The following is a 144,179-nucleotide window of genomic DNA, read 5'->3' on the forward strand; positions in this document are numbered from 1 at the left end:
GAAGGCATTTTTAATGTGGTCAAATTATAAGGCTGCAAGTTATTCATTTCGGTGAACATCCGGAAGGATGCTGCGAAAAGACGCATGCATTGAGAAATTTTAAAGTTGTCAAACCGCATCAAAGTTAGGATGTCAATTTGAAGCTTCATTCATAATATCTGAGGGTTGATCAAGCTAATTAAGATGGCTTTGAAACTTCATTTCACTTCTCCACTGGTTCCTTTGTTGCCTTTCTCATTTGAAGTGGGTCAACGGTCTTTGAACGAGGGAGTGTTTGCTAGATGCAAGGGCGATTAATGGTTATGATGAGATAGGTGGATGACATCGTTGATCGTTTAGGAGACTGAGTGACTCCGCTGAACGTATTCAGACACATTTCGAAATTTATTTCCGGAAGGCGTGTGACAGGTTTTGTTTTCACATTCTGAAATTTGTGACATGGCAGTTCATCGCCCCAAACGCTGTATTACTGCCGTCTTGTGCTCTCCTGAAATAAAAAACAGCTAAAGAGGCTGCTCACACCAAACCTTAGGTGGATATCTTTTGCCCTGCATCTGAAAATTGAGGGCGTCCAAAAATAAATGAAAACTTGCATTCAAACTTGACTAACCCGGTGTGACAGATGTCTGTGTAGATATAGTAGATAAATTGTCTACGGTCCAGGCGGACAAAGTTCTGTCTCAGTCGATTGTGGAGAAATCACCACGGCGAAAAAACTTGCAATAGCCATTTTGCTTTCAAGAAGTGCATTCAGAAAATTCCAAGTTCTCAAGAACCTTCATTGTGTTTTCCATTGCTCCCAAAAATTGATTCCGTAAAGGTCGCGTACCGAAGGCTGCAATTGTGTTGCAGCCACCCATTCTTATAATTGACAAATGAGTTCTGAATATCTGAGAAGGACGATTTTGGACCAAAAAACACGCCCTTAGAAACTTTAACAAAATCGTCCTTCTCAGATATTCAGAACTCATTTGTCAATTATAAGAATGGGTGGCTGCAACACAATTGCAGCCTTCGGTACGCGACCTTTACGGAATCAATTTTTGGGAGCAATGGAAAACACAATGAAGGTTCTGCTGTAATTCTGCTAAAATACTTCAATGATTAGTCAATTCAGCTTAGTTGATGTCTTGGTATGATTTTTGTAGACTTTTGGGTTAAACTATTGTTCCGCTTTGCGTCTTGATTACAAAACCTTCTAACTAGTTTTACTAAATGGTCGATATGCTTGATCATTTGGTCTGCTGCTTTGTAAAATATCCTGAATTGTGAGGAAGGAATTTAATCGCGTTCTGGAATTGGTTGGCTTTTCATCGCAGCGGTCGGGCATCGTGGGGATTCCACGTTTTTGGGACACTTTGGCATGTGCGCACGTGTGGAGGCTATCAATGGCATTATTGTATTTGCGTTTAAGTCAGCATTTTTATTTAAAATCTGGAGTACTTGCATTTTAATGGTTGCTTTTTGTTTCACCATTTTTTTTTTGTGAATTTCGCTTTTTCCGTGGGGTAACGGATGTTTTGTGAACGTTAGCCTAACTTCCGTTGTTTTGCTCACATTTTCTTAAATTTTGAGTTGATGAATTATCTGAACCAGGTGTTTTCGCAAAATTTTTCGCTAAATGTCTGAAAGTTTTTTTTTTCCTTTTTTTTCAGGAAAAATGGCACCAAAAATGCTTATTGGCTCGCTTTGTCCAGTTTCATCGGTAGTAGACACAAAAAAACTGCTGATACTATCTTCGCTTTCTCACATAAGGGCTATTTTTACCATCGATTCCTGAGAAAGTGTTCGTGAATTAACATTTTAACGGTGTCTCGCTTATTTAATTCGATTTTTATATAATATGCATTTATTGTTCATTTTTTTCGATTTCGCCAGAGAAACTCAAATTTTTTGAAACAATTGCGTTTTTTAACAGCCGCGATATCGAGGCCTGTTTTGGTCTCATCGTTGATTTTTGCAATGAAAAGGATTCCGATTGTATTTTGGGTCTCTCCCTTTTAAAATATTTTTTTTTCGCATTTTCCATCCCAATCACAAGCAAGTCTGTTTTCATTTAAACTTCAATTAATAAAAAGACAAACGATACGATGTCCAACGAATAAATATGGTGTTTGCTGAGTACAACTCATGGTTTTTTGGCTCCAGAAAATTGCTTATGTAACTTTTATTGAATTTTTGAGCTTCGCCTGCTTTTGATGTTCTTTTTGTGGTCCTATGACTGATTCTCATTCATCGAATTCGGTTTCTAAGGAGCTAACGAACAATATATCTATTGCTTTCATTTGATACATAATGGTATTTCTATATTAGATCCCCATAAGTGTCCAAAGTTCATTTATTTTGATTTTTGACTTTTTATTTTTGATTTTTGACTTTTTGGTCAAAATAGCTATTTTGGTAACAATGGTCATATATTTGTTTTATTGGACAAGCAGCAATAACAAGATTAGTTTTAATAATTGTGGAATGAAAGTATATTTGGATAGTGCAGTGCATATTTTCAAAGAAGTATATTTTTGCCTTTTTGTTTTTTAATGTTAGTTAAGATTACTATAAATTTTATTGAATGCTCAACCATTGACAGATCACATCTACGTGAAAATGAAGTCCAATGAACATACATGATGCTCTCAACAAAAAGGTTATGGGCCTCCACACCGTTTGCTGAAATTTGTTGGAAATTTTGAGTTCTGCCTGTATTCGTTGTTACTTGTTAGTCTTTGACTAATAATGTGCCTGGATGCCTTCTCAAGCAATAAAGAGTTGATCGATTCACTTATTGTTAGTTAAAAGTTTATATTTGTGGTTTTTAAAAATTTGCCTGAAAGTGTTTTTAAGATTTGCCACTGTTAATTTTATTTGTTTCAGCGTTAAGTGTAGGTTCAGCAAAGAGAGAGGCCGCATTCACTTTCACGTCATTTAGAAGGTAGTTTTCATTGCTTTTTTTAATCATTTAGGTCATGATTTTTTGGCGTTGATACTATGATTACTTTGTTGAAAATTTTTGAGGTTGTTTTGCTGTCTGGCCCAATTACAGCCTTAATGAGAAATTGCCTTTAAAATTAATGGCGTTAATAGATGAAGCGGTGGGTTCTACTAAATATCTTTAGTGAATGGATTATGGTTTTATAGGCTTGACACCGTTTGCTCGCACAATTGATATGAGATTTTGGTTTGACTATATTTGTTCTTTTTTTGTAGTCGTATGACATTCTGGATGATGACAAGTCTCTTATAAAGGTATAAATGAAGCCTTTTAAAGAATTCAGCTGATAGCTAATGGTTTTCTTGTCTTTGATCTTAATTGCTTTCATAAATTATAAACGAATTTTTTTTAGTTTGCCTTTTTGTTTTTGTCTGCTTGTTAACTATTCTCAATTAAGATAAGTTCCAAATATTTTCTGTTGAAGTGGAGATCGGTTTGTTTCAACCCGTTTTTTATCTGATGCTATTTTGACTTTTTCATTGTTTTAAAATAAAGAATAGATAGTCATTGAGTACTGGCCTTAAGTAATTCTTGTTTTTGAATAAATTTTGTTGCTTTTCTTGTCTCCTACTCACATTGACGTCAGGTTTCATCGGCCCTCTAATTAGTTATTTTATAATTTGTGTCGTGGTTTGTGCTGAAAAAGTTTTTAAATGAATACATCAATTATATTTGAACAAAATTTGAATTTGTTGTATAATTAAGTCAAAAACGTGGTTGTGCGAGGTTGGAATAAAATGTGCAAACGCGCATTACCGAGCTTCCTTTTTACAATTGAAATTTGATTGTCTGAAGCAGTTTTTCGCGGTCCAATTGAATTGCAAACGTGTACTAGCTGGCTTTCCTTGCAGTTTCACTACCGGCTGTTATAATACGGTCTTTGTTTTAATATTCTGGCGCAGGGGTTTCATCGTGGATTTCTACAATCCAGACGTTCTGATTTTATTGGGACGCTGTCTTTTTTTGAAACAATTTAACCATTTCGTATCAGGATTACAGACAAATCAGCTTTTAAATCAAAGTTCGATTCAAGACATATCCCAGTTACGTTAAGATGAGGCCTAATTAATGAACATATGTGTTTTTAAGAGACTTGCTCATTGTTTTGATGGCTTCAATACTGTATTTTACACTGTCAATACTGTTTTAAAAAATTCTGGTTTTGCTTCATTGTTTTTGTAATACTATGGCTTAGTCTCAATCAAGTGTCTCAATGGCTTCGTAAAATTGTATACATGATCCTATCTAATGCTTTCAGTTGATGCCTAGTGGCTCTTATGACTGTGATTATGTTTGTATTCCAGGAAATATTACTAGACTTTTGCCCATTTTTATTTATGTCAACTTTTAGCTATTCTCCAAATTGACAGATCGCTTTCTTTTTATTGAAACCAAAAATTTTTAATTATATGTTTTAATTATATGTTTTTACGACTTTGATAGTACAATTTCTTATGACAATGGTCTGATAGTGGCCCGTAATTGCGGTTTTTTTGGTGTCCTGTCACGTTATCACCAAAATGACAGGGTCCATTGGCACTTAAAGGAGGCTTAATTGACAATTTGTAATGTTATTTGGGAATAGTTTATGATTTAAATGTTTTTGATTCTTCTTTGCTTTTTCAATATATTTTTGATTTGTGCGTTTATTTGTTTGTTGTCTAGTCGTATTTGACTAATTCTAATTGATGCCGGTTCTCAAAGTCTTCCTATAACTAAAACGATTTAATGAGTTTAATTCATATAATTGTTATGGTTATTTCAATTATTTTTGTTTGCAAAAAAAATTGAATCAGTATGTTTGAGCCTTGCGTTTCTGTTCTTCTTTATGTCAACTTGTAACTGATTTTGTGATGATGACTTGTATCATCCACTTTTTTGTTAATCAATCAATAATCCCTGTTTTCGTTTCTCTCTAACAGGTCCCATTAATGTTGAAATGAGGCCCTTGTGAACATATATCTTTTTAATAACAAATGGTTTCAATGGCTGCTAAAAACTGTGTGCGGTCGTAAATTGTTTTGATTTTTGTACTTGTTCTTTGAACTTAGTCGGACTAATTACAAGCGCCGTTATCATAAGCAACAACATGTTAATTTATTCAGTTGACTTCTCCGTAATCTCATTAAGGAACCGTCCCATCTGCTTTTTAGATATGGGCATGTTAATGTTTTTTTTTCTGATGTTATTGTTGATGATATGTTGATGATATGAAAAGATTTTTTCTAATCATATTGTTTTGTTACTTTGTTGTGATAAAATAGAGATTGCGTTGTGGACGATTTTTATGTTTTTTTGTTTTGTTTGTCAGTTCTCATCGGATTTTAATGAGGCGTTTTAATCACTTAGTAGCTCGGATAGTGATGATTTTTTACCTTACTCAATTATTTTCGAACAGTGTTTTTGAGAATTTTTCCTGTCTATTCTTCTAGACAAAAACTTCAAAAAAGTGGATGAGCGGAACATATATGCAAATGCACCTTGGCGAGCCTGTTTTTTCTTCAGGAGGCAGATCAATTCTGCATAATCACCTGGAGAAGAGAAAGTCAAAAGCTACCATGAAATTACTTGTATCGTAGAAGTTCGTAATCCTCGCAATTAGTGTTCTTTTGAAATACTCATATCGCTGTTGCGTTTTTTGTCATGTTTACAGTTTCTTATGAATGCACAATTAGCGTCAATGGAAGATGAATTTAATTGAGAGCTCTCGCAGCGATCTACCATTTTTTCTGACAAGTTAATTGTGGTTTTAGACAATTCAGTTAAATGAACTGCAATCAGAGATTGATTTTTGACATATCATCATTACATTTGAATAAGGTGGTTCGTCAATGCTAATGAGTTCATTTGATAAAGTCTCAAGTGTTTTTGAAAGATTGTTTTGAACCGACTATCAAATTAGCTGGTACCTGTCATTCATTGTATCTCAAAATCAAATGTTGGTAAAAGCTTGAAATGTTCTTAATTTGAGTTTCTCTCATCAAATTATCTGTCCTTTTAGCCCTTTTTAACTGGTCCGTTTTAACACGATGACTATGAAAAATAGAATTTTTCGTTTATATGGATGATACGAACAAACGATGGATGCTGTGGTCAGTATCGCTCATGAAGTCGGTGCAAAGTAGACATCAAGGATATCTCGATAGCTCATCGGCTTCCGGGAAGACGAAAAGCAATAATCGCCAAGTTTGCTAGAAGAGCGTCAAAGATAAAATTGCTGCAGAAAAAAACTGGCCGAGAAAAAAGATATATAGAAAATATCAGCATCATGGAGGATACCAGTGGCCCACGATTGGCATTCATGAACATAAGGAAACAAGATCGTAGGATAAAGGCCGTGTGGATTCGTGAGCGAACAGTCAATTTTGTCTGGAATTTAGACAACAGATTATACAAATTGATGGGCTGTACGAAGGAGGATGTTTCGTAAATTACAACTTTGCTGACTTCAAGCAATGTTTCCGTTTTAATAAATAATACCATTTCAAACGCGTCGTAAATATGTGGCCTCTTATCAATCTCTATCTCTAATATATGTTGTACTTTTACCTAGACGTAACTTAAACCCTTCAGTTAATGTAACTCCTAAATCAAACGCGAACGAATTAAGTATCTTGCATGTAATTATAAGGTGAATTAGAAATATATTACAAGATCTGGAGGCTCTCGTCTATGGACTTGATTCGTTACCAGCTGTTATATGCTTAACAGAAACGCATTTAGAAAAAAATGATGAATCAAACCTTTTGCTGTTCCGGGCTATAATGATGTGCAAGTTAACCATAGAAAGATATGGCAGTGGAGTGATGATTCAAGTCCATTGTAGAGCCACATTAATCAAAACCTTCGAAACACCCTTCGAAGAAGCAAATTGAGTTCAAATTAAATTTTTGTATAATTCTTTTGAAGTTCTCGTCATCTATAATAGGTCGAGAACAAATAAGGTTAACTTTATTGATACTCTCGATCAATATCTGCAAGGTAATACTTCTGCCACTCTACCATTTGTAATTTGCGGTGACTTCAACAGATACAAAAGTCCAAAATCAAACCGCTAGAAATTACTCGGATGTTAGTTTCAAACGGTTTCGCTTTGTTTAATGAGTTCGATCAAGCGACTATAGTAACAGATCGTTTGGCTACTTGTATCGATCATTTTATATATCAAAATATTCCTAAATTTTCATCAGTCGTTTTGTCCCAGCGAAACATCCAATTTAGATCCTATTAAGCTTCAAGCTTTCCTCAACTCTCTTGAGGCTCGCTTAAGTCAAAGGGAAAGTGAACTGTTCTCGTGTGAAACCCAATGAAACATTTTCTATTTTCAATACCGAGCATAGCAATGTTGAAAAACTTGCACCGCTAGAATTGTTTCGGAAACAACCAAAGTTAAAACCCAATTGGTTTAACAATTCCTGAAAAATTTGAGGATGAAAAGAAACCAAGAACATAGAAAATGGAAGCAAATTGGAAGCAGTGCCAGCTTGTCATCCTTTCATTATCATCGTAATAGGTTTGAACTTGCCTACAAAAAGGCAAAAAAACCATGTTTTTTTTATAAATACCGGTCTTGTATTGGTGACGCTAAACAAACTTATAAACTACTAAAAGGAATCAGTGGCAGAAGTATGCAATCCCCTAAGATACCAATACTTCGTTCGTGATATGAGGCGACTCCTACACCCTCCAATGAGGATGTTGCTGAGAAGTTTAACTCGTTTTTTATTATTGCACCCAATGAAGTCCACAGCACTCTACCTGAGGTTGAGTGCCCAGATATTGCAATTTACAATAAATTTGTTTATCTATATGAGGTTACAGATTTTGAAATATATTACATAATCAACAACCTAGAAATTAAAGCGTCTTCAGGTATTGATGGTATAAATAATATTCTGGTTAAACTCTCAGCAACAGTGGTAGTTCGCTTTCTCAAATATTTGATAAACATTTCATTCGCTGCAGATACTTTTCCTGAAATACTTTAGTACGCAGTTTTACCGCTGCATAAAGGAGGTGCAAAAGTCGAAGAGAATAATTATTGACCAATATCACTCCTCGTTATATGGAGTAAAATTTATGAACGTGCCATGTCTACAATAGTGTACAACTTTTTTGAAAGCTGTAATCTGCTGATCAACTGCCAATTTGGTTTTAGAAGCAAGCACAGTACCATCGATGCACTTGTAGAATTAACCGAAAGTGTAAAGCAAAAGTAATGTCAAAGCTATACATTGTTTCTTCCTTGACCTCCGTAAGGAATTTGATACCATTGATCATATTATTTTACTTCAGAAGTTGGACTCTCATGGTGTCAGTTCAAAAGCACTAGATTGGTTCAATTCGTATTTAACGAATCGCCAGCAACGGGTTGAAGTTAATGGTGTTGTATACAAATGGCAAAGCGTTAAGTACGGTGTTCCACAGGGTTCTGTTCTTGGTCCGCTCCTCTTTTTAATACACAGTAATGATTTAACATATTGCGGTGCAGTAACTCAAAAAGTTTGTTGTTTGCTGATGATACGAATCTCACTTTCATTGCTGATGAAAGTGAGGTCTATCAAAAAGAACTAAATGAAGTAAATGATTCGCTTGCAACGAATATAGTTTCTCTTTATTTATGTTAATAGAACAGTTCAGATGAATGTTATTGCTATTGATGCAAAATGCTATTGATAATGTGTTCCCGACAGATAACTCTACCATAAATGTCCAAACTGTGTGCAAGTATCTTGGTGTCTTTGTAGACAATAAGATATCTTTTGTTTCACATGTACAATACGTGGCATCGAGACTCTCTAAGCAGTGTGGCTTAATGGCAAAATTTAGGCACTCTGCCACGCGATCTAAATTAATAGAATACTATAAAACCAACATTAATTTTATTATCCAATACGATGTACTGATTTACGGTTGTACAAGCTGTTCAATGTTGGAGCCTATTTTTATGCTCCAAAAGAATTTTAAGCTAATTTATTTTAGGAAGTTTAGTGATAGTTCTTCAGATCTTTTTTTGAAGCATAAAATTTTGAATGTGTATCAACTTCATATATACCAGTTTCTTAACTTTGTCCTTAAATCATTAAGTAAGCTCCACCAGGAGCCACAACTCAATGACATGTTTACTTTTGTTGAAAGGCTTATAACCCGCAGTTCGGCAAAAACGCTGCTAAATGAACCTATTCGTAGAAGGGCCACTAAACTCTTCAATGCTCTTTCAAATGCAGACGTTTTTTGCTGAAGATATTGTTTGCGTTTGTGTAAATAACATAATTAACTTGTTGCAATGAAATTTATTTAGCCAACAACGATGACATTGTCAAAATCCTCTGTCTGATTTTTTCTATGCCCTGGGATAAATGCTACCAGAGGTTTATTTGAGAGTTGGATTGTTTGTGTAAAATTACGAGCCTCTAAAACCCCGTAGTTTACGAGATATTGCATTTTTTTTGTTTTTGAGCTTTTTTGGGGCGCAAATGGAATTGAAAATACTTGAAAAAATTTTCAAAAATTTTTTCGATCGTCAGGATACCAGTGGGTAGTACTATACGAGGAATGATGACCCAGAAAAGCTGAGGCGGATCGAAATTGCCAATAGATAGTTATAGCTTTTTCCCCGAGAACATTTATTCTTAATTGCTCTTGAACGTCATAGCAATTATTGTAAACGTGTGTGTCTTTTATTATGCAAAATTTTCGCTTGACAATTTTGACTTTTCGAGTGACTTTTACGCCCTTGACTTTTTGCATTTCTCGTGATCTAAAATTCTCTCTCAATCACAATTTCAAGCAGCTGAACTCAATTGGCGGAAATTTAATACTAAAAGTCAAATGAAAAGTGCGCCGAAACTGTCATTTCTTACTTTAAAACTTATTAGTGGTATATGTTAACCTCTAATGTGGTTATTTGAAGCCCACTATAGAACTTCTTAGTCACATTTAGGCTCCCCCCGACTGAAGCATGCTGCAATTGATTAGAGCTCCCACTAGTCGTTCAAGAGCAATTCTTCCGACATTTAGTCGGTTATGTTTACTTTTTTTTCTCTTAAACTTATTTAAATCTTGATTGCCAGTTTAGAGAGTCTCACTAGATTTGCGGGTACTAGTACGCCGTTACCTGTCCTCTTTGGTTGCGGTAAAGAATTTTTTTGCTTATTTTTAGATGTTAGATTTGTATTACCTGATCAAAGAAATAAGTTCTTTTTTTCTTTTGTGATATATTTTAACATTTTTTGCTACTAAGTCATTTGTTTAACTTGGTGAAAATTTCCTTAATTGAGAAACTGCCAAAAAGAATTACCATAGTTTAAGGCAGCATATTTTCTCGTTGTTTTTTATACAAATTACAGCTCTCATCTCGTGAAAATCTGTATGAAATTGAGTGCAAATTTGAATAGTTATTAACACAACTTCAGACAATTCAAACTATCTTTACAGATAATTTTAATAATAATAATAAATTGTTTCTTGATGTACACTATTTACCTTGATTTACAAAAGTAAGTGGAAAGCAGGCAGGAGCACCAGAGGGAATACTATTAGATCAATTTGATCCGTTTTCAAGCGTCTCACTGTGTAAGAGAAAAAAAGACGGTTTCTTTGCATTTTGAATCTGTAATATCCGTTTTATTCACTATTGCGTTGAGCACAGACTTGCAAAGCGTTTCATGGTTGTTTAGCCAGAAATTAATATCTTGCATTATTTTGAAATATTCCGTATTAGCTAAATTAATTTGAAAATCTCCAAATGCAAAGCAGTTTTTGTGAGTTTGTGGCTTCTAATTGTATCTTGCTGAGTCCGAAGATCATTCAAAAATTGATCAGTTGACGAGATTGTATTTACAAATCAAAATTTTGAATCCATTTACATTCAAATCTTGTCCATAACATGTCTGGAAAACGTTTCGTGGCTAATACGAGCAAAATCCACCTTTCAATTCTCGACTATTTGCTATTCAAAATACTTCGTATTAATTTTGTAAGATGAGATTGAACTTTTTAAGGTGGGGTCTTTTTGGCTATGAAAGGTAGACGTAACAGGTGGTTATTATTTCTGCTACAAAAAACTGGTGCATTAAATAATGTACAAATAACAAAAATTGTTTTCATTTTGCTCTCAAAAATTGATTATTAGCAGATCAAAACGGGTTGGAAATTTCGTAGATGGAAAGCGTGTTTGGCTGTATTAATATTCCTCAGGCTCATCGGATCCTTCGTCTAGATCACAATGGTCGTCCTCTTCTCCTGTTCCTGCCTCTTCATACTGCTGATACTCACTGATCAGATCCTGAAACAACAGATATAATTTTTTTATCCCAACGCTCTGTATTACTACCTTTTGTATAATGCGTAGATGCTCCCACATTTTAACTAGTGGATGTTTATTTTTGATTTTTAAATATGCATCATTTCGAAGCTCTGAAGTATATTTTTATTTGTATAAAATGATTTTTTTTTAATGAAGGGAAATAGGGGGAGCTTCTGGATTTTGTTAAGGAAAGCCCGAAAATGTTTTGAGCTGGGGTTAGATTACCCCTCAATCTACTCTCAGCTTTTTTTAAGTTATCTATTTAAAAAATTACCAAATTTGATATGAAATTGCTCTCGAATAGTAATTTTTTTAATTGAAATTGTGAGAAAATTATATTTGTTTGGCGTGTAAAATAATGCTTCGAGTAAAATATTGAAAAAGATAGAAAATACATTAAATATGGCTAAACGGATTTACATAAGACAAAATTTTTCAGAAAGTGGATTTATGATTCAATAGTTAACAAAAATTTTGAAGGATAAAGAATACGAAATGATTATTTTAATTTAGCCTGAACACCACCGCATAATTTCTGATTTCCATTGGTTATACTTTTAACTTTAAACTTCCCTGGCCAAATTACGTGAGAGCTTCCCGAGAAAGAAAGACTTCACGGAAAGAGGATCATATATAAAATTTTTAAGAATTTTTTTGTCCCTGATAATGCTTTTGAGACGTTTGTAAAAAAAAATTAGAAGCAATTTTTTTGAAAATTCTTTCTTTTGCAACAGCCTTTAGCTTAGCAACATGTTTTTTAGGAGCTGTTGTTGTTAAAAAATATTAATTTGTATTTTTTTCTTAAAATTAGTTTAAGCGCGTTATTTTTTTCGATGTTAATATATTTATCTAAAGTTTTCAGGCTGAATTTTTGCTACTTTTCACTCCTCGAGGGTCAAAGTCAGCTTGTTTTTGATTTCTATGTTCTGCTGAGAGTTTCGGCACAATTAAAGTGAGTTAATTCAAGAGTAACTTTTTTTGTCTTCATAAGCTGTCCAGTATTAACTAAATTTGCACAATTATGTTCATAAACCTCCATTAATTTAATTTTTTTGGAAAAGTGGTTTGTTCTTCAAATGAACGACCCTAAGCCAGAGCTTTAACAAACAAGAGGGTTATGCGTAACACAGAATATTTCTCAAAAAAATTAATTTGTTCACTGTGAAAAAGTTTGTGGGTTTTCCTTGAAACATTGAGGCAGTTTATTTCGATTTGTTTCGAATACGTTTGTTCTGTCGAATACAATGTTTGTAACCATTAACATATTTAAGAGATATAAGAAAGAAAATGTCGAAGAACGGAAATTCCTTTTTATCGCACTAAAGAGTCGATTCCTTTTTACGGCTTTTAAAGAGGCCAATATGAAATGGGCGCTGGTCTGAAAAACAGCGAAATTGAACAACCTTATATTACTTCAAAATTCTCAATAAATCTATTAAGTAGAGTTGGCAAAATTATCCATTTCGCTGCCAGAATTTGAATTACATCGTTTGTTATCATTCCACCGGAAAATTTTCAATTTGATTAAATCTTGACATTTTTGTCTGAATTTTCCTTGTCCACTTTTCATTGTTTGTTGTGCCCCAAATTCCAAGAAATTGTTTTAATTTCGTATAAATGAAAACTCTTTTGATAAAATTCAAGAATTAAAACAGTAGCCAATAATTTTCCCAGTTTTGTTATCTTTTTGATTTTATCTTCACCTATTTTTATGCCACTATTTGAGATGGTTCTTTAAGTTGCTTTTGCAAAAGATATCCGTTCTTATAATTGCTTTCAGATACAAAATAAACACAAATTTGGACAGCGCATTTCTTTTCACGCTGGAATTTTTTTTTTATAAAAGTCAAATCGTTGTAATATATTGGAATTAAGATTATATTTTTTAAAATTTTCAGTTACTGCAAATGAACTTTTAGTTTAGAATAGTTTTTTTTCTCTATACACGCTACAATCGATTAAAATAGTTTTTCCTTTTTCTATTTTTAGGTTTTACTTAAACTTCAAAAGTGCACCCTTTTTAAATTGCAGTCCCATTACTAGTTTTTAAATATAAATCAAAGCTATATTCTAAGAGCTTCAATTTGTCAGAAGCGTAAAGAATAGAAAATTTGACCTTAGAAAAGAATAGCCTCGCATATATATTCCCCCATTTTTGAAAAAAAAATAACAGTGAGTTGTTCTACAGACCTGCAGAGTTTTTCTCAACACTGACTTTCTATGCACCGCAATGTTTTTGAAGCTATTTGTCAGAAATGTTCTTTTTTGTGCACTTGCTGTTTTTTTTGGATTACCTATAAATGTTCTATTCATAATAATTACGATATACTATTTTCTTATGGAAAAACTTTACTATTGAGTAAAAGTTGATGTACGAGTTTGTTGCTGTTGTTCGGTATGGCCCTGCGTTTAACGCTTTATTTTGGCTATGGCTAATAGACATTTCGAATCCAGAGAATATGTGGTCGTGTGAGCCAATCGTGAATCCTTGGATTGATTCTTTACTTGAAATAATTTCCTCTGGTAGTTTATGCCTATCTGGTGTTTGACGCCTTGTATTATAATAAAATGCATGTAAATTGTAATGGCTATTTCCGCCTCATATTTCTGCAAAACTCACTTTAAATTTTTTCTGCTTGTTTGTGATAACAAATGTTTACGATGAGCAGGAAACAATTCCCAATTGTTATGTGTAACTTCGTTCATTAGTGTACCTTGAGGTTGCTCTCAGCCTCGCTGAACTCCATGTCGTCCATTCCCTCTCCTGTGTACCAGTGCAGGAAGGCTTTCCTCCTGAACATCTTGCCAAACTTGTCAGCCAATCGGATAAACATCTCCTTCACTGCTGTGCTGTTCCCTGTAATTGCACAGCACACTTTATCATTTAAATTTGACGCTTTTTTTAAACTGAGAGGATCCAAGTGTCGTAGGAATCCGGATTTGCGAATTTAATCTATCAGTCCATATTACTCTCACGGTGCTGGTTTATTTTTCTTCGCACTACTACGCTTGTTTCTAAAATGTCGATTTAGGTGAAATTTGACTTTGTTTGTTGCCTGCCAGCCCAATTTAAGGAATTGCTCATCTAACGAACAGCTGCAACTTTACCTTCTTCTCAATTCTTCTCAAAGTGTCGATAAGAATAATGGAAAGAAAGGTCGTTGAGCAGAGTTATTTTTCGATAATTTATTCCTTCGTATAGAGTTCGAAATTGCTCTACGATATCGATTTAATTTCTTACCTATGAAAGTGGCAGACATGTCGAGTCCTTTTGGTGGCATGTCACAAACAGCCGTCTTAACATTGTTAGGAATGAATTCGACAAAGTTAGTAGAGAACTTGTTCTGCATACTCAGCATCTGTTCATCCACTTCTCGCATAGAACATTTCCCCCTGATCAAGTGATGCACATTTGAAATTTTTTATTTGCCCTCTCACGGTAAAATAGAGTTCTGGTTTTTTACTCAATATGCACTCAGCTATGTATTTTTTTAGTAATTTTATTTGTATCGTCAGTTCTTTCGTCCAAACGTGTGCAGTGAGTTCCTTTCGACCGTTTCGTTTATCTAGTTTTAAGAGGTATTAGACAAACTTTATTTTCTGACTCTTAAAAAGACTTAACAAATTGATTCAGTCTTTTGATATTAGTTTCAGTCCGTTTCAATTTTGTTCCCGATCATGTTCCCGTTGACGTGATAGTTCAATTTGTTCTTGTGTTCGAAAAAATGGTCATATTAGGTGTTTTAAGGGTGGACTAATGTGCATCACTTTCCTGAAGACGATTGCGCATGTGAGGTATTTTCCTGTTTTGGGGTCACACGACACCATCATGTTTTTAGAATCAAACAGCTGTGCAGTAAGGTCACTCACAGAACTAATGCGATAACCAGCCGTCTCCCTGAAGTAGTAGCGTTTATAAGCCATTCTCAAACATGTCATTGTATATTTTAAGCAAACGAATGATGAAAAGTAAATATTTGACTGCATCCAATTTTTTTGCCCAATATATAGGATAAGTTCTGTATAATCGCATTTTAAGTTTACTGTATTTTTGAACGAACAGTTGAAACTTTTTTCTTTTCAATTAAGGTGTAGATAAGAATAATTGAAAGCAAGGTCGTTGATCAGAGCTATTATCCGACCAATTATTCCTTCGCATGGAATTTGAATTTGCTCTACGATATCGGGTTTATTTCTCACCTATGAGAGAGACAGAAATTTTTTCTACAACCCTCTCATTACGTGAGTAAAATGGAGCTAATTAGTGAACGAATGATGATCCTTCTCATCATGGGACAATAAGAATTCAGCTCTCATACTGCGAGAAAGATTCGCAACTTGAAAAATCCTCATTTTTGGGGAGTAACATTTGTGACTCCCTTCTCGCGCCATTGTGGCAAATGTTTATATCTTTTCGTCTTTCGACTCCTTTTGATTAGTATTAAATCTAAAAGCTTGAATGCCTCGGGAGGTAGACGGTAAAATTTGCATCAGCTTTTGTGGACTATTTTCCAGGTGTTTTTTATGACCTTCTTTTATGATCTGATCTCCTTTCATCAACTGATCTTTAATGGCACCGGCTAATCAGTTACACTATGGTATCAAAGCTACGTGCATCTAAACGTGCCACCAAGACCAAATAAGACAACATTTTGAGTTCAAACCAGTTCTCTAGTAGCATGGAACTCTTCCATTTCCTCAAGGAACACATACATATTAGTAGCTGAAGATGCCTTGAACCTGCCGCTATTTTTGATAACGTTTGTGTGCATGATGTGCACTACATCTTGATTTCAAGCGCAGTTGTTTTTGTATTTTGTCCATGAAATGAAAACGTTTTGAGTTGTTATAGCTCGACGACGCAGCTGAGTCAGCTCGTCTGTAATCAGAGGAAATGGGAATGCAAAATTGTTTAAAATTTGACACTTGAATGTTTTTTTCTGCACCCGATCTCTTATCAAACTTACAAACATCGCATAAAGATTGCAAGTAGTGGTGTACGTGGCTTTTTTTTATATTGTGTATCGATGACTTGGTGCATTCAATTTTATTTCATCTAACTGCTTTGTTAAACCTCTTGATGAATTATCTTTTTCGAATGAAGCTTGGTTTGCAAAACCCTCTTTAACCAGATTGGCGACTTCTTCTGTCGTTTCACGAGTAGCATTTTTTATTTTTTTTTCGGCAAAATGGTGGTACATTCAAACAGAAAAGGCTTTAAATTCGCAATTTTCTGTTCTGTATATTTTATTGTCGTGGTCTGGAATCCATATTTCTTTGTTTAAGAAAAAAAATCTGTTTTCGGATTTTGACAGCAAAATCTAGCGATGAAAAACTGGCTTGTTTCATTTTTTTCAAATCTTTTGACTCTGCGCAATTCGTTTCCGGTTTAAAATGTCAAGATTGTCTGGATGTCGGATAACAATACCTTTCTTGAAAAATAAGTATACTAAATTGTCATGTTAGTTTTTAGCGAGCTGATCGTAGTGTAGCTATGAGCTCCAATTTTTGCCTCTTACCTGGAAGTCAGAGGTGCAAATCCTGGCATGAAGAAATGCAGCCTGGGAAAGGGCACCATGTTGACAGCCAGTTTCCTCAGATCCGCATTGAGTTGACCTGGAAATCTGAGACATGTGGTTACCCCACTCATTGTAGAGCTCACAAGCCGGTTCAGATCTCCATAGTTGGGCTGTAGAAATATTTGGCTGAATTGTTTTTGTGATTAAAAAAACTCTCAATATCTTGTGTTAACTTTTTTTTTACTATAGTCTGCATCAGAATTTTATTAACTTGGTTTTCATCACTAAATTTTGTGCTTTTCAATTTGTGTGCTAGAGTCTTGACTCATGTCAGCATAAAAACCCTCAGTGTGCTGTCAAAATTATGGGTTTTCAGGTTTCTCTCAAGGCTAAATTATTGCAGCGTACAGGTGCTAAATAATGGTGTAAGAGCATGTCCGTTTTATTGTTACGACCCCACTTGTGTAGGGAGGAACTATATACTCAAATGGTTTTTTTTGTTCAGTCAATTTTGGCCGATCGATATATTCATCGCAGAGAAATGTGAGTGGTATCATTAGCAAGCTGGTCCAGCGTAGAATATGGAATTAAAAAGATTTTTTGAATTTCGTTTTTTTTCGAGGAGTTATCGAGGATTGAAATTTTGTGTGAACACACGGGATATTTGTTCACTTTTAGTGTGATTTTTCTTCAAATTAAGATATTTTCTTTAAAAAAAGTATTTTAAACTTAATTTTATTGCCAAAAAATGAACCAATTTTGTGTTCCTAATAGACTAAAAGCGATAAAAAAGACTAGTTCTGGTCTCATTGGGAGCTTCAATATCAAAAAAAATTCGAAATCTATCTGAGAGCTCTATTTTTTAAAAAACTTTTCTACTTTTTTGCCTTTTTAAGTCACCTAGAGACAAGTCACTTTTCATATCGAGGTTCCGTTAATGAAAAACTTCCTTTACAGTCAAATGAAGCCCAATGAAGACAAAAAATCGTTTTCAAGGAATTGCTCTTGTTTTTTTTTTAAATTTGACTCTTGAGTTTTTGTAATTTTAAATGAAATTTTGAATTTCTTTTTGAGGTTTCACTAATTTTTGGAGCTTTATGGCAAGGAATCATTGACTAACAGTTCAATATAATCCTTAATGGGATTTAAGTGAGTATATCTATTGCTTTGAGTGGACAGCTAATGGCTGTTAAGAATTTAAAAATAATTTTTTGAAAATTGTTCCAAACATTAAGGAATCATAAGCTTATTATCGTGAACTGTAAGTCAGTCTCTGTGATGACAGCACCCTTTTCCGTCCTACTCTAACCAAATTTGATCTAGGTGGCGGTTTTATCTTCTAACTTTTAGTAATATGACTTCAATGAAACAAGATTTCAAAGTTAAATTTTTTTTTGGATATTCCCGTATTATTGGTTACTTTTGAAATCTTATCAAATTATCCTAAAATTGACCGCTCCTATTGGCTTAAAGAAGACGGTCAGTGGATCACAGATAAATTTTTCAGAGAAAAGCTTCGACTTTTTCTTCGCGCACTTCTCTACTGAATTTTTGGTTTTTGGCTGATTTTGTTGTTGTTCTCATAGTCCTAAGACTTGTTGTGATTTCTTATTGATCACCTTTGCATGACAAACATCCCCATACTACTATTGAGTTCTATTTGAGCGCATTTATTGACGTCCGTTGAAATTTATTGAGTTTAATGGCTGTTAAGAGTTTAAAAATAATTTTCGAATTTTTTTTTAACATTATCCGATCCTAATCTTTTTTCGTGGACTGTTAGTCAGTCTTAGTACTTACAGGATCCGTTTTTTATTTCTGGTGCAGCCAAATTTAATATGGTTATTGTTTTCATCTTCTACCTATTAGTTTTTGAATTTCAATGCCGTGAGTTTTCATATTTTTTATAAAAATGTTCGGCTACTTTTTCTTATTTTGGATCCCTTTGAAATCTTATCACATTATCTTATTACTGATGGTTCCCACTGGTTAAGGGAAGACGTTCAACTTATCATAGACAAAGTTTTCAGAGAAGAGCTAATGATTTAAATGGCTTCGACACTTTCCTCTGGCCCTATTTTACTGAGTTTTTGGTTTTTGACTGTTTGTTGTTGTTTTCATAGTCTTAAGACTTATTGTAATCTCTTATTGATTATCTATGCATAACAAACATGTTTTTCCTGTCATCGTTTTTTTCTGAGCGTAGTTATTGAATTCCGTTAAAAGCTTTTGAGGTTAATGGCTGTTAAGACTTTAAAAGTAGTTTTTCGAAATTTTTTTTGGAACATTAACCAATCCTAAGCTTTTTCCTTGAACTGTCAGTCAGTCTTAGCACTTTCGGGATCTTCTTTTATTTCTAATGCAGCCAAATTTAGAACTTCAATGCCACTAATTTTCATATTTCTTAATTTTTGGGTACTTTTTCTTATTTTTGGATCCTTTTGAAATCTTACCACATCATCCTAATATTGATGGTTCCCATTGGTTTACGGAAGACGTTCAAGGGATCATATATAAGTTTTTCTGAGAAGAACTTATGATTTAAATTGCTTGGTTGTTGCCTGTCTTTGTTGTTGTTTCCATCGTCAATAACTTGTTGTAATGTCCTATTGATGAAATATGAATGATAAACAAACTTGTTTTCCCATTAAAGCATAATTTAGCGTGTTTAGTGGATTCCGTTCAAAGCTAATGAAATTAATGGCATTGATACTACGAGTTTTTCCAAATTCGTGGTTCTAATGTATTTGTTCGTATTTGATTTTTTGTAACAATATTAATAATAAAGAGGAATCCCGTTGCTTTTAAAAAACTAATTGAACATAGAAAAGTTTTTAGTGAAAAAACTTTGTTCTTTTATGCCTTCGACACTTTTCTCGCTCATTTTTTTTCTTGAAATTTGTGTTTTTGCCTGTTTTTGTTCTTTAGGTAGCCGTAAATTGCTGACAAGTCTCTTAAGCTTGTTATTGAGTATTGAATTAATGATGTTACCCGAATCAGTTATTCACTTTCTAGCCTTTAGTCTTAAAGTTTATGATTTAGATTTTCAAACCTTTTCAGTTTTTTTTCTTTTCGTCAAATTGTAACTTATTTTCATCAATGAGAGTTCACATCCAGTTTCTTGAATTCCAATAAACAACATATCTACTGATAATATTTGTCACCGATGCTTTGTTTGTTGGACAACATGCGTTTTTATAAAGGTTTTTGAGTGGTCAATTTTTTCGCTCCTTTTTCTCTTCTTTCAGAACAATCGCGTAGTAACAGATCCCAATGGTTTACAAATGTGGCCCAATTAAACTTATTTTATCTCTCAGTATAATTCCTGCAGCTGAATTAGTAGCAATAAAAATTGATTTAAAAGACATGTTCAGATAATAGCTAATGATTTTAATAGTAGCACTAGTTTGTGTTTTCGCAAATCGTTTCTATTTTTTTAAGTTTTTCTTTAGTTCGTTTGTAAGTCTTCAACTACCCAAAGACAAGGCCATTTTGTTTTGTAGCTACTTTTTAGTAACTTATCAAGGACTCTTTAGTTAAAAGCTAATGATTTTTAAGACTTTTGAATTTTCTTGGTTTAATAAATGTTGATTAATTTTTGAATTTCGCCTCAATGATGTTCTCTTTGTTGACTTGTAACATAGTCTCATTAAGAAAACTTTCCATCCGCTGTATAGTTAGGAGAAATTAAAATTGAGTAGTTAAGATTTTGTCTGACTGCATTTTGACGTTGTTACTATCTGCTTTTAAATTTAGATATTCAGTTTTTGCCGTGAAATTTTTGTTTTTGCTAATTTTTTGGTTTTTTGTCTTGTAGTCTCTTTCAGGTCAGATCTCATTGGCGCTGTAATAAGGCATGGCAATATGTAATTCAATTAGTAGATAGGCTGTGTAGCGATTGTTTTATACTCAAACATCTATTTTTGTTATTTCTGCATTTGGTTGACAATTAAGTCAAAAGTATGGATGAGCTCGGGTCGGAACATCATGTGCGAACGCACATTAACGAGCCGCCTTGTTGAGTTTGTTGATTTAATACTTACATTCTGAACTAAATGTCCTACTAGAGGTCTGTGATGTAGATCGTGAAAAATCAAGAATAGTGAGGAGTGTTACCTGTTTGATTTTGAGTGTGTTGTTGCATATGTTGTATAGAGACTCGTTGTCTATTATGTACGTGGCATCTGTGTTCTCCAATAGCTGGTGCATTGACAGGGTTGCATTATATGGCTCCACCACTGTATCCGACACCTGCAAAAAAGTCTCTGCTATATTAATAATGGTGCTGATTCATGGAACTAACTTATCATTTCTATATGCACGGATCGTTGATTTTTCCCTAATCAGTGTGTTCTGATTTTTTTGTGTGAGAAAAAAATGGCTATAAAGAGGTTTTATATGTAACCTGGGAGGTTTTTTAATTAACTCTCAGACTTATTTGAAGAGATTAAAATCGAGATTTTTTAAATGCGGTAGGCTAACTAAACTGTTTCCAGTACCTGGGAGAGTTCAAAATTTCTTCTGCTGAACTTAGATAAACTAAAGCCCAGTAGAAACAAAGTATGTATTTGTGATATTTATATGGCCTATGGTAAGGTGGTGAATTGTTTTGCCTTGTCGGATGGCACGACAGAGAAGCTGTTCACCATCCTGTCTGGGTACTCCTCCTTCATTTTTGCCAATAGGAGGGTCCCCATTCCAGACCCTGTTCCACCACCCAGAGAGTGGGTCAGCTGGAACCCCTGCATGCAGTCACAGCTTTCCACTTCCCTGCAAATATTATGAACAAGAACATACAAAACATTTTTTGATTGTTTTCTTCGCAGCTGTTTTGTGTTTTTCCTCGCTGAGTTCTTTTTGTGTGTGTGAATGGGTTTTTATTTATTCGTGATTAAAACAAAGTCTTGAATATATTTAGCTACGATATCCTGACTGAATTGGGTGATTGTTTGCTAGTATATAATATGAGCATGTGGGCTAATTTAGCGAAGCAATATATCAAAAATAAATCGCTGCCGAGTTGCTGCAGACTGTTGATTAAAGTTCAATTTAATCGGGTTAATCAAATTGGCGGCTGTTGCTTAATCCATTTAGTAGTTTGATTTGTTTACTTTTGGAGCTTTTTTGATTAAATGGTATCTGGGAAGTCTTAAAGAGTAGTACTCAGTCTGAATTAAATTGCTTAGGGTTAATGAGAAAGACGACTAATAAAAACGCCTGTTTTCGGATCGCTAGAGTTTAGTTCAAAATAAAAGTGCACACAATTAGGTTAATAACCATTGATGATTTGTTGATATATATGAAAACACGGATGGGTGTTTGGTTATAGAATTTGAACTGCAATTCTGGTGCAAATAATGACACCTGTATTACCGGAGTTATCAACATCTAGTCTCATCTGCTATTAATCTAACTGACTCGTTTTATTCAGAAATAATGAGTTGCGTTGATTCAAATGGCTGACGTTTTTATTAGTGGTTGATCTTGTTAATTAGCAAATCGATTTAAAATTTGCTCAGTATCAATTTTCATTTTTTTTCTAAATAGCCTTTAACCGCAATTAGCGCAAAATGAGACATCAATTTTAACCTTTAAAGAATTGATACAGACAGTAATAGATGCTTTTTGGTAAAAGGCAGTTTCGAATCAAGCCAATTAACCAGTATGTATCCTTGTTCATAATCCTTGGTCCTACGTCTTGATTGGTGACGGGAATTTCTCTTTTCAGTATAGGTCGAAGTGTTTATACGTTCATAAAACAGGCCAAATCCTGTTGTATTGTATATTTTAATACACCATACCTGTGGATGACATCCATCACCTCATCAACCAATTCAGCGCCCTCAGTGTAATGGCCTTTCGCCCAGTTATTTCCTGCGCCTGACTGGGAAAAGACGTAGTTGTCCGGTCTGAACAACTTTCCCATCTTCCCACCCTTCAGAGAATCCATGGTGCCTGGTTCCAAGTCGACCAAAATGGCCCTGGGCACGTATTTGTCCCCAGTTGCACCTGTGTTGTAGTACACGTTGATTCGGTCCAGCTGCAAGTCGTTGTCCCCATCGTAGTGACCATCATAGTTGATTCCATGCTCTTCCGAAATGGTTTCCCAGAATTTCTGTCCAATTTGGTTTCCGCATTGACCAGTTTGTATGTGAACAATTTCTCTCATCTTGAAGTTGAATCTTGTTAATATTTTGAGTGCCTGAATCTGTTAAGTGGGGTAATATAACTAGTAAATCTGGTTTATGTGGTGATGGTGGTAGTGGTGTTATGACAAGAGATATGATTCAACATTGCGTTGCATTCATAAGTTTCGTGTAGTTTGAAGAGATAAGATTGTGGTGTTGACCAAAGAGACTTGATTCAGTCCTTGATGCATCTTTCACCCCAAATTGATTGTCATTACTCCAACAATGAGGTAAGACCCAAACTACATGCAAACGTACACTTAAATAGTAGCTGAATTTGGAGTTCTTGAGGCCTTGGTACATGAGACTTCTTGACCGTATATCTTAGGTTCCCTGAAATCGGGTGTCTATAAAATGATTTACATACCCAGCTAAATTAACCAAAATTGGTTATGATTATTTGACCTTGAATTTGATCGTTTTATACGATCAATTTCAAGATGGGTGTACCTTCAAAATTTCACCTAATCTTGGTCAATGTTTTCGGATTGCACCCGAATTTTTTTTTATTGTTTGCTAGCTAATTGGTTGCTATGTTTATTATGATTAATCTCTTGCAATTTAATTCTAAAAATCCGATCTTGTTGAGTTAAATGGTCTTTTTTTTTCAAAATTGAGAAGTCTGAGACATATAAGTGTGGAGTCGCTCTTTTTTGGAGTAACTTTTTACGAAGTTGCTCTAATGCAAATTTGAATAGTAGTTGTATTGAGATTAATCTTGTGTCTTTTTTCTTGAACTTCAATTGCGTCTTTTTTCAACTCGTGTAAGTCTCATAGTTCTTATAGACCATGTAATTTCAACTGTTATCTTATTTACTCATATTGTCCAAGATTCCATATAAGCTAACTGAAGTTTGCTCGTGTCTGAGCGCAAATAACGCAACATATTTTGTGAATGAACATTTCGATGTTTGAACTCAACTTGTATTTCTACTCTTTAACGTTACTTGATCTACTGGGCAAATTTACGCGAAGTTAAGCCACACTGAATTATTAGCAAATACGTCGAATATGAAAGCATCTCGTTTCATTACGTCTTGTTTGAGTAGTTAAATCTATTGAAGCATTCCTTTGAACTAATTATTTTCGTATTGAAAATGGTATTTGAACAGTTTTTGTGTTTATGAATTTCCTTATTTGAGTGTGAAAATGATGCATTTTTCAGAGTATAAATGAAAGAAATTACTTGTTCGTGGACAACTGAAATAAAGAGGTAGTCACACTCAAGACTAAATTTGCGAGCATTTATATCAGCTGGAGACTGTTGCTCACATTTTATACCAGTTACGGAACCCTTGATTAATCGATGAAGAGCGATGTTAGAATCAGAGGAAAGTGATCTGGACTTCACATCAACTAAGAAAAATCAGTGAGTTAATTAATTAATGTTTTTTCTAAGCCGTCTATCTGCTTTCGTCTCAGTAAAAAATATTTTCCTACGCTAATTTCAGTTCGCATGAATTGTTCCAACCCCTATCATCCTCAAACTCCTGGAACAAAAAAAATGTTTTTGAGGTGCAACGAGTGAACTCAAAATAATTGTTATCGTAAGAATCTTTGAGATAATTCCTTCAACTTTGAAATTTTTATTTTTGTCTACATTTTAGTATATCATAGGGGACAATGCATTAGACAATCCTAAAATGGTGTTCGATTTTGGTGGCCGATGGTTCATGAAGAAAAATTATAGATGAACTTCTGCTTACTTCTAAATTGTATATGGTTGAAACCGTTACTTGAAAATTGTGTGTGGTTGAAACCGAAATTGATAAAGGGGAATAAAGAATACACATAACCAGAATTAAAATTAATAATTCGAAAGTGTGCAGAGCCATAAGTTAAAATGCCAGAATTTGCCAGAATTTTCTTTTTTTTAAGCATAAGAAAGATAGAATTTTTCTGCAGAAGAAAGAAAGAATTTTTCTGCAGAAGTCACTTCGAAATTCTGACCTATTATCTCAAATCGCTGCGCGGTTCTCGATGAACGCCAGAAGTTCTCAGTGACTTCAAGCAGAGCCACTTAACCATTACTTGAGAATTGTCCCTTGTAAACAGCATTCTGGAAAAAATCCATTTTTTTAAATTTGAATGAAGTATCGCATATTTCTCCAATTGCAAACAAATTTGTTGAGTTAAATTTTTAAGTTTTGTGTTCCTTAGTTGCACTTTAAATATCAAAAATTGACCACAAATACTTAAAAAACAGTTTTATGAATTTTTTTGATCTTACTCTTTTTGCACCGTGCTACTTAGTAAAATTTAACTACTGATTGACAATATTGGAATCAGCTCCATAAGTGAGCGTTATTTGAATTAAAATAGCTGTAGCACATCGAAAACTGTAACAAACTTGACTACGCGAATTATCTGAAAGTCTTAGCAAAATTAAAATTTAGGTTTGCAAAATCATCGACAGTGCTAATTTTCTTTGTCAAACCTATAAAGCGTGACAGCCCAAGTCGCCGTTTTTTTGTTTACTTAAATTGCTTTCTCAGTTTTAAATGCCCTAATGCCTATTGTTGATTTTTTATGAAAAAATGAGCTACAAATGACTGATTTTGCGTCGATTTTTGTGAAATAAAGCTACATCATCAAGAATTAGTCAATATTTTAGCAGGAGGCGTAGGGACAAATGTAAGGCAAATTTGCGTGTTCCTCAACAATAGAAACATCCTCGGTTTCTGTAAAAAGGCCGCGTCAAGAAATCTTTCAATTTAGTTGTTTTTATTTTTCTTAACGAATCAACCAATTCAATTAATATATGGCTTGGCAAAAATCTTCGTCGACATAATTAACTCATGCCATTAGCTATCAGCTTAAAGTCAAAGTCAAAGTTTGGAATCACAGCAATACTCGGATTAATGGCCCCTCGTCACTCGGATGATGATTTATTATCTGAATCAAAGCCCACAAAATTGCGTTTTCGGTTAGATTAGTAGAACATACACAATCGGGTTTTCAGGTGGAATAATAAAACCCACACAATCGGTTTTTCAATTGGGATAGTGGAACCCCCGCAATCTGATTTTCAATTGGGATACTCCTAACTGGTGAGATAAGGATTCTACTCACATTTTTGTCTATTATATCGTTCGATCAATTTTGACTGAACAAATATTCTCTGAAGAAAAAATACTTTCTTTCATATCAAAGTTCAACTAATTTAGACTGACATATGTTTTGAATTTATAAATAAAATGAAAATGTTTATTTATGTTGAACTATCCATCCGGCTTCAAAAATTAGCCAGTGGATTTAGTTAATATTTTATATTGAATACTCGTTTTTTTGCGATGGAAGCTTTTTGATTTGTAATCTAATTGTAAAGTCTTAACCAGAGTAATCTTGTGACTACTTTTTCAGAGGTGTTAATTCGGGAAAATGTTAATTAGGATAAATACTTTGTTCTTTCTTGTCTGAATGATGCGGAATTAGTAGAAACAACCTATGCATAGGTTTTCACGAAAAACAACTTCGAAATCACGTTTTTCAAAATTTCATATTGCGTTATCTGCTTTACAAAAAACCCAAATCTGAGTGGATCTCAAATGTGGGTTCAAATGTTGTGTAAACATAGTCGGGGCGCAGATTTGTATCACGCGCATTTTTTGCGTTGTTTATCTGTTGTACTGATGGGTCGAAATAATCACCTTTCAGTTTTGAGTTGATTTTTTTCGCCTATATGTTTGCTACGTAAAATTAGCAGAGAAAATATTTACTTGATCGAGAATTCTTCCTTGAGTTAGTTCATGTATTCAATTGCAGTCGATTGATTCGTTTAGCCTGCAAGGCCAGCAATAAGAAACGTGAATTGTCAGCTCAGCCGTCTTTGCTTTTTGGTTTCGTTTTTCTCTGCCCAGAGAACAATTTTGTTACTTGACAGGCTTTTTCTCGAATTGCTTTTTGTACATTTTCATATGTAACCTTTGGCAGAATGAATTCAAAGGAATTATACCGAAGTTTTTATGGTCATGAAATGATTGATCGTTCTCAAAAATATTAAGAATGACAAGTTGTCGGTTTTCCAGTAACAGGATTGCGTATTCATTTTCTTTGTCTGAAGATTGTGATATGTTGCAATAAATTGTTTGCGTTTGACTTCCGATGTCTGTATTTTGTTTTATTTAGCCTAGCTCTCATTTAAAATCCCCCTTCACCGAGTCTCAAAATTAAACCCCACCTCAACTATTCTGCGACAAGCAAACCCGGCTTGTGAAAAAGCTAGTAGAACAAAAACCTTTATTGTGCGCCAAATGTGAACTTTCACCTTCATTTTTATAAAATTTTGCTATGTGATTTGCTATTTACTCAAATTTCAGGAAATCAGGGAATAAACTAGCTGATCTCTTTTCTGACAAGGGGGCAGCTACTGGAACCGCAGCAAACGGTAAATTAAACTCGACTGTCAGTTTCAAATACAAAAGTTCTCCGAATTCCTCCAGGAAGGGCTCAGTCAGAAGTGTTGACGAATCAGCCGACACCAATATGAGCATCATTTATCAGGAAACAGTTCACTTGTTCCAATAGTAAGTAGTCATTTCTCAGAATATTTCAGTAGTTTTGTAATTTTCTCTAAACTGCTCCAAAGAATGTTTGACATGCGTACTATCCTGCGACTTTAAATTGATTAGACAAGACAAAACAAGAGAGTCCAAAAATCTTTCAAGTAGAAGAAGTTTTCAAACTAGTCTGCGAAATCAAGTCTCCAGTGAAGTTTTTAAGTCACTGATCCAAGAAATCTCGTTTCTTACCGCACATGAACGTGTGTGTAGATTATGGTCTGTTGTGCCTGAACAAGTATATTTTTTCAGTCAAGATAACAAACATATCCCGAAGGGCGCAGTGGGAATCGCCATCCTTATTGACCCCAACACAAAAGCTGTAAGTCATTTTACGTCTAGTGATTTCGAATTTTTATTAAATCAATTGTCTAATAACCACCTTAGCTCTTTCTTTTTTAGTTCTTTTTTACAATTCAAAGAATTAAGGAGCTGTCTTTTTTACGACTTAAATTGAAGAAGTATTGTATTGTTGGAGAAGTATTGTATTGAAGTCTTTTTAAATCAATTTTATTGAAGTGAATTTTCAACCGTAAATGAGACGCGTTCATAATTTTGGGAGTGTGAAAAGAGCGATTGTTGTTCATACCGCTGTTTTTGAGAGAGCAAAAAATTGGCGCAAAAAGTTTTCGTGTTCTCGTGCGGCTTGCTTTTTACTTTTTTGGTCAAAAGGTTTGAATAAACTATGTTGATGATTCGAAAGATTCTATTGACAATGCTTTCCAGTTTTTTTAGTCTTTTTTAGTAGCCGCGAAGCGATAGCGGCTATTATTGGGGACATCGTGGTTTTTTTTACATTTCAAAGAATTTGAATTGTATTGGAGCGCTGTTTTTTTAAAGATATTTTCACACATTTTTCAATGACTTCTATCTAATCTTTCTAAACGGGATAAACCGGTAAAGCCCAGCGGGCATTAAGTTCATTAGAGCAGTGGTGCAGTTCCTGGGATGGCCTTAAATTAAAGTTTAAGATCATTTTAAGGGCTCAAAATGGTGCAGTTTTGTTCATGTTTTTTTTTTGTGATTTTTTGAGCTTTTTTGTTTGATTAGTTTTAGATTGAAATTTTTTCAACCCAAGTTGAAAGTTTTTTCAACCTCACGTCTTAAGTTGATGAAGCTCTTTTGCGAGCCAAAAATACTTGTTATGACCATTTTATGGGCTATATGTTTTGGTACTACAAACACAAACACGCAAAATGATACCAATTTTTGAAATTTTTTTGAGTTTTGGGCATTTTTTCAGCCTCAGGGGCCAGGGAATCTACTTCAAGGTTTGATAATAGGGCACTACTTCAAGGTTTGATAAAAGACGATTTTTTTGGTCTGTCTTTTTTACTGTTTTTTTTAAATCTGCAGATCTACGAAGCTATTGCGGCTATTTTCTGGCAATCTGCCAGCTATGGTATTCAGTTTTTCCTGCCTTAGTAGCCAGGTAGCCTCCTCCAGGGTTTGGTAAGTGAATTTTCTCTTATGGAACTTTGAATTTTTTGAACTTTTGCTAGTTTAGTATCAATAATGTGCATCTACGTAGTGCCAAACTTATATGCCCTAATTCTTGAGTATTAGTCTTGTGTTTTTGATTTCGAATATCATTTTTTAAAAAGCTCTTTTAGGGTTTTTTCCTTATAGACCGTAACTGTCATAAAACTGACAGTCCGAATCTAACCCAAAAAGTCTTGTGGTCTATTAAAGGGCTGGTGGTTTGATCTGTCTATTTTTAGTTAAAGGACTGGTAGTCTAGTCTGTCCTGTATTTGTTTCAATTCATTGAAGGCCACAAACATCTATCGCGGCAATTTTCCGACAATCTGCCAGCTATGTTTGGTTATGTAGTTTTATGCTAATTTAGAGGTTCTACAGTCATTTTACTATTTTCTTTTGGCTACTCAAGCAGTTCTTTGCCCATTGCTTTGTTTGCCCATTGTTTCATTGCACAGACGACGCTGAAAAATTTTATAGCTGTTTGTTTATTTCTGCTTCGATGTTAAGTAATATTTTGTTGAGAATTACGACGAAAAATATCAAGAAATTCGAAAATTTTCTGTTGTTTTCAAGGAGTTTTTAGTGTTTCTTTGAAACTAATTAAGTTTCTGAGCCCATTATGACTTTCCTACTGTTAGTGAGTTTTTTGGGATTGTATTTTGATTAAAGAAAGGTTATCGTTTTTCTGCAAATAAACGAGAAAACAGACCAGAATCGGTTCTTCAATTCCCAATCATTTATTAAGAAAATTTAGTGCTTTTGATCCTAATCTGTATATGCGCTTGAAAAAATAATTGAATTTTTTTATTTTTTATTCAATTCAGTTGGTTTTAGAGGCTAAAAATTGCTTTTTTGAGTTCTCCATTGTCTAAATTTTTTAAAGGCTTGTTTTGAGCAGAGACGATTTTTGGAGGCGTTTTGGCAATTCTTCCGGCTGTGTTTTGTCTAAAGATCTATTCAGAAATTTGGATGATTTTTGAAGTAAAATTTGATTTTCATTCTAATTTCAGTGTTGTATTTCAGTCACTTTGCGGTAATTACTTACGTTTTTTAGCCGCGTTTCCCAAGTTTCATTTGTTTTCAGTTTTATGGCATGAAACAGTATTTCTGTTGAGAAATATAAAAAATCAATTGAGACTTTTTTGTCAATTTCTTGTAGCTTTTCAAATTTTCTTCATAACTACAAAACGTGTCAACCTATTATGTTCTACTTAATGGTTTTCTTTGGAATTTTAATACTCTCAACTGAATTAATGAAAAGTTATTTTTAGGCGTTCTTGTCTCTCAATGTTTTCAATTTTTTCTAAATTGTTTGTTTCAGTCAATTTTTGTGTCCAATTTTTTCCTTACCTAACTAAATAGGATGAGTAATTTTAGAACGTACTGGTTCTTTCACAGAGTAGATTTCTAGCAGAAACGACTCATCGATTTATGGAATTCCGTCTAATTTAGGTTGATTATGGTCACGTCGACGCCAAAAGCTGAATGGGTTTGCGGCTTGAAATTTTTTCAGTTAAATTTAAGTTCGTGAGAACGGAGAAGTCAAAGTTAACGGTGTTTGGACAAAACAACGTTTCTTCACTCATATGAGTCAGTTTGATTTCGATTATGTGATTCTCTGAATGTTTTTGAAGTTCAACCCTAGTCAGCTCTAGGTCTTTTTTTTAGTCCATGAAAATTAGTTGAGTTTTAATTAAGGATTTCCCATGCTATGGTTTTTTAGTTTCGTATCACTTTTCAATCATATATTTTGTTTTATATAAGTAACGTTTGACATCTGATATACCTCATTGTTTCCACTGAAGGGATTTTTTTCTTTCACGCTGTGTTTTTTGCAAGATATTGAATACGGTGTAGATCAGATGTGCGAATTCAGATGAAACGAGATGAACCTATGAAGCCCCCGTCATTGAGTCTTTGTGCATTGTTATCAAAGCTCATTAGAGCGAGTATATCAGGGTAAAAGTTTTCAGCTTAATAGTAATCAAATTAGACCCTTATTTATTGCATCTAATGAAACTGCGGACCAAATTAGAACACTTTTGTACATGCTATGATCACCTCCCACAGCAATAATTTCATTTTCAGTTTCAGTCAGCAAACTTATGCTATGTTTTATGTGCATCTTAGGTCGGGTAAGTTAAAAAAAACATTTTCCTTTGAAATTTTAGTTTTTTTCTTAGGAAATCTGTGCGTCTGAAGTAGGTTACAATTAAAGCGAGCCCTAGCTTTATGTTTTTGAGCTATTCTTCTGACTTCAGGTGTTTTATTCTGTTTTAAACCCCTACAAATTTGTGTTATATTGGTGCTGTTTTTTTGCAATTCAAAGCAAATTGAATTTTTATGACGCTCTCTTTTTGACGACTCGAACAGTAGTGTTTTCGAGCTTCGTTTGTAATGATTGACAGTTTTGATGGAAAGCATTTGAAATTTTGTCTTTTCCCAGAGAGCGATAAAATTTGTGCAGAAATTTTGTTTAGCGAACGAAAACTTTAGTGTACGTGAGGCTTTACTAGGGATTCTTTCTATAGCTTTAATTGTAATTTTTTCCTCATACGTCGAAATTGATCATAGAATATGCTCATAGGCTAATTGTACGCTTGGGATTGTTTATAACTGTTTGTTTGCATTTAACGCAATTTTGAGCTAATTTTGTGTTTCGCCGATGCAGTGTTTGATTGTGGTCAAACAAAGCTATTAGCATATTTTGATAGCCACCCGCAGCCTCTGAGCGGCTATTATTTGAGTGTCCTCGCTTTTTTAATTCGTTCTACTTTTTTGCGTTTTACATGTCACGACTTCTACGTTTGACTTCTGACTAAGCTTTTTTTGCTTCAATGGAATGGAATATACAATTGAGTCAGCAAATTTATTCGAATACGTATAAGGTCAACAGAGAAAAATACAACGAAACGAGAAAAACCGATAAAGCGCTGGCACTAATACTTTTAATACGTGTATAGACTTATTAATTTAAGTTTTTTTTTAATTTATTCGAATAAAGGTACGAAATATACTGAATGTGGACAAGGACAAAATCAAAAGATCAAAAGAAAGTAGAACGATCAAGCCCGGTCATTAAGCAAGAGTATTAGGTTGTCAGAGTCCATTAGAGCATTTCGTCGCTGGAATTGGTACTAAGCTTAATAGCCCTCAATTGGGAAGCCGAATGAAAGTATATTTGTGTAATCTGACTTAAACTGCTCACCAAATTAGAACATTTTTTCATATTAGGAAAAAAAATCTGTGTTAATTAGTATCTTTTCGTCTGCTTAAATCCAGTTGGGTGGCTCTTTTCCGGCAGTCAGCTGGCTATGTTTTTGTTTTAGTGACTCAAATTGACAGTTTCTGTTGTGCCGCCTTATAAGATATTTGGATAATCTGTTAGTTTTTAGTGCATGCAAGAATTTTTTGCTATTTTGCTGCACTTGCAAAAAAAAAATTTAAGTCTCACTGAATTCGAACTTTATTTGATTTCAATATTGGGTTTCATTTATAAGTTAATTTTACTGTTGGTCTGTAATGACCTATACTGACGTAACATGTTGCTCCTGATTCAACTGATTGCATCTATTATTTTTATTGATTATATTTAAGAACAAAATGCGCGGACTCATTGATGAATGCATGCTGCGTCGAAAAATGAATCTTTCTTCATTTAGTTCAGTCAATTTAGAAATCAATTTTAAACACTCAGTTAGACTTTCTAATGGGTGCAATTGAAGTGCACGGTGAGACTATAAATAGACCCGTTGTCTTCCGTGAATAACAAATTGTTTGCAAAGTCAGTTAAACGGCAACTTTTATTATCAGGAGCTTGTATTTTTTCAAGGCTTAACTTTTTGCCATCAACTTTTGGCGATTGATACAGTCAATGGCTTGATGTGACTTTATTTTGTGGAAACTTTTTCATGTTTTTATGGTGCCACTCAAATACGAGTATTTTTTCCTAGTTTGGTTTTAGCTGCTGGGGGCACATCAGTTCAAAATCTGAAATTTGATCGTTTTGTTTGGGAACATTGACTTGCTTTTGAACGTTGATCAATATTATTGAATTTAAAATATTAAAGGTCCGTCTATGCCCTACCAACCGATCGCTACCGCTAAGGACGAAATGACTGGGTTAGGTTGGGTGGGGAGAGGTGCTCTTATCAATCAGTTTTTAGAATTTTTTGTGCATAAGTTTGCTTGACGTTTCTTTCCATGAGAGTTATTTCTGTGTATAGTATCTTAAGTTTATCGTATATCCTATCATAAGTTTTTCGCTTTACTGTCCCCACCATGGAATTCAAGAACTGCGCTGTGTGTAAACATTGCAGGATATTCATTCCATAAATTACAGGCATTTTAAAATGTTACTCCATCTTGAACAGATTTAGATATTTGAGATTGTATCTAATCTACTGTGATAGGAGACAATGCTTTTCCTGAATTGTTTTTCTAAATTTCAGCCACAAATATATTGGCTGGTTCCGTTTTTCTAAGAGTTTCAGCCACAAATATATTGGCTGGTTCCGTTTTTACCTATATAATTAAAATTTTTAACAACATGTTGAGTGATTGTTTCAGTTCAACTTAATTGTATATCAGAGCAAACAGAACACCCTTGTCAACATTCCAGTGGATTCCAACCTCACCGTCACAGTAAGTGTCCCAATGAACCTTGACTAGCTCAGTCATACTTTACAAATGTCTGAACGACATACGTTCTGTTTGGTTTCTTTGAATTTGTTCTATGATTGTCTTCGAATGTCAGAGAAGTCGGACTTTAAATTAGTTCATAACGGTTCTTTCTCTTGGAGAGTTGGAAAGATGTGAGAAATTTTGGAAATTGCTTGAAAAAGTTTCAAAAGATCAGATTTTTTATTGAAAGTGCTTTAGTTACGTGTTTGATAATGAAGCTGGCGATGAGTTTGGGAAAGGTTTTAAACTTCGCGATAATGATTCACAATAGTATTTAATTAAGTAACCATTGGCCTTGAAGCATATTTGCTCGCAAAACAAGTTTGTAGTAATTATTTGAGTCCTGTTGTCTTAAGAACATCTTGCTGGATCGTGTTTCGTCCTGCCGTTTTGTATAATATTTCGAACTGAAGTTGTTTGAGAATTACTAAAATTCAACAACTCCTGAACTTGCTCAATAAAAAGTACATGTTTGTATATAACACTTCATACTGCTTGATAGATATGAAGTTCCTATGCCTACTTTTGTTAGCGTCGCTTTTTGTATGTTCTCATTTTTTTATATTTTTATTTTTGTACATTTTCAATTTTGTATCTTCATCTTTTGAGGTAAATATCAGTAGACAGATTAATTTCGACAAAAATTCTGTCGTGAAAGCAGCCAAACGGATCTCAACTAAGATTTTGTCTGTGATAGGCCAAGAAATATAAAAGTGAAAAGTTGAAAAGATAAAAGTTGAAAATGGAAACGATCAGTATCATTTCTAGGGGCATTCAGGCAACTAAGTTATCTTTTTATGTATACGCAGATCATACTTTTTCCAGATGATGCAACTATTTATTCTTCTACAAAACTTAATAATGATGACTTGCTAAACGATCTCGGTAGGTTGTGCGATTGGTTTGATAGAAATAAGCTGACAGTAAATTTCTCAAAGTGTAACATGACGTCTTTTGCAAAAAGAGAACCTGCGGATAGATTACAATTACAAGGAATAACACTGTATGACAAGGAGAGTTACGGTGGTGTACACATTGATAAAAAAGTTAAGCTTTAAAACACACATAGGAGAATTCAAGAGCAAGCTTTAAAAGACAATATATTGTTTCTACCAATACAAAAATAGATTCAGGAGGGATACTTTTATTTAGTTATACAAACTCTATGTCCAACCACTCCTGCAGTATGGTGTACTATTTTATGGCTGCGCAAGCAAATCGGAGCTTAAACAACTTACCTTGTCACAAAACCATATAATCAGGCTAGTATTTGGACTGAAAAAAATCAATAGCGTCCGGGAGGTCAGAGAGAAATTTAAATTATTGACGCCTATGGAATTGCATCTGTGTACGAGTTGTTAAAATTGCTGAGTAAGAGTTTAAGACCAAGTTCTGACTGTGGCTATGGATCACGAATCTTGAGCAATGAAGAATTCCACAACATTCAGTGTGATGAGAAAAGACTAAAAACCGTGAAAACCTTGAGGTTGACGACGTGCCAACAGAAAAACTCTTATGTACTCTTATTGTTTAAACTTCTGCTCTAAACAAAAAAAACTCTTATTTTTTAATTTTTTGATAATTCTAGACAAAAACACTGTGAGCGAAATTTTAATTGTAAAGGAATCTGTTCTGTTTAATATCCTACATAACTTAAGAGACAATTACATACTGGGAAAAGAAGTGTTGACGAGACAGTTCTGGTAACCTTTTCATTAGCGAAAGGTAACTTCTTTATTCTGCAGACTTAATATAGGCACCATCCTATGGACAGGCTAAGGCCTTTTTGGCGACCTCTCGAATTTGTTGTTTATTTATACACTAGTTCGGAAATAAATTATTATTATTATTCAAAACTATAAGATAAGATTGAATAAGGTAACATGCAGTCATAACACAATAAAGTTAGAATAACTGAAAAAAAATTATAAGGGGAGAAATTGAAGTTCAACATAGCAGGCAATGGCATTTGATGGGCCACTTGCATCTATTGTCATGATATTGTTTATGGGCAATACGACTTAGAAATTACCTAAGTTGACGAAAATGTCGACATGTTTAGTTAAAAATATTGAAAGGCGCTTCATTGAGATCGGATACGTTCGAGTAATTCATTAATTCTTGGCGAAAACTTGGTGAGGTAAGTTGAGAATAGCAAAGCATATTAATTCTTCTTGAAACTTAGTTTTTTCGCCCTATCAAATACCGCACCGATTTTTTTGTGAGTTTTTGATATCGCATTTCTACTATGCGATCAGCAATATGTATTATTCGACTCACAGCTTCCTTTACGAATGTGCGTGTTTTCGGTTTCATAAATCCAAAATAAATCATGATGTAAGCTGAAACACATTTGATCATTAAACTGATACATTTATCATTTTCGTGCGGATTCAGAAAGTCCTGTCAAAGAGACAGCATACAATGAGGAAAGCTAAAATATATGAGGTGAAAAAATGTTCGAAGTACATATACCAGTTAGTTTTTATTTAACTATTTGGTTTCAGCCGCAGAAGGACAAATATGTGTGTTTCTATGACCAGAGAAGACAACTGTGGTATCTCCTGTTCAGTGAGGACTCCAAGCTTGTATCTTTCTGCATGCACGTGAGTTCTTTTATTTCTTCCAAACAAGGTGCTCAGCCATTCTATATTATATAATAGACGACTACTCTTCGACTCATCAACTTATTAACGGAGTGAAACGAGGCCGATTGGCCAAGTAAGGCCAGAGAGAATGAGTGTCGAAGAGCATTTGACTAATATGATCAATTTACAAGCCTGCGGGATTTTTAGAACATATTAATATATATGTCAATTAATACCAAGGATTACGTCCAACGTTTGTTAATACCACCTATTAACGAACAGTTGGCGTAATCTCAGTATGGCCAATTGAGGTAGTGTTCAAAATCGAATTACAGTTTTGATCTTAGGATTGTTTTTTAAGATACAAAAATCTCGTTCTTAACATATGAGATCATATGGGATCTAACGTAACATATGAGCCATTATGAGTCTGCGTGACATAATTGATAGCAAGTGATAAAAAATGTTTTCCAACCCATTCTATTGTTTCATCGACTTCTGAAACCTGGAACTAAAAGATAATAGGTTAATAATAGCCGCTCTCATCTTCTCAGCCGGCTATAATAGCGCTCCTAATTTTTTTACAATTGAAAGAATTTGAATTGTGTTGGGGCGCTGTCTTTTTTTAAAGATCTGTTCACACATTTTCATGATTTTTGAAGTCAAATTGGAGTAGTGATTTTGGTCACGCCGAAACAGGAAGGGGAGCGAAGAAGCGAATGATTTTGCGGCGTGAAAATTTTTCGCTCTAATTTTAAAGTAGTGAGAAAACGGAGTTTGAACAAAAATTCGCTTTCTCGCTAGTGGTTTTTTGTTCACCTGCGGCAATTTCACTTTGATTTTTACTGTTTTTTTCGTTTTTTTGGATCGATTTTTTTTCTAAATGCTTTTCCCAATCCATTCATAGTTTATTCTAGGCCTATTTTTTGTCTGAACCAGACTTCCATTTCTTGCTAGCGCTTTTTTGTTCACATGCTGCATTTTGACATTGATTTTCTGGCTTTTTTTTTTCATTTTCCATCTGATTTTTTTGAAATGGTTTTCCCAATTCACTCATAGTCCGTTCTAGGTCTAGCTTTGTTGTAGAGTCAATGAAAATTCTTTGAACTGTACGTCAGGGCTTGTCCTGCTATGTTTTTTTACTTCGTCGAACAAAAAAAAATGTTTCGCTTTACCTCATTTTGCCGCTTTTTCAACATTTTGCGTGAAATCTTTGTGACTTCTTTAGGCTAGTTTCTCTCTTCTCTCATTCTGCTAAAAGTGAGTTTGAACATCAGTTGCTCAGCAAAGGAACTTCAAAATGAACAGTATGAGTCAGTATAAAAAATTGAAGTCAGAAATAGAAACGGCATAAACCCCTAAAGCTCAACTTTAGATGCCCGCTATTTGAACGTCGTTCCTATAAGTCTTAGTTGCCATCTCTAATGCTTATTGGTATTGGTAGTAGTCCCTGTAGCCTCTCTCTGAGAAACAGAAGTATGTTCAACTACGAAATGCCATCGAAATAAATCGGACTTAAAGAATGTTTTTGTACAAAAATCTTTTTTCATTATCTTCTATTCTTTCAATCCCAATCATGCTTATTGGAATCAACGGCGGCTATTTTCCGGCAATCTGCCGGGTATGTTTTATGGGGATTTGGTAAGATGTGGCTTTAATGGTTTTCGGTAGCGCAAGCTTTAGTTTGCTTACGTTTAATTAAGTCGGCGTTCTAGAGCTCCCCTAAATTTTTGCAAAGCAACCTATGATTAGCGTAAGCAATTCGAGTGAGCGAAAGTGTTTACGTGGTGTCCAAATATCTTGAGGCTATTTTCATAGACTCCAGTAGTCCATGATATGCGGATTTGATTTAATTCACAAGCTCAAATATATCTGTCCGCAAAATGTCTGAACATAATGATATTTCAATTTCTATCGGCGCAAAGAATGGTCGCCATATGTGTCTGAAGACAGCAATTGTTGGATTCTCTTCAAATATATTTGGCTCTGTAGTTTTGCTTTACAGTTTTCATGTTTGGGTCCGTCCTTCAGTTATCAGCAAGATTAATTTCATAGAGAATTCAAACAACGACATTGATTTATATGATTGCGCTGAAGCAGTTACACGCTAAAAACAGATATCAATCGCTCATGGGGGTACAAGAAACGGGCAAACAGTTCTTCCTTTACTCAAGAAGTAGCAAGAAAACTCTGAATAGTCACTTAAACTCTTTGAATCCTGTGTATTGTTTTATTGGTTTTCCGCTTGTGCTGTTTTAATTAGAATTAATCGGAAACGAAATATAAATGACTCTTTTAACAAAGCTTGTTTTGCAATTTTTGTAGTCCTGTTTAATAGCCGCCCTCATCTTTTCAGCCGGCTATTATAGCGCTCCTAATTTTTTTTACAATTCAAAGAATTTGAATTGTGTTGGGGCGCTGTCTTTTTTACAATTCAAAGAATTTGAATTGTATTGAGGCGCTGTCTTTTTACGACTCGAAGAGGAGTATTGGAGAAGTCCTTTTTTAATCAAATTTTGGAGTGAATTTTGAAGCGGGAAATGAAACGCGTGAAAAAATTTGGAGTGATTTTGGTGCTGAACAAAAGTGAAGAGCGGAGCGAAAAGAGAGTGGTTTTTGTTCATACCGCTGTTTTTGAGAGAGCGAGAAATTGATGTGTGAAAAATTTTCTCTAAGCGAGCGAAATTTCTTTGTTCACGTGCGGCATTTGTAAACCAGTTTTTTTCATTTGTTTTGGTTAAGAGGTTTGTTTATGATTTAGTTTTAATTTTAGACTGGTTTCGGTAGTGGTTTGAAGGTTTCTGGAAATTAATGTGAATTTTTTGAAAATTCGGAGGTTTTTAATGTATTTTGCTAATTTTCGGGCTAATTTTTGCGTTTTCTTGACGATTGTTTTACTGGCTCAAATGGGTATCGAAGAAACCTTCTACTTGAGCAATTTTATGATAACAATTGGTTACAGTTTTGTGGGTAAGAATCATTTTTTTTGTTGAGAAATACGACAAAAAAATGGCGAAAATTGGAACTATTTTTCTTAATTTTTTTTGCAGTTTTTCGTTTTTTTTTCGGTTTTTAGCTAAGTTTCTTTGCCTATTATGAATCGTCTATTGTTGTGCGAGCATCTGTATACCCTATTGGCTGAAGGGAATTTTTCTTTGGATTTATATATTTTTTTTTGAAATATTAAAAAATTTAGTAACTTCCAGGTTTTCAGTGAAAGTTGTTTTTAAGAGCTTTTTTCATATTTTTAGCCTAAAGTATTTTTTATCAAAATTCACATAAGTGGTTTTTGTAAGTACTAGTTGTTTTGATGAAGTTTTTTTGGCAGAGATCGTTTTTTCGGGATCTCAATTTATAACAAAATTTGATCCGATTTTTTATCATATTTTAACAGATTTTATTTTGTTTTTACTTTTTTTTTCATGACTTTGTTTCAAGATAATCATAACTTAGTGAAGGCACGTTTTGTTTGATGAGTAGTTGGATGGCGTTTAAATGGATTTTCACTTCGAGTCGTTTCCGGAATTCCTCCAGCTATGTTTTTTTATTCAAGATCTGTTAACACATTTTCCTCATTTTTGAAGTCAAATTGGAGTGGTGGTGCCGAAACTGGAAAAGCGAGTGGTTTTGCGGCGTGAATTTTTTTGCTCTAATTTTAAAGTAGAGTGAGAAAACGGTGTTTGATCAAAAATTCGGTTTCTCGGTAGTGGTTTTTTGTTCACATGCAGCAATTTAACTCCGATTTTTGCTGTTTTTTCGATTTTGATTTTAACAAAGCTTGTTTTGCAATTTTTGTAGTCCTGTTTAATAGCCGCCCTCATCTTTTCAGCCGGCTATTATAGCGCTCCTAATTTTTTTTACAATTCAAAGAATTTGAATTGTGTTGGGGCGCTGTCTTTTTTACAATTCGAAGAATTTGAATTGTATTGAGGCGCTGTCTTTTTACGACTCGAAGAGGAGTATTGGAGAAGTCCTTTTTTAATCAAATTTTGGAGTGAATTTTGAAGCGGGAAATGAAACGCGTGAAAAAATTTGGAGTGATTTTGGTGCTGAACAAAAGTGAAGAGCGGAGCGAAAAGAGAGTGGTTTTTGTTCATACCGCTGTTTTTGAGAGAGCGAGAAATTGATGTGTGAAAAAATTTTCTCTAAGCGAGCGAAATTTCTTTGTTCACGTGCGGCATTTTAAACCAGTTTTTTTCATTTGTTTTGGTTAAGAGGTTTGTTTATGATTTAGTTTTAATTTTAGACTGGTTTCGGTAGTGGTTTGAAGGTTTCTGGAAATTAATGTGAATTTTTTGAAAATTCGGAGGTTTTTAATGTATTTTGCTAATTTTCGGGCTAATTTTTGCGTTTTCTTGACGATTGTTTTACTGGCTCAAATGGGTATCGAAGAAACCTTCTACTTGAGCAATTTTATGATAACAATTGGTTACAGTTTTGTGGGTAAGAATCATTTTTTTTGTTGAGAAATATGACAAAAAAATGGCGAAAATTGGAACTATTTTTCTTAATTTTTTTTGCAGTTTTTCGTTTTTTTTTCGGTTTTTAGCTAAGTTTCTTTGCCTATTATGAATCGTCTATTGTTGTGCGAGCATCTGTATACCCTATTGGCTGAAGGGAATTTTTCTTTGGATTTATATATTTTTTTTTGAAATATTAAAAAATTTAGTAACTTCCAGGTTTTCAGTGAAAGTTGTTTTTAAGAGCTTTTTTTCATATTTTTAGCCTAAAGTATTTTTTATCAAAATTCACATAAGTGGTTTTTGTAAGTACTAGTTGTTTTGATGAAGTTATTTTGGCAGAGATCGTTTTTTCGGGATCTCAATTTATAACAAAATTTGATCCGATTTTTTATCATATTTTAACAGATTTTATTTTGTTTTTACTTTTTTTTTTTCATGACTTTGTTTCAAGATAATCATAACTTAGTGAAGGCACGTTTTGTTTGATGAGTAGTTGGATGGCGTTTAAATGGATTTTCACTTCGAGTCGTTTCCGGAATTCCTCCAGCTATGTTTTTTTATTCAAGATCTGTTAACACATTTTCCTCATTTTTGAAGTCAAATTGGAGTGGTGGTGCCGAAACTGGAAAAGCGAGTGGTTTTGCGGCGTGAATTTTTTTGCTCTAATTTTAAAGTAGAGTGAGAAAACGGTGTTTGATCAAAAATTCGGTTTCTCGGTAGTGGTTTTTTGTTCACATGCAGCAATTTAACTCCGATTTTTGCTGTTTTTTCGATTTTGATTTTAACAAAGCTTGTTTTGCAATTTTTGTAGTCCTGTTTAATAGCCGCCCTCATCTTTTCAGCCGGCTATTATAGCGCTCCTAATTTTTTTTACAATTCAAAGAATTTGAATTGTTTTGGGGCGCTGTCTTTTTTACAATTCAAAGAATTTGAATTGTATTGAGGCGCTGTCTTTTTACGACTCGAAGAGGAGTATTGGAGAAGTCCTTTTTTAATCAAATTTTGGAGTGAATTTTGAAGCGGGAAATGAAACGCGTGAAAAAATTTGGAGTGATTTTGGTGCTGAACAAAAGTGAAGAGCGGAGCGAAAAGAGAGTGGTTTTTGTTCATACCGCTGTTTTTGAGAGAGCGAGAAATTGATGTGTGAAAAAATTTTCTCTAAGCGAGCGAAATTTCTTTGTTCACGTGCGGCATTTTAAACCAGTTTTTTTCATTTGTTTTGGTTAAGAGGTTTGTTTATGATTTAGTTTTAATTTTAGACTGGTTTCGGTAGTGGTTTGAAGGTTTCTGGAAATTAATGTGAATTTTTTGAAAATTCGGAGGTTTTTAATGTATTTTGCTAATTTTCGGGCTAATTTTTGCGTTTTCTTGACGATTGTTTTACTGGCTCAAATGGGTATCGAAGAAACCTTCTACTTGAGCAATTTTATGATAACAATTGGTTACAGTTTTGTGGGTAAGAATCATTTTTTTTGTTGAGAAATATGACAAAAAAATGGCGAAAATTGGAACTATTTTTCTTAATTTTTTTTGCAGTTTTTCGTTTTTTTTTCGGTTTTTTGCTAAGTTTCTTTGCCTATTATGAATCGTCTATTGTTGTGCGAGCATCTGTATACCCTATTGGCTGAAGGGAATTTTTCTTTGGATTTATATATTTTTTTTTGAAATATTAAAAAATTTAGTAACTTCCAGGTTTTCAGTGAAAGTTGTTTTTAAGAGCTTTTTTCATATTTTTAGCCTAAAGTATTTTTTATCAAAATTCACATAAGTGGTTTTTGTAAGTACTAGTTGTTTTGATGAAGTTTTTTTGGCAGAGATCGTTTTTTCGGGATCTCAATTTATAACAAAATTTGATCCGATTTTTTATCATATTTTAACAGATTTTATTTTGTTTTTACTTTTTTTTTCATGACTTTGTTTCAAGATAATCATAACTTAGTGAAGGCACGTTTTGTTTGATGAGTAGTTGGATGGCGTTTAAATGGATTTTCACTTCGAGTCGTTTCCGGAATTCCTCCAGCTATGTTTTTTTATTCAAGATCTGTTAACACATTTTCCTCATTTTTGAAGTCAAATTGGAGTGGTGGTGCCGAAACTGGAAAAGCGAGTGGTTTTGCGGCGTGAATTTTTTTGCTCTAATTTTAAAGTAGAGTGAGAAAACGGTGTTTGATCAAAAATTCGGTTTCTCGGTAGTGGTTTTTTGTTCACATGCAGCAATTTAACTCCGATTTTTGCTGTTTTTTCGATTTTTTGGATCGGATTTTTTTTATAACTGGTTTACCCAATCCATTCACAGCTCGTTCTAGGCCTAGTTTTTTGTTTGAATTAATTTTCATTTCTCGCTAGGTGTTTTTTTTCACATGCGTCATTTTGATCTTGATTTTCTATTTTTTTTTATTTTTCTGATTTTTTTAAAATGGTTTTCTGAATTCACTCATAGTCCATTCTAGGTCTATTTTTTCTGTATAGTCAATGAAAATTCTTCGAATTGTACGTCAGGACTTGTCCTGCTATGTTTATTTTAAGATCTGTTCACACATTTTCATGCTTTTTGAAGTCAAATTGGAGTGGTGATTTTGGTCACGCCGAAACAGGAAATGGAGCGAAAAAGCGAGTGGTTTTGCGGCGTGAAATTTTTTCGCTCTAATTTTAAAGTAGAGTGAGAATACGGTGTTTGAACAAAAATTGGCTTTATCGGAAGTGGTTTTTTGTTCACATGCGGCAATTTCACTCTGATTTTTTCTGTTTTTTCGATTTTTTGGATCGGTTTTTTTCTAAATAGTTTTCCCAATCCATTCACAGCTCATGCGGGATTTAGTTTTTTGTTAGAATCAAAATTACATATCTCACTAGATGTTTTTTGTTCTCCCTAGCAGCATTTTGACATTGATTTTCTGTTGTTTGTTGAGTTTGAATTTTTTGAATTGTACGTCAGGACTTGTCCTGCTATGTTTTTTTTTTACTTTGTAGAACTTTTTTTCGCTTTACCCATTTTGCCGCTTTTTCGACATTTTGCGTGAAATCTTTTTGACTTCTCTAGGCTAGTTTCACTCTTCTGGCATTCTGCTCAAAGTCCTTTTAAACAGTAACTGCTCAGCAAAGCAGTTCAAAATGAAGAGAGTCAGTATAAAAAATGAAACTCAGAAATAGAAACGGGATAAACCCATAAAGCCCATTTTTAGATGCCCGGTACTTGAACTTTGTTCTCATAAGTTTTATTTACTATCTTTGGTGCTTATTGGTATTGACGCTAGACCCTGTAACCTCTCACTGAGAGACAGGAGTATGCTCAATTACGAAATGACATCAAAATAAATCGCACTTAAAAATGTTTTTATACGAAAATCAATTTTGTTGATATTTTCTTTTTTTTTCAATCCCAATAGAGTTATGGGAATCAACGGCGGCTATTTTCCGGCAATCTGCCGGGTATGTTTCCCTTTTTGCCTTTTTTCTTTTCAAATGTATTTCGTAGCAATTAAGTCAGTCCTGCTAGTCTTTTAATGCTACTTTCCGAACTACCGATTTTTGTCAGCTATAACAAATTTTCCACCACAAATTTTACTACTTTTGGTATTGAGAAACGGGATTAAGTGGCAAATCTCGAGGACATCAAGTCACTGAGCCATTCTCTTAGAGCCTAACTAGTCTCTAAGTATGCAATCCACCTAAATTGTTGAGCAAATTATTTTTGTGAATAGGGGTTCTTAGAGTTTGAGCCCTTTTCCCTCGCCATTCAACCCCCAGAACCCCCTCTGCAACCCCTACCCTCATCACACTGCCACAGCACTGTGTAGGCCCTAAAATGGGATATAACGTTACAAATAAAATTTTTCGTGGTTTGGATACCCCCTCCACCCACCCACCCACCCACACCTTTTATACCCCATAGCGTTTTTCCGGTATAAAGAGATAATAGCGGTTTAAAGGTAATGAAGGATAATAACAGAAAGGATAATAGTACATAATTGTATCAAGGATGATAACGATTTTATAATAACGTCTATAGGAAGTCGTTTCGGAGCGATTCGTCCGACGTTGGTTGATTGTTTTAATGACTTTTTTTTGGCTTGACACTATTGACTTTTAAGCCGTTGACCTCCTGCACTTTGAAAATCTAAATCGAAAACTTGTACCTGCTGAATTTTATTTCAGTGGCGTTTTACTATTAAATTAAACTGAAAATTGCTCCGGTATCGGTTTCTGTTTAACTTCAAATCATAATAGTGGAATATAATAATCTATACAAACATTATTTGCAGCGCTCAATCCATCTCCGCACACACATCAGTATCAGCAGTCTGCAGCATGTCGTTTTGATATAATTTTACTTTTTGGTACTTGTCGGTGTTAGTGAGGTGCTCCGATTTTTTAATGCTGATTCTTTTTTGGCTTAAATTTTGTAAGTGGGTAGTTGATTCTCAGATATACCTCAAAGTGATCTTTTTGTTCTTAAGTGTGAATGAAGCTCAAAATTTTGCTTGCCGCATCATCTACTGATCTGGCTTTTATAGCGTTCATAATTTTAATCAAGTTTTTGAGTTGTTTTAGTGCACATTTTTTTAAGAGTTGATTACCCAATTTGAACCCTCTTTGACCTCTTAGATGTTGATGTAAATTGCCTTAGTTCTGATTTTCACTGCTGAACACAATTGGTGGAAGTTTTGCTAAACTTAAAATGAATGGTTCGCTTACCAAAGGAAATTTTTTATTCAAAATTTTACTTTAAATTTCTTTTAACATTTATTTTCATGTTTCGTTCCGCTCAATCGGTCCGCAGACGCCCGTACTCGTGGTATGTCGGCTGTATTATTGCAATCAGGTAGCGTGGCGAGGGGTCCAGATTTAAGAACCGCGGAACTCCCGTTCGAGTGAGGCAGTGACGTAGTTAATAACGTCAAACCTTTATAAAGAATAAATCAAAAAGTGGGTGGAAACCAACACATCATTGGCCCACAACTAGGGAACCGTGCCCACAATTAATTCCCTTTGATAAGTTCAGCTGCGATCCAAAATTGTTACGCATAACAGCGTAATCACTCCGGTGTTTAGGTTCTCACGAACGCTACCGTTGTACCGTGACGTAGATCCCACAGTTGGACGAAGCCGATTATCATCTCCAGTATTTAGCCCTTTAATGCAGAAAAGGTCTCCTCCAAAACAAATCGGTCATGCGGAATGTACGTATTTTCCCGTCTTCTTTTATCGGAACAAATGGTCTAATATGATTGGCTGTTTGCATCAGGCCGTTGGTTGAAATTGATTTTAATGCAATGATCCTAGCGTTTTAGACGCATGCCATGTTTTGTATGTAGTTTTTCGGCATGCTCACTTACAGTCAAAGCATTCACTATCTGCGTACTGAAATTAAGGAACGTTATGCTATCGCTAAATTACGATTTTCACTGCGTTCACTAAATCAATCTGTGGTTTGCGCAGAGGTTTCCGCGCGGTAACCATTAACCAATCTCGACTGAGCTTCCTAAAATAACTCGCGTAACAGTCTCCTCTCGTTGAACACCGGTTCGGTTACGGTGGCCCTTAAGTCACCGTCGGTTGGACTGACTAGAATAGGTGGGAATTCCTGGTTACTTGTTTGCCTGCTTGTGTCCCTGTAAATTTTGTCCCGTCCATCGACTGTGTTTCTCGCGTAATGGTAGTGGAACCGTTTCTCTCTCGTTGAGGAACGCCTAGCTTGAGTTGGTCTGAAATAGTACCAACTTTGCAGGTGTAGAGAACGTCTTCCGAAACTTGCGCACAAAGGCCTCTGATGGAAGTTCAATCCACCCAGCGTGCCAAACCAAGGCATCATCTTGGAGATGCTGTTTTTGAGTTTCAGGTGCTTACTTCGCACCAGCCTTGGATCAGATATTGGCTTTGGCTCACAGATAACGTTTTAAGAACTGCTTTTTGTCTGCTTAAACGCGCACGTAACTCACATCATGTAACGCCTGTAAGCGCCGGCTCATCCGACTCAGCGGAAAAATCATTTTGTGCTTGGTGATCATGCAACCGTCAATCTTTGACGTCGACGAGTTTGATCATCGTAAGCGGTACCCCCGCGCATTGTCTTACGCTAACGCGATTTGGTTAAGTTGTATTATGGAGTACGTCCCGGCGGTGACCGACGTTCTAAATGGAAGACGCCTAACGAGCAGCACCTGAAGACTGCTGACTTGGATTTTTAGTTGATGAGATCAATCCAAGCTGTTTACCTGTTGCTCGAGTCGATGAACTCCGTTAACGTTCCGATTGCGTCTCACGCTCTGCCGTCTAGCGGCTTGCCCAGCGGATCGCTCCCCCGCCTGCTTGTAGAATTAGTACCCATTATAAAACATTTGGCCGGAGGATGTTGTTACTAAGTAAATAGATTTGCGCTATTTCTGAGATATATAAGCAGCGATGAACATACCAAAAAGCGTCATTTTTTAAACAATGAAATTTGAGTATTTAAATTACGCATAGAATGCGTTCTAATTTACGTAGAATGCTCGGGAAAAGGGCAAATAACTATTTCAATAAAACTAGGTGTTAAAACTATCAAATAAGACGTTTTTTCGATTTTGTAGAACAGATGGAATATAAATGGTGGCCGGGTTTGAACTGATCAGATAAAAATTTGTATAAAACATCAAGAATACTTTGCCGTCTAAAACAACGTGGAGCTATGTACGATATAATAAGCTCATTACGTGGCTTTACGCGATTGTACGTTGCGTATTCTAATATGCTGAATTGAGTCTACGATTGTGCGTTTTGATTGCCTTTATCAAGGATATCAAAGGCTACACAATGTGGACTGAGTTGGGTCGCTATTCAATATTTTAGTGTATTTACAGTCTCACTCACAGATAGTAGAGGGCAAACTCGATAGCAATTTTGTATGCTGTACCGGCTTCCGCAGTTTCTCGAAATAGTAATTAAGGTCCGAACTTGAATGTTTTCAGGTGTTCACTTGTAAATGTTCGTCGGCATCCAAATCAGAGTCGGCTATCCAAATTCTAGATGTGATCACCTCGGCTGAGAAGGAAGTTGTACAGTCAGGCACCAAAGCACAGATCAGGTAGCGAACCACGTTCCTGTTGATATCAAATTTATATGCCTGATTATACAAACTTGAAACTATAGAGCTTTTCTCATTTCTCAATAATTTTTGATTCTATCGAAGATTGCTGCAAAACTATTTGCATATTTTTTTGGAAAAGTTGCTTTGATGGATATAATAGCACTCAGATGTTTGACTGTAGGTATACAGCCTACTTGGTGGATGGGAGTGGGAAACTGGGAAAGGCATTTGACAGCAATAGCAAGGAGAGCGCCAAAGTGCTCACCGTCGACCTCAAATCCACAAACACCTCCGTTATCAAAGTAAGGCACCATCTTTCTTCTTCACTTAATTCGAAGACCTTAATTTATTACAACCCCCCTAAAGCAAGCTATGCTCAAACCTCTCCCCTCAGGAGTCAGGCAGGTTACAATAAAATCAAGCGCCTCATATCGTTCGAGAGCAATTCATCCGTTGTAAGCCAGTTATGTTTATGCTCGGCTGTAGGAAGCTGAATTTTGCTACAGGGTTAACTGCAATTAATCTTGAAATTGGTTTCGAGTTATTTTCAGAAAAAAAATCTTTTTGTTGCTTTGTTAATTACTCTCGAACGAGTTCTGACTAATGCTTCAGTCTTTTAGAGATAAGGGGCTCGAACCTCTCCTTGGTCGGATTTTCTTTCACCTATAAAAAATCATCTTGATTACAGTCCGCCTCTGAACTTGCCACGCCTCTCGTTCGAGTCCAATTTCTCTGACGCTAGTCGGTTTATGGTCTTGCAATGAAAACCAAATTTGATAATTAGTGAGACGATTAGCTCGTCAAAAAGGCGATTGAAGCAAAATGTTTTTTTTTCAATGCTGGTTACATGCTTGAAAGTACTCAATTGTCCTGGTTAGCATAACAGTTTGTACCTTCTCAACTTTTTCAGGGCATTAAAGAAGGAGTGGTAGGGATGCGGAAGCAGTCTACCCGCATTGTCTTCATTCCTCCCAAGTTGGGCTATGGGAAGACAGGTGTTAAAGGAAGAGTACCCCCCGATTCCCACTTGGTATACGAGATCAAAGTCGTTAAGGTAATTTGATTAAAACGCAGAATACTTTAGCTTTCTGTACTTTAAGCTGTCACGAAGTCTCTCTCTATCGAAATATCACGCTTACTCATAGTCTGGGACTAATGTGTCACAAACGTCTTTTACAAAAACGTTTCCACTATTTCCTTTTTTTGCTCTTTGTTTTTTATTATAGCTGCAAAGCTGTTAGCTGAAATGAGCCATATTGCGGTGCTCTTGGTTTTTTACGATCAAGGATTTTGAATTGTATTGGCGTGCTGTCTTTTTTAAAGATCTGTTCACACTTTTATTGACCTTTTCTTGGCAATGAGAAGTCAATTTTGTGTAGGGATTTTAATCACCCTGGAGTAGTACGAGGAGCGGAAAATGATTAGGCGATTAATTATAAGGCGTGACAATGTTTAAAACTGCTTCAAAATCAATTGAGAAAAAGCTGTTTAAACTGATTCTTAGTTTTCGAGAGCGAATTTTTACGTGCGGCAACTTGACTTCTGTTTATCTTGTTTTCTCCTCATTTTCACTGCAAATACTTTTGAAAGATGACGTGTGTGCTCAAATAAATTATAGTCGCAGTTGTTTAAACCCAACAAAATGAACTACTGTTTTTCAATACTTGCACGGTATTTGTCTTCATAAAATCTAAGTTTTTTTTTTATTTTACCTGTTTTGTAGTTTTAGTTTTTGTATTTCTGTATTTATTTTTGTTTTGTTATTTGGTCTCATTAATGATTGGCCTCAATGGCTCTCTGTGGATGTTAATTTATTTTACTTTACTCATTAATAGCCGCCGTCAGCCGCTCAGCGGCTATTATTTAGGCGCTCTCCTTTTTTAATTCGCTCTGCCTTTTGATCACGTTTTTCGTTTTGCATAAGTCACGATTTTCACGCTTGACTTTTGACTCACTTCAATCACTGTTTCAATTGAATGAATTTTCAATTTTTCGCCAATTGAATCACGCAATAGAGCGAATACCGTCTGAGTCAAAAGAAACAGGATAAGCATACAAAGCCCGGTCATTAAGTCATGGTGCATTAGGTTATCAAAGTTCATTAAAGCGATTGCTAGCTGACGTTAGTATTATGCTTCAGTAATAGCGTTCAGTTTAAAAGCTGAATTGCGTGTAGTTTTAGAATCTAACCAAATATGCAGAATTTGCACACCAAAAAATTTTGACACTTTTTAAAATTCTGTCACTTTCTAACTGATTTTTTCTTTTTCTGTTTCGATCCAATGTGAGTCAAGCGGGTCAACGACGGCTACTCTCGGGCGGTTTGCCGGCTATCTTTTAATTTGAAATCGATCCGTTTAATGAATTTGACACTACTTGTTTTCAAATAATTTATACGGTTTTTGGTTTTTTCATCGTTCTTTCGCTATCGTTCTCTAACTCAGCCTCATTGTAGACAACTCTAAGTGGCTCGCCTATGCGTCACAATTTGAATCAATTGAAAAATTTTCATTCATATCTAACGTTTTTTTTTCGTCTTTGACACAGCTTGCGTTCAAAAAATATTATTTTTTGTATTTTGTCGTTTTTTTGTTTAGTTTTTCTTTCACTTACTCTCCTTAATGATAGATCCCATTGACCAGTTTCAAGAAAATTTGAAACAACCTGTTTTCAAAAATTTTTGTATATTGTTTTCAGATTCCTTTGGTAATTCTTGTAGTTGTTTTGTTTGTTCTGTCACTTAGATTCACTAATGACATGTTACTAAGTTCTTATTAATTATGTTTGAACTATTTTTTCGTCCTTTACTCGTCTTCCGTAGCCAACGGTTTGTACGACTATGACATTACTAAAAAAAATTTTAACAATTTTTTCAATTTTGCCCCCCCCCCTTTTTCATATTTGTGTTTTCCTCGGTACCTTAATCATTAAAATTTGCACTTATTTGCTCTTATTAGGCATATTTGAATCCCTTTAGGGGAGTAGGTTTTTGTTAATGGTTTAATGGACTTTGAGACCATTTATTTCAACATATTTTGAGATTTTGTTTGTTGTTTGCATTTGTTACTTTTGTTATGTGGCCCCCAGTTTTTAATTCAAGTTACTATCTGCTCTCTATGCGTATGTAGATAACGGGAAAGAAATTGAAGAGATCAGATTGTGTTGGCATGTACCAATGACATTGATGCCATTAATTTAACGAGCTCAATCGTAAAAACAGGTGCCAAATGCGTTCCTTTTACTTCCTCTTTGGTTTTCTAAAAAGTTTGCATTTACTGTCTAAGCTACCATTGTGTAGATGTCTTTCGAAGTTGAAGTGGTTTGACATAAAAGCTATTTCTCCAAACGTGAAGGGAAATCAATTTGTTTTTAGGTTTTTGTAGTGTTCGGTTTACTTTCGTGGACGCAAGTGTTATCGGGGGCTGCTCTTTTAAGGAGGCGGATACTGCTGTCTTCTGTCTTGTTCGCTGTTTTGAGATGGAATTCAGGACTTGTCCGGCTATGTTTTTTTCGTTGTCCAACGCTCTTTTTTGTTCAACATTTCTTGTCACAGCAAAGTTGAGAGAGTCAAATTTTCCGAATGACTTCTTCCTCTCACTAACGGCTTGTGCGCGCCTGACGTCATTTCTCACCCTCACTAGCAAACATTTTTAGAGCTGCGAAGCGGTAAGCTTTGCGGATGTCTTTTTGCCGTGCTCTTGGTCTTTTTGCTTCGTGATCTCCGCTCTTTTTTCGTTTTACTTTTCACCCAGAAAAGCTGACAGTCTAATATTAAAATTGCACTTGCGGAAGTCAAGCATAATTATACAAGATGAAAGCTGGATATATTTGTTCATTAGCTCATCAGAATTATTATTAGAGCTTGGTCTCATAAAAAACCAACCTAAAAGTTATACGTGAAATGTTTTTGACTTCTCTAGACTATTTTCACCCTTCTCTCATTCTGTTGAAAGTGCTTTTAAACAGCAGTTGCTCATCAAAGCAATTCAAAACGAACTGAGTCAGCATAAAAAACGAAATCAGAATTCTGAAAGGGATAAACCCATAAAGCCCAATTTTAGATTTCTTTTACTTGCTTTTTGTTCTCATAAGTCTAAGATACCATCTCTAATGCTTATTGATATTGATACTAGCCCCTGTATTCTCTTACTAAGAAACAGGAGTATGTTCAATTTAACTACAAAATATTATCAAAATAGTTTGCACTTTAAAAATGTTTTTCTACAAAAATCAGTTTTCTTCATTATTTTCTTCTGTTCCCTCAATCCCAATCGTGGATATGGGCATCAACGGCGGCTATTTTCCGGCAATGTGCTGGGTGTGTTTATCGCTGAATTTTTTTTAAATAGCTTTTTGAGCGGTACCAATAACTTTTTCAACTTACATCTGTATCTATATTATTTGGCACGCAAGTCTATTTCGCAGCTATTCCGGCAATATGACGGCTATGTTTTTTTTAAATAAGCAACAAGCATGTCGCTCTATTATTAGATATGGCACTTGTGGAAGGCAAACATTATTATACAAGATGAAAGACTCATCATCGCAGTCGGCTATTGTTGCGCTCCTGATTACAATCCAAGAATTGGATTGTATTGGTGCTGTCTTTTTTGTAAGATATTTACATATTTTTCCTTGACTTTGATCTTTCAAAACGCGATAAATAGGTAACGGACAGTCGGCATTAAGTTTCATTCGAAGTTCATAGCTGGTTTTAGTAGACCTTCAAGTGCTTAGATTGCTGCAGCAACTGTGAATGCCTTAATCCAAGGTTAAAAGGTCATTTTTATGATTTCGAGCAAAAATTGGTGCAATTTTTCACGTTGTTTCCGCCATTTTTTGAGTTTTTTTGCTTGACGTCTGTCAATGTTTGTGATTTTTTATGCACTAAATTGGGTTACCGGATCGTTTCTGGATACAACAAAGTGGCTCTGAAGATAATAATATGAATAGCATAACTTTATTAATTTTTGCAATTTTAATTTTTTTGAATTTTTTATAAACCTAGTATATATTTTAAGCGCCCATGAAATTTTTGCAGATGGGTTACTGGATGAATTCATGAGACGAAAAATGGCTTGAAAGATATTATCGCGAAATTTTGCAGCTTTCAATAACTTATGTAATTTCCATTTTTTAAAAGCAATTTGCCGGCTATATTTTTCCTAATAATACGATTCCTATCGTTTTGTCATATCGAGGTTTTAGCACATACGGTCGTTTGATAGCTTTTGGCCATTGTTAGGTGGTCGAATTTCAAGCCGCGAAGCAATAGCTTGGCGAAGTTTTAGTGTTGGTTGTTTCATCGTCTTCGTTTTCTGTGATACCTTTTCAAGATGTTCAAAAAAACAGTTGTGTTCTATTGTTATTTTTGCTCTTTTATTGTTTTTCCGCAAGTGAATTCTATGCTACAATCATAAGTACCCTTATTGATTTTAATTGAATTACTTGGTCTTGATTCAGAACTTTTTCCAAGCCTTCCTCATATTTGCAAGAAGGTTTAATCAATTTTACGGTCGCTTCATGACAGTATGTCAATAGAGGCTACATCTAATAGCCGTCTTGAGATGGGCGAAGACATTTTTTGAGTTCATAAAATTTTTTTCTAGGATTCTTTTTAACTAATTGAGCATCTTTTTGTTTTTTGCAAGTTCGCTTTCAAAATACCTGCTATTCTCCTTTTCCGCTTTTTTCATATTCTTGGTAATTCATTTGAAACACGTTTGTTGATCATTTTTTAAGATGTTAATCAAAAAGTATTCCCTGTCTCATCTAAATATTGGTGAAGATTCGCCACTTAATGATAGAATGATATCAATTAGGTATCAATTTACTCTGTCTCGCGCGTTGTGCGCCAAAATGAAAAATTAAATATTTTACACAAATGCAGAAGAGTGGGACAATTGTGAGTTCTTGTTAATCAGGGTTTATATGATTAATAAATGTCCAAATTAAACGGTATCGTTATGAATATAGACAATGCCTGTGCATTTAAATTTAACTTTTTTGTAATCAAATTATTGAATGTTAGCTGTAGAGCATTTTACTATATTAATCCATATTGGTAACGATCTTGGCATATGGCTCTTTTGCTGAGAATCTAACTCCCTCCTGGTTGAGAGCAATTATTACGACATTAGTTAGTCATCACTTTTTTGTCCTAATTAAAATTTTTAGCAACAAACAGCTCTGAAAAGGAAATCTCACGATTCTAGTTTGGTTTTTCCCTTTTTGAATGTTTTCAGTCAAAATTTGAGATATCTTTTGCCTGCTTTTGCAGTCACTCAGTTAGCTAGCGTGTTTTTTGTCTTGTCTGAACTGAACAAGTTTTTTTCCCCTCTCAATCAATAACATTTTATCCTGTGAGGATATCCCACTTAGGTCATTTAATTGTTTTCGAGAGAGCAATTCTTTCGACATGTTGAAAGGGTATTTAGATAGTGGACGAACCTGCAAAACTTTCCAAGAAAAATTCAACAGATTCCTCTAAAGGGGCAGTGCCTTTGCCCAAACTACCTCCACCTACTTCAAACAACAACGACGAAGATGAAGACGAAGAAGAGGAATCCTCAGGGACGAACGACGATGACGAGACAGAGGGTCCAGCCGAGTCGGGAAACGAGAGTTCCACCACCACTACAAACGAGGAACAATCGAACTCGAAGTCACTTTCGGTTACACGGGCAAAACTGATACAAAAGACGGCCAAATTGGGTCAGTCAATATTGCCACCGATGAATAATAATACGAGCAAAGTGTCGAAATCGCACAGCGTTCGTGTTTCATCAAATCATCAAGTTGGATTCTACAGTGATGGAAAGACTGCTAATACCAGAGTAAGACACAATATATTCAGTTTGTGTTTTTTCTGACCTTGATTGTGAATTGGTTTCAAGTCAACCACCTCAGCATTGGTATTATTAAGAAATAAGTTATTCACTTAAACAGAACATTACGCTTCACTGACTACTTTTCATTCATTACTCTGATATGAAATGTTTTACAACTCGTGTTAAGTTTAGTTCAATCGAGTTTGCTGCAGTTAGAGCTTGCTGCTTTGCACCAAAATATTCATCAAGTATTTGTAAGACGGCTTAATTTCATTTATGATCTGACTTTATTTGTGCTGCTGGAAAGAATTCTGATAAACTGCTGAAAATAATCTACGTGTGCAAATGTCCGGATAGTTTTGATTGAGTACTGTATACAAAAAATAAAAGCTCCGATGCGGTGTTGGTATTTAAGTTGACATTTCGTTCGGTCGACGTGCGCTATTAGTGTCTGAGTTATTGCTATCAGATTTCTTCAGCAGGATCCAACTGGAGCTCTCCCTGAGATGGCGATGCCAGGTGCTATGATTCCCAACTCCGGTTAGTCATTTATAACGCCATTAATAGCAGCTATAACCAATGATCGATTTGGAAGGCATTTTCGATTTTTTTTCGACGGCCCATAGCTATAAACGATTCATAAAGCAGTGGTGTTTTTAAATATGAACTCTACTGCTCCCCTGTATGTTTGCCTAAAATCTTTTGCCTAAAATCTTTTGCCAAAATTTAGACATATTGTAAAAAAAGGTAGATTTTACGTGCACTTCATTAACTGATATTCATGAAAGATAATGGTCGGACAATTCAGTACTTTACTTTATAAAGTGGATTTTCAAGAACCGTCTTCACATTTTTCATAACAAAAATCATTTTTGACAACATAAATTTATCTGAAAGTTTTGAACTAATATCCTTCTCACTGTCTGTTTGAACGAGTACATATTTCAATTGTCGGGACAGTTCAATGATTTTACAGGTGAACGCAAAGTAAGCCGAAGTAAAAGTAAGCCGAAGTAAAAGTAAGCCGAAAGTTATGTAATAGTTATGTAATCTATCAGAAATAATACATTGTTAACCGTTACAATCAACACTGCGCTTAAGTATTATAGTGCATAATGTATTCCAATGCACCAAAGAAACAACATACGTCAATTTCTAGACATCTAGTGGTTACAGGCCTCAGCGGACCGCTGTCCATGGCCATGCCTCTCATCATCCGCTCTGGGATTTAATGCGGAAACCGCGGGCGGGCTGTCGCGGCGAAGCATGCCCACCGGCCCGCTAGGGGCAACTTAAAATACGGGTATCCGAAAATTTTTCGGCTTACTTGACCTTATTCACAAAATTTGGCTTGCTTGCCTGTCGGCTTGCTTGACTGCCACCGATTTTGCGGCATATCTATTGCGCTTTATTCTTCTATTTTACAACTCCTTAAATTTGAATTGTATTTCTTTGTATTAAGCGTTTTTGTTCACATTTTTCGCTGTCAACGACAAGTCAAATTTGAGCAGTGATCTAAGTCACAAGTATTGAAAGGCGCGAAAAGATAGCAAGCTGCTGCTAAAGTCACTACGGTAGAATAAGTGTTTCGGCAGATTTTTCGTGTTTGAGGATTGTTTTTTTTCTCATCGGTTTTTAATTGGGTATGATAATCTACTGATGGGTTGTTCATAGCTGAGTTTTTATGACGTTGACTCTATTGTTTTCATAGTTTTCTAGTCGGTTGTTTTCCGTTTGTTTATTAGTTATTAATAGCCGCCCTCATCTTCTCAGCCGGCTATTATAGCGCTCCTATTACAATTCAAAGAATTTGAATTGTATTGGGGCGCTGTCTTTTTTTTAAGATCTGTTCACACATTTTCATGATTTTTGAAGTCAAATTGGAGTAGTGATTTTGGTCACGCCGAAACAGGAAATGGAGCGAAAAAGCGAGTGGTTTTGCGGCGTGAATTTTTTTCGCTCTGATTTTAAAGTAGAGTGAGAAGACGGTGTTTGAACAAAAATTCGGTTTCTCAGTAGTGGTTTTTTGTTCACATGCGGCAATTTCACTCTGAGTTTTACTGTTTTTCGATTTTTTGGATAGGATTTTTTTCTAAATGGTTTTCCCAATCAATTAACAGCTCATTCTAGGCCTAGTTTTTTGTTTGAATTCAATTTTCATTTCTCGCTAGTTTTTTGTTCACATGCGGCATTTTGACATTGATTTTCTGTTTATTTTTTTTTGTCCTGATTTTTTTAAAAATGGTTTTCTCAATTCTTTCATAGTCCATTCTAGGTCTTGTTTTTCTGTTTAGTCATTGAAAATTATTTGAATTGTACGTCAGGACTTGTCCTGCTATTTTTTTTTACTTCGTCGAATATAAAAATGTTTCGCTTTACCTCATTTTGCCGCTTTTTCAACATTTTGCGTGATATCTTTTTGACTTCTCTAGGCTAGTTTCTCTCTTCTCTCATTCTGCTAAAAGTGATTTTGAACATCAGTTGCTCAGCAAAGCAATTCAAAATGAACAGAGTCAGTATAAAAAATTGAAGTCAGAAGTAGAAACGGGATAAACCCATAAAGCCCAATTTTAGATGCCCGCTATTTGAACGCCGTTCCTATAAGTCTTAGTTACCATCTCTAATGCTTATTGGTATTGATAATAGCCCCTGTAGCCTCTCTCTAAGAAACAGAAGTACGTTATGTTCAACTACGAAATGCCATCAAAATAAATAAATCGGACTTAAAAAATGTTTTTGTACAAAAATCTTTTTTTTTTCAATATCTTCTATTCTTTCAATCCCAATCATGCTTATTGGAATCAACGGCGGCTATTTTCCGGCAATCTGCAGGGTATGTTTTCTCACTTCCTCTGCTAAACTGCAGGTCTAAAATGCTTTCTTATTAGGCAAAACAATCTATTTAATTTCTTCATTTTTAAATTAATGGTTTCCTTTATTTTTGTTGTTACTTTTGTTGTTGTTGCTCCCATGTATCGTTTCCGTTGTTAGTGACTTATTATCCCGTAATAGCGTCGTTTGGGTGCATGGTGCCATTTCTAATTGTCCTCTCGTACAAGAATTTATGTCACTGTGTTGTTTTGTGTGGTAAGGTTTTTATCATACAAAGTTAACCGCCTTCAATAAAGTGAGTTCTGTGCCTTGAATTTAAGTTCATTTGATTTTTTCCGAATTCAAAGATATTTGACTGTAATGGAAGCCAGCAGTGATAAGGCTTCGATGAATGAATGTTAACCGGTACAATCAACTAATGATAACTTATTTTCAGCGATATCGATGAACTTCATCAACTCTATTCGTTTCGTTTTTATGTAACTTCTACGGTAATCAAATCTATGTTTCTGCTCTGTTCGGCATTTTGTCGTATATCTGTAAGTTCAATTCTATGCTCGATTTCTTTTTAAAATCGTTTTTGTCAGTCTCAGAACCTTTTTGATTGTTTCAGAACTGCCTTAACACAAGGTGTTGATTAAGTTCAAAATCCTCAAAGTTGGATATTTGACTTTTTTTTAATTTTTAATGGCCTCCGTCAGCCTCTTAACGGCTATTATTTAGGTCCTCTCTGTTTTAATTTCGCTTTACCTTTTAATTACGTTTTTCGTTTTCACTTTTTTCACGTTTGACCTTCGACTTACCTCACTGAATGGACTTTGATTTTTTACGTATTGAATAACGTAATGTAGTGTATTATGTAATTACGGAATACATTCAAAGTCAAAAGAGCAAAATCAAAAGAAACGGGATAAACATATAAGGCCTTTAATTAAGTCAAGATGTATTAGGTTATCAAAATTCATTAAAGCGATTGCTAGCTGACATTAGTGTTATGCCTAGTAGACTTCAGTTTAGAAACTGAATTAAGAGTAATATTAGAATTTAATCGAATGTGCAGTATTTACACACCAAATGAGAACCTTTGACACTTTGACCTTAGAAAAATTCTGCCAATTTCTATCTACCATTTTTTTTCTGTTTCAATCCCAATGTGCGTCAAACGGGTCAACGGTGGCTTTTTTCTGGCAATTTGCCGGCTATGTTTTAAATTGTGTTTAATAGCCACATTTCAGAGGCCATTTTTTGGGCGCTATCCTTTTTACAACTCGAAGAGGAGTATTGGCAATTAAGAGAGCGTCTTTAATCGGTAATTTTGTTGGAGACTTCTTGTATTTGATACAGCAAGTCAAATGCGTGAAAACAGTGTTTAGGTCAAACTGATGAGAGAAGAGAGGTTTTGTTGTTCACGTTGCTTATTTGAGAGAAAGTGAGAAAAGTCGATACGAAAAAATTTTCACTGAGCGAGTTTTCTGATAACGTGCGGCTTTTTTTTTTACTGTGCGGCTTTATTGTAAAAGTCGGCTTTATTGTAAAAGTCCAACTTTTACAATCAAAGCTGTTTCGCTTTCGCTCAATTATCTAAACTGGCAATAGTGCGTTTGGAAGTTTTTTTGTGACCATCTGAAGCTAATTTTTCACTTTTGGTGTCAATTTCGAGCAGTCTTTACAATTTTGCATTGTTTAAAGCGTTTTCAGCAATTTTTGTCTCTTCAATTTTTGATTTCGTTTTTGGAGATTGGTGGTTAAAATAAATTGTTCTAGCACTTATTGGATGTCTCTTAGTTTGATTTTTTTAGTTGTTTTGGAATTTTTCCTGTTATTGTTTCATTATGTTTTGTTTCGGGAAGTCTTCCGGCTACGTTTTCTTAAAATCTGTTTTTTTTTCTTGAATTTTGAAGTCAATTTTCGATGATTTTGGTCACGGCGAAAAAGGGAAATGGAGCAAAAAAGCGAGTGGTTTTGCGGCGTTCACTTTTTCTAATTTTTATTTAGTGTGAGAAAACGGTGTATGAAATTTGCCTTTTCGCGCGTGGTTTTTTGTTCATATGCGGCATTTTCGCTTCCAGTTATACTGATTCATACTGTTTTTTTGATAGAATTTTAATGGTTTTCCCAAACCAGTCATAGTCCATTCTAGGTTCTTTTTGTTTAGTCAATGAAAATTCTTTTACTTGTCCCGCTATGTTTTTACAATTCAAAGAATTTGAATTGTACTGGGGCGCTGTTTTTTAAGATGTTTTCACACATTTTTCAATGACTTTGATCTTTCAAAACGGGACAAACAGGTAAGCCCAGCGGGCATTAAGCTCCGTCAGAGGCCCAAAGCGGGGTTTAGTAGTCCTTCAAGTGCTTAAGAGTGGTGCAGCTGCTGAGATGGCCCTAATTTAAGGTTAAAAATTCATTTTTTAGTAGTTTTGAACTCAAAATGGTGCAATTTTTCACGTTTTTTTTTTGTGTTTTTTTGTTTGATTAGTCTTAGGTTGCAGTTTTTAAAACTTGATGAAGGTCTTTTGCGAGAAAATATTACTTGTTATGACTATTTTGTGAGCTTTACATTTTGGTAATACAATCACAAACACCCAGAATGATTCTAATTTTTGCATTTCTTTTCAAGTTTTTTTGAAAATTTTTGTCATTTGAGTCTTTCCAGCCACAGGGGCCAGGGAATCTCTTTTAAGGTTTGATAACAGGGTGCTGCATAGTTTCTTGTGTCAATGGAATGGTTTTCAACATCTTAATTTCTCGAATACTAGCATTTTTTTTGATAAAATCTGAAATTTTAAGTTCTAAAATTTTTGTCCATTTTCCATGTTTGCCCTTTCTCAAATGCCAGAAAACCTATTCCACGGTCTGATAAGAAAATTACTACATAGTTGTTAGTGTCAATGGAATTGTTTTCAGAATTATTGCCTGTCGATCTTCATGAGCCAATGAATTTTTTAAGGCTTGGAATTGGGTTACTGGAAAGCCTCTAAACACAGAAATGATTCTGAAGATATTAATGTGACAATTTTCAGCATCATTCTGCGTGTTTGTGATTGGGTTACTGGATAGCCTCTAGACACAAAAATGATTCTGATGATATTAATATCACAATTTTCAGCAACATTTCATTAAAATTTGCAATTGATTTCCTTTTTAAAATTTTCTGTCATATTCTGGGTTAGTCGATCTTCAAGGGCCAATGAGTTTTTTGAGGTCTTGCTTATATAACCATGGATCGATTTCAGAGACGAAAATTGATTTTGAACACATTTTTGAAAAAGGTATATTTAAAGGCATCAAATTTTGCCTTCGGGGTAAAAGCTTCGAGTTTTAGTATTGAGTATATTTTTGTTTAGTTTGTTTGATTCTTTTAGTTTCTCATCTTTTTGAGATGAATTTGCTTGTGTTTTGGCTGGCTTTGTTCAATTGATCTGCTGGTCTGGTAGAGTACTTCTAAGTTCTTCTTTCAATTCTTTGGATTGTATTTCAGGACTTCTCGTGCTATGTTTTTTTTTCAATTCGCTTTAACTTTTGACCACGTTTTTTGTTTTACATAAATCACGACTTTCACGTTTGACTCGTGACTTACCTCACTCATTGTTTCAACTGAATAGGTTTCAAAGACACTTAGAAAAAATTTGAGTCGTAGGAAGAAATTCTGTCAATTTTGTCTCTTCTTTTTTTTCTGTTTCAATCCCGATGTGCGTCAAGCGCGTGAACGGTGGCTTTGTTTTTAATGGACTTTTCATTTTCATATGCGAGAGTCCATTGATTAAATTTTAGCGTTTACTAGATTAATTTTGCCGCTTTTTCAACATTTTGCGTGATATCTTTTTGACTTCTCTAGGCTAGTTTCTCTCTTCTCTCATTCTGCTAAAAGTGATTTTGAACATCAGTTGCTCAGCAAAGCAATTCAAAATGAACAGAGTCAGTATAAAAAATTGAAGTCAGAAGTAGAAACGGGATAAACCGATAAAGCCCAATTTTAGATGCCCGCTATTTGAACGCCGTTCCTATAAGTCTTAGTTACCATCTCTAATGCTTATTGGTATTGATAATAGCCCCTGTAGCCTCTCTCTAAGAAACAGAAGTACGTTATGTTCAACTACGAAATGCCATCAAAATAAATAAATCGGACTTAAAAAATGTTTTTGTACAAAAATCTTTTTTTTTCAATATCTTCTATTCTTTCAATCCCAATCATGCTTATTGGAATCAACGGCGGCTATTTTTCGGCAATCTGCAGGGTATGTTTTCTCACTTCCTCTGCTAAACTGCAGGTCTAAAATGCTTTCTTATTAGGCAAAACAATCTATTTAATTTCTTCATTTTTAAATTAATGGTTTCCTTTATTTTTGTTGTTACTTTTGTTGTTGTTGCTCCCATGTATCGTTTCCGTTGTTAGTGACTTATTATCCCGTAATAGCGTCGTTTGGGTGCATGGTGCCATTTCTAATTGTCCTCTCGTACAAGAATTTATGTCACTGTGTTGTTTTGTGTGGTAAGGTTTTTATCATACAAAGTTAACCGCCTTCAATAAAGTGAGTTCTGTGCCTTGAATTTAAGTTCATTTGATTTTTTCCGAATTCAAAGATATTTGACTGTAATGGAAGCCAGCAGTGATAAGGCTTCGATGAATGAATGTTAACCGGTACAATCAACTAATGATAACTTATTTTCAGCGATATCGATGAACTTCATCAACTCTATTCGTTTCGTTTTTATGTAACTTCTACGGTAATCAAATCTATGTTTCTGCTCTGTTCGGCATTTTGTCGTATATCTGTAAGTTCAATTCTATGCTCGATTTCTTTTTAAAATCGTTTTTGTCAGTCTCAGAACCTTTTTGATTGTTTCAGAACTGCCTTAACACAAGGTGTTGATTAAGTTCAAAATCCTCAAAGTTGGATATTTGACTTTTTTTTAAATTTTTAATGGCCTCCGTCAGCCTCTTAACGGCTATTATTTAGGTCCTCTCTGTTTTAATTTCGCTTTACCTTTTAATTACGTTTTTCGTTTTCACTTTTTTCACGTTTGACCTTCGACTTACCTCACTGAATGGACTTTGAATTTTTACGTATTGAATAACGTAATGTAGTGTATTATGTAATTACGGAATACATTCAAAGTCAAAAGAGCAAAATCAAAAGAAACGGGATAAACATATAAGGCCTTTAATTAAGTCAAGATGTATTAGGTTATCAAAATTCATTAAAGCGATTGCTAGCTGACATTAGTGTTATGCCTAGTAGACTTCAGTTTAAAAACTGAATTAAGAGTAATATTAGAATTTAATCGAATGTGCAGTATTTACACACCAAATGAGAACCTTTGACACTTTGACCTTAGAAAAATTCTGCCAATTTCTATCTACCATTTTTTTTCTGTTTCAATCCCAATGTGCATCAAACGGGTCAACGGTGGCTTTTTTCTGGCAATTTGCCGGCTATGTTTTAAATTGTGTTTAATAGCCACATTTCAGAGGCCATTTTTTGGGCGCTATCCTTTTTACAACTCGAAGAGGAGTATTGGCAATTAAGAGAGCGTCTTTAATCGGCAATTTTGTTGGAGACTTCTTGTATTTGATACAGCAAGTCAAATGCGTGAAAACAGTGTTTAGGTCAAACTGCTGAGAGAAGAGAGGTTTTGTTGTTCACGTTGCTTATTTGAGAGAAAGTGAGAAAAGTCGGTACGAAAAAATTTTCACTGAGCGAGTTTTCTGATAACGTGCGGCTTTTTTTCTAAGTCCAACTTTTACAATCAAAGCTGTTTCGCTTTCGCTCAATTATCGAAACTGGCAATAGTGCGTTTGGAAGTTTTTTTGTGACCATCTGAAGCTAATTTTTTTACTTTTGGTGTCAATTTCGAGCAGTCTTTACAATTTTGCATTGTTTAAAGCGTTTTCAGCAATTTTTATCTCTTCAATTTTTGATTTCGTTTTTGGAGGTTGGTGGTTAAAATAAATTGTTCTAGCACTTATTGGATGTCTCTTAGTTTGATTTTTTTAGTTGTTTTGGAATTTTTCCTGTTATTGTTTCATTATGTTTTGTTTCGGGAAGTCTTCCGGCTACGTTTTCTTAAAATCTGTTTTCTTGAATTTTGAAGTCAATTTTCGATGATTTTGGTCACGGCGAAAAAGGGAAATGGAGCAAAAAAGCGAGTGGTTTTGCGGCGTTCTTTTTCTAATTTTTATTTAGTGTGAGAAAACGGTGTATGAAATTTGCCTTTTCGCGCGTGGTTTTTTGTTCATATGCGGCATTTTCGCTTCCAGTTATACTGTTTCATACTGTTTTTTTGATAGAATTTTAATGGTTTTCCCAAACCAGTCATAGTCCATTCTAGGTTCTTTTTGTTTAGTCAATGAAAATTCTTTTACTTGTCCCGCTATGTTTTTACAATTCAAAGAATTTGAATTGTACTGGGGCGCTGTTTTTTAAGATGTTTTCACACATTTTTCAATGACTTTGATCTTTCAAAACGGGACAAACAGGTAAGCCCAGCGGGCATTAAGCTCCGTCAGAGGCCCAAAGCGGGGTTTAGTAGTCCTTCAAGTGCTTAAGAGTGGTGCAGCTGCTGAGATGGCCCTAATTTAAGGTTAAAAGTTCATTTTTTAGTAGTTTTGAACTCAAAATGGTGCAATTTTTCACGTTTTTTTTGTGTTTTTTTGTTTGATTAGTCTTAGGTTGCAGTTTTTAAAACTTGATGAAGGTCTTTTGCGAGAAAATATTACTTGTTATGACTATTTTGTGAGCTTTACATTTTGGTAATACAATCACAAACACCCAGAATGATTCTAATTTTTGCATTTCTTTTCAAGTTTTTTTGAAAATTTTTGTCATTTGAATTTTTCCAGCCACAGGGGCCAGGGAAGGTTTGATAACAGGGTGCTGCATAGTTTCTTGTGTCAATGGAATGGTTTTCAACATCTTAATTTCTCGAATACTAGCATTTTTTTTGATAAAATCTGAAATTTTAAGTTCTAAAATTTTTGTCCATTTTCCATGTTTGCCCTTTCTCAAATGCCAGAAAACCTATTCCACGGTCTGATAAGAAAATTACTACATAGTTGTTAGTGTCAATGGAATTGTTTTCAAAATTATTGCCTGTCGATCTTCATGAGCCAATGAATTTTTTAAGGCTTGGAATTGGGTTACTGGAAAGCCTCTAAACACAGAAATGATTCTGAAGATATTAATGTGACAATTTTCAGCATCATTCTGCGTGTTTGTGGTTGGGTTACTGGATAGCCTCTAGACACAAAAATGATTCTGATGATATTAATATCACAATTTTCAGCAACATTTCATTAAAATTTGCAATTGATTTCCTTTTTAAAATTTTCTGCCATATTCTGGGTTAGTCGATCTTCAAGGGCCAATGAGTTTTTTGAGGTCTTGCAGATATAACCATGGATCGATTTCAGAGACGAAAATTGATTTTGAACACATTTTTGAAAAAGGTATATTTAAAGGCATCAAATTTTGCCTTCGGGGTAAAAGCTTCGAGTTTTAGTATTGAGTATATTTTTGTTTAGTTTGTTTGATTCTTTTAGTTTCTCATCTTTTTGAGATGAATTTGCTTGTGTTTTGGCTGGCTTTGTTCAATTGATCTGCTGGTCTGGTAGAGTACTTCTAAGTTCTTCTTTCAATTCTTTGGATTGTATTTCAGGACTTCTCGTGCTATGTTTTTTTTTCAATTCGCTTTAACTTTTGACCACGTTTTTTGTTTTACATAAATCACGACTTTCACGTTTGACTCGTGACTTACCTCACTCATTGTTTCAACTGAATAGGTTTCAAAGACACTTAGAAAAAATTTGAGTCGTAGGAAGAAATTCTGTCAATTTTGTCTCTTCTTTTTTTCTGTTTCAATCCCGATGTGCGTCAAGCGCGTGAACGGTGGCTTTGTTTTTAATAGACTTTTCATTTCTTATGCGAGAGTCCATTGATTAAATTTTAGCGTTTACTAGATTAATGTTACTGATGAACGCCCAGAAGAATTTTATTTTGTTCGTTTAATAGTTTGAAGTTTTCGAGAACAAAGTGTGAAGTCCTATTCATAATTGTTTTGTACCATTCTGTAAGTTTTGGAGAAAAAAATCTAGGAACTATATGTATAAATATTTTTTTTCAGTGTCTTGGTGGAAGGCCTGTTATAAATGAAAATTTGAACGAAACAGTAAAAAAAAAGTTTCAAAAACTTCGTCATCTTTGTTATTCTATAATTTGGAATTAATGTTTTGGTTCTTATTTGTGCTTTTAAAAGTTTTCCGATACATTTTTATTTGTAATTGTACCTTGTCTTTGTTTTCATTGACTTTTCTTATGTTACACTTGGCTTTTTATTCTGAAAGTTTCCGTCTTTTTTGTCCGTAAGTCAATTAGTTTTCAAGTTTTACTTAATAGAGATTGTTTTCCTGTTATTTGATTATAAATATTTGATGTACGTGTCTTCAGTTGAGAGCATTAAGCGCAATGTTGCAATGAGTCGAGACATTAAAATGAGTTTAGCTTCACTTGTTTGATAAGATTAGGTTGATGGAACAGATAGTGGGTAAAATTAGATCCTTTTCCGTGTTTTTGCAGTTTTATTTGTAATTGGGTCTTTTTTTCAGTTAAAAGACACTGACAGTTGAAATATTTTTTCATTTTGTTTTTTTTTTGCAAGGTGAATGCTACAAGTTTGAGTTTAGTTTTCAGGTCTCTCTATTTTCATTGGTACTTAGTGACCACAGGTCTGCAAAACTGTCCTAGGCATTTTCTGGCAACATGTTAGCTCTGTTTCTGTTTAATAGCCACCCTCATCTTGTCAGCCGGTTATTATGGTGGCACTAAATCTTATCCAATCACCTCCTTGGAGCACCTCCTTTTTTTAACTTCTCAATGAAAAGCCACATTGTTGTGATTTCAGTGATTACTGAAATCACACAGAGTTGTGATTTCAGTAATGCTGGAGTTAAGAACGGAGCGAAACGACTATTAGGTTTTCAGCATAATTTTTTTCCAACTACCTTTAATTTGCAGTTGGGAATTTTGTGTTTGAGTAAGTTTCAGGCTTTTTTGCACGTGCGGCAATTTGCCTTCCGTTTTCAGTGTTTTTCTCTGAGTGCCATTAAAATGGTGCATAAGTACTCTATACTTTAATTGCGCCTATTTGTCCTTGCTTAAATCCCTGAACCGAAAGTTTATGCTTCTTAATGCTACTTTGGAATCAATTAATAACATAAATAATTAGTGAATTTTTTGAAGTTTGCCCGTATTGTCGTATTTCTGTTGTCTTATCACGTAGTCTCGTTAATCGCAGGTCAGATTGGTTGCTAAAGAGGCAGATGTGAATCATGTTAATGCCTGCCCTCTGTTTATAGCGAAATGTTTCTTCGACATTTATTGTTTTCGAAAACATTGTAGCGAGTTTGAAATTTGCTGGTATGCATTGTTTATTTCGTTTTCTCATAAATAAATCTCATTAAGGTCAGGTCTCATCCGTTCCTAGTGAAGCCTTAATTTAACTTTTTAATGGTTTATAACTTTGACACTATTTGTTTCCCAGCAAATTTGCGAACTGTTGCGTGCATTTGGTTATCCAATCAATTATGTCTATTAACGAAACGTATCATCGCCTGCTACTGAGGCATAAATTAATCTAATTGGACACTTGATTTCATAACAGTGGTTTTCATGACTTTGACTTAATTTATTTTTGTACAAATTTTGTTTAGTCTCAATAATAATTGTTCTTATGGTTTGTTGCTTAGTCTCAATAATATTAGCTCTTATGGCTCTTCTAGTTGAAGTATTTTTAATTTATCGGCTTCAGTTGTAAGATATTGTTTTTTATAACCTAGATACCAATTGTTTTTGAAATGTTTTAGTTAGTTTTTGGATCTCACTTTCATTTGGTTTTCTCTTTGTCTTTTTTCAACTACTGGAATTTAAAAGGTTTTTTTCTCCTAAAGTTGCATGTTATGTTGTTAATGATTTTAGATTGTTATTAATAGCCGCACAGCGATAGCTGGAGCTATTAATGGCCTTCTCTTGGTTCTTTTCAATTCAAAGAATTTGAATTGTATTAGGGCGCTGTCTTCTGAATATTTTCATGATTTTTGAAGTCAAATTGGAGTAGTGATTTTGGTCACGCCGAAACAGGAAGTGGAGCAAAAAAGCGAGTGGTTTTCCGGCGTGATTTGTTTCGCTCAGATTTTAAAGTAGAGTGAGAAAACGGTGTTTGAACAAAACTTCGCTTTCTCGCTAGTGGTTTTGTGTTCACATGCGGCAATTTCACTTTGATTTTTACTGTTTTTTTTTCGATTTTTTGGATCGGATTTTTTTCTAAATATTTTTTTCCAATCCATTCATAGTCCGTTCTAGGTCTAGTTTTTTGTTTAGTCAATGAAAATTCTTTTAATTGTACGTCAGGACTTGTCCTGCTATGTTTTTATTTCGTTGCGAACTGAACACGACCATATGACGTCACAACCACTCGAAATCTGCTTTTTGTTCGTTCGTTCATGCAATTTGAACTAAAGTGCGTGTGTGACGTCATTTTTCGCTCTTAGTGGAGCGAGCTTTTTGCGTGATTGAATTTTTGGTCACTTTCGACTTACCTCTCTCTCAAAAATGACTTCCTCACTTTGAAATTGACTTTTGTTTACTTCAATTCAAAGAGATTAGGTCAAATGGGTGTGTGTCACTCTAAATGAAGGTTATTTGAGAGCAGCTAATAGAGGCAGCAAAAACTTATACAGATTTTTAATCAAAATATAACATATCAGCCTTCAATGAAAAGACAAATTTTTTGGCCCGTCTTTTTTACTGTTTTTTTGAGACTGCAGTTCTCCGAAGCTATTGCGGTTATTTTCTGGCAATCTGCCAGCTATGTTGTTTTTTTCTTTGAGGCCACTAACTTTCATAAAGATTCTGATTTTTGCCGACTATCACCTTTAGGAATTAATTAAACCTAAGATATCAGTTCAAATTCAAACAGTTGAGTTCCGAAACTTTTCAATTGATATGTGAACGACTGATTATTTGTATTCAGTGTTGCTTCAGCTGCTAACACATCCAATCAAATTGCTCTCTATAACCCGGCATTAAATGCACAGCCAGCACATTCCACTTCGATGTACCCTCCCTACAACCCAAGTCCGCTCTCCAATCCCTACCAACCACAAGCAATGGCATCTCCTGCAAGTGCCATGATGCCAGCTACTATCTATGCACAGCCTCAGAACCCAGCAGCTACTGGTCTCTTGCAGCAGACAACACCTTTTGGTGCTACAATGTCTCTCACTACTCCCACAGTCTCATCAGGAATTGATCAGTCAACTGCCAGCAATTTGCAGCTAGTCATGCTTGAATCAAAGCAGGTGTGCTTTTGAGAATAACGGAATAATTGTAGAACTTGTTCTGGGCATTGTAATATCAGCATTAGGCCGCAGTGCAAATAATATTGAGGTAGCAAAGGGTTCTCCGTTTTTTGGGGGTCGTTTGATGGTCGGTAATGGGTGTCTGAACATCAGGTTTCAAAGCAAAATTGTTGTGTAAGGTTATGAAACAAGTTTTTGTTTCATTCATAAACGAAAACAAAGATGTTAAAAACGAAAAAAATGGTGAAGTGCACGTACGCTTCGAATAGTTCTTGCGTATTTTGGATTTCAGGTTTGTTTTTCGGTCGTCGCTGTATTTGATTTAAAGAAAGTCTAGTTCAATTTTTTTTTACTTCAGGTACAGAACGACCTAAGGACGCATGTGATGCAAGTGTCCTCGAAGTTGGACCAGGTGCAGCAGAAAGTGGATGTTCTGGCATCACGAGACACTCCCTTTGGCACTGGTGCGTCACAGGTGTCTATGGAGGCTGCTGTTCTCATGCAAAATATACACAGAGTTGTGCAGGTAAATAGTAAATAACTGTTTTGCTGATTGTTCTGTATTATATGGAATTTTTACAGCAGGAGGATCATGCTGTAGGTTTCTTTACATAAATAGTTTTGGGTCGTATGTTTTCATCCAATTGATGAGAAATAGCTTGAACTCAACCCGCATTCCTATTACAATGAAGAATAGATTCATCAATTCGAACATCTGGAACTGTTTGTTTCTCAGTCTTGATATACCGAATTAGTTACTGTTGTTCAAAGCAAACGACTTTTAAATTTTTTTGCCCGTCAATCTAGTTTGCTTTGGATAGGAGAATGACCGTCTGAAGCGAGAGACAGACGAGGCCAGAGTGACAATAGATGGACAGACGGAGAAGATAGCCAGTCTGCTTTCCCAGAACCAGAAGTACTTAGAACAGAGCAACATCATGTTAGAGCAGAGGAACGAGTCTTTCCAGGTCAGGATTATTCGGATATAAACTAGGAAGAAAATATTTTTATTGAAAATATCCACACAAAACTATTAAGTACTGTAAATATTTCACAGAGAAAGAGTTGTGTTTTTAGATTATTGAGACTTCATCACACATCTCCGCAACACATCATCAAACTGCTTCTTGCATTAATCATTCGCCAAAATTTATGTTCAATTTACAGGCACTCGAGTTCAACAGTAAACCTTTTGGATCTATTCTGTTCCTCCAGTGTTTTTAGGACCCCCACTTGCAAATGTTGTGCTTTTACATTGCACGTTGATATGTAAAAAAGGGACGTGCGCCTGTGAGGCTTAAAAGTTATATGCCCATAAAGTTGGGAAAATAGATCCAAACTTTTTAGTTTTTGTTAGCAAGAGCTTAAAAACTTAGAAACTAAACTGTTCATTAAAAAATGTTTGGCTGTAAAAAAAACTGATTTTTTTCTTGGCGTTTTTTTGATATTGCAAGGAGTCAATGGCACCTGTTTTTTTAAGGGGCAGCTGGCCTTGTTTCAATGCAAAACCTTATCGATCTGAAGATTCCGATTTTGATTCTGTAATTTCTATTTTTTTGAGGCAATGTAAATTGGTAAAGTCAGGACTTTAAAAAAGTTGGCATGCTGTTTCTAAGCTAGGCTTACACGTCTAAGAAGTGAAGGGTGCGCTACATTTGCTTGTATTGTGCAAATACAATTATGAAATCATAGTTGTCACCTGTGTGGTGCTTTTTCCCATGTTTACGACTGTTTTTTTTGTGGTTTGTGATTGAATGGTCTTTTCTTGAGGTTGTTCAAAATGCGAATTTTATATTGCTTTTGTTATTATAATTGGTTGCGTCTTTTGTGTAGGCTTTTAAAGCTTTGCAGTATTTACTTTTCTAATGACCTATTAAGGCTTGAAATTGTGGCAGTTCGCTCATGAAAGTTATCCGAAGAACATTATCTGAAATTAGTTACATTTGAATTTTTACATCTTATGGCTTGTATAAGCTCTAATTACATCATTTTATAGCAAGAATCGCCTTCCCTCAGAAATCGTTAGTTGCCTCTTGTATACTCCGCCTATTAGTTAATTTCTTACATTGTTTTTTGCGTAAACTTTTGCGTTGAAGACAAGAGCCTCAAAATAACTCAAAAATTTCTTTTTCCAGACTAATGACTTGTTGCTTTTAAGCATCGAAGGATTTTATTTGCATGTTTTGTTGGTTTTAAGTGATCTTTTATTAATTAATAGCCGCCCTCATCTTCTCAGCCGGCTATTATTGCGCTCGTATTTTTTTTTTACTTCGTCAAACTTTTTTTCGCTTTACCATTTTGCCGCTTTTTCGACATTTTGCGTGAAATCTTTTTGACTTCTCTAGGCTAGTTTCTCTCTTCTCTCATTCTGCTTAAAGTGAATTTGAACATCAGTTGCTCAGCAAAGCAATTCAAAATGAACAGAGTCGGTATAAAAAATTGAAGTCAAATAGAAACGGGATAAACCCATAAAGTCCAATTTTAGATGCCCGCTATTTGAACGTCGTTCCTATAAGTCTTAGTTACCACCTCTAATGCTTATTGGTGTTGATAGTAGCCCCTGTAGCCTCTCTCTAAGAAACAGAAGTATGTTCAACTACGAAATGCCATCAAAATAAATCGGACTTAAAAAATATTTTTGTACAAAAATCTTTTTTTTTTTCAATATATTCTATTCGTTCAATCCCAATCATGCTTATTGGAATCAACGGCGGCTATTTTCCGGCAATATGCCGGGTATGTTTGAGTCTGTCAATTAAATTTTTGCTTGATTGTTTTTGCCTTTTGTTCTAGTAGATGACTTTTCCATGCTTCGGTGACTTTCCCACGCTTTTCATTTTCTCTGATTTAAATTGCTCTCATCCTTAAAATTTTTCTGCTATCATAAAAGCGATGAAATAGCCAAAACATTATAGCTTAGTGGTAAAGATGAATGACTTCCATTCTTGAGTTCGAAATCCCCTGGATCGAGGTTTTTGTAATTATTAAAGTTTCGTCAAATACACCGCCTGTCGTCTGAGAGCAATTCATTTGACGTTAGTCGGTTAACGTTTGATTATTCGTTGGTTTACCTGCCTATGCTTACCTATGTTTCCAGAGTTTTTTATAGCTGTGAAGGTTTCTGTTGAGTGAATTTGGGAAAACCATTTTAATTTGTAGTTGGAGGTTTTGTCTACAAATACTTCAGCGGTGTCGATATCTTTTTCAACGCATTGTCTGTTTCTATCTCTATTATTTGACGGAAAGACTATTTCTATATTTCGCAGCTATTCCGGCAATCTTTCGGCTATGTTCTTCGATGTCAAGTTTTTTTCTTGCATTTTTGATAGGAAAATTAGGTTTTCAATACCCTTTTACCGGAAATATCTACAATTCTAACGGTTTGTTTAATTTTTAAAAACAAAATTTCTCTTTGGCTCGTGAATTCAAATGATCTGCTGATCCGCTTGAAGACTTTACATGTTATTCATCCAATTCTTTGGATTGTATTTAAGGACTTTATTGTACGTGATTTTTTTTTAAAAAAAAGGAACTTGGTCTAACTGGTTTTAGCAGGTGGCCGTAAAGCAACAGCGGCAGTGAAATGTCTTCGTTACGGGGTCTGAAAAAATTTTCTATTGATTTTCACATGCTTTTTTGTTGCCGTATGGTTCAGTTTTAACTTGTATTATTCTAGAGTGTGTCCTCTGCTAGTCAGATCAAAATCACACAATTGGAGCAAGAGAAAACACAGATGCTGAATGAGCTCAACTCACTCAACAACAAAATAGCTGAATTGCAGTTTGACCTATCTACACAGAAGCAGAGACAGGTAGACTTCAAAGCGCAGATCAGCGAGGAGGCACTTGGCAAAAACCAGATGAGAGAAGAGCTAGCAACTTCCAAAAACAAAATCACCGGTACCTTTCCTTTTCTTGTATCTCACGGTGCAGAAGTGTTTTAGGGCATTTCTATTTGCTCTATTGTTCGGATCTAAATTAGGCACCCCCCATTGTGTATATTTTAACAATGTGTGCATATGAATTATTACATGTGAATACGCGTGAATGGGCATTTAGAAAATATTAACTGAGCGGTAGTTTGAAATTAATACGTGCATAATGGCGCTAGTGAAAATGGCAGACGTACCAAAATATAGAATTATTATTGCTGGCCAATCACAATTGAGAAAATGGGAATATTGCTTTCTGATTGGCTGATTGGTCAAAAATTCTGCATGTTTAATAGCCGCCCTCATCCTCTCAGCCGGCTATTATAGCGCTCCTAATTTTTTACAATTCAAAGAATTTGAATTGTATTGGGGCGCTGTCTTATTACGACTCGAAGAGAAGTATTGGAGAAGTCCTTTTTTTAATCAATTTTATTGGAGTGATTTTTGAAGCGGGAAATGAAACGCGAACAAAAGTGAAGAGCGGAGCGAAAAGAGAGTGGTTTTTGTTCATACCGCTGTTTTTGATAGAGCGAGAAATTGATGTGTGAAAAAAATTTCTCTAAGCGAGCGAAATTTTTTGTTCACGTGCTGCCTTTAAAAGCAGTTTTTTTGTAGCTTTTGATGGTTATGAGGTTTGATTATTATATTGTATTAATTTTAGGCTTGTTTCGATAGAAATTAAAGGTTTCAAGCAGTTAATTTGAGGTTTTTGATCAGTTTTGCTGATTTTTAGGCGAAATTTAATGGTTTTTACCCGTTTTTTGTATTAATGCTTTAAGTGGGATTTGAATGGAAGCTTGTTACCTAAGGAATTTTCAGCTACCAATTGACTAAAGTTTTATTGGTGTAAATCTTTCTTTTCTTGGGAAAATTGACAGAAAAATTGAGAAATTTTAAACCATTTTTCTTTTTTTTTGCAGTTTTCCTTTTTTTAACCTTAGACAAGTTTCCTAGTCTATTATGACTTGCGCATTGTTTTGCGAGATTTTCATTGCTCTAATTGCAAATGAATTTTATTCGGCTTTATGTTTCCTTGTACTATAAAAAAAAGTCATTAGGTTTTTCTAGTTTTCTCTTTCAATTTGTTTTTGGTTTTTGAATGCTGTTCCTATTCTTCACAATAGTTGTTGTAGTGGTTTAGTCATAAGAATGGGCAATTTTCTCCTTCGAGTCGTTTCCGGATTTCTTCCGGCTATGTTTTTTTTAAGATCTGTTCACGCATTTTCATGATTTTTGAACCAAATAGGAGTGGTGATTTTGGTCACGCCGAAACAGGAAGTGGAGCGAAAAAGCGAGTGGTTTTGCGGCGTGATTTTTTGGCTCTAAATTCAAAGTAGAGTGTGAAAACGGTGTTTGAGCAAAAATCGATTTCGCGCTAGTGGTTTTTTTCACATGCGGCAATTCCTCTTCGATTTTTACTGTTTTTCGATTTTTTGGATTGGATTTTTTTTCTAAATGGTTTTCCCAATCCATTCTAGGTCTAGTTTTCTGTCTAGTCAATGAAAATTCTTTGAATTGTACGTCAGGACTTGTCCTGCTTTGTTTTTTTTTTTTACTTCGTCGAACAAAAAAATTTTTCGCTTTACCTCATTTTGCCGCTTTTTCAACATTTTTCGTGAAATCTTTTTGACTTCTCTAGGCTAGTTTCTCTCTTCTCTCATTCTGCTAAAAGTAGTTTTGAACATCAGTTGCTCAGCAAAGCATTTCAAAATGAACAGTCAGTATAAAAAATAGAAACGGGATAAACCCATAAAGCCCAGTTTTAGATGCCCGCTATTTGAACGTCGTTCCTATAAGTCTTAGTTACCATCTCTAATGCTTATTGGTATTGATAGTAGCTCCTGTAGCCTGTCTCTAAGAAACAGAAGTGTGTTCAGCTACGAAATTCCATCAAATTAAATCGGAGTTAAAAAATGTTTTTGTACAAAAATCTTTTTTTCCAATATCTTCTGTTCTTTCAATCCCCATCATGCTTATCGGAATCAACGGCGGCGATTTTCAGGCTATCTGGTGGGTATGTTTTAAAACAAGATACGAATGTTAACGTAAAGAAATCCCGATCTGCCGAAATACCAAAATTATTTTGTTTGGGGAAACTGGTCTCACGTTCGGTTGTGATAGATTCATATCAAGTCCCACGGGACGCTGAGGCTTGGGCATGGCCCTCGAGGTATGGCCAGATGCGGTAAAAAATCTGTAATCTGGCATTATTAGGCTATGTCAAATTTAGGCTAATTGAACGCATAAAGGTAAAGTGTTTTAAATTTCTCAACCAATCACTTTCGTTGAAATTTCTACATTTTGGTACGTCTATTTGTTAAGACGTCCCCGTGCATAATAATAATAAGCTGCATATAATGTAAACATCAACCAAAAACTTGTTCTTATTGCATTATTTGGAATTGCGTGCTTTGTAAAAAGGGTCTACTACTTCGATTTTCCTGAAAAATGTTGCATATGTGGTTGTTGATGTATTATACTAGGTAGGTAATCATGAACATAAGTTACCTTTCCAGAAGGTCGCAAAACATTAATATTTGGGGGTGCCTAAGTTTCGGTTATAGAGGACGGGGGGGGGGCGCTAGCGGAAAAGATCCTATTGTTCTTTGGCTTGAGTACTGATATTTTCTGAAGACGCTTTCAAAGCAAAGTTTCCGGATTGTACAGGTTTACGATTGAAGGGTTGTGTTACCAGAAAAGCCATTGCGCGGCGGAAAGGCTGCACTGGTAGTTTTATATTCCACGAAGCTGCTGGATCTGGTTTATTCAAAATGCTTTCCTTAACCATAAAAGAATTCATGGTGTTGTAAAGGTTGTCTGTTTTCAGCAGTCACTCGATATTGCTTATTTTGTTTCAGAGTTGGAAGAGGACGTTGGGAAGTTGAAACAGGCATATAGGGAGCAGAGGGCGAGTAGGAAGGCGGCAGAGGCCAAAGTGGGAGAATTAGAGGAACAGCTGACTGACTCTACAGCTGAGATGGACAGTCTCAACAGACAGATTGGAGAGAGGAAGAGGAGGGCAGATGCAGATAAACAGCTGCAGGAGAAAGAGATGGACGATCTCAGGAAGCTACACGAGGTAAGCATTCGAGTCCTGCATCTCCTTATTTTTATTGATTGGCAAAATCTGGTACGATAGTGTTATAAATGCCATGAAGGTTTTCGTGGAAAAAAAACCATGGATCTTTTCCGTTTGTGCCCCCCGTTACAGAGCACGTGCCATTGTATAGTAAATCATGGATCTTTGTGCCCCACACCAGTATGTTGTGTGCCCTCCAGTTACAGCAGATGCCATTACACAGTAAATCATTATGTAAAAATATGGCACGTTTGTCTGGGGGGCGCAAATAATGGGGGGGGGGGGGGCACAAACGGAAAAGATCCTAAATCATTGTAAAAATGAAGAACATGCGTCTGTCTGGGGGGGGGGGGGGGGTGCAAATACTATGCACCCATTAAGTTGGAGGGGGGGCATAAACGGAAAAGATCCGAAATGGTTTATCGAGGGTAATTAGGACTGCGTGAGAGAAGTTGTAACTAGAATGGAATGTCACCTCTTCGTTTGGTAGTTGACAAAAATGTTCCCAGTCCGGGAGTCGAACCCGGGCCTTGTGGGTGAGAGCCACAAATCCTAACCGCTAGACCAACTGGGACTTGTTAGTAAATATAGATAATTCGTTTATATACAGAACTGTATAATCATATTTATGCCACTACATATAATATATAACTACAAGTTAAAAGACGAACTACAGCAAAGAATAAATGCTAAAAGCTCGCAACAATATGTGCATAAGCATTCATTACACTACTGCTTTTCGACGTGCAGTTATTGACAATGAATTAAAATAGGGGTTGAAACAGAAAAGAGCCGAAATGGGAGGTCTAATAAGAACAGCCTTCAAGATTCAAAGATTTTTGATTTTAGGAATCTTTCCCGTTTTAGATCCCCCCTTAGGGCCCTCCCACTCCAGTTACCCTAATTATATCGTAATGGGGGTATGAATGGGGGGTATAATGGGAAGACAAGGAATGTGTGTTTGTGTTGTTATAGTCTGAATTGGAGAGCTGGAAGTTGCGAGTGGAGCAGCAGAGGAAGCAGGGGAGTGAAGCTAGTCTGGCACTCAGTAGACTAGAAAGTGAGTTGGAGAGCCAGTGGAGACTCAAATGTGACCACATGGTACAGCAGACACGCGACCAGATGGAGTTGCAAGTCAAGGACGCCAATGCCCGAAGTGACACTCTTCAGTCTGAGGTATCACTGTTAGCCAGGTTTAGACCTCGACCTTTAATTCCAGTAGGGATGTCCAATATTGACTATAAATACACGGTTCAGCTCCTAGTTAAAGTCGAGGTACAGTCTTTTCATGGGTCCAGATAAGGTCCTTTCGTAACAAATTAAGGTCGAGCATGGTCTTTTCACGAGTCAAGGATTGCATTTTTGTCGGATTAATAATAGTTAACTTTTCTATACTCCTTTTTTGTAGCTGTAAGCTGAGCGGAGCTATATTGCGGTGCTCTTGGTTTTTACAATTCAAAGAATTTGAATTGTATTGGGGCGCTGTCTTTTTACGACTCGAAGAGGAGTATTGGAGAAGTCCTTTTTTAACCAATTCTATTGGAGTGATTTTTGAAGCGGGAAATGAAACGCGTGAAAAAATTTGGAGTCATTTTGGTTCTGAATAAAAGTGAAGAGCGGAGCGAAAAGAGAGTGGTTTTTGTTCGCACCGCTATTTCTGAGAGAGCGAGAAATTGATGTGTGAAAAAATTTTCTCTAAGCGAGCAAAATTTTTGTTCTCGTGCGGCTTTTAAAAGCAGTTTTTTTGCAACTTTTGATTGTTATGAGGTTTGATTATGATATTGTGTTGGTTTTAGGCTTGTTTTGATAGGAATTGAAGGTTTTAAGTAGTTAATTTAATTTTAATGGTAATTTGGAGGTTTTTGATCAGTTTTGCTGATTTTAGACGAAATTTTATGGTTTTTTTTGCCTGTTTTTTTGTTTTACTGCTTTAAGTGAGATTTGAATAGAAGCTTGTTACCTAAGGAATTTTCAGATGCCAATTGATGAAACTTTTGTTCGTAAAAATCTTTTTTGTCATAGGAAAAATGACAGAAAAATTGGGAAATTTTAAACCATTTTTCTTATTAATAGCCGCCCTCATCTTCTCAGCCGGCTATTATAGCGCTCCTATTTTTTTTTACTTCGTCGAATAAAAAAATGTTTCGCTTTACCTCATTTTGCCGCCTTTTCAACATTTTGCGTGAAATCTTTTTGACTTCTCGAGGCTAGTTTCTCTCTTCTCTCATTCTGCTAAAAGTGATTTTGAACATCAGTTGCTTAGCAAAGCAAATCAAAATGAACAGAGTCAGTATAAAAATTTAAGTCAGAAATAGAAACGAGATAAACCCATAAAGCCCAATTTTAGATGCCCGCTATTTGAACGTGGTTCCTATAAGTCTTAGTAACCATCTCTAATGCTTATTGGTATTGATAGTAGCCCCTGTAGCCTCTCTCTCTAAGAAACAGAAGTACGTTATGTTCAACTACGAAATGCCATCAAAGTAAATCGGACTTAAAAAATGTTTTTGTACAAAAATCTTTTTTTTTCTTCTATTCTTTCAATCCCAATCATGCTTATTGGAATCAACGGCGGCTATTTTCCGGCAACCTGCCGGGTATGTTTTTTTTGCAGTTCTTTTTTTTAATCTTAGACAAGTTTCTTAGCCTTTCATGACTTGACTATTGTTTTGCGAGCTTTTCATTGCTCAAATTGCAAAGGAACTTTATTCGGCTTTATGTTTCCTTGTACTATTAAAAACTCATTAAGTTTTTCTAGTTTTTTTGTTCAATTTGTTTTTGAATGCCGTTTATATTCTTCCTCAATTTTTTCATGGCATTTTTTTTGTTCACGTGCGGCTTTTAAAAGCAGTTTTTTGCAACTTTTGATTGTTATGAGGTTTGATTATGATATTGTATTGGTTTAAGGCTTGTTTTGATAGGAATTGAAGGTTTTAAGTAGTTAATTTAAGTTTAATGGTTATTTGGAGGTTTTTGATCAGTTTTGCTGATTTTAGACAAAATTTAATGGTTTTTTTGCCTGTTTTTTTGTTTTACTGCTTTAAGTGAGATTTGAATAGAAGCTTGTTACCTAAGGAATTTTCAGATGCCAATTGATTAAAGTTTTGTTCGTAAAAATCATTTTTTTAATAGGAAAAATGACAAAAATTGAGAAATTTTAAACCATTTTTCTTATTTTTTCGCAGTTTAAATCTTAGACAAGTTTCTTAGTCTTTTATGACTTGACCATTGTTTTGCGAGCTTTTCATTGCTCAAATTGCCAAGGAACTTTATTCGGCTTTATGTTTCCTTGTACTATTAAAAAAAACTCATTAAGTTTTTCTAGTTTTTTTTTTATTCAATTTGTTTTTGAATGCTGTTTCTATTCTTCCTCAATTTTTTAATGGCATTTGTGGATATTCAGGGTTCATAATAGTTGTTATAGTTGTTTAGTCATAAATATGGGCAATTTTCTCCTTCGAGTCGTTTCCGGAATTCTTCCGGCTATGTTCTTTTAAGATCTGTTCAAACATTTTCATGACTTTTGAAGTCAAACTGGACTTGTGATTTTGGTCACGCCGAAACAGGAAGTGGAGTGAAAAAGCGAGTGGTTCTGCGGTGTGAAATTTTTTCGCTATTAATTTAAAGTAGAGTGAGAAAACGGTGTTTGAACAAAAATTCGCTTTCTCGCTAGTGGTTTTTTGTTCACATGCGGCAATTTCACTTTGATTTTTACTGTTTTTTTCGATTTTTTGGATCGGATTTTTTTTCAAAATGGTTTTCCCAATCCATTCACAGCTCATTCGGGACCTAGGTTTTTGTTAGAATCAAAATTACATATCTCACTAGATGTTTTTTGTTCTCCCTAGCAGCATTTTGACATTGATTTTCTGTTTTTTCTTTTGTTTTTTTTTCATCTGATTTTTTTTGAAATGGTTTTCCCAATTCACTCATTTTCCGTTCTAGGTCTAGTTGTTTGTTGAGTCAATGAAAATTTTTTGAATTGTACGTCAGGACTTGTCCTGTTATGTTTTTTGTTTCGTCGTCTGACGCTCTCTTTTCGTTTTACATTTGTTCACACCTCAAAGCTAAAAAGTCAAATTTTCTGAATGACTTCTTCCTCTCACTAACTGTTTTTGCGCGCGTGACGCCGTTTCTCACTCTCTCTAGCAAATGTTTTTTTGCCTGATTAGATTTTGATCATAAGTGACTTACCTCACTCAAAAAAATGACTTTTGCACTTAAATTTAAATTTATTTTCAATTAGTTTAAGGTCAAAGGAACTCATATGTGTAATAGGGGTCCCTTATGAACAGACCTCTGCGCAATAAATTTTTGCAAGCTTTATTAATTTATCGTTTACTTTTCTACATAGCTTTTTGAGCGGCGTTGATAACTTTTTCAACTTCTCTATCATACGGCACGCAAGTCTATTCTTTCGCAGCTATTCCGGCAATCTGCCGACTATGTTTGTAGATCTGACAAGTTCCAGCAACACGGTACACGTTGGTGGCGAAGCAAACCGAAAGGCAAGCAATCCTGATTTTGAAAATGAGGCAAAGCAATACTGTTTTTTACTATTATTGTATGTACAATAAAGTTCAATCAGTTTAAAAGGCATCAATAAGCAAAATAGAAAGTTCGATTACGGAAAGATGAGCTTATGCTCTTGAGTTTTCACTGAGTTTTTCCTTTACATTCAATTGATTGCTCTTGTTTCTGGGAGCCAATTCAAGCGCCGGGAAGGGCTTCTGCTGGCTCTGCTTGCTTTTATTCTTTTTTTTGGTGTGCTCGGCTAGCTTCGTAAAAGTTGATGAGCTCGTCGTTTTTCCATGCTTGGCAAGATGTCAATAGTTTTTTGTTCAAAGGAGAAAAAAGTCGTTATTTAAGAATAATAATTCAGGAAGTAATTAATATTGAGTTAAGGAATAGTGAATAATTAAGGAAATTAAAAAAAAATAAAAAAACATAGAAGGACAAGTGCTGACATAAAATTCAATGAGTTTTCAATGACTAAACAAAACACTAGACCTAGAACTGACTATTAGTGAATTGGGAAAACTATAATGGGAAGACAAGGAATGTGTACTTGTGTTGTTATAGTCTGAATTGGAGAGCTGGAAGTTGCGAGTGGAGCAGCAGAGGAAGCAGGGGAGTGAAGCTAGTAATGCCGCATGTGAACGAATTTGACTTCAAAAAACTTGAAAATGTTTGAACACATCTTTAAAAAAGACAGGGCAACAATACAATTAAAATTTTTTGAATTGTAATAATAATAAATGAAAATAGGGCTGCACTTGTGGTGGGGATTGAATTACTGCGCCCCGCTTGATCAAATAATTTGATGACTGCGCTAGAACTCGCTTTTTAAGTGTAATTCTTTTCATTGGTTGATTGCTGTTCTGCGATATAGGAACTGGAATTTAGATGAAGTAAATAAAAATAAGAAAAAAGGACTGTAAGTTGGTGCTGTGACTCGAACCATCTTCCAATGCTTCATTCGTTTTGTTCCAAAATCGTTTAGTGCTCGCTCTATGTTCTCTGATTGTTGTCGATGACGGCAGTATTTTATCGTCATTAGTACATATGGCAATCTTGTCGAAATTAAATGTAAAGAGCATTAGCAGGACAGATGGTCCAGTGTGCTTTGATAACTGTTTTTTGGACGTATCTTTTTTTCTGGATGAGTTCAAGTATTGATTCGATCTTGTTTTCTTTTTCACCTGTCAGGTACTCATTTGCTAATCTGATCTGATTGTCCCTTACAGCAGGTATATTGACTTCTTCATGGAGTTTTTGGACACTGTACCAGCGGGGTTTTCTCATACAATTTTTCAATGCTCTATTTTGGGTCGGTTGTATGTTGTTGATAATTGAGTTAGATTGGTCAATCCAGCAGGCATTCGAATTGAAATAGAGGTCGAACCCATGATTTATACGAAGTCAGCAAGCACTCTTCGTCATTGTTGATCTGACTGAGCCGCAATAGTTGGTAGATTCTTTTGTTTGCTCTTGCCACCAAACTTCTGCAGTGTTCGTTCCACTGCAGGGTTAGGTTTACGCCAAGAAATTTGACAGAATTTGCGCCTTCGATTCGTGTACCATTGACAAAAAGATCAAGACTGTAAACATTCTTTGACAGATTTTAAAAAAGCATAAAATTTTTTTGTGCCAGAATTTATTCTTAATTTAAGTTTATCGCACCATTTGATCAATCTGTTTAGTGATTACTGAGGTTTTTTTTTGAACTATTGTACAGGAGCTTGATCTGCATTAAAGGGCAAAATCATCAGCAAATTGAGAATTTTATTCAGGTATATCAGGAATGACGCTGACATAAACAAAGAGGAGTGTTGTTGCAATGCGCTGCCCTGAGGTACTCCAGCTAGTGTTGAAGATGTGCTACTTTTTGAGTTCTTAAATTTCAAGAAGATATTTCTCTGAGAGAGAAAAAAATTAACCCTATTTTGTCACAGGTTTATGCACACCAATTTTTTGCAGTTTGTTTTAAAGTCCTAGTCTCCACACTGCATCAAACGCTTATTCGATGTCTAGGCAGACAAATCCCACCATTTTGGACCATTGAAATTCTTCTGTTCCTTGCTGAGTAAGTTTTAGCAAGTGATCAGTTGTGCAGCAGTTCCTTCTATACGCACTTTGCATTTCAGCGAAGACACCGTGTTTTTAACAGTGCGTTAGGACAATATTCTTTACTGCAGTTTCACAAGTTTTTGCAATATAATTAGGTAGGCTGATTGGTCGGTAATTTTTTTATCTTTTTTTTATTTTTATTCGGCTCTGGTAGCATTTCTAATTGTCACTCTTTCCATGTAGTTGGAACATAAGAATTGTTTATTGAGCTAGTTATCAGGAGACAAATATATGCTTTGAGTCATTTAGGTAACCTTTTCAGGATGTTATAGCTGATTTTGTCTGGTCCTGGACTTGATCTACTTGTTTTGTTCAGAATTTCATCATATTTGTCTACTTTGTAACACAATAAATATTTGGTTCAAAATTTTGGTTTTTTGGTATTTTTGTCTCTTTTTCGAGTTTCTCGAAGTGCTCATTTGCTTCCAAGCTTTCGTATTTATGATCTTTCATTGTATCCTGTAGAAGAGTTTTGAATATTTCGCATTTTTGATGTCTGTTATTGCTCTGATTTGTTTATATGAGACTTCAACACTTTTTTCAGTTTTGTTTCGTTTTTTGAATTACCACATAATGCTTTAACTGCTCTCCAAAAGCTTTTGCTCCCCTTATTTTGAGGACTTGCAATCAATTTTGATTGTTTGATTTTTTCCGATCGTTTCATGGACCCCTTATTACTCTTGGAGGAATTTTTTCCCGTTTCAGGGATTTATTACTGTTCTCCGTTTGTTCTTTTCAGCTCTTCTTTTTTCTTTTCGAGGATAAGATTAGTGGTTTCATGTCCAAAGGGTAATCTTTTTTTGTTGGATATACGACTTCTGTAGCGAGAGTTTAATGACCTGTGCAAGTACTTCATTAAATTGATTCAGTTCCTCTGCTTTTGGATAGACTGCCGGATAGAGCACAGAGTTTTCATATTCTTGTCTAACAATCTGCTTAAATTTTTTGAAGTTAGTTTTTGCCTTTAAATGAGTTTGTTCTGAATTACTATATTCAAGGTTGTTATGGTGGAGCTGCGGTCACTACCAAATTCATCGGAAACATAAAATGTGTCAAAAATCTGAAGACTGATGATCGATGAAGTGTCGATCAGGCATATTTTGACAGTTTTCTTTGATGTGGTTGTTATTTATGAAAAAGTGTTGTGCAATTCAGCTCTTGATGTGGAGCGTTGAAATCTCCGCAGATAAAACCCTTTTTCATTTCAGTTTCAAAAATTTCTGACAGATTCAAATCGCGACTTGGTGAGTTGTTGGGAGCTATGACCCAGAGATGACCTAAAACAGGTACTTGAAAGCATGCTTTCGTTATTTTGAAGTTTTCGTCGTTCATTTTTATCAAACTTTTCAAGTTTAACTTCAGTTATTGTCGTTCGCTTCTTTGCGAAAATCATTGAGCCCTGTGACTTACTTGCTCTTGTTTCTGTAACTACGAAATATTTATCAGTGAGATGTTCCTTGTGCCATCTCTTGACTTCTTTCAGGTACACAATATCAATATCTTTTTCCTTCAGAAATTCGAGAAGTTCTGAAATTTTGTTAGCTAAGCCTCGCCAGTACCATTGCATATTTTTGATTCTATCATTGTTGGCTGAGTTGATGGCTCTTTGTGGAAATTTGTTGCGGTGGAACAATCGCGAAATTTTTAGCGTTTTTGATGCTGTCATGTACTTTTTGACCTATTTTATCATCGAAAATTCTGCTTGCACTAATATTGACAACGTTGTTTATATCACTGAAATACATTTTGTTGATCGGATTTTGCTGAGTATTTTAGCAAGCAGAACACTTATGTTGATTGCTAAGACAGTTGAGTCTGGGTTTAACATTTCGGGTTGTCTTTTTGCTACTGCTGAGTACTGGATATCTTGTTTTCACTTTGTTGCTTCAAAAACTGCGTTTTGACAGGAGGAAAATCCTTTGTACACAGATGCGTGCGATCCATCACAATTAGCACACTTGGCTTTTTTTTGGTTCGGTGCATTGCTTAACTGTGTGCTGGCCTGAGCATCGCATGCAACGCTGCTCGTTTTTACTCATTTGCGGAGTGTCCATATTTCTGACACTTGAAGCATATTTTAACATGTGGCGGCTCTTTACTCGGTTCAGTTCTCTAGATGTCAGCCAACCAATCTTTACACCGTGCTTTTGTGCTGCTAAAACATGATTTGTTGAATCTCTTATTACTCTGATAGGCTTTGTAGGTTTTCCACTTCCCCGGCTTAATATCCTTGACAGTTTTACTACATTCATTCCGTTATTGCTATACCGTACCCACTAGATGTCTGAAAATTGACGTGTATTTGTTTCTTTAGTGCATTGGAATACCTTATGCATAAGAGTATTATGCGAACTGTTGATTGTAATGGTTAACAATGTATTATTTCTGATAGATTACGTAACTATTGCAACTTTCGGCTTGTTTTTATGTGGGCTTACTTTTCATTCACCCAGCAACAACAAACTAGCGTTGCAACATGCAGTCCACCTTCTGGTGGAATTTTGCGACTAATATGATTACTTGCAACAAAATTTTCTTAATCAAACGTGTCACACCCGGACTTTTAATTTATTTGGTGTACGAGAATCTTGATTTTCGGCGTAAGTTCAACCTTTTTTTGTTTGATGGTCATCAGGAAAGGAAATGTACTATGGAATATAAGAGATTAAACAAAACACTACCAAAACGTTGGTTTGTTACGGCGCTACCACCGCAAGGTTTAGGATACAAAATAGTAGACATCTCGTCTCACAGTTTTTTGAAGTTTGTACCTTTGTGAATCAGATATGGGATGTTAATAATTTTTGGTTTTAGAATGCGAGATAGTTATTCATACTGCAATATGACATGTAATGTTGATAGTGTTTTTAGTGGGGTGTTTTTGGAATCGATTCATCAGGTTGATATTAGGTGCTGTTGTGAATAAATGTTAAAATTTTCTGCTGATCGTTACGGGATTTCTTCCCAATATGCATATATCAGCTGTTGTATCATCTCGTGACTCTCAAAGTCAGAAGTCCAAATTGAGTGGTGATCATGGTCAAAGCCAAATTGTGCAGAGAGCATAAAATCTGGCAATCTAAAAGAGTTTTTAGAGTGCGAAATCAGGGTTCAAATTTCTGGTAGTTTTTCTGCTCAGGTGCCGTAATATGACTTTCACTAACGTTGTTTCTTTTCTTGAATGCCATTAATTGCTCTCAAACGAAGTTTGTAACAGTTATATTAGTCCTGTTGGTCTTTTTTATGCCATTTTTGGCTTGACCGATTTTTCGACTGACCCATTTGACTTTTCGTCCTTAAAAACGGGATAAACAGGTAGCGCCTAGCGGGCATAAAATTTCATTAGAGGCCCTTTGCCATGTTTAGTAGTCCCTCAAGTGCTTAGTGTGGTGAAGTTAAAGGGAAGGCCGTAGTTTAAGGTTAAAAGGTCATTTTTAGGAGTTTTTGTTGCAATTTTTCGTGTTTTTTGTCATTTTTAAAAATTTTTGTTGGACCAGTCTAGACCAGGCTGGTTAAAGTTGATAAAGGTCTTTCGCAAGACATAAGTACTTTTTATGACCTTTTTGAGAGCTATATGTTTTGGTAATGTGATCAAAAACGCAAAATTATATTAATTTTCACAATTTTTTTCAGCTTTTTGAAAATTTTATATCTTGTAAACTCGTTTCTAATTGTCAAAGATTTCAAATTGTTAATGCTCAACCTAATGGCTTGGACAATCTTTTTTTTTCAAAAGCCACGAAACTATGGCGGCTATTATTGGGGACATCTTGTTTTTTTTACAATCCAAAAATTGAATTGTATTGGTGCTCTGTCTTTTTTTGTAAGATGTTTTCGCTCCTTTTTCATGACTTTGAGCTTTCGAAACGGGATAAACAGTTAAAGCTCAGCGTGCATCAAGTTTCATTAGAGGCACTTGACCGCGTTTAGTATTCCTTCAAATACTTAAAGTTGTGAAGCCACTGGGAAAGCCGTACGGTTAAAAGGTCATTTTTAAAGGTTTTTTTAGCCAAAAGTGTTTCAATTTCTCGCAATTTTTGTCATTTTTGGATGTTTTTTGGACCAGTCTAAAATTGAGGTTTGTAAAAGTTGGTAAAGGCTTTTGCAAGACATATTTTTTTCAAGTTTTAAGCTTTTTGTCCTTTTTTCAGTTTTTTCAGCCCTAGGTGACAAGTAACCTCCTGTAGGGTTTGATTATAGATTACTGCACAATTTTTAGTGGCAATGGAAGGGTTTTCAACATTTTTTCATGGAAGAGTTTTTTATGACAAAGCAATTTTTTCAGTTTTTTGACATTTATTGTCATTATTCAAGTTTTACCAGACCCAGGAGCAAAGAAACCTCATTATAGGCCTCAAAAAATTATAGGTTTAATACTCATTATAGGTTTAATAATAAGTTACTGAAAACTTTTTTGGCCGTAGAATAGTTTTCGACAGTTTAATATCACAAATTTTATCAATTTTTTTGATAAAACGTACAATTTTTTTCAAGTTTTTCAAGAGCCAAAGAGCATCCTCTAGGGTTTGAAAAAAGTTTATTGTACAGTTTCTGGATGTTATGGAAAATTTTTCATGATTTTAACATCACTAATTTCAGCAATTTTAAAAAATATTTGCAATTTTTCAAGTTTTTTTGAATATTTTGCATTTTGTTTTACGTCCTCCGAGTTTTGATAATAAACTGCTAAATATTTTCTAGAGTTAATGGAATGTTAATGAAGATTTTAATGACTTGAGTTTTACCAATATTTTGATAAAATTCGAAAAATTTTTCGGTTAATGATTATCATGTTCCAAGTTTATGGATCTTCATGAGCCATTGAAACTATTTAAGGCTTGAAATACGGATTTTGTACTGGATATTCTCCTGAGACAATAAAATGGTTCCGAGGATATAAATATCACGAATTTTAGCAAAATTTTGTTAAAATATGCAATTGTTTTTAGAATTTTGATTTTTTTTGTCCTTTTGTTAGTTTAACAAAACTTTTAAATCCAACAAAACTTTTAATTCTTGCAGATGGTTTACATGACAGAACTTCAGAGACAAAAGAGGGGTTTTGAACTCTTTTTTAGCGCGAAGTGGAAACCTTTTTTTAATATTGCCTTTTTCAGTTTTCCATCTATGATTTTTTTTTACTAACAAGGCTAGAATACTAGAAGTTGCAGAGTCGAATCTCATCATGGAAAATATTCCTAGCTCTCCCTCTCTCTGTCGGTTGGAGTTTCTTTCCTTCTCTTTCTCGTTCACGTTTTATTTCGCACACCCTATCTCTCTCTCTCTCTTTCCTTAACTCTTTTGTTGATGCCGCACTTCAGCTGCTGTTATTTGGCGTGGTGTCATCATCTATTACCTTCACCTCAGATCCCTTCAATTAAGCTAACGCTAGCCTCACTAAACCGTGACTAGCTACTGACGAAGTCAACCGCTCGCCGGTCGTTTGAAAGCAATTCTCCCGACGTTAGTCGGTTAGGTTTGAGCAGTTTTGAGTTAGTCCTAATGATTAGTAGGTTGTTATTCGAATTGTTAAACAAAATGGAATAATCAATTACTCCGTGCTCGAATTAACCAAACATGTTTGGCAATGATTTTTTGTAATGAGTTTCTGGAATTTTTGAATCCCGGAAAGTGAATTCCAATTTTCGAATGGTTTCTACATTTTTATTGCAAATTTGTGAACACTTGAACGAAACAAAACTTACCCGAATGTTTGTCTTTCAAAAACGTTTTGGTGGTTTCAGCTCTTGAATTTCTTTTTGAACTTTTAACTCCAAAACAGTTACAAAAATATCTAAAATGGTATCTGAATACTTGATTTGTTGCCAGATTTCGAGGGTCAAATCCACCGTGAGCGAATTGGAGTCACAACTGAGTAAGAGTCAACGTGAGCTGCAAGTGAAACAATCTTCTCTTAGCCGCAAGATTATTATGAATCAATCAATGAATTGATGATTTAATTCTCTATAATTTTGAAAAGAAGCATGATTTTTACAAATATTGCTTTCACTTTGTTGCTTCAAAAACTGCGTTTTGACAGGAGGAACATCCTTTGTACACAGATGCGTGCGATCCATCACAATTAGCACACTTGGCTTTTTTTGGTTCGGTGCATTGCTTAACTGTGTGCTGGCCTGAGCATCGCATGCAACGCTGCTCGTTTTTACTCATTTGCGGAGTGTCCATATTTCTGACACTTGAAGCATAGTTTAACATGTGGCGGCTCTTTACTCGGTTCAGTTCTCTAGATGTCAGCCAACCAATCTTAACACCGTGCTTTTGTGCTGCTAAAACATGATTTGTTGAATCTCTTATTACTCTGATAGGCTTTGTAGGTTTTCCACTTCCCCGGCTTAATATCCTTGACAGTTTTACTACATTCATTCCGTTATTGCTATACCGTACCCACTAGATGTCTGAAAATTGACGTGTATTTGTTTCTTTAGTGCATTGGAATACCTTATGCATAAGAATATTATGCGAACTGTTGATTGTAATGGTTAACAATGTATTATTTCTGATAGATTACGTAACTATTGCAACTTTCGGCTTGTTTTTATGTGGGCTTACTTTTCATTCACCCAGCAACAACAAACTAGCATTGCAACATGCAGTCCACCTTCTGGTGGAATTTTGCGACTAATATGATTACTTGCAACAAAATTTTCTTAATCAAACGTGTCACACCCGGACTTTTAATTTATTTGGTGTACGAGAATCTTGATTTTCGGCGTAAGTTCAACCTTTTTTTGTTTGATGGTCATCAGGAAAGGAAATGTACTATGGAATATAAGAGATTAAACAAAACACTACCAAAACGTTGGTTTGTTACGGCGCTACCACCGCAAGGTTTAGGATACAAAATAGTAGACATCTCGTCTCACAGTTTTTTGAAGTTTGTACCTTTGTGAATCAGATATGGGATGTTAATAATTTTTGGTTTTAGAATGCGAGATAGTTATTCATACTGCAATATGACATGTAATGTTGATAGTGTTTTTAGTGGGGTGTTTTTGGAATCGATTCATCAGGTTGATATTAGGTGCTGTTGTGAATAAATGCTAAAATTTTCTGCTGATCGTTCCGGGATTTCTTCCCAATATGCATATATCAGCTGTTGTATCATCTCGTGACTCTCAGAGTCAGATGTCCAAATTGAGTGGTGATCATGGTCAAAGCCAAATTGTGCAGAGAGCATAAAATCTGGCAATCTAAAAGAGTTTTTAGAGTGCGAAATCAGGGTTCAAATTTCTGGTAGTTTTTCTGCTCAAGTGCCGTAATATGACTTTCACTAACGTTGTTTCTTTTCTTGAATGCCATTAATTGCTCTCAAACGAAGTTTGTAACAATTATATTAGTCCTGTTGGTCTTTTTATGCCATTTTTGGCTTGACCGATTTTTCGACTGACCCATTTCACTTTTCGTCCTTAAAAACGGGATAAAAAGGTAGCGCCTAGCGGGCATAAAATTTCATTAGAGGCCCTTAGCCATGTTTAGTAGTCCCTCAAGTGCTTAGTGTGGTGAAGTTAAAGGGAAGGCCGTAGTTTAAGGTTAAAAGGTCATTTTTAGGAGTTTTTGTTGCAATTTTTCGTGTTTTTTGTCATTTTTCAAAATTTTTGTTGGACCAGTCTAGACCAGGCTGGTTAAAGTTGATAAAGGTCTTTCGCAAGACATAAGTACTTTTTTTGACTTTTTTGAGAGCTATATGTTTTGGTAATGCGAACAAAAACGCAAAATTATATTAATTTTCATAATTTTTTTCAGCTTTTTGAAAATTTTATATCTTGTAAACTCGTTTCTAATTGTCAAAGATTTCAAATTGTTAATGCTCAACCTAATGGCTTGGACAATCTTTTTTTCAAAAGCCATGAAACTATGGCGGCTATTATTGGGGACATCTTGTTTTTTTTACAATCCAAAAATTGAATTGTATTGGTGCTCTGTCTTTGTAAGATGTTTTCGCTCCTTTATCATGACTTTGAGCTTTCGAAACGGGATAAACAGTTAAAGCTCAGCGTGCATCAAGTTTCATTAGAGGCACTTGACCGCGTTTAGTATTCCTTCAAATACTTAAAGTTGTGAAGCCACTGGGAAAGCCGTACGGTTTAAAGGTCATTTTTAAAGGTTTTTTTAGCCAAAAGTGTTTCAATTTCTCGCAATTTTTGTCATTTTTGGATGTTTTTTGGACCAGTCTAAAATTGAGGTTTGTAAAAGTTGGTAAACGCTTTTGCAAGACATATTTTTTTCAAGTTTTAAGCTTTTTGTCCTTTTTTCAGTTTTTTCAGCCCTAGGTGACAAGGAACCTCCTGTAGGGTTTGATTATAGATTACTGCATAATTTTTAGTGGCAATGGAAGGGTTTTCAACATTTTTTCATGGAAGAGTTTTTTATGACAAAGCAATTTTTTCAGTTTTTTGACATTTATTGTCATTATTCAAGTTTTACCAGACCCAGGAGCAAAGAAACCTCGTTATAGGTTTAATAATAAGTTACTGAAAACTTTTTTGGCCGTAGAATAGTTTTCGACAGTTTAATATCACAAATTTTAGCTATTTTTTGATAAAACGTACAATTTTTTTCAAGTTTTTCAAGAGCCAAAGAGCATCCTCTAGGGTTTGAAAAAAGTTTATTGTACATTTTCTGGATGTTATGGAAAATTTTTCATGATTTTAACATCACTAATTTCAGCAATTTTAAAAAATTTTTGCAATTTTTCAAGTTTTTTTTGAATATTTTGCATTTTTTTTACGTCCTCCGAGTTTTGATAATGAACTGCTAAATATTTTCTAGAATTAATGGTATGGTAAGGAAGATTTTAATGACTTGAGTTTTACCAATATTTTGATAAAATTCGAAAAAATTTTTGGTAAATGATTATCATGTTCCAAGTTTGTGGATCTTCATGAGCCATTGAAACTATTTAAGGCTTGAAATACGGATTTTGTACTGGATATTCTCTTGAGACAATAAAATGGTTCCGAGGATATAAATATCACGAATTTTAGCAAAATTTTGTTAAAATATGCAATTGTTTTTAGAATTTTGATTTTTTTTGTCCTTTTGTTAGTTTAACGATCATTTCTGGCCAACAAAACTTTTAATTCTTGCAGATGGTTTACATGACAGAACTTCAGAGACAAAAAAGGGGTTTTGAACTGTTTTTTAGCGCGAAGTGGAAACCTTTTTTTAATATTGCCTTTTTCAGTTTTCCATCTATGATTTTTTTACTAACAAGGCTAGAATACTAGAAGTTGCAGAGTCGAATCTCATCATGGAAAATATTCCTAGCTCTCTCTCTCTCTCTCTCTCTCTCTCTCTCTCTCTGTCTGTCGGTTGGAGTTTCTTTCCTTCTCTTTCTCGTTCACGTTTTATTTCGCACACCCTATCTCTCTCTCTCTCTCTCTCTCTCTCTCTCTCTCTCTCTCTCTGTCTCTCTCTCTCTCTTTCCTTAACTCTTTTGTTGATGCCGCACTTCAGCTGCTGTTATTTGGCGTGGTGTCATCATCTATTTCCTTCACCTCAGATCCCTTCAATTAAGCTAACGCTAGCCTCACTAAACCGTGACTAGCTACTGACGAAGTCAACCGCTCGCCGGTCGTTTGAAAGCAATTCGCCCGACGTTAGTCGGTTAGGTTTGAGCAGTTTTGAGTTAGTCCTAATGATTAGTAGGTTGTTATTCGAATTGTTAAACAAAATGGAATAATCAATTACTCCGTGCTCGAATTAACCAAACATGTTTGGCAATGATTTTTTGTAATGAGTTTCTGGAATTTTTGAATCCCGGAAAGTGAATTCCAAATTTCGAATGGTTTCTACATTTTTATTGCAAATTTGGGAACACTTGAACAAATACTTGAAACAAAACTTACCCGAATGTTTGTATTTCAAAAACGTTTAGGTGGTTTCAGCTCTTGAATTTCTTTTTGAGCTTTTAACTCCAAAATCTAAAATGGTATCTGAATACTTGATTTGTTGCCAGATTTCGAGGGTCAAATCCACCGTGAGCGAATTGGAGTCACAACTGAGTAAGAGTCAACGTGAGCTGCAAGAGACACAATCTTCTCTCAGCCGCAAGGTTATTATGAATCAATCAATGAATTGATGATTTAATTCTCTATAATTTTGAAAAGAAGCATGATTTTTACAAATATAATTTCAACATACTACAAAAAAGGTTTCGAGAGGTCTTCAATAATATGAGCTGTTCACCCCGCCTCCTCCATTAAGTCAAAGCTAGCCTTCCTAAGCAGCAGCTCGCTATTGACAAAGCCAACTGCTCGCCAGTAGTTTGAGAGCAAATCGCCCGACGTAAGTCGGTTATGTTAGAATAACTAACTTTATTCAGATCAGCCGTTCCAAATTAAATCATTCGCTTCGAAAATTTTCAGCGACAATTACATACTGTACTTTTAAATCAGTATTGGGAAATATTGCTTGTTTAGGAATGGCAATGCACACAGTTTGAATCAAATATTTATCGACTTGAAGAGGATTTGGCCAAGGCATCCAAGATCGTATCACCCGAAGTGCTCTTGCCTGAAGTAAGTCTTAAATTCTAGAACTCGTGATCGGTTCTGCTTTATAAAGATGAGATGCTATGAGTAAAAGAGGACTCAGTAGAATGAATTTCCGATCGTTAATAAAAATTACCCCTACTTCACAATTTTATGCTGATGGGAATAATTATCAGCTTGAAGGCAGAAAACTAATTGGGCTGTTGAAGAGGAGTTCTGGTGAGCAGTTGCTTTCGTATGAAGGTTGAAGCAACGACTCGAACCAGGTGTCTTCTTATGCAAAATTTGTGTCTGACTGTTCTGTTCTTTCGCTCACTTGAGTGATTAATTGCTCTCAAACGAAGTTTACCAATTATATTAGTCCTGTCGGTCTTTTTCTAATGCGATTTATCGCTTGACCGATTTTTCGTCTGACGTTTTTGACTTTTCGTCCACAAAAACGGGATAAACAGGCAGTGCCCAGCGGGAATTAAGTGCTTTTGGAGATTTTCAGCTCTGTTTCAGCTCAAACTGTTTTGGAGACTTATACTTATGGTGTGAAGGGCGGTTCTTAGAGGTTGAAGACCACTCCACTGTTGACTCCCCTCCCCACTATTGCCCCCACCCCCCCGCGTGCTGTTACCCCACCCCACTGTTGCCCCTCATTAACCCCTGGGTGTACCCCCCCCCCCCCCCCCCGTTTCTAGCGACTGAAGAACAACCGCTCGCTAAAAGCACGCAAATTTATATTTTGCAATTTTTTTCAAGCTTTTTGAAAATTTTTCACATTTTTTTTATTTTTATCAGCCCTAGGTGCCAAGGAACCTTCTGTAGGTTTTAGTAATAGGTATCTGCATATTTCTAGTGGTAATGGAATGGTTTCAACATTTTAACATCACGAATTTTAGCATTTTTTGACAAAACGTGCAATTTTTTCAAGTTTTTTGTTATTTTTCCTTCTTCAGGTCTTTCCTGACCCAGGGGCCCGAAAACATCCTAAGATGTTTGATAGGAAGTTAGTGACCAACTTTTATAGGGCATGGAATAGTATTTCAACTTTTTAATGTCACAAATTTTAGCAGTATCTCGATAAAACTTGCTTTTAAGTTGTTTTTTGAAAATTTTTGTCGTTTCTGTTTTAATTTTTGCTTAGCCTCAAGAGCCAAGGAACCTCCTCTAGGTTTTGAGAGTAGGTTATTTTCTAATTTCCAGATGTAATGGAATGTCTTGCAAGATATTAAGATAACGAATGTTAGCATTTTTTTTAAAGTTTTCGCCATTTTTTTTTGAAATTTAGTCATTATTCAGGTTTTCTGGGCCTCAGGGGTCACAAAACCTCAGTTAGGGTTTCATAATAAGTTACTGGAATTTTTTTGTTTGTCATGGATTAATTTTCAACGTTTTTATATCACAAGTTTTGGCAATTTTTTTTATAAAATTTGAAAGTGTTTTCAAATTTTGTCATTTTCAGGTTTCTCTGGCCTCAAGAGCCAGAGAACTTCCTCTAGGGTTTGATAATATGTGTATAGATGCATAGTTTATAAATGTAATGGAATATTTTTCAAGATTTTAATGTCACGAAATAAAGCAATTTTAAAAGCAAATTTTTGATTTTCTTCCGGCACCAGGGACCTCCTCCAAGGTTTGATAATGAGCTGCTGCATAGTGTCTAGAGTTAATGAGATGCTGATCAATATTTTTTTGACTCCAATTTTTGGTAGTTTTGGGTATAATTTAAATTTTTTTCAAATTTTTTGAAAGTTTTTACCATGTTCCAAGTGTATGAGCCAGTGAAACTATTTCAGGCTTAAAACAGGGATACTAGATAGTCTATTGAGACAATGAAAAGGTTCTCAATGTATTAATATCTTGAATTTTTGCAAGATTTGGTCAAAATTGGCAACTGGTTCCAAATTTTTTCAATATTTTTCGTCTTTCTGAGTTTAACGCTGGCCAACGAAATGAAGTCTCGGAGATGGGTTACTTGACACAAATTTCGAGACGAAAAATGGTTTGAAATTTTTTTTTAGCGAGAAGTTGCTGAGTCGAATCCGATCATAGAAAATCTTCCTATCTCTTTCTCTCACTGTCGGTTAGAGTTTCTTTCCTTCTCTTTCTCGTTGACGTTTTATCTCTCTTATTCTCTCTCTCTCTCTCTCTCTCTCTCTCTCTCTCTCTCTCTCTTTGTTGATGCGGCACTTCAGATGCTGTTGTGTGTCGTAATGTCATCATCTCTGATCCCATTAACAATGAGTTATAGTAGAAATGTGTTGTTTTATCATAAATAACTCAACAGTCACTTTTAGGAAATCATTGTTAATTGCTTGAAAAAGCAATTTGTAACAAATACTAACCCTGTTGGTCTCTGTTATGCATTTTTTTTGCTTGGCCGATTTTTCGTCTGATTCATTTGATTTTTATCATCAGAAACGGGATAAAGAGGAAGCGCCCGGTTTGCATTAAGTTCTCTTAGAGCCGTTCAGCCCACTGGTCTTCAAGTATGCGATTAACAAGCTGTTCTGGAGACTTATACTTATGGTTTTAAGGGCGGTTCTTAGAAATTGATCCCACGCCCGATCCACCCACCCACCGCCCCACATTACCCCTCCCCCAATCCACTTTTGCACCCCCGCTGCGGTGCACCCCCGTTGCGCTCACTTTACGCCCCTTCAATTAATCTAAAGCTAGCCTCACAACCGTGGCTAGCTACTGACAAAGCCAACCGCTCGCCGGTCGCTTGAAAGCAATTCACCTGACTTTAGTCGTGTATGTTTGACTTTCTGGCTCAGTGTTCTACGCTCGAATTCTTGTTTTTTGCGTACTCCAAATTGCTCTTCTGAATTTAAAACTTTCGCGGCAGTCAACGAGTAATTATCTGATCCTTCTAAATCTTATAGTATCTTAAGAAAGCTACAATATCATACCACTTCCAAGCTCTTGTATTAAGCACGTGATAGTGTTTGGGTCGATCTGCTGAATAAGCGAAGGAAAGAGAGGGGAGTGATTAGTTTCTTCAATTTTTTTTCTGAGAGAGCGGGAACATAAGTGAAATTTTTGCTTATGTTCCCGCCAAAAATTTAGTTCACGAGCGGCATCTTTTACGATTTTTGCTTATGTTCCCGCCAAAAATTTAGTTCACGAGCGGCATCTTTTACGATTTTTTATTCATCTTTCATTAATTTCTCTCAAATAAAGTTTGTAGCAATTATTGTAGTGGTCATTTTGGTCTTTTTTTGCGAATTTTTGCTTGACCAATTTTTCGTCTGACCCATTTGACTTTTCGTCCTCAAAAACGGAATAAGCAGGTTGCACCCAGAGGGCATTAAGTTCTGTCAGAGCCTTTCAGCTCACTAGTCCCCAAGTATGCGATGCACAAACTGTTTTGGAGACTTATACCAGCTCACCACTTTAACCCTGCACCCAATCCTCAATCTTACCCCTGCCCATTGTTCAGGCTGTAAGGGCCTCGTGCAGCCACAGATCCCCTTTAACCGTAGCCCCACCCCTTTCAGCCCCCGTGCACCCCCTCCCCCGCTGCGCTCACTTCACACCCCTTCAATTAAGCTAAAGCTGGCCTCACTAAACAGTGGCTAGCTATTGACGAAGACAACCGGCCGTTTGAGAGCAATTCGCCTGACGTTAGTCGGTCATGTTTTTATTTTTTTAAATACCCTTTAGTAGCCGTTTTCAACTGCTTTCTCCGTCCGCCAGTTGTCTAAAGCAATCAGTGCGGCATTAGTCGGTAGTGATTTTAGTTGTTGCTCAATTTTGCTCATCGACCTATTTCTATTAGTCTTATTATAAATTTTCAGGCTGTATGAAAGGCGTTTCACTCATTTTTTTCAGTTAGTATAACTGTCGTGTGGTGTTGGATGATTTTATTATTTTATATTTTTCCAAATCATTTCCTGACACTTGATGCTTCCTTGATGCGAGTTTGGTGAGTAAATTGACTGTTTTTGATATCTTGATGGGATCTTTTTATTTTTTAGGATCTTCATTTTTTATTGCTTTCCTCGGATGAAGGCTTCGGCTGAATATTTAATTTAGCAAGTAAAAAGATTCTTGGAAAGCACGTAGTATTTTTACGAAATTTATAAAGCAATTTAAGTTTCTTTGTTTTTGTAAGCTGTGAAGCTGAAATCTTGATATTAATGACTTTTGTGCTCGTTGGGTCATTCCACTGACTCACTCACTCACTCACTCACTCACTCACTCACTCACTCACTCACTCACTCTCTCTCTCTCTCTCTCTCTCTCTTGCTACTAATAGTTGGCCTCAGTAGCGCGATTCAATTTTTATTATACGTTTGCAGTTAAGGCTTTTGTACTTAGTTAGTTCATTTAAAATTTGTATACAGTCAAAGAAACTCATTTAACAGGTGAAATTCTCTGATAAAAGTAAAATGATATCATACAAGCCATTTAAATTTGTTGGTGACTTTCCTGGTTTTGAACGTTTAGTCGATAACTTCTTGATCTTCATCACATTTCTGTATCTGTTTCCATCTAATTCTGCGATTGAAGTCTATGTCGCAACTATGATTGCCATCTTTTCAGATTTTTCCAGACCAAAAACGGAAAACGGTACGCTGATGAAGAATTGGAACCTCTGTTGCTCCGTTAAATGAGGCTCGTTCGCAAATTTTAACAAACGATCTGTTCCGATTCTGTGTAAATCTTTGATTGTTTTCTTTTAGTTTGGTTCTTACTGTGGTTTAATTCCAAAAACTTCTTTGCACACCCTTATGAGCTAGAATTTCAGTTTTGAACGTTCAGTTTTTTGGGCGCAATTTGAGGGACAACCAACCCCAATCGCTGTTTGACAGCAATTCGTATGACGTTAGTAGGTTGTTTTTAGAATACTGTTTTTGCTTATAAACTTTGTTATAAGAGAAAGTGCCTGCCGTCTATTGCTTATTTCGTGTACTTAAATTTAATGTTGTTAATTTTAATTTCATGCTCACAATTTTAATGATAAATAACCGAAGAGATAAGTTTTCGAACTTACGCAAATCCATAGTGATTAAAGGTTGGTTTATTTTGAGGTTTTGTGACGTGCCGATTTCTGAAGGCTCTAATCAAACATCCTCGTTGACTATTCATCGGCAGTTTTCTTTTATCTTACGAATCACCTTAAGTGAAGTCAAAGTGACAAAAGTTACGGATGGGTAGATACGTTGATACTTTGTAGTTGATTGATTGATGATGAAGTATGATTTCAGGTGAAGAAGATAATGAACATGATCTTCCAAGTTCTGGTCAAACATATCAACAGAGAGGCACATTACACTGGCGACAGTCTACTGCAGTTTATGAAAATCGTCATTAAGGTCATTAAAATCGTTATTAACCACTAACGGTCTTTATTGCATTACCTATAATAAACAATCAGCTGGAGTAGTTTATATTGGATCTTTGCTCTTCGCTTACTGTATGAAAATTCAGGGGTCACTGATTATGCAAATGACTTACCTTGTGTTGTATGAGACATTAATTGAACTCCCACTTCAAACTGTCTATGAGAGGTTGTTAAAATTGGACAGCGAAGTTGAAATTCAAATTTAAACTCCTTTATTTAGAGCTATGTTTATTAAGTATGATAACTCTATTATCTGATGTTATGAACAAAGAAAAAAGGAAGAAAAGTTGTGTTCATTAAGTATAATAACTTTATTATCTGATGTCATGAAAAAACAAAAAGGAGAAAAAAATTGCTATTGCTTTAATCTTTTAGGACGTCACCTTGAGTGTATCTTCTGGCCAACAACCAAAAGCCCTCACGGGCTCTGAAGTGCTGATAGAACCAGTACCGCCGCCAGAAGCTGCTGAAGAAGATGAAGACGAAGAGACAGAATCTGAAGAGGGATCCGATGAAATTGATGACAATAAGGAAGAAAATATAAACGAGAATACTGATGACGCACCATCGATTGTAATAGTCGAAACGCGTTATGAACTCCCTCGTGCCGAAATGTCGATAAAATCAGAAGTTAGAGAAGCTGCACCTGAGCCTGAACTTCAACTGATTGAAGCTGAACCATCAACTAGTCCAGCAAACCGAGTTGAACAAAATCAGAAGCCTGAATATGGCGCAACTGCACCTGCTACTGTCACCGAGGAACCATTAGCCCAAGCTCAAACCAGCACCCAGATAATCACAAATGGTGATACAGAAGACCTAATGAGTACTGGTAGCTTCGAAGATCTGAACCAGTCAAATGCCGTTTTGGCGGAAGATGGTTTCCCTCCTGAGCAGGAACAAGAAAATAAGGAGACATCATCAGTTCATGAGGTTCCAGATCCGCTTGAGGAGGAACTAGCAGCTGAGAACTCAGATCCAGAGGATGCCATAGTCTTGGATCCCAGAAACATCCCGAGTCCCGACCTTGAAGAAAGGTCGGAAGTTGAGAGCCGTCAAGGTGATGCATACTCGGAGGAGCCCTTGAATACCGAAGAGCAATCCTCGGAACCCGAAGGAGCTGATACAGCAGAATCAACGGCCGAAGCGGATAGAAGCTTCTTGGAGGTCCCAGAGAGCACGCTCGTAGCAGCTGATCGATCTTCGCAATTTGAGGTTTCTTCAACCGAGGGCGAATCTGTTTTGAACCCTCTCTCAGTTGGTGTGCAGAACGGAGTAGTTCCTGAATTGGAGTCGCACGAAGATGCAGCCGTAGAAACAGGTATGCATCCGATGCGTGTCATTGACCCGATAATCGTCTATAATATGGTTCTGGTTAAAGTCTTTTTTTTCTCGAATGAGAGTTGCTTTGAAATAAATTTGGTCACTGCGCTTTTATGTAGCAGTTATATTGATCCTGCTAGTCTTTATTAATAGCCGCACAGCGATAGCTGGGGCTATTATTGGCCTTCTCTTGGTTTTTTTACAATTCAAAGAATTTGAATTGTATTGGGGCGCTGTCTTCTTTTTAAGATCTGTTCACACATTTTCATGATTTTTGAAGTCAAATTGGAGTAGTGATTTTGGTCACGCCGAAACAGGAAGTGGAGCGAAAAAGCGAGTGGTTTTGCGGCGTGAAATTTTTTCGCTCTAATTTTAAAGTAGAGTCAGAATACGGTGTTTGAACAAAAATTCGTTTTATCGGTAGTGGTTTTTTGTTCACATGCGGCAATTTCACTTTGATTTTTGCTGTTTTTTCGATTTTTTGGATCGGATTTTTTTTCTAAATGGTTTTCCAATCCATTCATAGTCCTTTCTAGGTCTAGTTTTCTGTTTTCGTCAGGACTTGTCCTGCTATGTTTTTTTATTTCGTCGTCATGATTTTTGTTACGACCATGTGACGTCACAGCCATTTCTTGTTCATTCGTTCATGCAATTTCAACTGAATTGCATGTGTGACGTCATTTTTCGCTCTTAGTGGAGCGAGTTTTTTTGTTCATGCGCGTGATTAAATTTTTGGTCACACTTGACTTACCTCACTCTCAAAAATGACTTCCTCACTTTGAAATTGACTTTTATTTACTTTAATTCAAAGAGATAAGGTCAAATGGGTGTGTGTCATTCTAAATGAATGTTATTTGAGATCAGCTAATAGAGGCAGCAATAACTTATACAGATTCTTAATCAAAATAGAACAGATCAGCCTTCAATGAAAAGACGAATTTTTTTGGTCTGTCTCTATAACAAGTTTTCTGATCATTTTTTTTCTTTTAAGCATTTGACTTTTTGCCCTGCAAATATCGGGGTGTTCTTGGTTTTAATTGCTCTCAAGCAAAGTTTGTATCAATTATATCAGTCTTGTGGTCTTTTCTATGCACGCTTTCTCTTCACCAATTTTTTGTCTGACTTTTAAAAACTTTTCAAAAGTGTATAACGCCCAGAGGACATTAAGTTGTTTAGCGGCTCTAGAGCTCTGGTAGCATCTAAGTGTACAATTTATTGTAGCTGCTGAGAAGACCTAAAATTTGGAGACCCCTAACTCCAACGCACTCCCACTCCAACAACAGCCCAGATTGCTAGTCACCCTAAGCCCAAGCTGGCAACTACCAAAGCCAACCACGCGCCGATTGTTTGAAAGCAATTCATCCGACGCTAGTCGGTTATGTTACTGTTTTTCGTCGTCTGGCGCTAATTTTTCGCTGGACATTTTTTTCACGCCACACAACCTGAAACAGATGATTTTACGTGCGAAAAGTAATTAGTTACAAATATTAGCAGGTTCTGCTGAGTTGCGTGTTTCATTTATTGATCATCATTAGATTTTCACGATCTCTGAAGAACTTTAAGTTCACATAGGTTACTCTAACGCTTTCAAATTCAATAACAATATTGGGAAAGCTGGTATAAGTAAAGCATCAGAAGTGAAATGAAATATGGAATTCGAAGCTGTTTTTTATCAGCTGCTGTCAACCCCTTAAAGGCTATTGTTAAGGTTTTCTCCTTTTTTCGTTCATTTTATCTTTCAATCACACGTTTCGTTTTACGTAAGTCACCACCTTAATTTTTGACATGTGACTTATCTCCTTCACTGTTTTAACTGATTGGAATTCAGAACTCATTCAACGTCAAAAAGCGAAATCAAGAAAATTGGGAGAAACCAGTAAATCCCCGCTGCAGTATGTTATGAAAGTACCTAAGTACCTTAGAGCATATTGTTAACGGTTGTTGCTGTTAGTTTTTTGTCCCATTTAGAGGCCACGCCAATTTTCTCGAATCTAATTAAACTGCGAACCAAGAAAACATGAGGCTGTCGTCTTTTTTTTCTGTAATTATTTCAATCCCAACGTCGGTCAGTGGGGTCAACGGCGGTTCTTTTCGGGTAGTTTGCTGGCTATGTTTAATAGTTTGTTTGAAGCTGTTCAGCGAGAGCGCAAAATGTGGAAAAAAGTTTGGCAAGCGATTAATTTTTTTATTCACGAGGAGCATTTGTTCAAAGCCGTTTTTTAGCCTGGCTCTAACTCTTGTGGTCCGAAACGTTTTCCACAGTTATTCCAGGAGTTAATTTTGAGCTATTTTGTTGATTATTTTGCCTTTTGAATGCATTTGAGTTTTTCGTCTGCTTTGTCAAAATTCTACTTTTTTTTAAATTTTTCCTAAACCCGGTTTTAACATTTTGGTTCATATTTTCTCAATGGCGACAATAAGCGGGTGATCATATTCATAAATTTGTTATTCTTCGTATTTCATTTCCTTGGTTTGACTTTATACAAGCTTTCGTTTTTGTTGTCTGGCCTGCCTTTTGGCGGTTACTTATTAAACGAATGTTTACTGTATTGCACGGTGTATTGCAAATAATCGTTTTGAAGATTTCACAACAGATTTTGAACTTTTGTTCTTTTCGTTGCTTTTCAGTTTTCTTTTTTACGGATTATATCATGTGTTGACTATCATACTTTTTGGCATTGACTGAAGACTCTAAGTCATTTTTGCTCTGGGTCGATTGCGGAATCTGCTTGCTATGTTTAGTTCGTTTTCTTCTTTGATTTGGATACCACCAGTCGGTCACGCGCCAAGAAGTTAATGTGCGACTGTTTTGGTGACTTGTGCACTCTGTCTCGGTTCTCAGGTCAATCCTGCGCGTATCGTACCTGACCAGACTCACTCAATAAACATGACTTCTGTTATCACTTTTTTTCAATTGAAACTGAGTGTAAATTGGAATTGAATAGAGGCAATCCAAGCATTATAATTATCAGTTTTATAATAAATCAGTGTATAAAAATTGTTGGGAAAATAAGGATAATTTAAGATCATAGTCTGCAATTCAGAATCTCTGTTTCATGTCTATTCTTTCACGTAGAGGGCCTCGGGTGATATGCTCTATCAGGCAGAAAACTCCATCAGTAGAGTTCAATTCCTTCCATCATCTATAATATATTAGCGTAATTCTATTTCGCTTCTATTTCAGCCCACTTCTGTCCTAAAGTTAGGGTGAGAGCGGAATAATTGGTTATGTATTTCGCAAAATAAGGTTTTTGTTATTGGGTGAATATTTATTATTATAGCTGCGAAGCTGTAAGCTGAGCGAAGCTATATTGCGGTGCTCTTGGTTTTTTACAATTCAAAGAATTTGAATTGTGTTGGGGCGCTGTCTTTTTTTTAAGATCTGTTCACACATTTTCATGATTTTTGAAGTCAAATTGGAGTAGTGATTTTGGTCACGCCGAAACAGGAAATGGAGTGAAAAAGCGAGTGGTTTTGCGGCGTGAATTTTTTCAGCTCCAAATTTAAAGTAGAGTGAGAAAACGGTGTTTGAACAAAAATTCGCTTTCTCGCTAGTGGTTTTTTGTTCACATGCGGCAATTTGACTTTGATTTTTACTGTTTTTTTTCGTTTTTTAGATTGGATTTTTTTTCTAAATGGTTTTACCAATCCATTCATAGTCCGTTCTAGGTCTAGTTTTCTGTTTAGTCAATGAAAATTCTTTGAATTGTACGTCAGGACTTGTCCTGCTATGTTTTTTGTTTCGTCGTCTGACGCTCTTTTTTCGTTTTACATTTGTTCACACAGCAAAGCTGAAAAAGTCAAATTTTCTGAATGACTTCTTCCTCTCACTAACGGCATTTGCGCGCGTGACGTCATTTAGTTTTAGCGAAAGTTTTTAGGTTAATTGCGTGATTAGATTTTGATCATACGTGACTCACCTCACTCAATAAAATGACTTTTGCACTTTAAAACTTAAGTTTAATTTGAATTTTTTTAAGGTCAAAGGAACTCCTATGTGCAGTAAAGGTCCCTAATAAGAGGCTTCTGTGGAATGAATTTTAACAAGCTTTATTGATTTATCGCTGAATGTTTTTTAGCCTAGTTTTTTGAGCGGCGTCGATTTTTTTTTTTCAATTTAGATCTGTATCTGTTTCTATCTCTATTATATGGCACGCAGGTCTATTCTTTCGCAGCTATTCCGGCAATCTGCCGGCTATGTTAATTTATGAGGTTATATTTTTGATTTTTTACTTTTCTCAGTGATTTGTTAGCCAGTGTGTTTGATCAATCTATTTAACGGCAACTTGACAACTGTTATTTCGATTTTTTGGTTTTATAAGAAGACTTACAGTTTTCTCTTAGTAAGTTGAACTAACGATATGCGATTTAATAGAATTTGACCGAATTTCCTTGTTTGTTTGTAATTGTCAGCTACTTTGATCTTGCTTTCAGGCTAGTAAATGTTGCTCAATTTCTGGCCCAATTTTCTGAGGCAGGCTGATAAAATGATGGTTTATGGTTTATCTAGTAAAATATTTTTAACACCGGCGGTCAGCTCCTCAAGGGCAATTTAGACGCTTTCTTTTAACAATTCAATTAATTTTAATTGTATTGGGGTACTGCATTTTTTCAAGGTCTTTTCACACATTTTCATGATTTGTGTAGTCAACTTATAGTGATGATTTCGGTCACGTCGAAACAGGAAGTGGAGTTAAAAACTAGTGGTTTTGTGGGGTACAATTTTTTTTTAATTTGACTTCAATTTTTACTGTTTTTCGAGTTTAAATCTTTTTTTCCCATTTAATTTTCCCTATCCATGCATAGTCCATTCTAGGTCTAGTTTTTGTGAGGTCGAAAAAATTAGTTGAATTGTAGGTCAGCTCTTGTCCTGCTATGGTTTTTGATTTATTTTATCTTTTTTGATCACGTTTTTTTGGTTTGTAAGGGTAACGATTTTGACGCTTGACGTCTGACTTTCTTCACTCATTGAATGGAAATTAACATTCATTCAAAGGAATTTACGCAATAAAGTAAATGCGATCAATGTCGAAAGGGGCGAAATCAATAGAAACTCGATAATCCAATCCAATAAATCCCGTTCATGAACTCCTGGTGCATTAGGTTATCAGAGTTTGTTGAAGCAATTCTTAGCTCGTATTAGTATTAGCCCTCTGTCGAGAAGCAGTACTAAAATATATTTGTGACATCTAAACTAAACAGTTGTGAAATTGCACACAAAACTAAACTACTTTGAAACTTAGAAAAAAGGCTCTCAATTTGTATGTTTTCGTTTTCTGTTTCAATCCAGAATAGTGTCAGCGGCGGCTGTTTTCCGGCAATCTGCGAGCTATATTTTTGGAGTTGCAGAAAAACATCTTTTTGGGATCCTATAATTATTTTTCATTCTCTTGCACAGTAAAGTGTTTTTTGGACCGCTTTCAATTTTATGTTATTAGCATAAGTAAGTGTTCTGTATCTGAACATCAATGAATTGTACTGTGAAGTCAAATGGTATTATAATTGCTGTACAGTTCATTTCGCTGGTGAGCGCACCAAAAAATTCTTGCTGAATTAAAATGTATGCCAATAGAACTGTCTGATATTTGTAAAATGTTCACATAACTGAGCGTGTCTCATGCGTGTCGAATAAAAAGCATTAAACAAAAGATTCTATATATTTTTTTATTGTTAATTGGATAAAATTTGCATTTCAAATTTGAAGTGTAACGTTTAGTTACTGTAATACTTGGCTGGGGTCATGCGAAGAGAATTTTGAGTTCTGTATTGGCGAAACTCCTGAGTTTGACCACGCTGTTGTACAGGACGTAGTCTCTCCTAGTTAGACGCAACTCAAGGTTCGCTGGCTTTTGTAAGAAGTAGACAAACTCCATTATTTGATTCTCGGCCAAGTCATCCGAATGAGGTGTCTCAGAATTGACTCCGATGATCTTAACAGGCTTCATGACGTCATGGAATTCGAGAAGACAGTTGATTACGTCATAGATAGGCACAAGTTTCCGATCTCGTGTTAATACATGCATTGATGCAGGTCGTCGTTTGAAGTACTTGCGGTTGTAGTTGCGGTTACCATGTAAAGTATTTGTAGAGCCTCTTATAGTTCCAAATGACATCATACTTAGAGCATCATAAGACAAGGAGCTTTTTAAAGATGATGTTTCGTGTAAAGCTAACTTTGACATGCTTTTGTCTGTCCGTTGATTTCGCATACTCTTGGGCGTAGATTTCTTGCGCTTTACTCGGGCCAATAATCTCCCAAAAATAGATACAGATTTATCCGACCTTCCCGAGTAATCTGGAATCTCATATCGTCGACTCTGCACTCCGGAAAAGCCGGGATTGTCAAAATCAGACATGCTTCGAGTAAAGTTTGATTGCTTCTTCACCATGCCCAAAGGTTTTGGGTCTGATGTTATTGCGTCATTGTTTCTGGATTCGTTTAAGTTTCGATGCTTGTTCAAGGATGGCTGTGAAGAACTTGAGCTTCGCCGGCTGTTACTCTCTGAATGACCAGAGGACTCGTCGTATCCAGATAATGGTTCATCAATTGTAAAGGCTTTTGATGGACGCTTGGCCATTGAGTCTCGACTAACAGGCGGTGTCGATGGATCTTTGTGGATTTCAACTTCGTGTATTGTACCATTGGGAATCTTTGCAATGTTGTTCTGATTTGGATTTGAGGGCGCCTCTGTTTTGAGCGCATCATCGATTGTGTCATTGGTATTTATATCAGACCCAGAAACGTTTTGTTCGACTTCGTTGCTTCTAGTTTTTTCCAACTCTTCTCCACTTTGATTTGTTTCGACTGAAGAGTTGAAAACGGAATCTGCTATTTCGTCCTCGGCTTTGGGAACAACTGGATCTGCTTCTGTGGATTTCGTTTCATTTGGCAATGCTTCTTTGGATTCAGTGGGTTCTTTGGTTTTAGTTTTACTGGAGTCCGCGGGAATTATGGAAATCTCATTGTTGTTTTTCACCCGCAATGTTTCATAGTCATCGCTGTCGTTGAATAATTCTGGTTCCTCTTCTATTGGATCTATTTGCCGACTGCTTGCCTCAAAAGCTGCAATCATTTCCATAGTCTCTTGCATGTAGGCACTGCGCATACGACGCGACTCTTCAATCAGGCACAAGATCTCAAGCAGACTATGTCGCTCAACACAAGATATTTTTACTCCGAATACCTTGCGTAATTTTTTGAACCACTTTTTGTGCCAGTGTAAAGATATCACAAATCTGTGTCCTTCAGGGCCGTCAAGTTGATAAAGGTAAAGTTCACCAGGACATCGTTCCCAATTCCCTCCCATGTGTTGTTTGTAATCGGTCATGAGGTCCAGTTTGCATATGAGTTCATTTTCATTCAGGATTCCTGACACTTTGTCGTGTTTGACAATGTACACCAATGTGCCAAGGATTTGGCCTCCGTTGCCAAAGTCGCTCCCAGTACCGCTCCTGAGAGTGGGGTAGAAATCAGAGGATGCATTGGAGCGCAAAGTCATCTGGAACCAGTTTTTGTGGTTCAATGTGGGGGAACGGGTGCCAGGCAATTTAAAAATTTGAAAATCCCTTATCTGATTCAGTAAAGGTAACGGTTTGAAGTTAACTCTCTGAAAATCTTATAGTTAAAAGCAGAATGCAAGTACACTGTGTTGACAGTCAGAATCTGTGGACTGCAATTTTTCAATTAGGAAATTAAACTTTCAAAGTACAATGAATTTTGTTGGCAAATATAAATCAATGTGGGTTTTGAAGTTCTGGTTAGAAACGATTCAGAATTGTTCAGTTTGGTTAGTGAAATGACACCATAGTTAACTATTATAACTGATTGAAACTTAAATTTGTAACGTTTAGATCGGAGTTTTCTCCCGAAAACGTTTAAGTATATCTGTGGTTATGGTTGAATATATTGAGCTATCTATCTCGTTAAGGTGCTGAGCTTTGACCAATTTTATTTGCATTGGCAATATAGAAATATCTAAGACATGGTTAAGCTTTAGGGCTCCGTGAAATGTAGTTTTGAAAGTGGTGTGTTTGTCGTCAAAATTAAGTGAGATAACAATTTTGGGCAAATATTTGTTCACTTGGTCGCATGATGGTCGAAAAGTGAGCGGCAGATTCTATTGTGTTCAGATTGTTAGGTTTTGACCTTGGACGGCCTATTATTTAGATGTTGTTTACTAGGGTTCGTTCACTCTCAAGTGGACCCTTTAATCATAACAAGCTCATAAATGACGTTGTGCTAAATTTGTGTGCCCAAATTTCACAATCAGTTGATGAATGTATCATACATGTTGAATTGCAGCCAGATGTTTGCACCTGTTCTGCAAAGTCACAATTACTGTTTAAGGAATCGTTCTGGAAGTTAAGCGAAGTTCTGAGCTGTTTAAAATGGTATTTAAAAAATAATGGAGGTCGCGTTTTTCAGACTAGTTATTCATTTCAGCCACAGAGCCAACCGTATCAGATGGCAAAACGGACATCCAAACAGTTGAAAGTGAACCACAAATTGAGAAAAGTGCTTCAGAAGCTGTCCACGAGCAACGAAATGAACAATCCCAATCACCTGTCTTTAACAACACACCTCCCCCACTTCCTAGTTCCCCACCCGAAGTGCCCCACGAAAACGCGCCGGAAGACCCTCTGGAAAGAAGCAGTTTACTTGAACAGGATCGTGTAATTGGCGGAGGGTCACTACCCGCCTTACGACCCAACTCTCCCCCCAGTTCTCTAGAGGAATCGGATCAAGGGGAAGATCCGTTAACAGTTCCACCTGTAAATGATGGAACTCCGACAACCGAGGACTCAGGAGTTAAGTCAGAACAGGGAGTGATGGCGAATAGTGAGAAACAGGAAGAGGAATTTGACGACGTTGAAGCGGAACTGAATGAGGTGTTGCAGAAGGATTCGTCGGCTGCTGCAGTGAGGTCTGATCGTATCTTTGACGACTCGGACTCGGACGATTCCTTATTTGGCAGTAAGGCGGCGACATCAACAACTAAGAAAACGTTGGTTAACAGTTTATGTAACATTGATTTAGCAAAACTCTTGAACCTCAAATTTCAAAAAATGACAATTGATGTGATCGGTTTGGGTTGAGCAATACTAGCTTTAAGTTGATACATTTACAAGTAGAGTGGTTCATCCGCGCAAAAATATCCTACCTTTCCTTCAGTATTTTGAAGGATAATCGCAACGTTGAAAGCACTAATCATTTGAGCGTTATCAAGGCTAAAGAAAAAAACTAAGTAAAATGGATTTTCTAAATTTTGAAACGTTTTGATGTGTTGGCTGGTTTCTGCAGCAATAAGTGGTAGAATTACAGTATTATGGTAGAAATATGTTTCCCAGTTTTATAACAAAATTTTGAGATCGCAAATAAGAAGACGCAAATAAGAAGACGAATTAATAGCGTGAAGGGCTGTTTTTTGGTAGTTCAGAGGTTAGATTAAAACAGGATAAATTGGTAAATTCCGCAGGATTAGAGTTCAATGGATTTCTTAATTTATGCTTTTGATGACCCTTTTTGTTCAATTTTTGCTTCTTGAGAAGAAGACATGTGCTTCTCTTCTGAGACAAGAAAATGTTCGGTTGTTTAATAGCCGCCGTCAGCTTCCCAAATGCTTCTCCAAGTTTTCTTTATTTTCTAACTGTGTGAATCCAAACACTGGTCAGTGGGGTCAACGGCTGCAATTTCCAGCGATTTTCCGGCTATGTTTGAAGATATCAGTGCGCAACTAGTAATTTTTAATAGCCGCCTTCAGCCTCTTAACGGCTATTTTTTAGGCGCTCTCCTTTTTTAAAATTCGCTTTAGCTTTCATCACGTTTTTCGTTTTACATACGTCATGATTTTCAGCTGAATGGATTTTAAATTATTTCACACATTGAATTCTGCAATATGGCGAACACTGTCAAATTTAAAAAAGCAAGATCAAAAGAGACGGGATAAAACAATAAAGCCCGGTCATTAAGTCATTGAAAATTAGGTTATCAGCGTTCGTTTGATTGTTTGCTAGCTGGCATTGGTATAAAGCTTATTAGCTTTCAGTTTAGAAGCTGAATTAAGTATAGTTATAGAATCTAACTGAAACGACACACCAAATTAGAACTATTTTTGACACTGAAACAGAAAAAATTTGGTCAATTTGTCTTTTTTTCGTTTTCTGTTTCAATACTGTTGTGCATCAAGCGCGTCAACGGCAGCCAGCTATTTTCCGGCCATCTGCCGGCTATGTTTTTAACTTGAGCATTATTTATTAGAATTTTTGTGGAATTTTTAATTTTTGCTGGTTTATCGTTTTTTTTGAAACTCTTTGAGTTTGTTTAAGAGGGTCCGATGCGGTTTCAGATAAAGTTTTGTTCTAATTATCAAAGATTTCAGATTGTTAATACTCAACGTGCCCCCTCCTATTGGTTAAATGCGCAAGCAACACAAAACCGCCGGTCATTAGTACGCAGACCCTCGAAGTTGGCGTAGATCAAGAAGGATGACTCCCGCTAGGGGGCGTTGGAGGATCCGCAACGTGGGGCCCCTCCATGTGGGTTAGAGGAACTTCGGGCTATAGGGCCTTTAGTTCCTGTTTCGCCAATTTGGCAATTCTTGGTGTACGACCATCTGTGTTGGGTCGAACAGTGGTTCGGAACACTTTAACACTTTTGATGAGTTTGTATGTCTTAGGACATAGCGGGCACCGAAATTCCGCCTCATCTTGACTCTCTGTGTTCCCACTCAGTTCAGTGCTTAGCGGTTCAGCTGTAATCTCCTCAGTGACATTTTCATTGTCAACTATTGTGCACTGAGTGTATGCCTTTTTCATGTGGTCAAGTCACCATCGAATCTGTTTGTATTTCATTTTGCAGCCTGTAGCTGGACATACCATTAGTGGTTTACTCGCTTGGAAAGGAGTCATGTCCAATCCATTGCCACATTCAGAGTGGTCATTCCTCAGATGCCTGAGCATCTTTTCTTGTTGCAAAGTGCCTTGCACAGTTTCCCTTCTCGCATGCAACAATTTGGTCTCTCGTGCCCACTGGTTTAAATTGAGTTTTTACATTCGATTAATACTCTAATTTTGATGGAGCTCTTAACCTTTCCTCAGTGTCACTTACACACAGTCGCCCTAAATCGAGTCAAAGGGCACGCATCCAGTCTTTGGAATACGTCTCCCTCCTTCGCGTTATGAACTCTTCTTTGAGACTCGCAGTTTCTTGAGACATGCATTTTCTTGCGACTAAGCCAAAGCTTCGCTCTTCTTACTGCAAGTTCTATCCTGATATCTCTTAGAGGAACTTTCAGTGCAAGAGTTTCAGCTGTGAAAGTTTTCTTGCTGCATGCGACGGGCTTTGTTAAGAACAGCGCCCTTTTTGTCGATGTCCTTCTCGCGTTATGGCTGTTTCCAGCCCATACAGCAGTACTGGCTTGACACACATTTCAATTTGCCGACATTTGCTTCTCATTGTGAGAGTAGAGCTGACTAGCGCAGGTGTCATCTTCACTACAGCTTTTCTAGATTCAGTGCAGTTACTTCTCACAGCGGCCTCTATGTCAGAATGGCCATTTAGTATCGAACCCAGATACTTAAACTCATTGACTTTTTTCAGTCCTTTGCTCTGGATTGTGACATTAATTGCTCTTTCCATGTTCACTGTCATCATTTTTGTCCTTGGAAATAATTTTTCCCTGCCGGTATTCTCTACTTCTAGGCTGAGTTTGTTCAGTTTGCTCTGCGCTTTCTGCTCATTTTTGACCAGTATTGCTAAGTCATCTGCGTAAGCAGGATGTTCATATAGGGCTGGACTCATTTTACAGACAATGTCAAACATTAAGCTATATATTTGCGGACCGATGACACATCCTTGCCTTACCCCTCTTTCAAGTTTGAACTGGTTTTCTGAGTCTAGTTCCCCGTGAGCATTCTCGTGTCTGCAGTATCAAGCTTCTGAGGGGGTTTTCAACTGTGAAAGCTTTAGAGATCGCATCATGGCTCCTCTATCAAACGAGTCAAAAGCTTTGACAAGGTCGATAGAGACCATTCTGCTTTCAGATCTTTTGGAAAGGTACAGCTTATACGCTGCCTTTTTGTTGAAGTGTTTCCACTTCGCTCAGGCGTTAGCTGATCAGCCCAGCAGCCAGTTTTTATCGATAGATTCTCTTCTGCGAGCTCATAATTGTTCATATCAGTTAGCACATCAGTCACAGTGTTAACTTTTCTAAGATTTAAAATCTTAGTTATGAGAGCTTTTTTCAGCTCTTCACGCTCCGGGACTGATCGAAGGATTGAGTAGCTTTTCCTGCGCACATCTTTCAGCAGCTTTTGCCCTTTCGAAGGCTTCCTTGGGTTATTTTTTGGCCATCTCTTAATGCATATTATCAGCATTGCATGATCGGAGTCCAGACTATCCTCCCAAGAGCTTCTCACGTCTATATTCTGAGATGCGTTGCTGCCGACAATTTCGTCAGTTCATACTCTTTCAGAAATAGCTCCTTGGTTCTCGGATGTGGCCATGTGCACTTCCGCACATCAGTTTTCAAGAAGAAAGTATTCTCGACTCTCAAATTTTGTTCAGTGGCAAATTCAAGGAGCAGAACATTCAGGTTACTCTCATCTTTTGCTGCTTTGTTCCCAATCGGTCTTGGCAGACGGTTATTCAGATCTAGATCAATCGCTGCATTAAGGTCTCCCAAAATGAGGATCTTTTCATGATAGATCTGGTTGGAACTGCGAGTGCTTTATGCCAGTTCCTTTAAGTATGCTGTGTACTCACTTTTTATGCTGTTTCGGAAAGTATGCTGTGTACTCAGCATTTTCAGTCAGAGCATAGGTAATAACTAGTTTCAATCTTGCACCCGCTGTTTCAATGAATGCTTTCGCATTTCTTTCCGAAACTGGTATGAAATTGATCATCATCAAGTTTTTTGTCGTATATCACTCCGATACCAGCTGATCTTCTCTTCGCATCATAGGGTGCACCACTGTTGTTCAGTGTGTAATCGCCTTATGTGCTTTCATTACAACCCCGCACGTTAGTTTCATTTAGCGCGAATGGTCTTATTCGTCGCTTTTGCATGATTTCAGTGAGCACGGAGACGACGCGCTCGTTGCAAAGTGACTTGCATTTCCACTGACCTACTTTCATAATGTCAAGTGTTGAAGTCCCTGCTATACTCTTCCGGTATTCATCGTGGCCATGAGAACTGACTAAAGTTAGCGAGTTGCTCCCTTTTACTGTCTGATCTTTCTTTGATCGACTTTTAGCTTTGGTGTCTCGCCAATTTTGCTTGCTAGACCAATCCAGGGCAACCCTCCCTCTTCATCCGGGCTTGGGACTGGCTATTGGCTTTTAGAGGGGGTGCACTCACGCGCTGTTAACCTCTCTATTTGACGTTGCCCTAAGCACAGTTACCCTCCATCACCAATAAGCCAATACTCAACGTAATGGCTTGGACACTTACTTTTCCAATTTTTTTCAGCTTTTGCGACCGTTTCTTGTCGTTAATGTAACTTTTTCAATTCAAGCTAGTTTGCTCTAGAAAATAGTTAGTTTATTTTTTCTGATTTTAGGGTAATCAGCTTTGATTTTAACATTGATTTTTCGAAAAATAGTTTTTAAATATTTATTAAAGGTTTTGTTCTTGTATGAATTGCAGATTTACTAGCATATCAGTCCCGAGTTGTTGCTGTCGGTTGTATTGATTTCGGCAAAACTGATTTTTAACCCAATTTTGTGAAATTACAATTTTGTTTTTCCGGCTTTTTTACTTGGTCAGTTTTGTTCTTTTTATTAAATATATATATATATATATATATATATATATATATATATATATATATATATTCTAACATTGGATATATTTTTTGTTGCTCTTAAGTTGCTGTACGCGACGTTTGCTCTCTAAAATCTGTTGATTTGAGTTTAAGAGAGCGATCGATAATTGTATGGAAGGGTATACATAGCAACGGAAGTTATAGATGTCAGAATATCTCAACAAAGACCAATTTTGGTATATGTGAGTTCACTATCTATTTTTAAATCTGAGCAGCAGGATGATCAATTTCGCGCTGTTTCACGATATGTGCGATTTTTTATTGTTTTTTCTACGGTGAATGTCGGCTCGTGAGATGTCGATTTTTTGTCAAAGCGTTTGATTTTTGCATTAAGAAATGGAATAAACTGAAAAAATTTGGAGGGCATTAACCTATTGCGAAGTTCTCTGAGATCTTTCTGTCTTTGTTGATTTTGATTTTTTTGAGGTGAAGGTCATTTCTGTGAGGTTTCGACTAGCAAGTACAATTGCCGTCCCGCCTCAAAATTCGAACCCAGCCTCAAAATTCACCGAACACAAAAATGACGGCGCGGTTAGAGGTCTCTACTAGCATTACATGAGATGAGGGCAAAAACTTGTTCAAAAGCATGCGAAGATTTTGATTCATAATAAAGATGTGTTTCAGGGAAACGAAAAGTGGATCTCAATCAAATGTATCCGCATCAAAGGTAAACATATTTTGCTGCTCTACTCATCGTTGAAGCTAATAATGGGGAAATATTTGGAGGTTCATTCTACTCAGGGAAGGTTTCAAAATTTTTTTGTTATGCCTAATTGACGGGGTTTTATCGATCCGTGGGCACAATTGCTATAAATTTTTCTTACAATTTTTAGTAGTAAAGACATTAAATGAATGCCGCTATTGTGCTGGCTACACCGTTTTCACAATTTCTGTGGGAAAAACGCTTAACCATTTTTAAAGCAATGATGATGCTCTGTGAATACTACTAGAGAAAGCAACGTTTTTGAGAACTGATTGCTACATTTTCAAAATGTTGAAAATTTTGATTGTTGAAAAATTTCAGTGGCATCGGGCCATGTATTTTAGGAACAGGGATCAGGAGTGAAGAAATCAGAAGAGACATCCGCAACTAAGAAGAATGTATCTTTATTCCCAAGTGACGATGAAGACGAAGAGTTAGATTGGCTCAAGTAACTCTGAGGAAATCAAATCTGTGTTTGAGTTGTTCCACCAGTTTGTATACTCAGCAAATGAATCTCTCTAATTCTGTCTATTTCTGGTTATCTCAATGATCATGCAATCTCTAATCGATGTCTCAAAATTGGTCTAATTTGAAGAGCGAGATACTCAAAAGCAGTGGTTAATTTGTTCAAATATTTAATAAATACCGAAAATTAACTGTGCTGTTACAAAATATTGTTTCATTAAGTTTGTTCTGTCCCCAATTCAAATTTATGGCAACCGATGTCATTGGATGGTGCACTCCATAAACTGTAAACATGCGAATAACCGAGTACTTTTGTACATTCAATTAAAAATTAGATGAGTTGCTTCTTGTGTCGCTAGGGTGAATTTGAGTTGCAGCTGTACTTTTTGATTATAATACATCCCGTTTTATATATATATATATATATATATATATATATATATATATATATATATAATTTTTAAAGAAATATTTAATTTTGAATGTAAATTGAAAGTCTATGATATAATTGCGGTCATCAGAGAAGATTATAAGAGATGGAGTCTTCTCTCATAAGACAAGCGCAGAGTGCACCAACCAGGCCTTCGAGAGTTGAATTGCTGAAATATTTTCCGACCCTCTAACATTGAGTGCCATTGCTTCACAAAGCTGTATCTATCTCTTGTCAATTAGTAGTTATCCTAAATAAAGTTATTTATTCTCTCAAAATCCTATATTGTGATTTATAAAATTTATTTTTCACTCATTGTTTTTTGTTTTAATTAGGGAAACGTTTGTACGATGTTTGATAACCAGCAACTATAGAATTCGACTGGAACGTTCAAAGCAAATTGACTTAAAGAAATTTACTTGCATGTGAAAGTGAATTCTTTCGACAGCCTTGTTACACGGCGCTAATGGCTATAACCTGTTTACGTCTAATTAATTTGAGTTCTCCCTCGCCATATAAATTCCGCATCACAGCGCTACAAATACCACTAGTGATGTTTTACTGACGCCAACGTAATGATGTGGCGACGACTATAAGCGAGGCAAAGTTATATCAGACGTCGACAGTATACGCCATTGACTGAGTTCTACGTAACCCGTAGCTGTCTGAGAATGTTCCTGTGTCATGCTCACATTTAGCTGCTGTAGGTGTTTTTCGCCTGTCGAAATAATTGGTGCTACAGAAGCAGCTCCAGAGCACAAAATATATAGCTTAAATGGAATTCAGAAATTTATAAACGAAAAAAAAGACAATCTTTCCAGTATACCATTTATACGATATTTGCATTATTCTCAATTGTCTGAACAAATTGCGGTATTTTTGATGCAAGCTGCATATGCATGATAATGAAGGAAGCTGCGTTGGAGTTGATTAATAGGTTATCCGGAACAAAAATAATGGTTTTGCATAATCATTCTATCTGTTCCTGATTTTTTTTCGAAAGAGAAGGTTAAGGAATTAGTTATTTCAGAAAAACCCAATTTATTAGCTGCAAAGTGGTAGATGAGGCTATTATTGACTTTTTCTTGGGTTTTTACAATCCAAAGAATTTGAATTGTATTGGGCTGCTGTGTTACAACTTTTTTGTAGTTTCACGATTTTTGAAGTGACGATTTTGGTGACGCCGAAACAGGAAGGGGAGCAAATTTTTTTTCTAATGTTTTTCTCAGTCCTTTCTAGGTCTTGTTTCTTTGTTTAGTCAATGACCACATGACGTCACAATCACTTCAAATCTGCTTGTTGTTCATGCGTTCAAGCAATTGCTATTGAATTGCATGTAGGACGTCATTTTTCACTCTTAGTGGAGAGTTTTGGTCATTCCCGTAATAAAGTTTTGTCACACGTGACTTCCCTCTCTCATAAATGACTTCCTGAATGACTGAGTTTGACTTTAAATTCAAAGAGATGGGGTCAAATGAGTGCGCGTCACTGTAATTGAAGGGTACACTCATTGACAAAAGTAAACGCAAAAATTATAATTTCGCATGGTAAACTGCTTTTTTAAGCCAACGTAATATTGGTTGTTTTCTTGTATATTTTATATCAACCGACGCATAATCATCGAAAGAATAATTTGTTTAATTCCGAAAAAACTTTCTGAGGAAATCCAGATAGAGGTAGACCAGTTTTCCGTAAGCAGGTGTATTTCAAGTCACGTGAAATCTGTTGAACTTGCTCATGACTCCAGATTTTTAATGAAGATTTTGTGTTTCGAATTTTGCAAATTTTTGAGCAAGATAAACAGGTTTCACGTAGGACTCAAAATACAGCTGTATCTGCAAATCGTCATAAATTGTCAAAAATCTGATGCTTATGCGTCGGTTGATATAAAATTTAAAGAAACCGACAAAGTTATTTCTACTAAAAATGGCTATTAAAAAAAGGCAGGTTGGCATGTAAAACAGCATTTTTTGCGTTTAATTTTGGTCAAGGAGTGTATTTGGGGGCAGCTGATAGCAGCAGCAAAAACTCAAACAGATTCGTAATCAAAATATAACATCTCAGCGTTTAATAAAAAGAAGTTTCTTCTTTCTCTGTTTCTTATACAGTATTTTCGAGACAGCAGATCTACGAAGCTTTTGCCGCTATTTTCTGGCAATCTGACAGCTACGTTATGTTTAGCGGGAACAGAAAGCGCATGATGGAAAAAAAGAAGAAAGCCAACTCGGAAAAAGAGGTCTTTCCGATTATAGCTCCCACATGAAATTATAGCCCCCCATTACGGTATAATTACCATGATTTGGGGGCTATAGGTTATCTGACCAATAAGCTGAGGGGGGGGGGGGGGTTATAATGTGAAAGCGCCGGAAACTTACGAGTTAAAGATTTTGAAAAGAAACTTACGAGCTAAAGATTTTGAAAAGTATTGCTTAATCTTTGTTCTGTTTTATGCCAAATAAAGTTTATTGGGCTTCATTATTCGTTTTTGTTCCATCCTCCACTTCAATGGGGAGGGAGGAACTATATACTCAACTGGGTTTTCTTTTTGTTCAGACAATTTTGGCCGATCGATATATTCATCGAAGAGAGTTGTGAGTGGTATCATTAAAAAGCACGTACACCCTAGAATATGGAATTAAAAGATTTATCCTAATTTCGTTTTCTACAGGGAGTTATCAAGGTTTAAAGTTTTGTGGATTTTCGAAGGTTTGAATTCACATTTTCAGTAATTTTTGCCAAAATTTGGCACAATTTCGTTAATATAATTTAAAATAATTTAAAATTTTTAACGGTAGAGTTTTATTGGTACACTCAGAGATAGAAGAGCTTCGCTGAATTGTTTGATTGTTTTTCTTTGGCTAAAATTTTTATTTACCTTTTCAAAGTTCAAACGTTTATAATCAAAAGTGGCACAAAATGTGCATTTTGGTCTACTTTGTTATAGTTTGACACCTAGAAACCTAAAAAAAGACTCCTTAATCTCCAAAAGAGCGCTAGTTGAAATTAGGTGCCTTACGAACGTCAACTGGGATTGAAAATTTCGCCGTTTTTTGCGGATTTAATTCGATAATTATACAAAATGCATCGGTGTTTTTTAATTATTTAAAGAACTTCACTAAACAATTGCTCTGGATAATGAATGGTCTCGACTGATATCGAAGGAGTTATAAAAGAATCTCTCATGATGCATAATGTTTGTAATCAATTTAAAATTAATTCTTTTCAAAAAAGCAATGCTTTATTAAACTTTGACCTTTTGCTCATTTCTTGTCGACTTGTTACCAAGTTGCATTGAGGAAAAGTCCCATTTTTTTCTAATAAAGTACAGGTTATTCTTCTTAGTATAAGTTTGATCTGATGCTATTTTGATTTGGTTAATAATTGTTTTCAAAAAATGGACAACGAGTCATGGTCGTAATTAATATATGTAATTATTTAATTTTTGTCGCCTTCTTTTTTGGTTGTTATATTATGGTAGTTACAGGTCTCATAGGCCCTCTAAGGTTATTCATGTAGTAGTTTAATGAATGATATGTTGATATGATACATTTTTTAATCTTCTTCATTTGATAGACAGTTAAGTGGAAAATGTAGAGGAGCGGGGTCGAAAATTTATGTGCGAACGCACATTACCGAGCCTCCTTGTTGCTATTAGACTCAGTTGTGGAAATTTTTACAATTGAACAAACAGTTCTTGATAATGACTTTCTTGGTTTTGGAATTCCAGCTGCTCTGATCAGCGGCTTTGTGGTCATCAACGAGGACGATTTTTATCTTGAACAAAAAATTCTTGTTTCTGGAAAACTAGCATCGGAGAAAACTTTTTGAAGATTGGTTGAACGAATGACTAATTTAGGCTTACGGAAAAGGGAGTTATAACTTCCATTACGGTTCCATTTTCTGAAACTTCTAATGGAGCAAATGCTTGTGAACGCCAAATTAAATGCAATTAGGGCATAAAATTACTCAAAACTTATAACTCATTCCAGTACAATATAAAAGCCTTTCATACAAGTTTACAAAAAGTCACGTGGTTTCATTTTATATGTACAACGGCATGGGAGTTTGGATCACTAATGAGTTTTTTTTTCATAAAAGTCATGTTTAGTTTTATATTGATTGGTTTTAGCGGTTTTGAAAAAACTAAAGTGCACTCAAAGAAAGTTTTTAGCAATAATATTAGTCCTAATGCCTTTTCGTATGCAATAATTAGTTGAAGCCCGCTGTGCTTTAAATGGCTAAGCAGCTCTTTTCGAGCCTTATTCCTCCTAGTCGTTCCTAATCTTCGCTCCTTACTAGTCGTTCCTTACTAGAGTTGTTCCTAATCTTAAAGTTCGATCGCCGGTCAGCAATCTCTCTACACACTCCGACATTTAATCTCCTCTACCTGTCTATTTGAGCCCCCTCTTGCCCAGCCCTCCCGTCCATCACTTGCCCCACCACTTGGCTCACGTCCCTATAATGCTAGCTACTAGCATCCCGAAGCCCCAGCTGGCTACTACCAAAGCTAACTGCTCGCGGTCGTTTGAGAGCAATTCCCCCGATCTTATTCGGTTATGTTTCAGCACTATTTTTCGGCGTTACTCACAACATTTCTTCTTTTTCTAATAATTACATGTAATTCAACTAGCTGAAACCCCAAAAAAGTTAATTATATGGCAACTTATAGGAAAATTGCAATTTAGTGTTATTGCTATTCTGTAAAGTTTCGTTTTTGTTCTAATTTGTCTCATTCTAATTTGGTCAAATGTACTGAAACTACGCTCGTCACAAACTTTTTTGTCAATTTCTTGTCGAAAATTTTTGTTGTACTTAGGTAGCCCAAACTGATTTGTGCATTTTAGGAAAATTTTCTGAAGTCCCAGAAATATTTATATGACAAGTGTTGACAAGCGTCTTTGCGCATTTATTTCTTAATGAAAACTATTTTCTAGAGCTTCAAATGTGTGACCAGGCTTCATTCATACGGTGGTGGGAATAGTTTTTGACGAAATCTCAAAGCCCTGAAATTTTGTAAACTAATTTTTCATCGTGTACGGATGAGAATGCCGTCATCAGCTATGCAAAATCCTTGGAGTCCACATTTTTTGTATCTTTTCTATTTGGTTTTGTCCGTTTCAATTTTTGTCTCAAAAATGTAGCTCCTATGACTGTCAGGGCTCTAATTTTCGCGTGGTATCAAAAATTTTTATTTTTGAGAGAGTGTTTAAGTGTCTGATCGAATAACTTATTGATGTAGGAAAGAATGCTTTGAAATTCAACTATTTTTCCTCCAGTCTTCGCTTTATTAAAAGAGTTGTGGAAAAGCTGAGTTGATCAAATATAGAGTGCCGTAAGCTACGCAAATGTTATGCGGATTTAAAACATTTTCGTTCGGTTGTTGCCACCCTCTTGAGGCTATTAAACAATCCGGTTTCCAGCTTTGATAGCTTCAATAACAACAATTAAAAACACTTGGCGACCAAAAATATTTGTAGTTTTTTAAAAATCTGTACGCGTTAAGTGAAAATCTTGCTAACGAAAGTTGAAAGCTAATCAAGAATACTTGTTTCCGTTAGAAAGTCATTTCTCAAGTAAATATTGTTGGATGACACGAGAAATTGAAGAATCTGTAATGATACTCTAAAGATCAAGAATTAGTACGTTCTTGAAATAAAGCGCGATGATACCTACCCCACAAAAAGGAACTTTCATGTGAAAAATTCGCGCATAGGATTTCTTCTTGACTTTGTGGAAATTTTTATATTTAAGTGAATAGTGTAGATTACGTGAATCTGATGCAGTCATTGAGATTATTTGGCATTAATCGAGATACGCACAGAGGATTGAGATATAATTCGGAATTTTGAAGTGACTTCTGCAGGGTCAGGTGACCTTGCTTTAAACACGCATATATTAAAATGACGAAAGTTTTTGGAAGTCAATTTTTGGCATTGTATAGAACTTCTGTCATTTTGACTTCCGGCACTGCAGCCTCTCGGCTTTTTATAAAGTGCACGTTCCTGTTTTAAAACAAGGCTATCTTCAGATTAATTGACCTCTTTTGCAAAGTCCTGCAATTATTTTGGTATGTTTGACCACACTGACTGCTTCACAATTATGAAAAAGTGGCGATGACTGTAGCCGTGGTGGTGGTGACTGACGGCGGAGGTGAAACATATGTTTTCTACGTTTTTTCCAGAATTAAAAATGCACACTTATGAAAAGAATTTTTTTGACCAAAAAAACCATAACCGACTAACATCGAGCGAATTGCTCTCAAACGACCGGCGAGTGGTTGGCGAAGTCAGTAGCTAGCCAGGCTTTATTGAGGCTGGCTTTAGAGTGATTCGACTCTGCAGCTTTTAGTTTTCTAGCCTTGTTAGTAAATAAATTAAATAAACTGATATTTTAAAAATTTTCAAAATTTTGCAAAATTTTAAAAAGCTTCCAGATTTCGCAGTGAAAAAGTTCAAAATTATTTTTGTCATTGGAGTTATGTCAAGCAACCCACCTGCAAGACTTGAAAAGCTTCGTTGGCCAGTAATGATCGTTAAACTCAAAAATATTCCAAAAGGACAAAAATATTCCAAAAATTTTGAAAACAACCGCAAATTTTAACAAAATCTTGCTAAATTTCAACATATTAAAATCTTCAAAACCATTTCAATGTCTCCGCAGACTATCCAGTATCCTTATTTAAAGCTTTAAAGAGTTTCACTGGCTCATAAAAATTCATAAACGTGGAACTTGATAATAATTTTCCGAAAATTTGGAAAAAAATTAAAATTTATTTCAAAAAAAAGCTAAAGCTGGAGTCATTAAAATATTGCTAACCATTTCATTAACTCTAGAAACTATGCAACAGTTTATGATCAAACCTTGAACGAGGTCCGTAGGACCCTGGTGCCGAAAAAGGATCAAAAAATTCAAAAGATTCAAAAAAGTTGAAAAAACTGCAAAAATTTTTTTAAAGATTGCTGATGCTAAACTCTTGAAAATTTTTCCCTTACATCTAAAAAATATGCAGTAACCTGAAATGGAACCCTAGAGGAGGTTATGGAGCTGTTGAGGCTGGAGAAAACTAAAAAGTGACAAAATTTCAAAAAATTAAAAAAAATACTAATTGCATAAAAAACTGCTAAAATTTGTGATAAAAAAGTTGAAAACTAATCCATGGCGAAAAAACATTTTCCAGTAACCTATCATCAAACCCTAATGGAGATTTTTTTGTTAGGTTGAAAAACCTGAATAATGACAACAAATGTCAAAAAAATTGTGAAAAATTTGCAATCTTGTAAAAAAAATCGCTAAATTTCGTGGTGTTCAAATCTTGAAAAAACTTCCATAACATTTAGAAATTATTCAGTAACCCATTGTCAAGCCCTAGAGGAGGTTCCTTGTTTCATGGGAAACCCAAAAGCCCACAAAAATTTTCAGAAAACTTGAAAAAATGCAGGTTAAGCAAGTTATTCCATGGCAAATAGATTTTTTTTCAGTAACTTATTATCGATTCCCTGAGGACGTTTTCTAGTCCTTGTGTCTGGAAAAACGTGAATAATGAAAAATAAATGTCAAAAAATTGAAAAAATTGCTCTTTTTGTCAAAAAAATGCTAAAATCCGTGTTTTTAAATTGTTGAAACCACTAGAAACTAGGCTTTAACCTATTATAGAATCCTAGAGGAGGTTCCTCGACACCTAGGGCTGAAATAACTCAAAAAATGACAAAAATTTTTTAAAAAAGCTTGAAAAAATGTGAAAATTAGTGTAAAAGTGCGTGTTTTTAGCGATCGTTTGTTCGTCAGTAGCCACGGGTGGGGGGGGGGGGGGGGTTCACCGGGTGGCTGATGGAGAGTGAGGGGGGTGGGCAATAGTTGAGTGGGGGCAACAGCGCGGTGGGGGAGCAATAGGGGGGGGGTCAACTGTGGGAGTGTCTTCAATTTTTAAGAACCGCCCTTCACACCATAAGTATAAGTCTCCAAAACAGTTTGAGCTGAAACAGAGCTGAAGGGCTCTAAGAGCACTCAATGCCCGCTGGGCGCTACCTGTTAATACCGTTTTTGAGGACGAAAAGTCAAAAGCGTGCGTCAGACGAAAAATCGGTCAAGCGAAAAATCGCATAAAAAGGCCGACAGGACTAATATAATTGCTACAAACTTCGTTTGAGAATGCGGCACGACCCATGAAAAGGATTTTGCCCCTTTTACTACGGTGCTTAAATTAGTGGGTTTTTTTTTAAATTGAACACCGTAAAGCACTCTTCTTAAGTGTTGTGATTTTACTCTCCGTTGAGGTGAAAACTCGAAAATAGTTGTAGATTAAATCACCTGAACTCTGAAAGATGGAAGAGGTTCGATGCTGTTCTGTGAGAAGCTGCAGTGCAAAAGAATTTGAATTCCATCTTAGTTTAGACTGCAAGGTGACGTTTGATGACCTAGAGCAGTTATAAATTGAAATAAACTACTGGCAGCAGTTTCGGTGGCTAATAAGAAATGAAACAGCTGGAGGATGAAACGTAAAGAAACTTTCCTATCCTTCCCACGTATGCATCCTCTGTATTCAAACAGCTTAAAGTTATCGTATATATTTTATTAACTCGTGATCTGAGTTTTTTAAGCCAACATCTATCCAATCTCTGAATGAATAATCAGTGACCACGGTATATCTGAATTGCACCAATATATCTTTAACTAGCCAAAATCTTTAAAAACGGCGAAATCCGTTATTTTGTTACATGTTACCAACATTAGTCCTGAAGTGGTGCATACCGGGAAGCTGGCCATAGGAAATTTTTCTCAATGCCATTAGTGAAATGAGAGACCTAACTCAGTAAACAACAGCAACTTTCTTGCAGGTGTGTCGAACAGAATTCCTCTAGGAGGTCAGGTCTTGTGAATCTTGGCTCCTGTGAAAATTCTAGCCTACAAATGAAGTTTCTTATCCAGAAGTATTCCTGGCGAACAGTCCTGGAGCATGCAAGTTTACAGTTTTCAACTTCATTGTGAGGTTACGTCATATATGCATATTGGGTTCGGCCAAAAGGCTGAAAAGCTATGGCACTATTTTAGGAAAAAGGAACATTTTCGGAATTTGTTTTTTTGGAGAAAGAAATCTGCTACGAAAATGGAATAATTATTACTAGTACCAATCAAACGTCACCTTGCTTTCCCTGAGATTATATCAATCTTCTACTTTGACTATTTTTCGGTTCTGTCGACAACAGAAGATTACCTCTAAGGAGCCCTTATTGTACCGGGCCATGTAGTTGGTTGTGTTGAAATCTACAGTAAACCTCACGTTCTCTTTCTCGCCCCCATTGAGTATGAGAAACGCCATTCCGAATCCTTCAGGACAGACGTTATCCTTGTTGTTGTTTACAAAACAGTAATCGCCAGCCGGCCAGAATTTCGCATTGTGCTTTGATAAATTTTGAATATTCTTTGAGACTTCAGGCAACGAAACATTCTCAATAGATCCAATGGTTTTCATAATTTGAGGAATTGTTTCGTCATCAAATTTCTGAACTTGTTCGCCGAGTACATCTATCTGCTCTCTGAACTCATTTTTGATTTTTTCGATGTTTGATTTCAACTCAGGCGTTATTTTATTGGTCAGCGAGTCCAGCGTAGCTTGCATGGCATCAATTACTGAATCTAGATCGGGCTCTTTCTCGTCCGGTTTGCCTTTTGTGTTGACCGCAATTGAGTATGTGTTTGTAAACTTCTGGACTTGTACACTTGTCGACGTGATCACTTGTGAACTCTTCAGCTGAGACAAGTTGATACGGGATAAAGTCATTGGTTTTGTTATGAACTTTTCTCCATTCCACTCGTTGTATTCGTGATTTTCCTTAAGATAATTTTCGACTTCCTGGATTGAGACTTTTTCTTTGTTCTCGTGATCACCTCCTCCGCCTATGCTCCACCCCCCTAGACCAGGTATTTCGATTCCAATCTTGGCTTGTGCTGATGTTGACCACGCATCCTCGTCTATTTTGAGGTAGTCTTTATTACCAACATCCTTAAAACTCTCAAGTTAAAATTCTTTTGAGCAATACGATTTTGAGCAAAATCGAAGATCTGAGCATATACGATTTTGTGGGTACCGAACCGAACTTTTCATCATTAACCATTAAACAGTTGTAAAATCCTTGACCCGGGTGTCCATTTTTAGTGAGGTAGAACCTAATAAAAGACTCTCGCTCCTGTGTGTTATACCAATTTAAATTGATTAGTTTGAGGCAAGTAAAATTGGTTGCATTTACACTATTTTTCTCGAAAACGTTAAGTCTTTAATGAATAAAATGACGACACTAACTGAAACAAACTGTCCACTTTCTGGTCAATCAAATTACCAATCCTTGTCGAGGTTATCACCGTTAGAACTTGGTGATACAGGTGGAAAAGGTGCGAAAAACCCCCGTAAGTCGGCCTATTTTTGAGGGGAGAAACAATGGAATACCAGCGGAAAATTTACCAAATCACGTGGAAATAGGCGTGGAAATGAAGTGGAAGTCGACTGAAAGTTGAAACATAACAGACTAACGTCGGGCGAATTGCTCTCAAATGACCGGCGAGCGGTTGGCTTCGTCAGCAGCTAGCCACCGTTTAGTGAGGGTAGCTTTAGCTTAATTGAAGGGGCGTAAGGTGAGCGCAGCGGGAGTGCAAAAACGGAGGACTGTGCAAAAGTTGGGGACTGATGTGGGGCGGTGGGTGGGGGTGTGGAATCATCTTCTAAGAACCGCCCTTCACACCATAAGTATAAGTCTCCAAAACAGTTTCTGTGAGTCGCATACTTGGAGAATAGGTGGACTGAAAGGCTCCAAAACAAATTAATAGCCACTGGGCGCTACCTGTTTATCCCGTTTCTGAAGACGAAAAGTCAAATGGGCCAAACAAAAAATCGAGACAAACAGGATTAAAATTTTTTGCTACAAACTGCTTTTACGAGCAATTAACAATGATTTCCTAAAAAGGGCCTGTTTAGTGATTTTTGTTAAAAACATTTCTACTATAGCTCAGCTTTAATGAGGATAGTAGATAACAACAGTACGCCACATAACAGCAGCTGAAGTGCGGCATCAACAAAAAGAGAGGGAGATAGAGATAGTGAGAGAGAGACAGAGAGATAGAGAGCTAGAAAAATTCTCCACGATGAGATTCGACTCTGTAACTTCTAGTTTTCCAGCCTTGTTAGTAACTAAATCATTTAGAGAAAATTGAAAGTTCAAAACTTAAAACTTTGAGATTTTGCAGTGATAAACTTGTTGCAAACCAAACTTGTCTCTGGAGTTAAGTCATATAACTCATTTGCAAGACTTGAAAAGTTTCGTTGGTCGTTAATGATCGTTTAACTCAGAAAAGGTCAAAAAATATTCATAAGTTTTGTAAACAGTTGCAAATTTTAAAAAATTTCTGCTAAAAATCAAGATAAAAATATCTTGAAAAAGATTTCATTGTCTCACGAGACTACCCAGTATATGTTGTATTAAGCCTGGAATAATTTCTTTGGCTCATAAAGATCCAAAATCTTGGAACATGAAAATAATTTTCCAAAAATTTGAAAAAAGTTTAAAATTTTATCCAAAATTACTAAAACTGGAGTCATATTATTTCCGATCACCATTACATTAACTCTAGAAACTATTCAGCAGCATGTTATTAAATCTAGGAGAACGTCCCAGGGCCTCTGGCGATGGAAAAAAAAATCGAAAAGATTAAAAAAAACCTTGAATGAATTGCAAAATTTTTTTAAAAAATTTGCTTGATTTCGTAATATTAAAACATTGACATTCCATTGCATCTAGAAACTAAAAGTATGAGTACTATCAAACTCAAGAGGAGGTGCGATTGCTCTTGAGGTTGAATGAACATAAAAACTTGAAAAAAGGCAAGATTTAAAAAAAATGCTTAAATTTGCGATATTGAAAAGTTGAAAACCATTCAAAGGCCAATTGAAGTTTGCGAGTAACTTATGATCATACCTCGAAGGAGGTTTTCTGACCCCTGGGTCTGAAAAAACCTAAATAAGAAATAATAAATGTTCGTGATTTTAAAATGCTGAAACCATTCCATTCCCACCAGAAACGATGCAGTGAACTAATATCAAACCTAAGAGGAGGTTCTATGAAACCTAAGGCTGAAAGCAAAAACTGAAAAAATGAGAGAATTTTTCAAACAGCTTGAAAAAAATTGTGCTAATTAGTATAAATTTGCGTGTTTTTAGCGAGCGGTTGTTCGTCAGTAGCTAGACACGGGAGGCTGTGAGGGGGGGGGGGGGTGCACCGGGGGCCGATGAGGGTCAACAGTGTGTGTGTGTGTGTGTGTGGGGGGGGGGGGGGGGTAACAGCGCGGGGGGTGGGGCAATAGTTGGGGGGTCATCAGTGGAGGGTTCTTCAAACTCTAAGAACCGCCCTTCTCACCATAAGTATTAGTCTCCCAAACAGTTTGAGCTGAAACAGAGCTGAAAGGCTCTAGGAGCACTTAATGCCACTGGGCGCTACCAGTTTATCCCGTTTTTGAGGACGAAAAGTCGGTCAAGCGAAAAATCGCTTAAAATGACCAACAGGACTAATATAATTGCTACAAACTTCGTTTGAGAGCAATTAATTAAACTGTATCCACTCTTCCCCTGTTATCCCCAAATTTTAATCGTTTGTGTTCACCCAACCCCAATTTTAAGCAGTGTAATAACCCAACCTCCTCGGAGTTTCATACCCAATTTCATTTTGCTACGCATTTCCCCTTGATTATAGACTTTTCTATCTACTTGAACAAAAAGAGGCACCTTATGGTATACTTTGTTGAGCATCCGTGTCATTTTCTCAGGCTGAGCATAGATGGGGTCCCAGAAGACAGAATCCCATTGTTGAGAGGTGAAGTTGGCTGTGTTCTCCTGTCTCTCTGTAAGAACTCTCTCTATCGCTTCGGAAACTGAGAGCTCGTCGCCTTTCTCCACATATCCTGAATGTTCAATCAATTTCAAGGGAGCAAAATATCATAGAGAAAATTGTTCCAACACATACTCAATTGCAGAAACAACAAGTCACAATTCTCCCTTGCCAATCGCTTCATTACAAAAAATACGTGTAACAATAAGTTGCACAGGAAACACTATCTCAATTCAATCATTCCATTAATTTTTCAAATTGAAAGTCGAAGTTTGAACTGTGTATGAGAAAGATAGATTTTTTGAGGAATTTCATAATCATTTAATTCAGAGCTCCACATCAGAGCGGAAGAAATGGAAACTGATCAATGAAGTAAGAAACTCCGTACAAACGACAACAACTATTCACTCCTTGAAAAACTGCTTCGATAAAATTGATAGCGGCAAAACTAATTAGCCAACTTACTTAATTTTAAGTTAAATAAGTTAGGATAATTTTTCCACATTAGGACTAATACTATATAAATGCGCATGGTGAGGCAAAAACCACTTTTATTTAGGTTCATTGCTCAGTTTGAATGTCTTGAAGCGTTTCTTGCTCTTGTCAAATTTAAACCATCCGGTCCTTCTAATATTCCTCTATGGGATTTTCAAGATGTGGCTAAGGAATTAGCTGAGACCTTTGTTTTGAAGTGCTGATCACTAGTGAATGAATTTATAAAAACGGAGAGCTTCCCTGCTGAACTCAAAAGAGCCGACGTCAACCCACTTTTTTAAAAAAGAGATCTCGATGGTTCTCAAAACTTTCGACCATTTTTGTTGACACCAGCCTATGCGAAAAAGTTTGAACCTCTCAAACAACAAATTGAAGAAAATACGCATAAGAGTGCCTTGATTTCTGAAACACAATTTGCATTCAGGACAAAAATTTTACAACATATGCTCCATTGTATTTAACTGGAAGAATAAGGTACAACAAAAACGAAAAAGGTTAAAGCATCTGCACTTTTAGTTCTATCAAAAATTTTCGACTCCATCGATCACAAGCTCATGATACAAAAATTTCCTTTCTTGGGTTGTTCATATTATCTCAAAATCTAGTTGCAAATTATCTTTCAAACGAAACACAAAGGGTAATAATCGATGATGTTAAGTTAGGGTGGATAAAAATGGCTAATTGAGTTCTGCAGGGAACAGTTTTAGATTCGTTCGTGTTCAACCTATACAATGATAATCTCAGCAATTTTTTGTTATGTGAAAAATACAAAACAAGAACACACAGTCTTAATGAGCTCTCATGACGAATTTTCAACTACAAAAACGAGCTTGAGAAGGCCATAAAAGAATGCACACGGTTCTCTGTGTTAAATCACTAGAATTTCTGACAAAACTGAACTTTTTGGTTTGTGTAATTCTAATATTCATGAGGAAACGACATCAAAGGTTGGAGACCAGTCAAGAACTTCATAGGAAGAAAGTAAACATCTCGCTGTTTATATTGTACAAAGAGCTCAAGTACCAAAAAAAGGTTAAAATTGTTATTGTCGAAAATGACCCAGGGCATTAAATGCAAACATGCTCTCAGGAGTATAAGTCCAACTTTAAACAAAAAAAAATCATTTTGAACGCTTTTGTTCCCAGTCATGTTCCTTATTTCTCTGTTCTACTGGCAACCATCAATCAAAATCTCATAACGTTACAAAAGCAGCTGAATTGGACCATCCAACTTTGTTTTTTTTCCGAAAAAAATTGATTTATCCTCCGATCCTAAAATCAATCTCGGTATAACACCTTTTTGCTAATTTTTTGATACAATGCTGCCACATACTGTCATTACATCCTGAATGACAATAAGTCTGCCTTCTCATGCACAGCTCTGAATTTGCCTAAAGCGAGGTTTTACATACACTAGCTAACTCAAACATCTCTTAGCCAAACAAATCTGAAAAGCAATTTGCTTGAAAAAAGTGTTATTTAGAGAGGAATTCTCTAGCACAATTCTAAAATTTCTATACCAAGCAATTTTCTTTTAAAGTCGTACATTCAGGCAAAGAAGAGATATAAGGAATTTTATCTTTATGAAAATAAGACGGACCCGAACAAAACCCAATAGTTTCAATCCTTTTCAAATTTTTTAAGTTCAATTAATTTCATGTTTTTTGTATTGAATTTCTGATACTGCCCTCCCTCTACCCCAATAATAGTAGATTCTCATTTCTCTGTTGGTATGTATCAAGGCCTTACAGATTAATTGTTACTGTTTTCTTGATTGATAATTATTCAACTTTCTACACTGCCTATCTCTGTAAACTTTTGCTATACTGAAATTTTACAGATATTAGGAGATATACAGTGTTCTTTATTTAAAACTGCTTCTGGGACCAATGATCAAATTATACTTTTTGAGCGCTTAAAGTTTTCATGAAATGCTTGTCGCGACTGACGTAGGGCTGAGGGTGGTTGCAGTTAGTTGAAGCTCTGTCACTGGCTAAGAAAGAGGCTGATAGGCAAAAAGTGTTTAGCGTCCACACATGCCAAAATTGATCATTACAAAATTAAATAAAACGTACTCGGGATTTTTCATGAACTGTATATACTTAGACTCGGATTAGATAACGTACACCCCCCCCCCCCCCAATCAAACCCCCCCCCCCCGCAATCATGTTAAACATAGCATAATGGGGGTTATAATTTTGTAGGAGGTAGGAGGCTATAATGTGAAAGACATTTAGCGTGAAATTTTGTCTGGTTCTTTCCCCTTTCAGTGCTTCCATCTTAGTGGTCAGACAACGTATATAGCCCCTTTCCAATTACTCATATAGCCCCCAACAAATACGCCATAACGGCGGCTATAATTTCGTGTGGAGCCATAAGAGGAAAGACGTCTAGCCTAATAAGTGGATGGAACTACAAACTCATTTCAAGGGTCTAAACATAGATGGAAACGGTTAAGCTCACTCTTTTAATGGTTCGATTCATGGTTTTATCATAGTCTATTATGGTCGGAAAAAAAATAGTTTCATTGGTCAATACAGGGTCTCTTCATGGGTCAATTTATCCGACAAAATTCGTTTTATGGGTTAGTACCGGCTATTTTATGAGTCGATGTAATTAACAAAATTCTTTTCATGGATCTATAAAGGGTTTTTTCATTGGTCAAATTATTAAATAAAATTCTTCTCATAGTTCAAAACGGTCTTTTAATGGGTCAATTTCTCAAATAAGTTTGTTCTTCATGGTTTAACGAGGGTCTTTTCATGCGTCTTTTCCTGGCTGAATTCGGCAGTTGGGAGAGCTGAAAAAGTTAAACTGTCGGAAATTTTCTCAAGATAAGTTAAACATGAGTGTGAGATTTTGACTAGGGGTTTCAATTCCCCCTAGATGTTCTTGAACAATGCATGTGTTAATGATGAGGCGGGGATAATTTTCTATCTCGCCGTTAAATTATTGATCTTGTGAACGTCTTACAAGTCTTGCAAGTCTTGGCCAAGACATGGGTATAACACTCGTCAAAATCAACAAGTCAACATCGACTTCCAGAAAATTTTGCTGAAAAAATTTAAATTTTGAAAGTATCTGGGTTTTCATTTTTTGCCCTTTTCTCGGGTTGCTTGTAAATCAACCCACAGCAATCCGAACCGATCAGTTAGCACCCTGGGGGGTGACATTGGGTTTTCAGCCACGTTTCAGCCATTGTCAGCAGTTTTTAGCGGAATTACGGCCCCAAGATAGCCAAAAATGCCGATTTTTCGAGTTTATAGAAAAGTCAAATGTTTAATAAAGAAAATAGAGGAAATAGAAAGAAAAGGGGGTGTTACTGTTACTATTTTGGACAATTTTCGGTTAACTTTGGCGTTTTGCAGACATATTTTTGACCAATTTTTGGCTAATTTTCACATTTACAGGTCCTAGTTGGTCTTTCCCATTATAGCCCCCCATGAAATAATAGCCCCCCATTATGGTATAATTACCATGATTGGGGGGGGGGTATAGGTTATCTGATCACTAAGCCCGGGGAGGGGTCTATAGTGGGAAAGACCCGTCCCAGTTTTGACCACATTTTGGCTAATTTGCAAGTCTTGACCAAGACTTGCAAATCTTAGATAAGACGTGAACAAGACTGACAATTGTAAGAAGTGACATGATCATTGCCGAAATTTCACATAAAATTTCTTGATTGCACATAAAATTTTCAAGAAGAATTTAGACATGTTTTACGCAAAATGGCTAAAGGGATAAAAAAATTAAGCTTTTTTCACGCCCGCTCCCTGAGCAGACAAGACTACTACTTCTGATTGCCTTAACAAAAAGTCATTTACACTACTCAGGCCTTTTGCTGGCCAGCTCAAAAAACACCTGCTTTTTTGATTTGGAGAAACAACTAAGCTGGGCAGTAAAGACGTGCTTCAATCCCAAAAAATACGACAGATCTTCTGATCTAAAACTAAAACATCTACCAATAAAATTTTTCTTGGAATACAATGTACTAAATTGTTTTATGAAACTTACCAGTAACCAGCTTCCAATTTTTGAAAAACTACACTTACCAACATCAAATTTACGCTACAGCCAGAGAACCAACAAAATACTGCTTCAATCACAAAATAAACTCGTCTGCACTAGAAAACTGAATCCTGAATATCGGCTCAACCCTTCATAATAAATTTCTTAACGTGAGTTTTTTTTAAAACATGAATTAAATGGATGCAAGACCAATAGTTTTAAGGAAGCATCTTCAAATGTTTTTCGTTCATTTATTTAATCAAAACTCGAATAATGCGTCGTACGGCAAGGCATCATCGAAAAGTTTTAAGTTTTCATGGTACCACTGTCTCAATATAAACCGTAAGTTTTTTAGTTTATTTAATTTATACTCCGACATACACTGCCCATTTAGTTGTTTGCTGTTAATATCTTAATGGGAATTCAATGTGTTTTCATCATAGTTCTGAATCAGCAATGAAATGAGATCTGCAATTAGACTTGCGCAGTAACCAAGTTGACTTGGCTTAGGTCAGGGACGTGCAGTTTCACGTGCAATTGTACCGATAACTCAACAATATGTTCCTAAATTTTGCTGTCTTTTTAATTGAATTTTTTAAACCTTGAGTTCTCTAAGTGATAGCAACGCATGTGGAAAAGTAACGCTCCCAAATAAACCTATTTTGCTATCTTCGCTCTACTTAGTCTCTCCTCTCCAACTTCGGAACTTTGTTTTTATTGAAATTTACCCTTCACGACGTCCACAAAGCTCTGCAGAAAATCGACATGAAGGAAAGAGAGGGCTCGAGTGTACGATGGCCGGTTGTCCAAACCACCTAAAAATTGTCTTTTACACGTGATTTCACATGTAAACAGCAATACTCCTTGTTAAAAATTTCGAAAAACGTAAACAATTATAACTATTTTTATTTACTTAAGTCAACTCAGTGGTTAATTTGCAGGTCAGACATTGAATTCGCCAGGCAATTCAATTTATTCAATTATTACTTAATTAAGAGTTCCAATAGAACGTGGAGAACACGTAGACAAGGGTGATATGTTTTCACCGCTCATTTGTGTCAGATTTTTGTCCGAAACATTTGCCCTACTTATTCACCTTAATTAGTCGCCCTTCCACGCTAAACAATTCTAACTTTTGACTTGCTCTCAAGTGTTAACAGCGGAGTCGTTTTTTTTTACCATTTGATTCTCTAATTACATTTGAAGGTAAGTTTTAGTCCTCCTCGGACCCTTTTCTTTATTCCGACCCTCTGGACCTATTCCAGAGCAAGTGCCGACGCCGCTTTTATAACAGCGAAGACCATATAAAGGGGTGCAAAATTTCACTCACATTTTTAAACACTTGGAAGGAAATCGATGTATTTGATGTATTTTCAGGAGGTTCTTAGAGATCCCCCCAACTCGATCCCCGTGGGTTTTGCCAGCTCATCCCGTTTTTGAGGATGAATAATCAGATGATCAGACAAAAAAAATGTTCAGACGAAAAGTCGGATCTATTCTGTTTTGCCCCCCCCCCCAGTTTTTTACGCCCCTCAGTTACAAATTATATGTTGTTATACAGCACGTTACTATGTAAGAAAATAGCACGTGCTCTTGGGGGCGTAAAAATTATAAGCCCACTAAGATGGGGGGAGGACAGAATAGATTGGAAAAGTCGGTACTACGAAAACTTGCCTAAAAGGAGCAGTAGGACTAATATAATTGCAATTAAGTCTGGCCCTGGGTCTGCTCGGTCTGGCCCAGAATTGTCAAAGTCTGTTCAGTCTGGCCCGTACCTGATTTCTGATCGGCCCAGTTTGGACCCCTTGTCCGCGACCCAAGCCCGTCTGGCCCGTACTTGTCTTGGGTCGCGGACCTCATTCTGGGTTTTTTTTTCTGAAGGTTTAAAAAATTAGACAAATTGGCAGCGAAAAATTGCATAAAAAGACCAAGGGGACTGATATAATTGCTAAAAACTTCATTTGAGAGCAATTAATCCATTTCAGGAGATACCTTTTGAAATTAGCTCCCCTGTCACTGTCAATTTCTTGGTAGAGGAAGTTTGACCATTGAGAACAAATTGAAGCTCCAACTGGGAAAAATCCTGCGGTCGATCTTTCATCCACTTTTCCAGTTTTTTACAGACCTCCTCGTTTGCACAAGAGAACTTGAAGGAAATACTCTTTTTCAAGCCAGAGTTACTAATCCAATTCGTTGCCAGAGTCAGGTTTTTGTTCAAGCCTTCGAATTGGTTGTTCCAAACTAGCCGAAGTTTTTCAGTCGGCAGCAGTTCAACACTATCAACTGTTATATTTTTGTGCTTTCCTCTCAAATTTTCAAAGACTACTGTTCTTGCTTCTTTTGAAATCATCTCAACATCAAACTTCATTTCGTATTTATCAGTTAAGTAGTTGAAACTGGACTCGGCTTTTTCTTCTCTGAGAATGGCGAGTGGAGCTATGAAATATCTCTGATCAGTCTTGTGTTTGAACACTGTAATGTGTCCATTCAGGAATGGAACGCTCTGTTCAGTCTCCAAACTCACTTCGATGTCCCAAACATCTGCACTGTTGCAGGGGTCAAAAATAATTCCAGCAAAAGCGGCTAAAAGTTGGATTGCTTGGATTGGAACCATACTTCTGGTTTGCAAGCTGCCCTCTATTTTGAGCCTTTCCAGAATCTGTGAAGAAATGAGAAACTCTTCCTTGACTTTAGTAACAGATTTGCCGCGATATAATGACTTCTAACTTTCGACATTTTGACCGAGAAGACAGAAAGATATAAATAAGTTCTATCATGAGAAAGGTCTGAGCATTCTAGTGAGGCTATCTACAATATCAGCTCAACTACTTTGCTCACCAGTAAACCTTTTTCACTCAATTCTAATGGCTAGCTCCTTTACTTTTTCGTCCCCCCCCATACTGAGCACTCTCCCCTCATTACAGAGTAGCAGAGTACGTGCCCCCCCCCGTGTTCTTTATGCCCCCCCAGTGTTCTTTATGCCCCCCCAATTACAAATTATGTTATATAGCACGTTACCATCTAAAAAATAGCACATGCGCCGGGAGTGGGCGCAAAGTTTCTCTGATCAGTAAGCTGGGGGGTTGGGGCAGAATTTGGGGGTTACCATTTGAGCAGGTGCAGATAAAAAGAGAGGGTTCTTCCCATTATTGGCCCCCGCACTATTAAAGCCCCCTACAAAACTATAGCCCCCCCCTATGGTACAGAATAAAACAAAGTTGCGTAAAATTACCAAGTTTCTTGGGTTTGTGCCCCCCAGACTAGTGGGTATATTTTATTTGCACCCCCCCCCCCCGATGCACGTGCCATTTTTTTACATAATGATTTGCCATTTAGATACACATCCTCTGTTACTGGGGGTGCATAACGTACTGGGGGCACAAACGGAGAAGAGCCAAAATTACCTTAAAGTAAGTCTTATTATACGGTAAAAGTAGGGTAAAAAATACTTTAACCTTACCTTGAATTGAGGTAAGGTAAGAATGGATCTGTTCTGTTTGTGCCCCTCACAGCGTTTCGCACATCTCAATTACAAAGCACGTGTCAAAGCAGTAACCCATTATGTAAAAATCTGGCAAGTGCGTCTGGGGCTGCATTTAATATACACCCACTAAGTGTAGGAATGGAAAGTTAAACTTAAGCTTTTTTTGGAAAAGAACCAAATTAATACTGACCTTGAATTATTCCCAACACAAAAGCGAATTCTAAATTTGAAACTGTACAAAGATAATATTGGTAAAAAAATTTAAACTGATGAGAATGGTTGAATAACTAAATATTGATTCTGATAAAGATTATATCATGGACTGAACACAAAAATTCTCACCCACGTAATATTGGATTAGAAACCCAAATTAGGGGCCTAAGTTATCAAAGTCATGAATGACCTTCTGAAAACTTTTCCCAAAAAGGTATTTTTCTCACAAAGATTCGGAACATTTGGTAAAAATAGGACTAATCTATCATAACCAAACATAGATTAGCAGTATATATACGGCTCAATTTTAGCCAATTTTTGTAACCAAAATCAGTCTGAAAATAGTTATATTGTCGTGATAATCGAAATTTCGGAGTGAGTTAACAGATCTCTGTCGTGGTACTGAACTTGTAATAATTGTTGAAACTAGTATACCCTGGTAATTATACTTTTCGTTAATTTAACTTAGCAAATTTTCAGCTACTTTCTCTTTTTGGACCTTTTCTTATAAATTAGTAGAGTTTAGACTGGTATCTAGTAGATATTTGTTAAACACTTTGATACGTGGCACTCATAGGCATTTGTAACTAGTTGTTTTGAAGGAACCACAGTCTTGTAATAATTAGGACTGGGTAAAACTTAATCGTTTCTTTCGGTTTTCTGTTAATCAAAAGCGTACTTGTACAACTTTAGTAACTTCACAATACATCTCTAAGGATCTGAAATCATACTCAATCTAGCTTCAATTTATTGGATTTAAATTAGTTTGGTGACTAGTAAAGTAGTGATCAACCAATCAATAATTAGGTTAAGTTAGGTTAACGGACTGGAGGACAGCACCGAGTCCAGGACAACATCAAGACGATTGATTTCTCAGAGTATTAATCGGCCAAGCTCCTTCCAGGAGACCGCATAGTGAAGCCACTCTGAGGGTAGGCCTGCCTGCCCGTAGAAGACTTGGCAAGTTAAGTTAACCCATGTAGTATGGAATGGTGAACCAAGTAGACAATTAAAAAGGTCTGCAGTAACCTGAAGTACCTGATGGGCAATGTCTTAACGTTCTATCAAGTTGGTTAAAACTCGTCTGGTTGGGTTGTGGAGTGAACACCGACGAGCTCTTCACGTCATCTACTATTTGTTTTAAGTATATTGGTTGATCGATTAATTAGAAAGTGAATTGAGGACCTGGTATAATTCTCGATCTTAGAGTCACCAATTTACTTCATTTTGTAAAGCATTTCTTAGAAGCTAAAATATCATACAACATAGAAAGGCATTACCAACCTATTTTAATAACAATATTATTAGCAATTGACTACAGTTCTATAGCGCCTGAAAATACTTTCTTTAGGATTTGAACGGAGGGCCTGGTATAACCATTCAGTCTAGTTAAGAGTAGTAGGTTTTGTGAAGTTACTATCCAGTCCAGTAGTTTTCTCTAAGATAGATTCTAGGAACAACTGTGGAATTGTGAATAGGGCAAAACCTCTACCCTAAATATTCAGATTCTATATTGGCGACCACAGATGGATTCTTCTGATTAGAAGGCGGTTTTGCATTTTACAAAAAAAACTCAGAATTGAAATTCGAGAGAACCGGTGAATTAGATCTTTGGAATACGTTCCAAAGGTAAAACTCATCTATATTTTTTTGTGTCATTTGGTTTTGCATCGAAAACTACTTCAATTACCAAAAAAGAACAACGCACCAAACAACCAGCAACAGCAACAACAGAACCAGGCGAACAATCAGCAGCAAATAGTCGTAGCACCACCCCTTCTCACACCCCTCCGATACCCCAGCCGCGACTTCGAGAGTTTCGAAAGATGGGTTCGACACTTCGAATCCATGTCAAACGCCAATAATTGGGATGACCAGAGACAACACGAGGTCCTGCCCACGTGTTTGATCAGTTATGCGTTAGATGAGTATTACAATCTCCCCAATCATTACTTTCAACAAGTTCAAGGACAACCAGCCCCAACTATAGCGAGAGTTCTGAACGCTCTTAACAACAGAATCGGCGACTTTCCCAACGCAAGGAGTGCACGCACCGAATTCAAAAATCTTCAACAATTGGAATCAGAGTCAATCCAAGAGTTCTCAAGGCGAGTTCGTAAGTTGAGAAAGGCAGCCAATGCTCATCTTGATGTTGCGGGACGACAGGAAGCTAACAAAGATGCCTTTGTGGACGGACTGTTGGACAGCGAAATCAGATACACACTCCTGAAGGAAGAACCGGGAAGCTTCAATGCAGCTACACAACGGGCCATTGCGCTAGACGCCATCAGTAAAGCGGAATCCAGTCGACTGCGAGGACGAAGAAACGGGCATGTGAGATGGACAAAGGGTGAACAGGATCATGATGAGTCAGTAGCAGCTGACTTTAGAGCACTCAACACCAGTCTGTCATCGGGTTTCAATCAAATGATCGAGTTTCAGACCAGAAGCTTCAATAAGATGCTAGAGCAGCAAGAGCGACATACACAGATCATGGAGAAGATTCTTGAGACCCAAACGAGATTTCTATCCGAATCAAGTCAACCCAGATTTCAGAGTAGAAGTCCGGGAAGACCGGAAGGCTTTCGACCCAGAACGTCTGCGATGCAGTGCTATAATTGCCGCGAGTTTGGGCACTTGTCCAATCAGTGCCCACAGAAAGGAACAATACAACCTGGTTTACCCGCAAACTTGGACACCGATAGACAACCAATCGTAAAAAGCATTTTACAGAGAGTGAACCCAGAACAAGTGAGCAATATCAACAAAGTTCAAGCCGAAGCAGTCTTTGGACCTACAGTCTACGTGATGGTTGATATTGACGGACATAAACACAAAGCGTTAGTGGATACTGGGAGCAATGTGAACATTCTATCAGAAAAAGCTTACTCACAGTACGAACAGCGTTCCAAACTAAGACCTTTCCGAGAACAAGTTCTTTCGGCCACCAATGATCCTTTCGAAATACTTGGCGTTTTTACTGGCGAAATAACGTTCGACACCGGGGTTAAAGTGAAAGCCGATCTCTTGGTGACCCCAAACACAGACGTGCCTTTGATACTTGGAACCCAGGTGATGGAGGAGAATAAAGTATCAATCGACTTCCATTCTAAGCAGCTCACGATGGAGAAGGAAAGCAATGTGGTAAATTTGCAATTTGCCTATGAATCTGAAGTCCCCAGGCACGTACATCTTTGTGAGACGGAAGCAGAATCTGGTCTTGATCAAATTGAAACAACGGAAAAAACACAGCACAGGGCAACTGATGAAGAGTTGGAACAGATTTGTTCTTTAGCAATTCCAGACAGAAACCAACAAACAGACGACAGAAGAACACTGCTACGAGAGTTCAGAGATGTGTTTGCAATGAACGACAACGAACTTGGACAGACACACTTGGTTCAGCATGAAATTGACACAGGTGATACGCTCCCATCAAGCTTGCACCCCATAGACTTGCACCTGGAAAGATCACTGTGGTTAAGAAGGAGATTGAGGACATGTTGGCGCGAAACATTATCCGACCATCAAACAGCCCGTACAGTGCACCAATCGTTCTCGTTACCAAAGAGGATGGGAGCAATCGAATGTGCACAGACTTCAGACGACTAAACGAAGTAACAAAGAAAGACGCTTTTCCCCTTCCGCGAATTGACCAGATACTGGATCATCTTCACGGAGCAACGATTTTCTCAAGCCTCGACCTAGCTTCTGGATATTGGCAGGTCCCATTAGCTGAGAGTGCTATACCAAAAACTGCGTTCGTCACTCCCGATGGTGGACACTATGAGTACCTCAGACTTCCATTTGGACTTTGCAATGCACCGGGAACCTTCCAGCGACTTATGACAAGCATCTTCAATGAATATCTCTTCTCGTTCGTCCTCATCTTCTTGGACGACATTCTGGTGTTTAGTAGGAATGTGGAGGAACACGAAAAACACATGCGCCTCGTTTTTCACGCTCTTCGCCCGGCCAATCTTAAACTCAAACCCAAGAAATGCCGCCTCTTTCAAGAATCCGTAACCTATCTGGGATACAAACTGAGCCCAGAGGGAATTGCACCAGATGAAAACAAACTCGTTGCAGTACGGGACTGGAAACGACCAGAAAACGTTACCGAAGTGAGGTCTTTTATTGGATTTTGCAGTTACTACAGACGGTTCATCAAAGACTTCGCTGGGATAGCGAAACCTCTTCACCAGATAACAAAAAAAAACAGCCGTTTCACTTGGAACCCTGAATGCCATAATGCGTTCGAAAAACTGAAATCGGCTTTGATTGATAGCTCAGTAGTCAAGCATCCGGACTACAACTCTCCTTTTATTGTGGACACGGATGCAAGTGACAACAGTCTTGGGGCAGTACTCTCGAATATTGTCGCTGGAGTAGAATACCCAGTGGCTCTCGCAAGCAGAGTTTTGACCCCAGCAGAATGTCGTTACTCAACAACAAAAAGAGAAGCATTAGCAGTCATTCAGGCGATGAAATGGTTCAAGCCTTACATTTGAGGAACTCAATTTGTGCTGAGAACAGATCACGCATCGCTACAGTGGTTATTTAGACAAAACAATGACGGGATGATATTCAGGATGCTACAAAGACTGCAAGAGTTTGATTTTCAAGTAGTACATAGACCAGGAGACAAGCACGGGAATGCAGATGGACTGTCAAGACAGTGCAGCATCACACCTGAGCTAACTGAAGCTGAGAGACTGGATATGTTTGGAAGTTGCCCATCAGCTAACTCTTTGGAAGACGCCCTCGGAAGAATTAACTTAGTTACAGCAGAGGACACGAACGAACCAATGAGTATCCAATTTCAAGAAGACATAAACTCACTCAGACTGGCTCAAAGAAACGATCCCTGCTTACGTCTCATCTTGCAATGGGCAAACGCTGAGAAACATCCAGACCAAAATCCGCTGAGAGACTTAAAAATCAAGAAGGCAAACGCAATAGCACAAGGAGAAGATGCAGTAGCGATGTGGGGCCTTTGGGACCAGATGGAACTGACTGATGGCGTGCTGTACAGGAAGTGGCATGTAGAAGGAAGCAATACAACACAAAAACAACTTGTAGTACCGCATGGACTCAGAGAGACAGTTTCGGAACAACTTCACGATTCAAAACTCAGTGGAGGCCATTTTGCTTTTCAAAAAAACTTGGACAGGGCAAGACAGAGGTTTTGGTGGCCCAATATGAGAAAAGACATTGAACGAAAGTGTGAGAACTGCACCCTGTGTCAAGCACGAAGTACCGCTGGAAAGAAAAGAATAGCCCCTCTCCAGACCATCAACGTTGGGATCCGATTCAGCAAAGTGGCAGCAGATATCCTAGGTCCTGTTACCCGAGCGAAGACAAGCGGTGCAAAATGCATACTCGTGTTGACGGACTATTTCAAAAAATACGTGGTTTGCGTTCCCTTAGAAAGAACTACGGCCGAAGATGTTGCTAGAGCAATTGTGGAGAAATGGGTTTTGACGTTTGGAGCACCTGATTGCCTACACACCGACCAAGGATCAAACTTCTGCAGCGAACTGCTACTAGAAGTGTGCAAAATTTTTGAAATAGAGAAGACAAGAATATCTCCATATCACCCGCAGGGAAATGGTATGGTAAAACGTCACAACAGAGTTGTTGCGGATGTTATTTCCAAATATTGCGCAAACAATCCAAGTAGCTGGGATCAAATGATTCCCTATCTCAACTTTGTCTATAATACGACCGTACACAAAACAACAGGACAGACTCCATTCTCCCTTGTGTTTGGACAAGAATGCAAATACCCGATTGACCTGCTACTCCCGAAAGCACCTGGTCACGAAATTGCCAAATACGAATCCGCAAGATGGCTCAACGAGCAATTCAGAGAAGCACATATGAATGCTAGAGAGACACTTGGTTACAAGCAAGAAAGACAGAAAGATATGTATCAGAAAAACGTTTTTGGAGAGGAATTGAAGCCGGGAGAGAGAGTCTGGCTTTTTGCACCCCACAAAGCGAATTCAAAAAAATTCTTCCTTCCATGGGACGGACCGTACAACATCATTGAGAAGACGTCAGAGGTCAATTACAAAATTTCAAAGGATGCGAATGCAAAGAAATGGCAGATAGTCCACTACAATCGATTGAAGCCTGTGAAGGAGGAAGACGAATTACCCAGAATGGAAACGAGATCATCACATCAGGAGAAATGGCCCAGCCGCCAGAATACAAGTGACCAGGAAGTTCCCATTGAAGTAAACAATCAAACTTTCACTCCAGAAGTTATATCAAAACGACCAAAACAAGAGAGTACCTTCAAATGGATGGACGAAGATGAAGATTTTTTCTACGTTCTCTTTGCAGAGCGAGAACATTCAACTAAAAGGCCCACTAAGACTAACATAGGAGCAGAACCGAACACTCCGGAACAAGCAACAACCCAAGAGAACCAGACTCCTTTTGTAACCCCAGCCAAAGAGATTGACTCTACACCACTGCCCCAACGACCACACAAGCCAAAAAATGTCTTGAGGGACCTCAGTGAAATACAGTCAACACCTCCAAGCGCCAAAAGGGAAATGTGCAAACCAAAAACATTTGCAGAAGTTTTGGGAACCGAAACTGACGAAACAGTAAACTCCATCGCTAAAACCCGAGAAAGACGCGCAGTGAAATACCCAAAACGATTCGGAATCGACGACGAATAAAAAAAAATAATATATATTTATATTTATATATATATATATGTCTTTTTTTTAAAAAAAAAGAAACTTGATTAAGTTTCTCTATATAGCATTGCCTAAAAAATGTAAAGATCAAAAGATGAGCCGAAATTCCTCTTAACGACGGGGGCAATCGTAAAACATATTTGAATAGCACCAAATTAAAAAAAAACTATCTTGCAAGTTACTGTAACACCGGTATTATGAAAAGAACTAATTAGCTCGAATACATTTCAGGGAATTTGGGGGAATTTTTGTAGAATGTAGCACTCTTTCTAATACAGAAAAAATGCTATCTAGGTTTAGCGCAGTAATTAACCATAGTAGTGTTTAGATGTACAACTTTGTGATATTTATATTAATACTTGCGGTACGACAGCAAACAGCGGAGAGTGCACGAACTACTGCGCATGTTCTCTTTCAACCTCAAACTCCAGTTTCATTGGCTGACTCATATCTGACTGTGGATATCGCAGTCCCACTTCCAAAGCTGTTGAACGTGGATCTCCGACCAATTTATAAATTCTCTTCAAAACTTCAGCAATTGGAACAGAAAACATGGAAGAGCTCCCAGTTTTGCAACAACACAGAAATAAGCGCACTATTACAGCACCACTTTGACGGAATAATCTCATCTATTCAGACAGAATACGAAAGAGCAGAGAAAGAAAGGACAAAGCTTGTCAAAGAAGTAGCATCGTTTGTAAACCAGACTATCACTCTTCAGCGACAGAGACGATCACCATTGCTGTTTGCAATGGGAGCTGCGACGGCGATAACTTTGGAACCCTTACTGGAAAAAGCAGGCTGCAGGCTACTCTCAATTTTTGGTCTGTGTGAAAGCTCCAAGCGAAAGATGGAACAACTGGAAGGACGGTTGCACTATTTGGAATCAAGAATGGTTCACCTGCACAACGAAGAAAAAGAGTCTATTCAGGTCATGGCCAGCAGTAGTTTGAAGCTTCATGAAGACACACGAAAAGTGCTAAACTATTCAAAGGATAACTTTGAGATTCTGCAAACAAAGCTGGAGATGCTTCAAAAAACAATGGAAGAAATACAACAAGCCCAAGCCTGTGATCATCAAAGGTCTGACGTTTTTATGTATGCCTTTCGCGCCCAAAGTGCAATTAACAACGTATCGTGGACTCTCAATGCTATGCACAGTGAGTTGCAAGTACAAACACTATATTTGACGGAACAGAGAAACATGTTTATTACAAGCATTGGAGTGCTATCCAAAGGAACACTGCCAACCGCACTAGTACCCTACGAGGATTTACGGGAAGTAATTACAACTCT

At 36.2% G+C, this 144,179-nt stretch overlaps 3 protein-coding genes and 1 non-coding gene across 6 annotated transcripts; 1 reads left to right on the forward strand and 3 right to left on the reverse strand.

The window, feature by feature from the left end:
• Positions 1–10,811: 10,811 nt before the first annotated feature.
• Positions 10,812–23,152, reverse strand: LOC142349567 (tubulin beta-2B chain-like). The gene is made up of 8 exons (XM_075401210.1): positions 22,618–23,152; positions 21,430–21,586; positions 20,933–21,067; positions 16,817–16,986; positions 15,069–15,195; positions 14,539–14,689; positions 14,012–14,154; positions 10,812–11,276 (listed from the first exon to the last, which is right to left on the reverse strand). Exons 1-8 carry the CDS (start codon positions 22,983–22,985, stop codon positions 11,175–11,177), a joined length of 1,353 nt encoding a protein of 450 aa, XP_075257325.1. The 5' UTR covers positions 22,986–23,152; the 3' UTR covers positions 10,812–11,174.
• Positions 23,153–24,169: 1,017 nt separating this feature from the next.
• Positions 24,170–114,969, forward strand: LOC142349533 (FK506-binding protein 15-like). 3 transcript variants are annotated; one of them, XM_075401160.1, is made up of 23 exons: positions 24,170–24,373; positions 27,324–27,530; positions 27,816–27,885; positions 33,614–33,688; positions 36,235–36,333; positions 47,726–47,841; positions 48,026–48,146; positions 48,755–48,898; positions 54,282–54,680; positions 55,154–55,214; positions 68,543–68,859; positions 69,218–69,385; positions 69,681–69,827; positions 72,536–72,758; positions 75,649–75,869; positions 76,845–77,045; positions 88,329–88,422; positions 92,940–93,040; positions 98,218–98,325; positions 98,730–99,675; positions 108,121–108,682; positions 114,126–114,168; positions 114,549–114,969. In XM_075401160.1, exons 1-23 carry the CDS (start codon positions 24,321–24,323, stop codon positions 114,654–114,656), a joined length of 4,584 nt encoding a protein of 1,527 aa, XP_075257275.1. In that variant the 5' UTR covers positions 24,170–24,320; the 3' UTR covers positions 114,657–114,969. The 3 variants fall into 3 exon arrangements, with proteins under 3 accessions (XP_075257275.1, XP_075257274.1, XP_075257276.1); XM_075401159.1 differs by lacking the exon at positions 88,329–88,422 and adding an exon at positions 92,479–92,574 and having other exon boundaries at positions 92,942–93,040; XM_075401161.1 differs by lacking the exon at positions 88,329–88,422 and adding an exon at positions 92,479–92,574 and having other exon boundaries at positions 55,157–55,214; positions 92,942–93,040.
• On the reverse strand, positions 76,372–76,443 carry Trnae-cuc (transfer RNA glutamic acid (anticodon CUC)). Its single transcript has one exon. It is a non-coding gene; the product is annotated as a tRNA-Glu (tRNA).
• Positions 114,970–124,203: 9,234 nt separating the features above from the next.
• LOC142349342 (uncharacterized) lies at positions 124,204–135,135 on the reverse strand. The gene is made up of 3 exons (XM_075400822.1): positions 134,463–135,135; positions 127,866–128,041; positions 124,204–125,099 (listed from the first exon to the last, which is right to left on the reverse strand). The coding sequence occupies exons 1-3, from the start codon at positions 135,082–135,084 to the stop codon at positions 124,260–124,262; spliced, it is 1,638 nt and encodes a 545-aa protein (XP_075256937.1). The 5' UTR covers positions 135,085–135,135; the 3' UTR covers positions 124,204–124,259.
• Between the last annotated feature and the right edge of the window lie 9,044 nt (positions 135,136–144,179).

This window comes from Convolutriloba macropyga, chromosome 11 (genome assembly GCF_964194025.1).
Source record: "Convolutriloba macropyga chromosome 11, txConMacr16.3, whole genome shotgun sequence".
NCBI classification, from domain to species: Eukaryota; Metazoa; Xenacoelomorpha; order Acoela; family Convolutidae; genus Convolutriloba; species Convolutriloba macropyga.

Excerpts from the sequence above, each read along its gene's own strand:
- LOC142349567 (XM_075401210.1), bottom strand. The coding sequence starts at position 22,985 with ATGAGAGAAATTGTTCACATACAAACTGGTCAATGCGGAAACCAAATT. Across the intron at positions 15,196-16,816 it reads TTTGCACCTCTGACTTCCAG|GGAGACGGCTGGTTATCGCA; the intron begins GTAAGAGGCAAA and ends CTACTACTTCAG. Across the intron at positions 11,277-14,011 it reads AGGCTGAGAGCAACCTCAAG|GATCTGATCAGTGAGTATCA; the intron begins GTACACTAATGA and ends CTGTTGTTTCAG.
- LOC142349533 (XM_075401160.1), top strand. The coding sequence starts at position 24,321 with ATGTTAGAATCAGAGGAAAGTGATCTGGACTTCACATCAACTAAGAAA. Across the intron at positions 48,147-48,754 it reads CAAACACCTCCGTTATCAAA|GGCATTAAAGAAGGAGTGGT; the intron begins GTAAGGCACCAT and ends CAACTTTTTCAG. Across the intron at positions 54,681-55,153 it reads GAAAGACTGCTAATACCAGA|CAGGATCCAACTGGAGCTCT; the intron begins GTAAGACACAAT and ends AGATTTCTTCAG.
- LOC142349342 (XM_075400822.1), bottom strand. The coding sequence starts at position 135,084 with ATGGTTCCAATCCAAGCAATCCAACTTTTAGCCGCTTTTGCTGGAATT. Across the intron at positions 128,042-134,462 it reads AGGGGAGCTAATTTCAAAAG|GATATGTGGAGAAAGGCGAC; the intron begins GTATCTCCTGAA and ends TTGAACATTCAG. Across the intron at positions 125,100-127,865 it reads TCAACAAAGTATACCATAAG|GATGTTGGTAATAAAGACTA; the intron begins GTGCCTCTTTTT and ends GAGAGTTTTAAG.